Source organism: Poecilia reticulata, chromosome 8, assembly GCF_904066995.2.
Source record: "Poecilia reticulata chromosome 8, P_reticulata-male-v2, whole genome shotgun sequence".
NCBI lineage: Eukaryota > Metazoa > Chordata > Actinopteri > Cyprinodontiformes > Poeciliidae > Poecilia > Poecilia reticulata.
The window spans coordinates 27,425,296-27,529,237 of record NC_088837.1 but is presented as its reverse complement, the minus strand read 5'-3'; the positions used below and the strand labels follow the sequence as shown (position 1 = coordinate 27,529,237).

The window sequence follows — 103,942 nt, the reverse complement described above, 5'->3', positions numbered from 1 at the left end:
TGTCAGGAACTATAGCCTCTGACACCTGGTGTCAGGAACTATAGCCTCTGACATCTGGTGTCAGGAACTATAGCCTCTGACATCTGGTGTCAGGAACTATAGCCTCTGACATGGTGTCAGGAGGGACAGCGGCTGACATCTGGTGTCAGGAACTATAGCCTCTGACATCTGGTGTCAGGAACTATAGCCTCTGACACCTGGTGTCAGGAGGGACAGCTCTGACACCTGGTGTCAGGAACTATAGCCTCTGACATCTGGTGTCAGGAACTATAGCCTCTGACATCTGGTGTCAGGAACTATAGCCTCTGACATCTGGTGTCAGGAGGGACAGCTGCTGACACCTGGTGTCAGGAACTATAGCCTCTGACATCTGGTGTCAGGAACTATAGCCTCTGACATCTGGTGTCAGGAACTATAGCCTCTGACATCTGGTGTCAGGAACTATAGCCTCTGACATCTGGTGTCAGGAACTATAGCCTCTGACATCTGGTGTCAGGAGGGACAGCTGCTGACACCTGGTGTCAGGAACTATAGCCTCTGACATCTGGTGTCAGGAACTATAGCCTCTGACATCTGGTGTCAGGAACTATAGCCTCTGACATCTGGTGTCAGGAACTATAGCCTCTGACATCTGGTGTCAGGAACTATAGCCTCTGACATCTGGTGTCAGGAACTATAGCCTCTGACATCTGGTGTCAGGAACTATAGCCTCTGACATCTGGTGTCAGGAACTATAGCCTCTGACATCTGGTGTCAGGAACTATAGCCTCTGACATCTGGTGTCAGGAACTATAGCCTCTGACATCTGGTGTCAGGAACTATAGCCTCTGACATCTGGTGTCAGGAACTATAGCCTCTGACATCTGGTGTCAGGAACTATAGCCTCTGACATCTGGTGTCAGGAACTATAGCCTCTGACATCTGGTGTCAGGAACTATAGCCTCTGACATCTGGTGTCAGGAACTATAGCCTCTGACATCTGGTGTCAGGAACTATAGCCTCTGACATCTGGTGTCAGGAACTATAGCCTCTGACATCTGGTGTCAGGAACTATAGCCTCTGACCTGGTGTCAGGAACTATAGCCTCTGACATTTGGTGTCAGGAACTATAGCCTCTGACATGGTGTCAGGAACTTAGCCTCTTGACATTGGTGTCAGGAACTTAGCTCTGACATGGTGTCAGGACTAAGCCTCTGACATCTGGTGTCAGGAACTATAGCCTCTGACATTGGTGTCAGGAACTATAGCCTCTGACATCTGGTGTCAGGAGGGACAGCAGCTGACACCTGGTGTCAGGAACTATAGCCTCTGACATCTGGTGTCAGGAACTATAGCCTCTGACATCTGGTGTCAGGAACTATAGCCTCTGACATCTGGTGTCAGGAACTATAGCCTCTGACATCTGGTGTCAGGAACTATAGCCTCTGACATCTGGTGTCAGGAGGGACAGCTGCTGACACCTGGTGTCAGGAACTATAGCCTCTGACATCTGGTGTCAGGAACTATAGCCTCTGACATCTGGTGTCAGGAGGGACAGCTGCTGACACCTGGTGTCAGGAACTATAGCCTCTGACATCTGGTGTCAGGAACTATAGCCTCTGACATCTGGTGTCAGGAACTATAGCCTCTGACATCTGGTGTCAGGAACTATAGCCTCTGACATCTGGTGTCAGGAACTATAGCCTCTGACATCTGGTGTCAGGAACTATAGCCTCTGACATTGGTGTCACCTGGTGTCAGGAACTATAGCCTCTGACATCTGGTGTCAGGAACTATAGCCTCTGACATCTGGTGTCAGGAACTATAGCCTCTGACATCTGGTGTCAGGAACTATAGCCTCTGACATCTGGTGTCAGGAACTATAGCCTCTGACATCTGGTGTCAGGAACTATAGCCTCTGACATCTGGTGTCAGGAACTATAGCCTCTGACATCTGGTGTCAGGAACTATAGCCTCTGACATTTGGTGTCAGGAACTATAGCCTCTGACATCTGGTGTCAGGAACTATATCCTCTGACACCTGGTGTCAGGAACTAAAGTCTCTGACACCTGGTGTCAGGAACTATAGCCTCTGACATTTGGTGTCAGGAACTATAGCCTCTGACATTTGGTTAGCTGTGCATTGGTGTCAGGAACAGCTCTGACACCTGGTGTCAGGAACTATAGCCTCTGACATCTGGTGTCAGGAACTATAGCCTCTGACATCTGGTGTCAGGAACTATAGCCTCTGACATCTGGTGTCAGGAACTATAGCCTCTGACATCTGGTGTCAGGAACTATAGCCTCTGTGTCAGGAACTAGCCTCTGACACCTGGTGTCAGGAACTATAGCCTCTGACATTTGGTGTCAGGAACTATAGCCTCTGACATCTGGTGTCAGGAACTATAGCCTCTGACATCTGGTGTCAGGAACTATAGCCTCTGACATCTGGTGTCAGGAACTATAGCCTCTGACATTTGGTGTCAGGAACTATAGCCTCTGACACCTGGTGTCAGGAGGGACAGCTGCTGACACCTGGTGTCAGGAACTATAGCCTCTGACATTGGTGTCAGGAACTATAGCCTCTGACATTTGGTGTCAGGTACTATAGCGTCTGACATCTGGTGTCAGGAACTATAGCCTCTGACATTTGGTGTCAGGAACTATAGCCTCTGACATCTGGTGTCAGGAACTATAGCCTCTGACATCTGGTGTCAGGAACAGCTCTGACACCTGGTGTCAGGAACTATAGCCTCTGACATCTGGTGTCAGGAACTATAGCCTCTGACATCTGGTGTCAGGAACTATAGCCTCTGACATCTGGTGTCAGGAACTATAGCCTCTGACATCTGGTGTCAGGAACTATAGCCTCTGACATTTGGTGTCAGGAACTATAGCCTCTGACATCTGGTGTCAGGAACTATAGCCTCTGACATCTGGTGTCAGGACAGCTGCTGACACCTGGTGTCAGGAACTATAGCCTCTGACATCTGGTGTCAGGAACTATAGCCTCTGACATCTGGTGTCAGGAACTATAGCCTCTGACATCTGGTGTCAGGAACTATAGCCTCTGACATCTGGTGTCAGGAACTATAGCCTCTGACATCTGGTGTCAGGAACTATAGCCTCTGACATGTGGTGTCAGGGTGGGACAGCAGCTGGCCTGGTGTAAGGAACTATGCCTCTGACATCTGGTGTCAGAACTTTGCCTCTACATGGTGTCAGGAACTATAGCCTCTGACATCTTGGTGTCAGGACTTAGCCTGAATCTGGTTCAGGAACTATAGCCTCTGACATCTGGTGTCAGGAACTATAGCCTCTGACATCTGGTGTCAGGAACAGAGCTGACCCCGGTTCAGGAACTATAGCCTCTGACATTTGGTGTCAGGAACTATAGCCTCTGACATTTGGTGTCAGGAACTATAGCCTCTGACATCTGGTGTCAGGAACTATAGCCTCTGACATCTGGTGTCAGGAACTATAGCCTCTGACATCTGGTGTCAGGTGGGACAGCAGCTGACACCTGGTGTCAGGAACTATAGCCTCTGACATCTGGTGTCAGGAACTATAGCCTCTGACATCTGGTGTCAGGAACTATAGCCTCTGACATCTGGTGTCAGGAACTATAGCCTCTGACATCTGGTGTCAGGAACTATAGCCTCTGACATCTGGTGTCAGGAACTATAGCCTCTGACATCTGGTGTCAGGAACTATAGCCTCTGACATCTGGTGTCAGGAACTATAGCCTCTGACATCTGGTGTCAGGAACTATAGCCTCTGACATCTGGTGTCAGGAACTATAGCCTCTGACATCTGGTGTCAGGAACTATAGCCTCTGACATCTGGTGTCAGGAACTATAGCCTCTGACACCTGGTGTCAGGAACTATAGCCTCTGACACCTGGTGTCAGGAACAGCTGCTGACACCTGGTGTCAGGAACTATAGCCTCTGACATTGGTGTCAGGAACTATAGCCTCTGACATTTGGTGTCAGGAACTATAGCCTCTGACATTTGGTGTCAGGAACTATAGCCTCTGACATTTGGTGTCAGGAACTATAGCCTCTGACATTGGTGTCAGGAACTATGGACAGCTGCTGACACCTGGTGTCAGGAACTATAGCCTCTGACACCTGGTGTCAGGAACTATAGCCTCTGACACCTGGTGTCAGGAACTATAGCCTCTGACATTGGTGTCAGGACGGACAGCTGCTTACATGGTGTCAGGAACTATAGCCTCTGACATTGGTGTCAGGAACTATAGCCTCTGACATCTGGTGTCAGGAACTATAGCCTCTGACATCTGGTGTCAGGAACTATAGCCTCTGACATCTGGTGTCAGGTGTGACAGCAGCTGACACCTGGTGTCAGGAACTATAGCCTCTGACACCTGGTGTCAGGAACTATAGCCTCTGACATCTGGTGTCAGGAACTATAGCCTCTGACATTTGGTGTCAGGAACTATAGCCTCTGACATTTGGTGTCAGGAACTATAGCCTCTGACATTTGGTGTCAGGAACTATAGCCTCTGACATTTGGTGTCAGGAGGGACAGCTGCTGACACCTGGTGTCAGGAACTATAGCCTCTGACACCTGGTGTCAGGAACTATAGCCTCTGACACCTGGTGTCAGGAACTATAGCCTCTGACATCTGGTGTCAGGAACTATAGCCTCTGACATCTGGTGTCAGGAACTATAGCCTCTGACATCTGGTGTCAGGAACTATAGCCTCTGACATCTGGTGTCAGGAACTATAGCCTCTGACACTGGTGTCAGGAACTATAGCCTCTGACATCTGGTGTCAGGAACTATAGCCTCTGACATCTGGTGTCAGGTGGACAGCAGCTGACACCTGGTGTCAGGAACTATAGCCTCTGACACCTGGTGTCAGGAACTATAGCCTCTGACATCTGGTGTCAGGAACTATAGCCTCTGACATCTGGTGTCAGGAACTATAGCCTCTGACATCTGGTGTCAGGAACTATAGCCTCTGACATTGGTGTCAGGAACTATAGCCTCTGACATCTGGTGTCAGGAACTATAGCCTCTGACACTGGTGTCAGGAACTATAGCCTCTGACACCTGGTGTCAGGAACTATAGCCTCTGACATCTGGTGTCAGGAACTATAGCCTCTGACATCTGGTGTCAGGAACTATAGCCTCTGACATCTGGTGTCAGGAACTATAGCCTCTGACATCTGGTGTCAGGAACTATAGCCTCTGACATCTGGTGTCAGGAACTATAGCCTCTGACATCTGGTGTCAGGAACTATAGCCTCTGACATCTGGTGTCAGGAACTATAGCCTCTGACACCTGGTGTCAGGAACTATAGCCTCTGACACCTGGTGTCAGGAGGGACAGCTGCTGACACCTGGTGTCAGGAACTATAGCCTCTGACATTTGGTGTCAGGAACTATAGCCTCTGACATTTGGTGTCAGGAACTATAGCCTCTGACATTTGGTGTCAGGAACTATAGCCTCTGACATTTGGTGTCAGGAACTATAGCCTCTGACATTTGGTGTCAGGAACTATAGCCTCTGACATTTGGTGTCAGGAGGGACAGCTGCTGACACCTGGTGTCAGGAACTATAGCCTCTGACATCTGGTGTCAGGAACTATAGCCTCTGACATCTGGTGTCAGGAACTATAGCCTCTGACATCTGGTGTCAGGAGGGACAGCTGCTGACACCTGGTGTCAGGAACTATAGCCTCTGACATTTGGTGTCAGGAACTATAGCCTCTGACACCTGGTGTCAGGAACTATAGCCTCTGACATCTGGTGTCAGGAACTATAGCCTCTGACATGTGGTGTCAGGTGGGACAGCAGCTGACACCTGGTGTCAGGAACTATAGCCTCTGACACCTGGTGTCAGGAACTATAGCCTCTGACATCTGGTGTCAGGAACTATAGCCTCTGACATTTGGTGTCAGGAACTATAGCCTCTGACATTTGGTGTCAGGAACTATAGCCTCTGACATTTGGTGTCAGGAACTATAGCCTCTGACATTTGGTGTCAGGAGGGACAGCTGCTGACACCTGGTGTCAGGAACTATAGCCTCTGACATTGGTGTCAGGAACTATAGCCTCTGACATCTGGTGTCAGGAACTATAGCCTCTGACATCTGGTGTCAGGAACTTTAGCCTCTGACATCTGGTGTCAGGAACTATAGCCTCTGACATCTGGTGTCAGGAACTATAGCCTCTGACATCTGGTGTCAGGAACTATAGCCTCTGACATCTGGTGTCAGGAACTATAGCCTCTGACATCTGGTGTCAGGAACTATAGCCTCTGACATCTGGTGTCAGGAGGGACAGCAGCTGACACCTGGTATCAGGAACTATAGCCTCTGACATCTGGTGTCAGGAACTATAGCCTCTGACATCTGGTGTCAGGAACTATAGCCTCTGACATCTGGTGTCAGGAACTATAGCCTCTGACACCTGGTGTCAGGAACTATAGCCTCTGACATCTGGTGTCAGGAACTATAGCCTCTGACATGTGGTGTCAGGTGGGACAGCAGCTGACACCTGGTGTCAGGAACTATAGCCTCTGACACCTGGTGTCAGGAACTATAGCCTCTGACATCTGGTGTCAGGAACTATAGCCTCTGACATCTGGTGTCAGGAACTATAGCCTCTGACATCTGGTGTCAGGAGGGACAGCTGCTGACACCTGGTGTCAGGAACTATAGCCTCTGACATTTGGTGTCAGGAACTATAGCCTCTGACATTTGGTGTCAGGAACTATAGCCTCTGACATTTGGTGTCAGGAACTATAGCCTCTGACATTTGGTGTCAGGAGGGACAGCTGCTGACACCTGGTGTCAGGAACTATAGCCTCTGACACCTGGTGTCAGGAACTATAGCCTCTGACACCTGGTGTCAGGAACTATAGCCTCTGACACCTGGTGTCAGGAACTATAGCCTCTGACATTTGGTGTCAGGAACTATAGCCTCTGACACCTGGTGTCAGGAACTATAGCCTCTGACATCTGGTGTCAGGAACTATAGCCTCTGACATCTGGTGTCAGGTGGGACAGCAGCTGACACCTGGTGTCAGGAACTATAGCCTCTGACACCTGGTGTCAGGAACTATAGCCTCTGACATCTGGTGTCAGGAACTATAGCCTCTGACATCTGGTGTCAGGAACTATAGCCTCTGACATCTGGTGTCAGGAACTATAGCCTCTGACATCTGGTGTCAGGAACTATAGCCTCTGACATCTGGTGTCAGGAACTATAGCCTCTGACATCTGGTGTCAGGAACTATAGCCTCTGACATCTGGTGTCAGGAACTATAGCCTCTGACACCTGGTGTCAGGAGGGACAGCGGCTGACACCTGGTGTCAGGAACTATAGCCTCTGACATTTGGTGTCAGGAACTATAGCCTCTGACATCTGGTGTCAGGTGTGACAGCAGCTGACACCTGGTGTCAGGAGGGACAGCAGCTGACACCTGGTGTCAGGAGGGACAGCGGCTGACACCTGGTGTCAGGAACTATAGCGTCTGACACCTGGTGTCAGGAACTATAGCCTCTGACATTTGGTGTCAGGAACTAGAGCCTCTGACATCTGGTGTCAGGAACTAGAGCCTCTGACATCTGGTGTCAGGTGTGACAGAAGCTGACACCTGGTGTCAGGAGGGACAGCGGCTGACACCTGGTGTCAGGAACTATAGCGTCTGACACCTGGTGTCAGGAACTACAGCCTCTGACATCTGGTGTCAGGTGTGACAGAAGCTGACACCTGGTGTCAGGAGGGACAGCGGCTGACACCTGGTGTCAGGAACTATAGCGTCTGACACCTGGTGTCAGGAACTGTAGCGTCTGACACCTGGTGTCAGGAACTATAGCCTCTGACACATGGTGTCAGGAGGGACAGCGGCTGACACCTGGTGTCAGGAACTATAGCGTCTGACACCTGGTGTCAGGAACTATAGCCTCTGACACCTGGTGTCAGGAACTATAGTCTCTGACACCTGGTGTCAGGAACTATAGCCTCTGACACCTGGTGTCAGGAACTATAGCCTCTGACACCTGGTGTCAGGAACTATAGCCTCTGACACCTAGTGTCAGGAGTGACAGCGGCTGACACCTGGTGTCAGGAACTATAGCCTCTGACATTTGGTGTAAGGAACTATAGCCTCTGACATCTGGTGTCAGGTGTGACAGCAGCTGACACCTGGTGTCAGGAGGGACAGCGGCTGACACCTGGTGTCAGGAGGGACAGCGGCTGACACCTGGTGTCAGGAACTATAGCGTCTGACACCTGGTGTCAGGAACTATAGCCTCTGACACTTGGTGTCAGGAAGTAGAACCCCTGACACCTGGTGTCAGGAGAGACAGACGCTGACACCTGGTGTCAGGAGGGACAACGGCTGACACCTGGTGTCAGGAACTATAGCCTCTGACACCTGGTGTCAGGATCTATAGCCTCTGACATCTGGTGTCAGGAACTATAGCCTCTGACACCTACTGTCAGGAGTGACAGCGGCTGACACCAGGCGTCAGCGGCTGTCTCTCCTGACACCAGGTGTCAACGGCTGTCCGTCCTGACACCAGGTGTCAGCGGCTTTCTCTTCTGACACCAGGTGTCAGCGGCTGTCTCTTCTGACACCATGTGTCAGCGGCTGTCCCTCCTGACACCAGGCGTCAGCGGCTGACCCTCTTGTCACCAGGTGTCAGGGGTTCTACTTCCTGTCACTAGGTGTCAGCGGCTGTCTCTCCTGACTCCAGGTGTCAGGGGTTCTACTTCCTGACACCAAGTGTCAGCGTCTGTCCCTCCTGACACCAGGTGTCAGGGGTTCTACTTCCTGACACCAAGTGTCAGCGTCTGTCTCTCCTGACACCAGGTGTCAGGGGTTCTACTTCCTGACACCAGGTGTCAGCGGCTGTCCCTCCTGACACCAGGTGTCAGCGGCTGTCCATCCTGACACCAGGCATCAGGGGTTCTACTTCCTGTCACCAGGTGCATTGGCTGTCCCTCCTGACACCAGGTGTCAGCGGCTGTCCCTCCTGACACCAGGTGTCAGCGGCTGTCCCTCCTGACACCAGGTGTCAGCGGCTGTCCCTCCTGACACCAGGTGTCAGCCGCTGTCCCTGCTGACACCAGGTGTCAACGGCTGTCCCTCCTGACACCAGGTGTCAGGGATTCTTGTTCCTCACACCAGGCGTCAGCGGCTGTCCCTCCTGACACCAGGCGTCAGGGGTTCTACTTCCTGTCACCAGGTGTCAGCGGCTGTCTCTCCTGACACCAGGTGTCAGGGGTTCTACTTCCTGACACCAGGTGTCAGCGGCTGTCTCTTCTGACACCAGGTGTCAGCGGCTGTCCCTCCTGACACCAGGCGTCAGCGGCTGTCCCTCCTGACACCAGGCGTCAGCGGCTGTCCCTCCTGACACCAGGCGTCAGCGGCTGTCCCTCCTGACACCAGGTGTCAAGGGTTCTACTTCCTGTCACCAGGTGTCAGCGGCTGTCTCTCCTGACACCAGGTGTCAGGGGTTCTACTTCCTGATACCAAGTGTCAGCGTCTGTCCCTCCTGACACCAGGCGTCAGCGTCTGTCCCTCCTGACACCAGGCGTCAGTGGCTGTCCCTCCTGACACCAGGCGTCAGGGGTTCTACTTCCTGACACCAGGTGTCAGCGGCTGTCCCTCCTGACACCAGGTGTCAGCGGCTGTCCATCCTGACACCAGGCATCAGGGGTTCTACTTCCTGTCACCAGGTGCATTGGCTGTCCCTCCTGACACCAGGTGTCAGCGGCTGTCCCTCCTGACACCAGGTGTCAGTGGCTGTCCCTCCTGACACCAGGTGTCAGGGGTTCTACTTCCTGACACCAAGTGTCAGCGTCTGTCTCTCCTGACACCAGGTGTCAGGGGTTCTACTTCCTGACACCAAGTGTCAGCGTCTGTCCCTCCTGACACCAGGTGTCAGGGGTTCTACTTCCTGACACCAAGTGTCAGCGTCTGTCTCTCCTGACACCAGGTGTCAGGGGTTCTACTTCCTGACACCAGGTGTCAGCGGCTGTCCCTCCTGACACCAGGTGTCAGCGGCTGTCCATCCTGACACCAGGCATCAGGGGTTCTACTTCCTGTCACCAGGTGCATTGGCTGTCCCTCCTGACACCAGGTGTCAGCGGCTGTCCCTCCTGACACCAGGTGTCAGCGGCTGTCCCTCCTGACACCAGGTGTCAGCGGCTGTCCCTGCTGACACCAGGTGTCAGCGGCTGTCCCTGCTGACACCAGGTGTCAGGGATTCTTGTTCCTCACACCAGGCGTCAGCGGCTGTCCCTCCTGACACCAGGCGTCAGGGGTTCTACTTCCTGTCACCAGGTGTCAGCGGCTGTCTCTCCTGACACCAGGTGTCAGGGGTTCTACTTCCTGACACCAGGTGTCAGCGGCTGTCTCTTCTGACACCAGGTGTCAGCGGCTGTCCCTCCTGACACCAGGCGTCAGCGGCTGTCCCTCCTGACACCAGGCGTCAGCGGCTGTCCCTCCTGACACCAGGCGTCAGCGGCTGTCCCTCCTGACACCAGGTGTCAGGGGTTCTACTTCCTGTCACCAGGTGTCAGCGGCTGTCTCTCCTGACACCAGGTGTCAGGGGTTCTACTTCCTGATACCAAGTGTCAGCGTCTGTCCCTCCTGACACCAGGCGTCAGCGTCTGTCCCTGCTGAGACCAGGCGTCAGCGGCTGTCCCTCCTGATACCAGGCGTCAGTGGCTGTCCCTCCTGACACCAGGCGTCAGCGGCTGTCCCTCCTGACACCAGGCGTCAGCGGCTGTCCCTCCTGACACCAGGCATCAGGGGTTCTACTTCCTGTCACCAGGTGTCAGGGGTTCTACTTCCTGTCACCAGGTGCAGCGGCTGTCTCTCCTGACACAGGTGTCAGCGGCTGTCTCTCCTGACACCAGGTGTCAGCGGCTGTCCCTGCTGACACCAGGTGTCAGCGGCTGTCCCTGCTGACACCAGGTGTCAGCGGCTGTCCCTGCTGACACCAGGTGTCAGCGGCTTTCCCTGCTGACACCAGGTGTCAGGGATTCTTGTTCCTCACACCAGGCGTCAGCGGCTGTCCCTCCTGACACCAGGCGTCAGGGGTTCTACTTCCTGTCACCAGGTGTCAGCGGCTGTCTCTCCTGACACCAGGTGTCAGGGGTTCTACTTCCTGACACCAGGTGTCAGCGGCTGTCTCTTCTGACACCAGGTGTCAGCGGCTGTCCCTCCTGACACCAGGCATCAGCGGCTGTCCCTCCTGACACCAGGCGTCAGCGGCTGTCTCTCCTGACACCAGGTGTCAGGGGTTCTACTTCCTGATACCAAGTGTCAGCGTCTGTCCCTCCTGACACCAGGCGTCAGCGGCTGTCCCTCCTGACACCAGGCGTCAGCGGCTGTCCCTCCTGACACCAGGCATCAGGGGTTCTACTTCCTGTCACCATGTGTCAGGGGTTTTACTTCCTGTCACCAGGTGCAGCGGCTGTCTCTCCTGACACAGGTGTCAGCGGCTGTCTCTCCTGACACCAGGTGTCAGCGGCTGTCCCTTCTGACACCAGGTGTCAGCGGCTGTCCCTCCTGACACCAGGTGTCAGCGGCTGTCCCTCCTGACACCACATGTCAGCGGCTGTCCCTGCTGACACCAGGTGTCAGCGGCTTTCCCTGCTGACACCAGGTGTCAGGGATTCCTGTTCCTTACACCAGGCGTCAGCGGCTGTCCCTCCTGACACCAGGCGTCAGGGGTTCTACTTCCTGTCACCAGGTGTCAGCGGCTGTCTCTCCTGACACCAGGCGTCGGCGGTTCTACTTCCTGACAACAGGCGTCGGCGGCTGTCCCTGCCGACACCAGGTATGTATTTTACTTTTGTATCCCCTACCCCCCCATTTTACTCTAAACCTAACCGTGTTTAACCGTAGTATGAGTGTTTTTAAGTCCAAATTGGGATCTGTAACCCAAGTATGTGGTGTAATTAAATCTAAATATTGTAAGTCAAGTGGACATTTATTTCATTTATGAAGGAAATCTACAGGGAGTGCCAAGGAAAAGAAACTTCAAGGGGGTGCCTAACAAAATTAAGTTGCAGAGATAAAAACCAAGAGGGTGAAAGAAACAAAGAAAAAGAGAAACAAAGAAACAGAGAAACAGATAAAGTACCTGATGAAGACAAAGTGAAGTCGAAACGTCGTACAGAAAGGGGGCAACAGCAGAACAAATACTAATTAAAGGAAAGAGGAAAAGTAAAATTCATGTTTATTTCATCCTAAGTCTAGTGTGTTAAATTAAGCCTAGTGTGTGCAATGTATCCCAATCTGTGTAAAACCTAATTTCTAGTGTGTGTAATTTAAACCCAATTGTGTGACGTGTTCCCCAATGTACGTTTTAAAGTCAAGTTGACAGGCCAGTCTGGGGTTCGTCAGTGTGCTTGGGAATTGGAACTAAGAGGACGTGGTGGAGAGTGCACCTGCGTGGGGGGGGGGGGGTCAATGACTCCCCTGGCGTCTCAGTTCCCCTAACCCTACCCTAACCCTAAAACTCCAAGATCTGTGTAACTGACCTTATAATGACTTTCAACCACACAAGTGGCAAGAAATGGACTTTGAGGGTACCAATTACAGATTTGGCTTTGGCCAATAGCTGGCTGCAAAGACCTCTGTGTGGCAAACAGAGCATCATGCAGTTTTGCATGGAAGTAGCCAAAAGTGTCTTGGCTTAGCTTGATAACTGACTTTTCAGAGTGGGAATTGGACCCAGACATTTTACTCCAATGGACGAAGCACCCAGTGAAGGCATTGCTCCATGTCCAAGTCCACGGAACGGCTAATGCCCATATGCTAAAGGTGGCAAACTTTAAAAATGCAATCCAGAGTACAAGTGTCATGAATTGGATTGGGGTGCAGTGAGGAATAAGTCATAGGACCAGGCTGAGAGATGGATCTATTATAGATAGCTTTTTCATTAAAATCAACTTTTTTCATCCAACACACAGGCAACACAGTTGAGCAGACGGTAAAGCGCTCACACTGGCTAACAAGGGACATATGATAAATGGACTGACTGGAACTACAACTTTAAGAACCTGACAAGGAACAAAGAAAACATGGGTTTAAATAAAGAGGGAGGATAATCAGGGAATGGGACACCTGGGAACAATCAAGGGGAGGACAGGACAACTTGGAGACTCACTAGAGAAATAAACTTAACAAAAAAACTAAAATCCCAACAAAAAGCACATCAGAACAAATTGAGTGCAGTTTTTTTTGCAAGGTGCTCTGTTTACAGGCAGATTACAATTGTTACAAATAAGTGTAACCATGATCCCATAAGGAGAAAAATAGTTAGAAGTAGATCAAGACTGAATTAAATGTTTTAAGTGTCATAACCTATTCAAAAAATTTAAATCAACTGTTTAGAACAGCAGCAATGCCATTTACTTTAGGGACCTATGTCTTCCCATACCCATTAGTAGTACTTTGAATGGGCCACATTGCTGAAAGTCACAACTAATGTGTATAATTTTGTTTCTGAACTCAGAAATAATGCTAATGTGGACAGAAACTAAAGAAAGGCTTTGGATTTCATTAATAAATTGTGAGAATGTTGTCTAAAATTTATATTGAGTGTCCTCATCTATGAACATAATTTTTCTCTAAATCATGTAAAACAAATTTTATGTTTGGACTGATGGGACCTAATGATTGCAAAAATCAAATGATTTAATACTACAAGAGCTCAGGTCTTAGGAGGTTAAGGCTGTTTAGAAGACCTTTAAGCTGAAGATTTCCTGTAATCAAAATTCATTCTGCAGGTAGGAGGGGAGCTGTAAGATTGAAGAGAGAATACAGGTAGGCGTGCATGTTTGTGTGTGTGTGAGGCTATTCCTCATAGAAGACTGGACTGCATTTAAGACTCCTGAGTCCTAGAGTCACCTTTCCCACGTGCTGTTCCTATAGGCGGAACCTGGGAAGGCTGATACGTACCGTGCTCCTGGTTTCAAAGACACACTATCCGTTAACACCGCATGCCCAGGAAGCAGAAGCGTTCTCCGTTGATTCTCTTTTGGTCTGGTCTGGGTTGAGTGCTGATGGTCTGCTTGGTGGGGCACTGACTCACCTTTGCCAAGCTAGCAAATATGAACTGTGCACCAGCAGATCTCTACCATGTTATGGCTCCCCACGCCACAGTGCCACCAAGAGGAATGAACAAAAGCAGCCATAGCAAAGTGTTGCCACCCAGCCATCCTCCCAGGGAAAGAGAACCTGGACCAGCCACAGCAAGCTGCTGCCTTCCAGGTCTCCTAGAATGAGTAAAGTCATTCTAGTGCCATCATACACCGCAAGACTTCTAGAATGATCAGTATTATGTGATCCAAAAATGGTACATGACCACATTAACTTACCCAAAGCTGCCACTATGGGATGTGTCCTCTATGATCAGCAGGCAGCAGTTCAACAAAATGCAACCCATTCTGAGTCATGGTGCCGATTTTCTAAATGTTTCAAAGTTCATTCTAAGTCATCCAGTTCAACCGCTGAGTTCATTCTGATAACAACAGTATGTGGTTTGTTAAGGTTTGCAGCAAAAACAGTTGAACTGTACAACTGTACAAGCTACCATTTTAAACCCCATCATGCAATGCATTCTGGGAAATGCTGACAGACATTTTAAAGGCCATTTCTGATGTTCAGAATGGCATTTACACACATTTTTGGCAGATAGCAGAAGCTCAGAGATGAGATTTGAATCTGTGCTGTGATTTCTGTCTTAAATTGAGTTTGAATACAAATCAAATCAAATAAACATGGTTAAAAGAGTAGATGCTTAAAACTAAAGTCCAGTCTTCAGAGCAGCAAATCCTTCATCCAACAGAGGCTCAGAGATGGCATTTTAAAAGTGAAGAGTGATTTATTTCCAAAACAGTTAAAAAACAAATAAAAATGGAATAAAATCTTGCTAAATTGAAGTAAGAGGCCACTGAGGGTTAAAACCCAGCTCTATATCCTAGCCAGACTGACTAGAGAGAAAAATTAATGAGAGCCTTTAGCTCGGTCCACCAAATGTGGTGGGCACATGCAGAGGGGTGGAGGGAGCATAGAAAACCAAGTTTGGTGAAAAGAGCACTTATATTTTTGGAGTTGTTTTGGGGTTAGGGTTATTCCCCTACTCTTCAAATGAATGGAGGTCAATGGCAGCTGTGTCAAGCGAAGGAGCCACACCGGCCAAACTTGGAGGCTATGTGAGGCCCCTTCCACATATTCTGTGCCAAGATTGTCCGCCCACCATTTTTTTGTTTATTTGCTCTAATGTGCAAGTGGGTTTCATCCTGTATGCCTAACCCTCCACTAGATGGCAGCATAGGACTGTCATTGAAAATGGAGCTCTCCAAACAATCCAGATCAAAACCTAATCAAATTAAACAGACTAACAAATATTAATAATTTAAAAAAGACATTTATTTTACAACAAATTACAAATTTTATTATATTGCAACACTGTGCATGATATTAAGTAAACAAGATATCAATGTATATATATTCAGTCATGTCATTGTAATAGGCTGTAAGGACAATAACAGCCCATCTATTTGTAGAAGTATTTTTAATTTCTGTTTTCATGTAGTTGTATATATTTTCAAATTGTATAGTTCCATGTTGTTTTATGATGCTATGCATGGGGCTGCCAGCAGGGGGAGTAACTTAAAACCCCTCCACTTTCTCTCTCCTCCAGCATGAACATGGAAAGCCTCCCAGGATGCATCTGTCTTTTTCTGTTTGTTTATAATCTTGATTGAGATACAAAATACATAATATTGCAAAAACAGCATAGAGTGACATAATGACCGCCAGTACATCAGCCTAGTATTACATAAATACATTAAATAGAACATAAAGTGCAAATTTTAATAGCTTTAGTATTGGTGGAATTTCAAATAGTTTTGATATACAGTATTGTTTGACCTCATTGCCAAAAATGGAAAGAAGTGATTTTTTGTTAGTGTAATGGCATTTATGCATGTGCCATTTGGCTCAGTATAGAAGATTAATAATATAAAAAAATTTTTTGCTGTTGGATAGTTAATGAAGCAAAACAACATGTTCAAAACAAATGGAGACATGCGGTTCAATAGAAGCAGAAATCACAATGAAAATACTTTTAAAAAATTAAACAGAGAAAAGGCCAAAATAAATAAAACATCTTCTGTGTTTCCTTAACAAAAGAGCACATAATATCCATGTTGTTGTTAAAACATTGTATAAAAACTTATGATGGGTAAATTCTGTGAATAATTTTATAAGACACTTTTACTTTATTAGTTATCATATATTTGGTAAAGTCCAAATGCTTTTCCAGTTAAAGTTATCAATAAAGATGTTCCAATAAAATATCACATATGGAGTTGAAATGTTTCTCTGAAATAATTAGCTTTTTTATGTTTGTTGCTTTTACTGGTTGAGCAGAAACAGATTTGGCAAAATTTCAAGTTGGTTGGATAAAAATGAAACCGTCTTGGATTCTGTCCTATTAAACTTTTAAATAAAATAACTATTCCAGCATGTTGGGAACCAGGGTTTTTTGTTTCTTTGTGGGGGAAGAAGTTTCTGTCTGCCTGCTGCTTCCCCTTTTCATCCACTAGAGGGCGACTGGAGGCTGCACATGTGGAGAGTATCCCTGTTGACTCAGCCAGATCACCTGTGATCTATCAGCTAATAATCCTGGAGTATATGAGGAGCTGACTGCCAACACCTTGACGTCCGTCAGCTCACTCCTGCCCACCTGATCTTACCTGTCCGCCCTCCACCGCATGCGGCCTCCTCAGCTCCAACAAAGAACTCGTTCTATCAAGAACTCACTGGAACCTGAATCACTTCAAGAACGCCCACAAAGAGACCAAACCCTGGAGCCCACAGTATCTCCTCTTAGGTTAAAGTCTCCTTCTAAAACAAGTAAGATCTTTCTGATTGTTTCAAAGATTCCATCTTTCTGATTACCTCAAACTCACCATTTTCCTCTCACTACTCTTCAGAAAACAGACGACCCCTGTAGCCCCTCCCAAGGACCAGACTCAGATTCTCACATTCTCATCATTGTTAAAATAAACTTTATCTGATTATCTGTTCTCCTGGTGGTGTTCTATATGTGGGTAAAGAAACTGGAACCCAACATGACATTTACAATATCTTGCAAAAGGAATCTGACCTCTTAATATGTTCCATTTTCTCAGCTCTAATCCACAAACCTCAGTGTGTTTCATTTGGGCCATCTTTATGCAACAGGAAGCAATGCTAAAGTTGAAAATAGCTGTAACAGGGATCCACATTCCACCTGACATGGCAATGCCTGAATCTAGTGGACGATAAAAGGAACAGCAAGCTGCCCAACGAAGATCGTTTTTGGGTTGAACTCACAAAATGTCCTCCACTGGTAGGAAGGTCAGCTGCCTTGGCCTTTTGACCAAACATTTTACACATGCTCAAAGCCTAAATTTAAAACTAATGCAAAAGGAAAACATTCTGTACCATGATTGGCCAACCGCCTTGTATCCAGGACCAGAAGGAAAAGATGGAGGGGGTATGATCAGCAGCACAAGACAAACAAAAACTTTAATTGCAACAACACAATTTAGTCATACTGAACTTTGGAGTACACACAAAAGAGCAATTACAAAATTAAAATTTCAAACACTGAACTTTTTACTACACCACCAGTTTAACAAATAAAAATAAAAATTTTTACATAAAATATTGAATAGAACATTGTCAACATAAGACTAAACTATTTCTCTTGGGGGGAAGATGAGCCAACCTCACCCATCCAGCCAAGATCATCCCCCGACCTTCCAAACCCAAACGAGTGCTGCCTCACCCCATGGTCCACGTAGATCTCCTCTCCCAGCTTGATCTCTCTTGTTTTTATTAGGAGAAATGGGTCTGCCAGGTCTGGGAACTTTAAGTTTTTGGCAGAAAGGTTTATTGGTCAGCGAAATATGGCGAGCTGCAGATGACTGTCACACAGGTGGACCTGAGAGTTTATGCAGAAGTCCTTGGTCCCATTACGAGAAGAACGTTTCGAAAGCTTATTACAACCTTTTGACTCATTATATCCTCTCTTATGCCCAGATTCTATGCGCAAAGAATGAGATCAGAGATAACAGCGTTACAATAATCAGCATTTATTCAACACAGATGCATACTGTCACCAGAAAAGCACATCACAAAACATCAGAAAACTCAGAGCACAGACACATGAATCTACCTGAGAGAGAGAAAAAGACCAAAGATGGAAACGACAAACAAAAAGCAAAGATGTCTGAAGAATTGCAAAAGCAAATCTGCTTTGTTCCTCATGTGCACACATTTTTGCAGTAAAGGTGTATTCTTCTCTTTAATTCAAATAAGGCGTATCTTTGCTCACCCAAGCAGCAGCTGTCTCTGACCCTCTTAACAGTTAGAAACTCCCTACAATTTGTTTTCAAGATCAAACACCAGTTGTCACCATTATCTAAACAAAGTGGAAGCAGAGATTCTCCTCCACTGGCCTGAACTCAGGATGTTTTAAGGCTCATCACAGATCAGTGTGAAGCTGGAGCTTCTCCTGATTCTTTCCCACACAGACAAAAGGCAAATCAAAAGATCTAGCATGTAATCTGCTGTAACTACTGGTAACATAAAGATAAGTCCAAAAACTAAATTTAGGCTATTTCAATCAAGACATGTTAAGTTTTAAAACTAGCATATTTTAAATGTATTTTCTTAACAGTCTCCAGACTTGGAAAAGTAAATGTATGAATCTTGTCCCGCCTTCAGGAATCCCACAAGCCACCAGCCTCAGCAGCAATAGTGAATATTCCATGGTAGTCACATGCGATGGACCCCTTTATGAAAGTCCTGGTCGCAGAGTCATGTGGAAGAAAAAAAATGAATTTATTATTATTTTAATTACAGAAGTGTCACTGTCCAATACATGATCCAGGAACCGGCACTTGATATCCATCCACCTCTTCTGTTGACAGTCTTCTTGCTCTCAGAAATGAAAAGTCCCGTTAACCTCTGGTCCTGGATGTGGCACATAAAGTCCTGGCTGGCTTTTGGGGTGCGGTGGATAGAACTGTGCAGATCTCCAGGACCTCCTCTGCAGTGTTACAGTTCCCAGTTCAGTTGGACTTTGCAATGAAGCTCCCACCTTGTCTAATATGGGCATCTACCAGCTCTTTTTGGCCAGGAGACAGAAACTACCCATGCATGAGGTTAGAGCTGAATATAACGTGCCCTGACTCAGAACCTGGTAAGGTAGGGTCAGTAAGAGGAGGAAAACAAACCAAAAAAAAATCAATCAGGTGGTCCAGCCTCTTCTTAAACTGAATCAACTGCAACTTGTCAAAGACGCTCCTTGTCAGGGGGGAATCCAGCCTCCACTTTCTTTTTACAAGGCGACGCATCATTCAGGGTTACCCTAAAAGACTTGAGCAAAGTGCTCAGGTCTGTGTATCCCTCACAGCTTCGCCTCCACCTTTTGGGCCTCAGAGCGTTGTCTGTGGAGCCAAAGGAGATAAATACATTAACACATCACCAAACACAAACATGGCTACCCTGAGATCAAATGCACACACCCTGCTCAGCTTTAGGTCTGCGCTCTGAGCTTCCACAGGATGGAGGACTGCTGCTTGTCTCCTATTCTGAAGATTGGCATTTTGATTGTGGAGTCCCTTTTTCATCACGTTCTTTTATTTCCTTTTTAATTTATTTATTTTCTAACTCAGTTTTTCTGACATGAAGCTTGATTCAGTCTTTATTCTCACTTGTGAGCCCTGCCAAGCGCTGGAACGGTTCAATCAGATCAGAACTACAAACATGTCCGCGAGTTTTACCCAGAATGCATTGTAGTTACTTGAATGCTCCTCTGAAGGCTGAGTGCTGTTTTTAAAACTCCACTTTTTCTCCAAGCTCCTCTTTTAATTCTGTTTGCAAACTCCTTTTCCTGATATGAAGCTTGATACAGCTTTTAATTTCACTTCTGAGTTTCTGCCACGGGCTGGAACTACACAATCAGATCTGGACTACAAACATGTCCGCTTCATTTACCCATCATGCTTAGCGGTTGAGACTTTAAATTAGCTTCTAGTTTGATCGTTTTGATGCAAAGTCTGTTAAACTTTATACCATTGGATTCAGCACAAATTTCTCTTTTAAATTAGTTGGGTCAGAACGAGCTTTAAAACAATTTGGGGATCGAAGAACCGAACAGAAAATCAGACTTGAACTACAAACATGTATTTCCCAGCATGCTTTGAGGTTGGGCCTTTAAATCGGCTTCTTGCTTACTGGCCTTTGATACAAACCCTGACAAACTATATACTGTTGAAATCAGCATGAGCTCCTCTTTCGGACACCGAGACTCCCGACGCGCGTAAACGCAGTGATAAGGAAGAATTTTTATACAATTAAATTTAGCAACAAATCTGGCTCTGATTCTTCCTCTGATCCCGGGTTCTCTCGCGTGGCCACGTGTGGGGACAGAAGCACAACAATGCGTGTTGACGTCACAGAATTACAGAATTTAATCCAATCTGAAGAAAGTATAAGATAGTACAGGAAACTGAAGAAACACAGATACAAACATTGTTACCTGAGACAAGAAGACAGAGACATATCAAGGACGTCGTTGGAGAAAGAGCTGGTGCAGAAGTCAAATAAATCAGCTTTTTCTGAATTGTTTCCCTTGTGCACAAACTTTTACACCTGTAGGTGTGTTTTCCTCTTTAATGTATTCAAATAAGGCGTATCTCTACTTGACCAATTGGAAGACATCTCTGGCCCTTTTTGAATTTAGAAAGTCCCTGCAGTTTGTTCGCAAGATCAAACACCTTTTGTTAAATAAGGTAGAAGCAGACTCTCTGAATTCATGGTGGTTTATGTCTTTCACAGATCAGTGTGAAAAGCTAGAACTTCCTACTGATTGTTTCCCAACAGACAAAGAGCAGATCAGAGATAATAGCAAACAATCTGCTTTAACTACAGTAAAATATATCAATAGGTTAGAATATGTTATAAATTTTAAAACTATAATTATGGTATTTCAATCAAGTCATGATAAATTCTAAAACTAACTTATTTTATTTTCTTAACACTATCCGGCTCTACAGCCATCTGGGCCAAGAGAAACAGATGCAGGAACCTCACAGGTAGCTGTGAAATTCTGGTTTCTCTTCTGCTCTGCCAGGAACAAACCTTTAATACTGTTTTTAATTCAATGTAAAGTTCTCCAAAAACCCAATTTGTTCTTCTGCACTCAGCATCTCCAAAGTTTAGTCCTGATATCAAACAAAAGCAATAGATAATAAACAGAAAATAATGAAGTACAATTCCTGTTTCTAATTAGGAATTAGAAACAAATAAGAATTAAGACATTCATTCACCATAAACCTAAATATTTTCTAATACTAAACAAAACATTTTCCTTTGATTCCAATATAGTCAGAAATAATACAATTTCAAATACATTCATTATTAACTAAATTAATTCTAAAACAGGATAATACAATTTTTAGTCAGAACATGTTAATAATAACTAAAAAAAATGTCTTACAAATGAAATGTTAGTGATTTAAAACATTTTCTGTTATATTCAGTTTTTGCACCATGTCAGATGTTAGTTTTATAAAACTTCTCATCCTGGTTACGTGAACCGACCAAAGTTCCCTTTCTCAGAGTAATTCATGTGATAATGTCCTCCACCTTCCTGCATATGTTCATTTATGACCTGCTGTCTTTAATGATGAGACTCCAGGGGTCTGAGCTGAAACTCTCCTGCAGATCCTCTATTCTCCTTTGTACTTTAAATACTTAACCCAGCAATAGTTCTTCAGGTTTTAAATCACTAACAGAAACGTGTTCAAGATTAAGAAATTCGTTCTAAAAGGTTTAAGCTGTGTTAAACACTAAAAATAGTCATTTTTCCTCAACAGTATATATATCAGTATATATATATATATATATATATATATATATATATATATATATATATATACATGCATAGCATGGGATAACTTGACTGACAAAGATCTATCAGATTATTGTTATCGAACAACATGTTTAACAATATATACTTACCAAAGGGAGCAATCTGGTGCCGTGATATGAATTGTAAAGACCCCCAACATGGTATTGAGTTATGTACCTTGTATGAGAATGTTGTGAAGTCCCTCCTTACCTCAAGCAAGCCACTGCATAAAACCAGCTCACATAGCACCAAGCCAGGCTGGAACGACTATGTAAGAGAACATCATGCAGAGGCCAGAAGGCTCTTAAAGCATGGGTTGATTCAGGTAAACAGAGACATGGCCCCTTGTTTGAATACAAAAAACAAGCAAATGCTAATTTTAAATATGTTTTAAGATTTATAAGGAGAAATGAAAATACTATGAGGTCTGACTCTCTTGCTAGAAAGTTAGGAAATAATAATGTTAAGGACTTTTGGAAAGAAATAAAGAAAGTAAATAACTGCAAAACATCACTTCCTGCTACTATTGATGGTGTTACTGGTGTAAAAGAAATCACTCAGTTATGGAAGGAGCACTACAGTGCACTGTTTAATTGTGTCAAAAGTGACACTTTTGAAATGACAAATATTCACAGTAATGACAATGTATCCCCACAAGAAATATATCATGCAATCATGACACTGAAAGACACCAAGGCCTGTGGGATGGATAACATTTCCTCTGAGCATTTGAAAAATGCAAGTAAGAAACTTTGCGCATTACTTTCTATGTGTTTCACTGGCTGTCTAGTACATGGTCTGTTACCTAATTCAATGTTATCTGTCATTCTGGTACCAATTATTAAAGATAAAGCAGGTAAGATTAGCTCTTTGGAGAATTACCGACCCATAGCTTTAGCTAGTAGTTTGTCGAAAGTTTTAGAAAAAGTCCTTTTAAATAGGCTGGAAGAGTTTCTCTTGACCTCCGATAATCAATTCGGTTTTAAACCCAAACATGGCACAGACATGTGTATTTTTGCACTACAGGAGATTTTAGACTTGTATAATTTGCACAACACTACAGTATTTATGTGTTTTATTGATGCCTCTAAAGCATTTGATCGTGTGAATCACCAAAAACTGTTCGGCAAGTTAGAAAGCAGAGATGTACCCAAATATCTAATTAGAATTCTGGTCTACTGGTATGGTCATCAATCAATGTTTGTAAAATGGGCCAACACAACGTCTGATTCCTTTAAAGTTGGTAACAGAGTAAGGCAGGGAAGTTTACTGTCCCCTTACCTTTTTAACATCTACATGGACGAACTATCAAAGCGCCTGAATTGTTGTAAAACAGGCTGTATAGTTGGTGACCACATAATCAATCACATAATGTATGCAGATGATTTGGTAATCTTATGCCCATATAGTGCTGGCCTTCAACAACTATTAAGGGTCTGTTCCCAATATGGTTGTGACTTTGACATCAAATATAATGCTAAGAAAAGCAACGTTATGATTGTTAGAAGTAGGGCAGATAAGCATCTGATAACCCCTGACTTCTCTTTATCTGGCATTGTCCTCAACAGATGCAATGAAATTAAATATTTGGGACATTACATAACTGATGACCTGTCTGATGATTGTGACATTCGTAGGCAGTATTGTATGATGTATGCACAAGGTCAGAAAGTTTAGTATGTGTTCATCCTCTGTGAAGATAGCTCTTTTTAAAGCTTTTTGTACTTTACACGGCCCATCTGTGGCGAAGATACAACAAAAGTATCCTGCAGAAACTTTATGTGGCCTACAATGACGGCATGAGGCTCCTACTCAGAGTGCCTAGATGGAGCAGTGCTGGCCATATGTTTGTACATAATGATGTTCCCACATGTGCAGCTGTGCTCAGGAATCTCATGTATAGATGTATGTGGAGATTTTCTGTCATGCAATAATATAATTGCAATTTTAGTAAATCCTGTTTTTAGTACAGTGAGATTTTTCTCAAGATTGTGGAAACATTGGTGTCATCATTTATTTGTGACTCAGTGAATGTCATGTTTTTTTTTTATTTTTTATTTTATTATTTTTCTCTTATTTTGTTTTTACCTTTTTTATGGACCTTTTTGGTCTGGAATAAAGATTGATTGATTGATTGATTGATTGATTGATTGATTGATTGATTGATTGATTGATTGATTGATATCAGTGTGTGTGTGTGTGTGTGTGTATACCGTCACACTTTCCAGTCCAATAGGTGGCGGTAAAGATGCTTTTCCATGGTTACCAACCACCACAAAAACATCAACGAAGAAGAAGAACCTCCCATTTTTAGGTTGTGGGCGGGGAAACGTCTGCGGCTGCGCGGAGTCGTAGCTCCTGTTGTCCAAGTAATATGACTGGCGGGAAGAGCTGCAGCAGCAACAAGGATTCGGAGCCCAGCATGGACGTGGATGTGGATTCCAGCCGGACGGAGAGCGAGCGGGGGGACCTGGACAGCAGCGTCCCCGTTGCGTGCTCGTCCAACGGCAGCGGCGGGGAGGAGGACGAAGCGGAGGGCCTGTGTAGGCCCCGAGAAACCGGGGGCTCGAGTGACCAGCTCACACCGGATGAAGGCGCCGAGAGAGGCATCGGCAAGGATCAAGAAGTGTCGGTGGAAATTGGAGAGACGTATTTGTGTCAAAGAACCGATAAAACATGGCGTAAGTGAAAACATGGCTTAACTCCGTCTCTCATTTAGTTTTCCTGAAAACTTTTCATTGTTTGAGACAGAAATGTGTAAAACGAGAATAATGTATTTTTATGTTAAGCTAGAGGTGTTTCAGCTTTCATAGAATCATCGCTCTGAACAATAAGCTTATTTCAAAGATATAACGGTTTGGATGTTAGTTGGTGACGAATAAAAATGTCTAGAAATAAATTGTTTTTGTTTATGAAGTTGGCGTCCGATTCGTAGTTTCACTTTAGAGCTATTCTGCTGCTTTTAAGAAATCTGGACTATAAATCTGCTATAAGATTTATTATGGTCTTAGTTATAGAATTAGGTGTGATTAAATTAAATAACTATACCGAATAAGTACTTACATGTGTAAATGTCCCATTAATTAAATGCATATACATCATTAAATAGTCCATTTTACCAGTAAATTAAATATATAGACATTTTGGAATATGCAAATAAATAATTAAATATGCCATGACATAATTAAATCTACTGCGACAGACTGGTGACCTGTCCAGGTGACCTGTCCAGGTGACCTGTCCAGGTGACCCCGCCTCTCGCTAGAGAGGCAGCAGCTCCTCCCGACCCACTGAGGGACAAAGAGGATGGATGGATAATTAAATCCAGCTATTTATATAATGAATTTAAATATCAAAAAGTTCTCTTTTAAAGAAAAGCTTTATTTATGTATTTATTTATTTCAGCCATGAAGTGTGTCCAGGTGTGGGCAGTGTAATGTTCTCTGATGCTGCTCCTGCGTTGAGGTGGAGCTGACCGACTGTGTTGCTGTTGTAGACATGGCCGAGGTGATCCAGTCCCGCCTCAACGAGCAGGAGGCCCGGGAGGAGTTCTATGTCCACTATGTGGGATGTGAGTATCTGAGCAGAACCAGAACCAGAACCTGTCCTTCAGAAGGACTGAGAGTTTGACGTTTGGACTGCAGTTAACCGGCGGCTGGACGAGTGGGTGGGGAAGAACCGGCTGGCGCTCACCAAGACAGTGAAGGACGCCGTGAGGAAAAACTCTGAGGTTGGAGGAGTCGGAGACCTCGGCGATCAGCCCGAGAGGAAGATCACGCGCAACCAGAAGAGGAAGCATGATGAGATCAACCACGTGCAGAAGGTGGCGCCCCCTGCTGTTTGCAGAGATGCCAGTCTCGGTTTCACCTAACACGAATTTCTCCTCCACCCAGACCTACGCCGAGATGGACCCGACTACAGCGGCTCTGGAGAAGGAGCACGAGGCGGTGCGTACCTCCCACTACCTGTGCTACCCCGATAGGCTGCTAGGGTGGAGGCCTCCTCCTCACTCCTCCGTCTCCTCAGATCACCAAGGTGAAGTACGTGGATAAGATCCAGATCGGGAACTTTGAGATCGACGCCTGGTACTTCTCTCCGTTCCCAGAGGACTATGGGAAGCAGCCCAAGCTCTGGATCTGCGAGTTCTGCCTGAAGTACATGAAGTACGAGAAAACGTTCCGACACCACCTGGTGAGTCCAGCTGTTGCTTTAACCCTGGTCACATGACGCTGTTGGGGTCAAAGTTCAGCCTGGAGGATCTGCGGTTTCATCAGCACAGCTGACCTTTGACCTTCTCCTCCTCAGTCTCACTGCCAGTGGAGGCAGCCTCCAGGGAAGGAGATCTACCGCAGGAGCAACATCTCCGTCTATGAGGTGGACGGCCGGGACCACAAGGTGAGCTCGCCCTCTGGTGGTCGTCTTGGGGACGGCGGTGTCTTACTGGACTGTTGTCCTCAGATCTACTGCCAGAACCTGTGCCTGCTGGCCAAGCTGTTCCTGGACCATAAGACGCTTTACTTTGACGTGGAGCCGTTCATCTTCTACATTCTGACCGAAGTCACCAAGCAGGGAGCGCACATCGTCGGCTACTTCTCCAAGGTACGCCACCGCTTCAGCCACTTTCACCCAGTCAGCAGCAAACGGATGATTTACTGAATAAAATCTGAATTATGATGTGAGATCATCAACGATCAGCCGGTTTAAGATTCAACACGCCATCCTGAAGCCCTGCAGGCATTCTGGTACCGACGGGTCCAGTGGTTCTGCTCAGGTCTTTAAGCTATTAAGACACCATTGTGGTAATGATCAGGTCTGATTGTTCTGTTTCTGCAGGAAAAAGAATCTCCAGATGGGAACAACGTGGCGTGTATTCTGACGCTGCCGCCGTACCAACGCAGAGGCTACGGGAAGTTCCTCATAGCTTTCAGTGAGTCAGGGGTCAAGGGTCAGAGCTGGCTTAAGGGTTCTGTCTACCTGGACCGTTGGTGCTACAGAGACTCATTGGCTGTAGAATATATTAACAATTTAATCCACTTAACTTCTTTACCTCAGAAATGTAAAGTTTATGGTTCTGAAGGTTTTATGGATCAAAAATCAATTTCATAACAAACAACAAAACCAGCCAGGAGATGGAGACTACTGACCTACTGCTAGCTCTGCTACTACTAGTGATGCTACTGCTAGCTCTGCTGCTGCTAGCTCTGCTGCTGCTAGTGATGCTACTGCTAGCTCTGCTGCTGCTAGTGATGCTACTGCTAGCTCTGCTACTACTAGTGATGCTACTGCTAGCTCTGCTACTACTAGTGATGCTACTGCTAGCTCTGCTGCTGCTAGTGATGCTACTGCTAGCTCTGCTGCTGCTAGTGATGCTACTGCTAGCTCTGCTACTACTAGTGATGCTACTGCTAGCTCTGCTGCTGCTAGTGATGCTACTGCTAGCTCTGCTGCTGCTAGTGATGCTACTGCTAGCTCTGCTACTACTAGTGATGCTACTTCTAGCGCTGCTACTGCTAGCTCTGCTGCTGCTAGTGATGCTACTGCTAGCTCTGCTACTACTAGTGATGCTACTGCTAGCTCTGCTACTACTAGTGATGCTACTTCTAGCGCTGCTACTGCTAGCTCTGCTGCTGCTAGTGATGCTACTGCTAGCTCTGCTGCTGCTAGTGATGCTACTGCTAGCTCTGCTACTACTAGTGATGCTACTGCTAGCTCTGCTACTACTAGTGATGCTACTTCTAGCGCTGCTACTGCTTGCTCTGCTACTGCTAGTGATGCTACTGCTAGCCCTGCTACTACTAGTGATGCTACTTCTAGCGCTGCTACTGCTTGCTCTGCTACTGCTAGTGATGCTACTGCTAGCTCTGCTACTGCTAGTGATGCTACTGCTAGTGATGTTACTACTAGCACTGTTACTGCTAGCTCTGCTACTGCTATCTCTGCTGCTGCTAGTGATGCTACTGTTACTGCTGCTAGCGCTGCTACTGCTTGCTCTGCTACTGCTAGTGATGCTACTGCTAGTGATGCTACTGCTAGTGATGCTACTGTTACTACTGCTAGCGCTGCTACTGCTAGTGATGCTACTGCTAGTGCAGTTAGCGCTGCTACTGCTAGTGATGCTACTGCTAGTGTTGCTATTGCTAGTGCTGCTACTTGTTAGCGCTGTTACATTTAACTGGAGTCCTGTGTCCAACCATCTGCTCTGGGTCAAAGGTCGTCGTAGTATTAATGGCATCAGGTTAACCTGCTGCTCAATGAAGATAAACATGAAACATTGATGTTAAGCATTTCGCTTCTCTCATCACAGAACCCACCTTTGGTTTTGGGTCCATTCAGGGCCAGGTAGGACTCTACCCTCTGGTTCTGATTGGTTCTGGTTCTGCAGGCTACGAGCTGTCCAAGCTGGAGAACGCGGTCGGCTCGCCGGAGAAGCCGCTGTCGGATCTGGGCAAGCTGAGCTATCGGAGCTACTGGTCCTGGGTTCTGCTGGAGATCCTGCGGGACTTCAGGGGGACGCTGTCCATCAAGGACCTCAGGTCGGTCCAGCACCGGGAGGGGGGCCGAGCCGCGGCCCGGGGACTTTCAGAAATTCACCACACCCCTGCAGAAAGTCAGCCACCCCTCAGAGACGATCACACGATCGGCTGTTTACTGCGATTTAGTGTTTACATTTAAAATAGTTTCCGTTCTGGTCCGAGTGACCCAGTTCCTGGCAGAACCAGAACCGGCTGACCTGCTGCTGTCTTCCAGCCAGATGACCAGCATCACTCAGAGTGACATCATCAGCACGCTGCAGTCGCTCAACATGGTGAAGTACTGGAAGGGGCAACACGTCATCTGCGTCACGCCCAAACTGGTGGAGGAGCACCTGAAGAGCGCCCAGTACAAGAAGCCGCCCATCACAGGTGAGCTGGGGGGGCGAGGGGTGGGGGGACGGGACGGCCCCCTACAGGAAGACTAGCCTCTTACCTTCACAATAAGAGCATGGAAAGTGTCTGCTGGGAGAAACGCAGAAAAACATCTAGATAGATAGATGGATAAATCTTTATTGTCATTGTCACAAGAACAACGAAATTTAAAAAAGTGCCGTAAGTCAGTGCATATGCTAAAAGAAAGAAAAACTTGTGTCACACTTTACTTAAACTGTAAGAAATACATAACAAGTAGGTGATAAAATAAAACTAATAAATAATAAGAATAACCACATTCTCACACACATCCTTCATAATGATTAATGGTTATTTGATTGCATTTAGTTTAGTTATTGCTGTAGGATAAAAACTGTCTCTGAATCGGTTGGTTCTTGTTCTGATTGCTCTGTATCGTCTGCCTGAAGGCATCAGTGTAAACAGAGAATATCCGGGGTGAGAAGTGTCCTTTGTGATGAGTTGTGCCTGTTTTAGACAGCGGTCACTGTGCAAGTCCTCCAGTGAGGGGAGAGAACAGCCAATGATTTTTTGGGCTGTATTCACAACCCTTTGTAGAGCTTTCCTTTAAGCCGCAGTGCTGTTGTTATACCATAAGTCGGTATGCTCTCTATGGAGCACCTGTAAAAGGACCCCAGCAGTTTCTCCTTGATGTTGTTCTTCCTGAGAACCCTCAGGAAGTAAAGTCTTTGCTGGGCCTTTTTTATCAGCTCGAAGGTGTTCACGGTCCATGTGAGGCCCTGCTCAATGTGGACCCCCAGAAAACGAAAGTCAGCTACCCTTTCACACATTTTCCCCCAATGTGTAGTGGTTTGATGTCCGTTCTTTTCCTCCTGTAATCTATTATGAGTTCTTTTGTCTTTGTGCTGTTGAGGAGCAGATTGTTCTCCCTGCACACTGACAGCCGCTCCACCTCTAGGCTGATCATCACCGCCTGAGATGAGCCCCACTACTGTGGTGTCATCAGCAAACTTGATGATCTGTTTCTACACGTTTCTAGACCTGATGGCGTCCAGCAGGGGGACACTTTGTCCTCTGTCTGTCCAGCAGAGACATGGACAGACAGTAAAATGTCTTCAACGGTTTCCTGTCTGATGTCCTCTGTCTCTGTCCACAGTGGACACCATGTGTCTCAAGTGGGCGCCTCCCAAGAACAAACAGGCCAAGCTGTCGAAGAAGTGAGGAAGAGGAGCTGCTCATCTTCATCACCCGGACTGTAAATAAATGTTATTAATCTGTTAATATTTTCATAGAATAAACGTTCTCAGGAAAAACCCGGTTCTGGTTCCTTCAATCTTCAGAATAAAAATTCTTTCTTCATTTATTTCAAACGAAAATGTAATGTTTGTTTACCTCACATTATTAAAAACTGGAAATAAAACAAAACCTTCCTGCAGTTTGGACCTGAATTATAAGCAACGTCCAGAGAGACGAAAACCCAGAGGTCCAGTTACAGCAAAACACCCAGAACCGGACCGGCAGAACCGGACCGGCAGAACCGGACCGGCAGAACCGGACCAGGACACGTCTGGTCGATGGCTTGTCAGCAGGTTCTGCAGGGAAGCATCCGGAACCGAATCCTAGGACACCGTGATGAAGGTGCAGCGGCGTCGGCCATCTTGGATCCCAACATGGAGGCCCTGCAGGGATTTGAAGAGGCAGCGGCTTTAACCCCTTCCTCACCAGGCAGATCTCTGGTTTAAAACTTAAACATTTAAAATGTTTCAAGTCAATTTAAAAATCTCCTGTTTGTCGTTAATACCTGGTAATGTCCAGCAGGGGGCACTCTAGTCTGAGCCTCCTGCTGTTCTCAGTCCTGCAATAATATTGGCACCCTTTAAACTTCTGATTTTATTATTCTGGGTTTTATATGACAGAATAAATACATAAAATATGAAGGAAAATGATTCCTGGTTTTAAATAAAATAATCTGAAAAGTGTGGTGTGCATTTGTATTCAGCCATGATTCTACAGCTGCTCTGAATGACTGAAATGTAGTGGTGGGAGGTCAGAGGTCAGGGTTTGATCTCAGTCATAAATCATGTTGGGAGTTTAAATCACTAACATGAAGGTTTTATAATAAACTGGTCTCAGCATAAACCAGTCGGGTCAGAACCAGTAATGTGATCTGGACCATTTGGTTTCTGAAGAATGTTTCCTAGTAAAGGTTAAAGGTTAAACTCCAGAGTAAACAGACTCATAATTAGTTTATTCAGGATAATTACATGTTTACAGGAATCGTGACCCGGTTAAAGGTTCTGTGAACAAAGCCACAAGTTTACATACAGCAACTGGGGAAAACCCAGATGATGATGTCATGACTCTGAAAGCCTTTGATTGGTTCAATTACAAAACCTGCAGCCACTGCTTCCTCGTGTGACATCATGGAAAACATGAAACATCATCCCAGAGATCAGAACCTTGAAGCCGGTCCGGGTCCAGAAGTCCAAAGGTTACCAGTTACCTGCTACTGGTTACCAGTTACTGGTTAACTGGTTTCTAGTTGAATCCATTTCAGCTGCAGCTCCTTGTTCCCAAGAGAAAAGGTGTTTTAGTCTTAGTGGTTTATTGCAGTGGTTCCCAAACGTTTTCTGGGCCCCTATGGGTTACAAATAGCTGTCCAGTTGAACGGGGGGGGGGGGGGGGGGGGGGGGGGGGTCAGGGGAACGATTGTTTGGGGGGCAAAATGAATGTAGGCAGCTGATCATAAACATCATCAGTAGCCTACAGGTGTAACCGGATCCTTTTCTGCGTTGTGCTGGTTTTTGAGTGAATGGACACAGTTTCCTTCAAGCGGATGATTCTCAGTTTGTTTCTGACGAAGATACAGACAAAACAACCGAGTTAAAGGCCGCCGGCTCCAAGTCCTCTCCCGCCGGACAACATGACAAAAGGGGAGGGGCCAAGGGGCGCAAACAATTTAAAGACAATACCACAGAAGAAGAAATAAAAGGGAGGGGCTTCAGATCTTAAAGTAACACAGTTAAAACAATGACAGGTGTGTTTCATTAAGACAAATAATCAAAAAAAGACATTTTGTGTAATTGTAACAAAAGAGAATTACAACCAGGTTACACTCACTCCCCTAGAATTACACAAAATGAAAAATGGTTAAGACACTCAGTACCATCACAAAATAGTTTTCTTTCCTGCAACAGTTCAACCCAACAGCATAACAGCTTCCCTACAATAAGGTCAGGAGACTAGAGATCGCTCAACAACTAGCGAAATCTCACGGTATCCCATGGACAACAAGAGGTGCCTTTTACACCCCCTATACAGAATAAACATATAAACGGTACTGAAGCTTAGGCAAACAAAGGAAAAGACAATCCTAGACAATGGCAGGAATTATACAACAAGAACTTAGAGACTCACATCAATAACAGGCTGAACATTATCTTTATCATAAAATGCCTCAATGGCAGCCATGGACTCTATCAGGCGACAAACTGGTCTAATAACCTCCCAAAGCGTGAAGTTAGGCGGCGAACAACATCCCCTCCCACACTGTCTGGAGGATGAACAGAGCCAGCATCATCAGGAAGATGAGGTGAGGAACCAGCAGCCGCCATGTTTACATAGAAGCTGAGCTCCGCGAGGTTCTGTTTGTGAGACATGCAGCCATGTGGGGCTTTAGAGGGCGTTTCTGGGCGGAGCTCGGTGAGGTCCATTGTATCCTGTTAAAATAAAATACTAAGTAAAACCTGGTCCTCCAGCGCCGCCTGCTGGTCCAGAGGAGCGGATAAAACCTGGAGTGGGTCATTTCCACAGGATCAGGATTTAGACTCTTTTTTCATTCAAACTTTCTTTTTCTAATGATTTGATAACATGTTTTTTATTCTCTCTTTAATCAGGATTTACTTTAATAGTTTAAATTCCACTAATTCATAATCCTGCCAGGAGAAATCAGTCAAAGAAGATGATACTCATAATTATTTCTCTGCAGGTGGAAATGTCTGATTTTAGTCCATGAAAGTTGCTGTTTTTATGTAATGATGTGACATGAAGGTGAAGTTTGGTCTGAAATGATCCTGTGAGGTAAACAGGAGGTATGACCTGTTATTTACGCACAAACACTCGATGTGATGAAGATATATTCAGCTTCATTATCTGATGTTCTGAACAAAGAACAGTTCATTCGTCAGCCGTGTGGAACCAGCTCAGCTGGATGGTTCAGTCGGTCACAGATGAACTGGTTTCCACGCAGATCGGATCATCTGGATGAATCAAAATGCTTTCAGAGCTTCGGCTCAAACATGGGAAGATGTTGGATTTGTTGCCAGGAACCAGAGAAGTCGGGTCTTTTCCCTTCATGCCGTGGTTCTGTACCGGTACCCGGCTCTCATTGATCCCAGAACCGGGAACTCAGACGCTCGGCTTTTCCTTCATGAGTCGTCGTGAGACGTTTTCACACAGAGCAGAAAAAACTCGTAACTGGAACATGAGAGGAAATCTGTCAGTCAGGAGGTTTAATTATACATTAGTAACTGCTGACTCAGCAGGCGGCCATGTTTCTCCATGTGTGTGTGTGTGTGTGTGTGTGTGTGTGTGTGTGTGTGTGTGTGTGTAATGAGCAAGATGCTTACATTCCTCTCAGTGAAAGTCGTGGTTCTGCTGCGTCATTCTGGCCTACAGAACCAAAAATTCAAGCTCGTTTGTTTTTCTTGTGGAAGATGAACTTCTGACCGAGTCTTTCGCCTCTAGCTTTCAGGTTTGTTTGTTCTGAATTTGGCTCATTCTTTGTCCTTTAGTTCTCACGTCTTCCCTCCCTGCAGCATGACGCTGCCACCACCATGTTCTGGGTTCCCCAGTAAACCTACTGGGCCCAGTGATCATCCAGCGCCCCCTCATGGTTCTGAGTTCAAATGCTTTTTAAGTCGACAGGAAATTTGAAAATATCTCTTGATAATTATGTGTTATTGGAAGATTAACGTCCCTCTGCTGCGTCCAGCTGGTCTGAGATCAGGCTGATGAAGTCGGTCATATTTAGACTCGTCTACGTTTATTCTCCGTCTGCTGTAAATAAAACACAGGTGTATTTAACCTGTCAATAAATCACATGCAGCCTGGAGCTGAGGGGAAGTAGGCCTGCAGACAGGAAGTGGCTGAGGTGTGTGCTGGGAGGAGGGACAGGTGAGGGCGTGTTGTTGGCCAGGTGCTCTTAAAGCTGCAGCAGAGCAGCGGATGCTAACTTCCAGAGATGGCGCTCTGCAAGCTGATCTGCGTGGCGGCGCTGCTGACTCTGTTAACTCAAGGTAGGAATCTCACCTGCATCGGCTCCACCAATCAGCTTCATCTGTGACAACATGTCAGAAAACAGCATTAAATCATCTTCAAATGATTCTGACTTTGTCAAACAGGAGAGGATTTTCCTGGTTATAAATAAGTTAAAGTTTTTTCCCACTGAATTAATTTTCCATCCATGAACATGTAGAGAAACAATTTTCTGATTGGAGCTAAAATTGTGATTTTGTGTAAAAATGTAGTTTTTAACTAGCAGCTCTTTGTATAACAGAGAAAAATGTTTTTGCTCAAATTTGTCTGAAATTGGATGAAAAGTCCCTGAAAGAGTCTGAAAAAGTTTCTCTGACCTAAAATTAGAATAAAAATTGTCATATTATTTAACAGTTTGGATTTTCTTTAAGTTCAGTTTTCTTGTTGCTACTTTCTATTTTATTTGGACTTTTGATCATATTAGTTGTATATTGAAATGTTTTATTTGCTTTAATTTTTGTTCTTTGCTTTATAAATAAAGTAGGATTGACTGCCTTATATTTGAACATGGATGTGAAGACAAATCATATTTATAAACGTGCAGAAATTGATTTAGTCAGAATCTGAAAGTTTCTGCTGTTTTTGACATTTAAAGGCTGAAGGAGAAACTTGAGGTGTTTAGTGAACATTTGCCACCATGAGCTCCAGATATGAAGCTACGACTAAACAAAATTATCCCAAAGAACAGGTGAGAGATTAGCTGACAGATTCAAAGTCACATATAAAACCAGTTCTGTTGCTCTGTCAGGATCTGGTTTCTATTTATGGACCAAATGACTAAAGCAAATATTTTTCCCAGAACAAGTAAAGACTGTTCTTCACACCGAAACATTCCTGAGTTTTATCTTAAGTCAAACAGGTTAACCCTTCAAAGACGCTGCAGCTGATCAAAATGCCAGGATGGAAAGACATCAGTAATAGCAAAGATGATTAATGATTAATTAATGATTAATTATCTGCTCGTTAACCTGGGATTGGTCGCAGCAGTTAATGTTAAGATACATCATTTACGTCAGTATTCAGCACCAGAATCAGCCTCAGCTGAGATCATTCTTTCACTTCGCTTTAAATTAATGGTTAATTGGATCCATTATTTTATTATTACTAGTTTATTTTCTAAAGATTAAAGTAGAAATAAATTGATTCTAAAGACAATTGCTATGGCTAAAAAGTGAAAGTTCAATGTAGTAGATTAATGGTTTAACTTTTATCAGAAGTTTATTGTTGGAGAAGGAGCCGCCATGAGGGTCTGATCAGCCAATAGGAAAAGAGCTTGGATACATCTATACCATTGTAGTCAGAAGAATCGATTATGTAATGTTGATGTTTATCACACTGGTTAGAGTGAAATCAAACTCGCTGAGGATAAAAGTGAAGGATGATTTTAGATTTGGTCACAAGGTCAACATTTAAAACGGATCATTAAGGACATTTGTTACAGTTTTTATTGCTCCCTGAAAGCAAAAGTCTAAACAAGTTCATGTCCAGGATGTGTGGGGTCTGCAGAGATGGTAGCTGACCTTTTCCTGACCTTTGACCTGATCCTCTGCTCTCTGCAGTCCCGATGGTTCGCTGCAGAGAGGAGAGGATGGTGAAGCGAGGCAGAGCCAGTTCTGACCCGTGGACCGGCCGATCCACCTGCTATCTGTCTGCAGACCGTCCTGGATCAGATCGGTGGAGTCATGTCTGACCCTCGCTGAGGTCCAGTTGCTAGTGCCTAGAGAGAACCCAGCCCTGGGGCCCTGGGGCCCTGGGGCCCTGGGGCCCGTCAGTCCTGACAGTTTTGGTTCCCAGACTCACCTGCTGCCAGTTTGAAGTTACTTGGTGGATCTTAAGGTTCTGTTCACTGCAAGGGAATCTCCAGACATCTGGGGTCCATCATCCTCCAGAGAGGAAAACATCTCAGATCTCCCATCAGATTCAGCCCAAGGTCAAAGGTCATGACCGCAGTCTCTACAGGCCTCAGTTAGAGGGTTAAAGGTCAAAGTTAATCCATCCAGTCTCTCGACCTTCTGACGCGTCGGGTAACAGGCCATGACCCCGTCCGATCTTCGGATGGGTCTTTGGTTCTGCAGGAACCAGTACCAGAATTTCTAAAAGCCGAGTTCAGATAAATCATGTTGAGTTCATAATGATATTTCTGTAGGAAATTAAAGAATGAAATAAAAAGAACTCCTTGTGTGTTTAACTTGTTGCTGTGATTAATTTTTCAGAATCTTCTTCTCAGCTGTCAGGTAGGAGAAATGTTCTGAGTTCCTCCATCTTAACTCTCCTGTCTGGGTCTTCTTGGTGTTTTCTGATCGATTCCTTCCAGTGAAACCAGATCCGAACTCTGACATTCATGTAGAGGCGACTAAGACCATCAATACTTTCACGATAAACGGATTAACCAAGAAAATACTTGAGAAAAATTGTATTTGGAACCAAAGCTACTGATGTACTGAGTACTTTAGTATTACTGTGCAACTCAGACAAAATACGACATGGTCTTTAGGTTCTTGTGAATAAAAAATCAATATTAAATAAATTCAGGCAAAAGAAACTAATCTCAGTTCATCACAACATAAAACCTTTGAACCCAGTACTTCCAGTAAGCTTCTGGTACTCACTGGTTTTTACATCCTGGTTCTTCATTCAGAGCCGTAACTCCAGGTTGGTGGAGGAGTCAGACATTGGAGTCAAGCAGAAGTAAAAAGTACATTTACAGTAAATCTCCTCAATGTGTTTTAAAGGGTTAAATGGTCACCCGGCTCTGCATTCATGTCAGGTTGCCAGGACTTTTCAGTCGATTTCTGACTATCCTGGTCTGCAGATCCTCCAGAAGTGATGAGATGTCCATGTGTCCTCAGATTGTGGTCAACCAGCACTAAACACCAGGATCGTTGGAGGAGCGGTGGCTCCTCAAGGGTCGTGGCCCTGGCAGGTCAGTCTGTTCGGATCCTCGAGCCACTTCTGTGGAGGATCTCTGATCAACAACCTGTGGGTCCTGACTGCAGCTCACTGCGTCCCAGAGTAAGAAATCTAATCCATCTGATCTTCTGTCTGACGAAAACAACTTTACTGTTCAAACTGGTTTCCCACATAGATAATTATGACAGAATCAACACTGAAACGACGTTGAAAGCTGTCGGTGACTGACATGTTGAATCTATGTTATTGTTTCAACCATAACTGACACTATATCAATGTTGATTTAACCATCATCTGATTGTGGAGCTGTAAGCACATTTGTGTTGAATTATATTGAATAAAAGTTAAGGAATCAATGTTGATTCATGTACAAACCGGATTCCAAAAAAGTTTGGACACTAAACAAATTGTGAATAAAAACTGAATGCAATGATGTGGAGATGGCAAATGTCAATGTTTTATTTGTAATAGAACATAAATGGCAGATCAAAAGTTTAAACTGAGTAAATGTTACATTTTAAAGGGAAAATATGTTGATTCAAAAGTTCACAGTGTCTACAAATCCCCAAAAAGTTGGGACAAGGAGCAATCAGTGGCTGGAAAAAGGAAATTGAACATAACAAACAGCAGGGAGACCAATTAACACTAATCAGGTCAATTGATAACATGATTGGGTATAAAAAGCTTCTTAGAGGGTCAGTGTCTCTCTGAAGCTGAGATGGAAAGAGGATCATCAATTCCACCATCGTTGGGCAGAAAGATGGTGCATCAATACCAGAATGGTGGAACCCAGCGTAAAACAGCAAAGACTTAAGTTACCATCACCAACCGAGCAGAACATCATCAGCAGATCCAGAGAATCTGGAACAATCGCTGTGCGTAAGGGTCAAGGCTGTAAAACTACTGATGCTCCTGATCTCTGGGCCCTGAAACGTCACTGCACCTCAAACAGGAACGTCTAGGGAATAACAGCCTGGGCTCCCGAATACTTCCAGAAAGCATCGTCAGTGAACACAATCCATCCGCCGCTGCAGCTGAAACTCTACAGGTCAAAGAGGAAGGTGGACAAAGACGACTGAACAGTTAGAGGCCTGATGGAGACCAGTCCTATTTCTAAACCTGAGAATCTGGTCTCCTCTGTCCCCAGACGTCTGCTGAGTGTTGGAAGGAGAAGTGGAGACGCCACAGTGGTACAAATGGTCTTGTCCAACTTTTTGGGATTTGTTGACGTCATGAAATTCTGAATCAACATATTTTCCCTTAAAATGAAACATCTCAGTTTAAACTTTTGATCTGTGATTTGTGTTTTATTGTAGATAAAATATTAGATGTTGGCACCTCCACATCACTGCATTCAGTTTTTATTCACACTTTGTTTAGTGTCCAAACTTTTTTGGAATCTGGTTTGTACATTTTTAGGTCTACATCGTAGAAAACCATTAAAAGTTTCTTCACTGGTGTTAAACACTATTTTATTGGCAGGTGATGTCATCATGTCGCTCATAATTATCTTACTTTACCATATTTCCAAAAATGTGTAAACATAAACTTAAAAAATTACAACATGGCATTAACATAACATTTTATTTTAGAGAACAGACACAGATCTGTAAACATATTTAATTCCTTTCTGTTGTCCATGAAGGTCCAGTAGGTTCAGCTTGTTCTGTAAGAACCAGCAAACATGACTAGTTGGGTAACAGGTCCGACTTTGGTTGGTGTCACTTTGGCTCCTTGGTGCCTTGGCTCCTTCCTTGGCTCCTTGGTGCCTTGGCTCCTTGGTGCCTTGCTCCTTGGTGCCTTGGCTCCTTGGTGTCTTGGCTCCTTGGTGCCTTGGCTCCTTCCTTGGCTCCTTGGTGCCTTGGCTCCTTCCTTGGCTCCTTCCTTGGCTCCTTGGTGCCTTGGCTCCTTGGCGCCTTGGCTCCTTGGTGCCTTGCTCCCGCTGTGGCGCCTAATGAAGCCACTTCCTGACCGTTTCCCTGCAGTCAGTCAGCTTTGGGTCAAACTGCTGAGACAGAGATAAGAGTGAGGAAGGGTTAGAAAGATGATGAACATTAGAAACGTTCTGAAACACATTGAAATATTAAATACTGGTTATAGAACAAACAAAGCGTACGGTTCCCCATGTACTCAGTTAAATGAATTAGGACACATTAATGAATATTCATTAATATTTATCTTAGTTGACAGACGGTAACATTTACCCATCAAGCTGCAGCGTCATGTAGCATTTATGATGCTCGTGTTAAAATGAGGGAATCGATATTTAAAAAAATTCTGTGTATCAGAAAACCTGAAGATAAAACTCAGGGAGGATCAGGGCTGATTTAACACAGACAGATTTATACTGTAGTAAAAATTATTTACAGTTTATACAGGATAAACTTCCATCAACAGCTGGTTCAATCTTCCATTAACCACAAACATTTCCAAATAAGTTGATTAAATTAATAAAAAAAATGTCCATGTGCTGATAAAGATCCTGCACCAGTAGTAATAGTCCAGTTTAACCAGTTACCAACCCAAGAATCAGCAGGTTTAGATCAGTGGTTGGATTCAATCTGTGGTGACTAACTAGGACTGATGACTAACTAGTACTGATGACTAACTAGTATTGATGACTAACTAGTACTGATGACTAACTAGTACTGATGACTAACTAGGACTGATGACTAACTAGTACTAACGACTAACTAGTACTGATGACTAACTAGGACTGATGACTAACTAGTACTGATGACTAACTAGTACTGATGACTAAGACTGATGACTAAGACTGATGACTAACTAGTACTGATGACTAACTAGTACTGATGACTAACTAGTACTGATGGCTGCAGACGTCATGCAACAGGTGAATCAGCTGTTCTGGACCAGAGGCACATCTAAGCACATCATCATAAAAAAGGAAAAACAATTGATTTGAAATGATTTAAATGGAAATGTTTTTGTTTTTTCATCTTTCTAAAACATTCAAAGAAAATATGACAAGGGACGTTAGTAATAAAAGGCTTGATTTGATAAACTGAGCAGAAAGAGAATAATCACAAACTGACTGAGGAAAGTAAAACTAAATGTCACAAATGAAAGACAAACTTCAAACCTCAAATTAAGATATTAGCATATTGGAACAAAGTTTGCTGATGGAATCTGGTTTGTTTTTGAAACTGCTGACTTTTCTGTCTCTGACCTTGATGGGCTCAGAGGCAACACGGCCGTTATCAGCGCCGTGTATCTGGGCCGTCAGAGTCAGGAGGGAAGCAACCCAAACGAACAGAGACGCACAGCGGCGCAGATCATTGTTCATCCTGGCTACTCTGCCAGCACTAACGACAACGACATCGCCCTGATAAAGCTCTCCTCAGCCGTGACGTTCACCAGCTACATCTCGCCAGTCTGCCTGGCGGCGGCGGACAGCAGCTTCTACAGCGGCGTCGACTCCTGGGTCACCGGCTGGGGCAACATTGGATCTGGTGGTGAGATTTTAAATGACTGATTAACGCCACAGTAGTCTCTCCTCTGACTACTTGGCTAAAGTGCACCTGTGTTTCCTTGACAACATTTCCTGTGCGTTTGTTTTTCACACCCTAGTGGAGAATATTCCTCACTAACAAAACTTAATGCTGTCCTTCCTGTTTACCAAACTCATAGTTCGAACCGTATTTCTTCCTCGGTTTGGAAACGTTTTCAAGGACTGAACCTTTAAACTGATGTACTCTGAATCTGTGTCTCCTCAGTTCCTCTTCCTTCTCCTCAAAACCTCATGGAGGTGGAGATACCAGTTGTGGGCAACAGACAGTGTAAATGTAGCGGCTATGGACCGACCACCATCACTAACAACATGATCTGTGCAGGATTACTGCAGGGAGGAAAGGACTCCTGTCAGGTGATTATCTTTGCTTATTAGAATCTGGTTTCATCCAGCAGATCATCTCAACTCCTCCAACATGTTTCTCATTTTAAAGGGAGACTCAGGAGGTCCGATGGTGAGCAAACAAGCTGGCCGCTGGATTCAGTCAGGAATTGTGAGTTTTGGAGAAGGATGTGCCAAACCAAATTACCCAGGAGTTTATGCCAGAGTCTCCCAGTATGAGAGCTGGATCAAAGCCCAGATCACCACCAACCAGCCGGGCTTCATCACCTACACATCTACCGGATCCAACAGCGACCTGAGCGTCTCCTGCACTGGCGTACCACCCATCCCGACCCCCACACCTAGTAATTCCTCCTCTATCCACAACATTTCAGCTCATCTTAACATGAACACCTCACATGTCCAGGATTTGTAAAACTCTGCTTGTCATTCATCTTCAGGAAGTTGTGTGAGTTATAATTAAAGACGTAATCTAAAATGTGTTCTGAAGTGTGACTGTGCTTTAATCTCCCAGCGATATACTGCGGCCGGGCCCCACTGAACTCTCGCATTCTGGAAGGTAGTTCTGTGGCGGCAGCTGGTGAGTGGCCGTCCATGGCGAGTCTGCAGAAGAACGGACAGCATGAGTGTGGAGGAACTCTGGTGTCCATGGAGTACGTCCTGAGCAACGCTGCCTGCTTCTCAGAGTGAGTCACAAAAGATCCCACCGGTAGTTTTGCTCTGACACAGTGGTGGGCCGGTCTGGTACCGGTGTGTTTGGTCTGGTGGGCCGGTCTGGTACCGGTGTGTTTGGTCTGGTGGGCCGGTCTGGTACCGGTGTGTTTGGTCTGGTGGGCCGGTCTGGTACCAGTGTGTTTGGTCTGGTGGGCCGGTCTGGTACCGGTGTGTTTGGTCTGGTGGGCCGGTCTGGTACCGGTGTGTTTGGTCTGGTGGGCCGGTCTGGTACCGGTGTGTTTGGTCTGGTGGGCCGGTCTGGTACCGGTGTGGTTCCATTCAGGCAGGCCAGAAAATCATAGAGAAAAGTGTTTCAACAGCTAAACAGTTTAACAAAGACCAACTGCTCTAACAACTTTCAGTCTGGTTTCCATGGTTACCATAGTACTGAGACTGCCCTAGTCAAAGGGTTGATCAATGACATAAACATAGACAGCAAAGGAACCACAGAGCTGGTTCTGTTGGATCAGTGGCATTAACCAGCTCATCTTTACATGAACACCTCCCATGATCAGGATTTGTAGAAACCTGCTTATAACTCATGTTCAGGAAGTTGTGTGAGTTACAATGAAAGACGAACGGACAGCATCCTGCAGTGGTAAGAGAAGAAGTCCATCTTCTTCCTGCTGAAGCTTCTGGATTTCATTTTTCTGGATGACAGGAGCTACACCTGCATGTTTTCTACCTTCCCTTTAGATTTGCAGATATCCAACGTTTTTAAGTTTCAGTCCTAAGTCAGTTCATCTTCTTGCCTTAGATCTCCTAATGTGTCTGAGTGGACGGTGGTTTTGGGTCGTCTGAAGCAGAATGGGTCCAACCCATTTGAGTCGTCATTCAACGTATTGAATATCACCATGAGCAACCTGACCGGGTCCAACATCGCACTGGTTCAGTTGTCCACACGTCCCACACTGAGCAACTACATCCAGCCCATCTGCCTGGGCAGCGGCAGAACCTTCCCGGTCGGATCCAACTGTTGGGCTGCTGGCTGGAGCTCTGGGCGAGGAGGAGGTGAGGCTGCGAGTCTGCCAGATTCACACGCTAGATTTCTAGGGCTCTCATCTGAAATGACATTTTATGTCCCACAACTTCAGTCGAGGGGCCTCTGCAGGAGTTTGAGACGTCGGTGCTAACCTGTGAAAATGTTTCCTCCACGGAGAACATGTGCACCACGGGGTTCACTCTGGAGAAGGTGAGTGGCGGCTTGACCTCTGTCCTGTTGACCTGCAGGGACACTGAGTGTCCACAGGGACAAAACGTCCCTCAGGAAACAAAAACGTCATCTCTTTGAAGGTTTTTTATATCAGCAAGGCAGTAGGTCAAAGGTCAAGGTTCAGGTTTCTGAAGCTGTCTGCATGGTGTTTCTGAGGTTTGCATCTGTATCTTCTTTAGCAGCTAAACATCATAATCTCTGTCATGTTTCACATAAAATGTGTTTCCAACAAGTATTTACACCTACTACATGTTTTTACATTTCATTTGATTTTAACAACAAACTTCAGGTAGATTAGCTGTGATTTTATGAGAGAAATCACAACGTCGTGATTTCCTGTGGAAAGAAAATAGTTCAGAATCTTAACCCACTGCCACTTTAATCTGTTGGCCCTGAAGGAGAATCATCCGTCTCCATGCTGAGTTCTTGATGTATGAAGGTACAGAAGAGTCAGAGAGTTGAATTCATGAATCCCATTTATTAATCCCAAAATACAGCTGGTCCATTTTGACCTGCTACTCTAAGAGCTAACAATCAAAATCAAAAGTAGCTTCTTTTGTTGTCCTCTGTCTAAGCTCCGCCCCAAAGAGGGCGTTCCCTATTGTGTCATTTCCTCTAAGCAGAGCTCTCATTTGCACTTTGTAGGTTTAGCTTAGCTTTAGCTTAGCAACTAGCGAAAAGAGGCAAAAGGAAAACACAGAAATATTTATTCCCAACAGCCCAAAATCAAACCCAGTGCTGCCCGGCTCCAGAGGTTCTGCTGAGCGCATCAGGGATGAAGCAGCATCATGGAGGAACCCAGCAACAGGCGGTTCTGGTTCTGGTTCTGTTTAAAACAGGGTCCGGTTCTACAACATTCCAGCTTAGAACATCTAACAGAGACATGGAGACAAGGTGCATCGCCTGGACATGGACGTCCACCTAAAGGACAGCATTGATCAGAGAAGTTGGTCCATGGAAACTCTGGAGGAGCTGCAGTGATCCTCAGCTCAGGTTCAGAAAACAGCAGCTAGATGTGAACTCCACTAACCCGATGTCGAACATCTAGTTCTCGGCACCACCAGGAGTGGAGCCTGCGGCTTAATTTGACTCAACACGGGAAACGTCACCCGACACGGAAAGGATTGACAGACTGAGGCTCTTTCTCGATTCTGTGGGTGGTGCTGCACGGCCGTTCTTAGTCGGTGGAGCGATTTGTCTGGTTAATTCCGATACCGATCTGGACTGCGGCAGGTCAGAAGCACCGAGAAGACGATCAAACTTGACTGACTGGAGGAAATAAAAATGACAACAAAGTTTCTGAAAGTGAACCTGAGGAAAGATCATGAATGTCGTCTCGGACTCATGGCCGAGGGAACTCGCCCCTCATGGAGGTGACCCGACCGACAGGTCAGGTTCACATCCAAAAACATAGAAGGGTCTGCGGCAGAACCAGAACAACCAGAACCAGGCTGAGTGTGGGTTCTTTTCCTTCCTGCGTCACTTTGTGCACTCTAAAAAGAAAATAGTTGAACCAACTTAATTGAATAGTTTCCATTGGTAACAAGCAATTCAAGTTTATCTAACTTAATTTATTATGTTTAACAGATTCTATATATTATAATCATCCAACTCAATTTGTAAATTTTTTTAACACATTTATTAAGTATGTTTAAGATAACAGATTTAAGTCAGTCTTACTCAAATCATTTAGTTTACTTTAAAAAATGGTAGATGGACTGAACTTATATAGCGCTTTTCCAGTCATTTGGACACTCAAAGCACTTGACAGTCTAGTACAGCGGTTCTTAACCCGGGTTCTATCGGTTTCAGGGGTTCGGCGGAGCCTCTGCTGACCGCGGAGGTAAAGACACACTTGTGTAAAGTCGTGATGACGCCCCGCTTTGCCATCACTTGCTGCAGAGGATCACGTTACATTGCTGAGCCAATCAGAGGATCACGTTACATTGCTTAGCCAATCAGAGGATCACGTTACATTGCTTAGCCAATCAGAGCATCACGTTACATTGCTTAGCCAATCAGAGGATCACGTTACATTGCTGAGCCAATCAGAGCATCACGTTACATTGCTGAGCCAATCAGAGGATCACGTTACATTGCTTAGCCAATCAGAGGATCACGTTACATTGCTGAGCCAATCAGAGCATCACGTTACATTGCTGAGCCAATCAGAGGATCACGTTACATTGCTGAGCCAATCAGAGGATCACGTTACATTGCTTAGCCAATCAGAGGATCACGTTACATTGCTGAGCCAATCAGAGGATCACGTTACATTGCTGAGCCAATCAGAGCATCACGTTACATTGCTGAGCCAATCAGAGGATCACGTTACATTGCTGAGCCAATCAGAGCATCACGTTACATTGCTGAGCCAATCAGAGGATCATGTTACACTGCTGAGCCAATCAGAGCATCACGTTACATTGCTGAGCCAATCAGAGGATCAGTTACATTGCTGAGCCAATCAGAGCTGTGGAGGAGCCCTGATTGGAGGAGCTCCTCTCAGCAGGGATTTGAACTTGTGTCTTTACTTCAGCAAAACTCAGTTTTTACCAAATCCTGTAGCTTTCGGTGAACTTCTAAATCTGCTCCTTAGTCGCATCTTTTCGGGGTTGGTGCTGCCTCTAGTGGCGTGGGGTGGTAACACAGCTAATATAATTACATTACTAAATCAGAATACCGTAAAGTCTTTAGTATTAATGTTTCATTCTCTTAAGAATGTAGAGCTAATTAAATGATCTAAAGACCTTAAAGTGGCTCCAGTTTCTCTCGATGGCCAACCTGTTGAAACTGGCAGATTTTAAATACCTCTGGTCGTTCCTGGACAGTCGGCTGAAAACACTGACTATAGTTTGAAGAACTGATCTCAGAGACTCTACCTTTAAGAAGACTTGGTGACCATCGGGTGACCCAACTAGACTCCATGTCTTGAATTTGGGGGGATCATATTTTATTTATCACTACAGAAGGGTTCAGTGGAAATGAAACTTGTGGGTTCGGGACCTGAAAAAAGGTTAAGAACCACTGATCTAGAGTCACTTTCACCCATTCGCACTCAGTCAAAGTAAAAAGGTAATTTAAGGAAAATATTTGTATCTTTTAAGTTAGAGTGTATTTAGAGGACACTCTAAAAAAGTTTTAGTGTCCTCTAGAGTGTTTGGGCTGCAAACCTTTTAGTTTGCAGCCCAAAATATTTAGTTTGGAACTACTTAAAAGTTTGAGTTGACTTTCTGTAGAATCAAGTCAAAGAGATTTTAAATGTTTATTAGAACAAAATAAATGATTTGAGTAAGAGAGACTTAAATTTGTCATGTTAAACCCCCTTATGAATTGAGTTATAAAAACGTAATAAATTGAGTTGGTCAGACGTAGGATATGAAACTGGCATTGAACTCAATTGTTTCAAGTAAAGTCAAAGTGAAAAGTTCCTTTAGGTTCAAGATTTGGAAGTTTTGAGTTAAATGAACACAAAAAAGTAAGTTGTTAAAACAAAAGCAAAAGAATGAAGTGAAATTAATGTAAATAAGTCCATAAGATGAACTGCAGCCCAAATACACTTTTAGAGGCTCCAGGCTGTAGATTTGTGCTGTGGGGAACCGTGTGAATGTCTGCTCACTGTGATGTTAGTAGCTGGTTCTGAATCTGGTTCTGATGGACCGTCTCCCTCTGCTCCTCAGGGTGACCTTGGCGATCCGCTCATGTGCCAGCAGGGCGGTTCTTGGTTCCAGGCCGCCGTGGTTCTGACCTTGAACTCCTCCACCAGCCAAACTCGAGCCAGCACCAATACCTTCGTCAAACTCAGTACCTTTGATGCCTTCCTGACTCGGATACTCGGGAACTTCTTGACTCCAGAACCCTCCATTAACGCCACCACCACTGCCTCCAGCGGGCACCCCGAGGCTCACCTCCTCTTCCTCCACCTCCTCGTCCTCCTCTTCTGTCTGCAGCTCTTCTCATAGAAATGCTGGGTTTAGTGGCTCTCCCTCATGGGAGCCTAAAATCTGACCGGATCTTTCCCTTTCTACATGTTTAGCCGGGTTCTCTGTGTGGTTTCTCTGTGGTTCTTTGGGTCAAAGGTGGAATCAAGTCTTTCTGGTGATTTATCAGCTGATCCTTCAGGTTTTTCTTCCACGGAGACAAAATTAAACGTGTCTTGATCAAAAGTTCTCCAGATCTGCTGAAGGTTTCTCAAAGTCTTTCTTGGTTTCCCCTGGAGGACGTCTGGAATCTGTGGTTCTGTTTGCGACCCGGTCCAGCTGGAGCTGATTGCAGGAGTCAGAATGAGGAATGTGCTGTTATTTTGATCTGAAACCAAACAGATCAGATTGTTTTATTGTTTAGAAGTCTTTATCTCCGAAACCTGAAGCACTTATCATTCACAATCAGTATCGGCACTAATAACAATAGTAACGATAATAATAATTATTATTTTTCTGTCGATTCTTTGTCTTCACAGAAAAATATTTTTAAATTTACTGATTGGTTTTATGTCTGTTTCTGTTTCATATTACAGTTTACATAATTAACAATAAAATCAAAATAAATATATGTTGAGTATTTACTGTGTAACGTTCCCAAACTCCAGGGCGTGGACCGGTACCTGTCCCTGTGCTGCTCGGTAACGGGTCGCATACGGGTCAGATTCTCTGATTCAATAAATTATTTCTGTTTGATCAAATTATGGATGGATGGATGATGGATGGATGGATGGATGGATGGATGGATGGATGGATGGATGGATGGATGGATGGATGGATGGATGGATCTGACTCTTTAACTCAACGAGTCTTTTGTGATTTTTTATGGCAGTATCTCTTAAAATCCTGAAATCTGGAATTTCTGTTTTACCACCACACAGTGATAATAATAATAATAATAATAATAATAATAATAATAATAATAATAATTAATAATAATAATAATGAAGAGAGAGCTGAGCCAAAAAGCGAAGCTCTCGATTTACCGGTCGATCTACGTTCCCACCCTCATCTATGGTCATGAGCTTTGGGTCATGACCGAAAGAACGAGATCACGGGTACAAGCGGCCGAAATGGGTTTCCTCCTCCGCAGGGTGGCTGGGCTCTCCCTTAGAGAGAGAAGCTCGGTCATCCAGGAGGGACTCAGAGTAGAGCCGCTGCTCCTCCACGTCGAGAGGAGCCAGTTGAGGCTCGGCCATCTGGTCAGGATGCCTCCTGGACGCCTCCCTGGTGAGGAGTTCAGGTCCCACCGGGAGGAGGGGAGACCCAGGACACGCTGGAGGGACGATGTCTCTCTATGGCCTGGGAACGCCTTGGGGTTCCTGGAGGAGCTGGAAGAGGCTGGGAGGGAAGTCTGGGCCTCCTGAGGCTGCTGACCCCGAGACCCGACCCGGATAAGCGGAAGAAAATGGACAGATGGATGGAATAATAATAATAATAACAAATGATCGATGATATTACGTTTTACATATGTCAAACTCAAGGTCTGGGGGCCAAATTTGGCCCACCTGAACTTTATAAATAAATAGAAAAGTCAAGATAACAATGTGTTTAAATATCATTTTATCAATCAAATTAAAGCAGTTTTTATCTGTTTACTGCCACATTACATCAGTTTCCCCACTTTCCTGTGAATTACCGTGGAAATTCACATAAAATCAACAAATACCTGCATTTTTCATGCTAACACATAATTATAAGTTTATTGCAGATTTTTTGCAAAACTGGTGAAAAATATTGAGTTAAAAGTGACTCTGACCTGCAGGCAGATGTTCTTACTTTTACTGGGCCGCTGCCTCGACCGATGTAAAGTCAGAATCCATAATGATACGACTAGTATTCAAAAGTTGCATTTACCATCATGCATAAGTGGCAACACGGTGTTAAGACAAGATGAATTATAAATATTCCTCGTCCGTTTGGCTCTAATGCCGCCAGTGGATTTCACACCGTTTCCTGTCTTTGACTCGCTGTATCCTCTCATATACCTGGATTTAAAAATCTGTGTGCAAAGAACTGAGATCACACAGAGATAACAGCGTCCCAATAATCAGCATTTATTCAAGACAGATGGATCCTATCACCACTGAAGCACATCACAAAACTCGGAGCACAAACAACACATGAATTTACCTGAGAGAGGGAAAAGGACAAAAGATGGAAACAACAAACTAAAAGCAAAGACGTCTTTGGAGAAATTGCAAAGAGCAAAATCTGATGTGTTCCTCCTGTGTACAAAGTTTTATAGTAAAGGTGTATTCTTATCTTTAATTTATTCAAATGAGGTGTATCTTTGCTCATCCAACCAGCAGCTGTCTCTCTGACCCGCTTTAAAGTTAGAAACTCCCTGCAATTTGTTTCCAAGATCAAACACCAGTTGTCTCCATTATCTAAACAAAGTGGAAGCAGAGATTCTCCTCCACTGGCCTGAACTCAGGATGTTTTATGGCTTTTCACAGATCAGTGTGAAGCTGGAACTTCTCCTGATTCTTTCCCACACAAAGGGCAAATCAGAAGACCTAGCAGGCAATCTGCTGTAACTACTGGTAACATAAAGGTCAATAGGGCAGAATAAGTTATTAATCTGAAAACTATAATTAGGCTATTTCAATCAAGACATGTTGCTAACAACTAGTAGAGATTACAAATTAGATTGTTTTTTTTACAGATATTCTATGTTGCATTCCGTTTTACACCAGCTGTTAAATCTTATCAAGATGGTCAAAAGGTTAAACTCACACAAACAGCCACGACCCCCTGTGGATACCTGCTCAGTCCACAGAGAGGTTAATACTGTGCTTTAAATTATGGAAAACTATTTTAATTCAACTTATTGTGTTATATTTGATATAAACATCCTACAAATGAGATGCCTCAGGACCATGGAGGCAATTTAGAACCAAATTTTCTTATTTTAAAACACTGTTAATTTTATATAATATTGTACATGTGGTTAAATTTTAAAACTAGCATATTTTAAATTTATTTTCCTAACAATGGCAATGTGGCATACACAAAAAGTAATGGTTGCTATTATTATTATTATTATTATTATTATTATTATTATTATTATTATTATTATTATTATTATTATTATTATCTTTTCTATTTTGATATTGAATTAATTTATATGTTTTTTTTATGTATATTTCTAATTTCGAGATTTGGCACCTATTGTAATGAACCTTATTGCAGTAGCAGAAAGCTACCAGTAGGAGGCGGTGCTCTCCTATGTGACTGACAATCGGCTTCAGATTCCAGGAGGACCAGAAGTAGGAAGTTCTGTCTGCCTCGTTATTCCAGCTGTTCTTCCCTGTTCACAGGAAAAATCAGCGTCTGTTACACCGACACCAGTCCTGGTGCCTGTAACAGCAACATGGCAACATGGCAACGTGGCAGCATGGCAACGTGGCAACATGGCAACGTGGCAACATGGCAACGTGGCAGCATGGCAGCATGGCAACATAGCAGCATGGCAACATAGCAGCATGGCAACGTGGCAACATGGCAGCATGGCAACGTGGCAGCATGGCAACGTGGCAACATGGCAGCATGGCAACATAGCAGCATGGCAACGTGGCAACATGGCAGCATGGCAACGTGGCAGCATGGCAACATGGCAGCATGGCAACGTGGCAACGTGGCAGCATGGCAACGTGGCAGCATGGCAACATAGCAGCATGGCAACGTAGCAGCATGGCAACGTGGCAACATGGCAGCATGGCAACGTGGCAGCATGGCAACATGGCAGCATGGCAACGTGGCAGCATGGCAACGTGGCAGCATGGCAACATAGCAGCATGGCAACGTAGCAGCATGGCAACGTGGCAACATGGCAGCATGGCAACGTGGCAGCATGGCAACATAGCAGCATGGCAACGTAGCAGCATGGCAACGTGGCAACGTGGCAGCATGGCAACGTGGCAGCATGGCAACGTGGCAGCATGGCAACGTAGCAGCATGGCAACGTGGCAACGTAGCAGCATGGCAACGTGGCAACGTGGCAGCATGGCAACGTAGCAGCATGGCCACATAGCAGCATGGCAACATAGCAGCATGGCAACATAGCAGCATGGCAACATAGCAGCATGGCAACGTGGCAGCATGGCAACATAGCAGCATGGCAACATAGCAGCATGGCAACGTGGCAGCATGGCAACATAGCAGCATGGCAACATAGCAGCATGGCAACGTGGCAGCATGGCAACGTGGCAGCATGGCAACATAGCAGCATGGCAACATAGCAGCATGGCAACGTGGCAGCATGGCAACATAGCAGCATGGCAACGTAGCAGCATGGCAACGTGGCAACGTGGCAGCATGGCAACGTGGCAGCATGGCAACGTGGCAGCATGGCAACGTAGCAGCATGGCAACGTGGCAACGTAGCAGCATGGCAACGTGGCAACGTGGCAGCATGGCAACGTAGCAGCATGGCCACATAGCAGCATGGCAACATAGCAGCATGGCAACATAGCAGCATGGCAACATAGCAGCATGGCAACGTGGCAGCATGGCAACGTGGCAGCATGGCAACATAGCAGCATGGCAACATAGCAGCATGGCAACGTGGCAGGATGGCAACGTGGCAGAATGGCAGGATATCAACATGGCAACGTGGCAGAATCGCAGGATGGCAGCATATCAACATGGCAACGTGGCAGCATGGCAACATAGCAGCATGGCAACATAGCAGCATGGCAACGTGGCAGCATGGCAACGTGGCAGCATGGCAACATGGCACCATGGCAACGTGGCAGGATGGCAACATAGCAGCATGGCAACATAGCAGCATGGCAACGTGGCAGGATGGCAACGTGGCAGAATCGCAGGATGGCAGCATATCAGCATGGCAACGTGGCAGGATGGCAACGTGGCAGCATGGCAGGATGGCAGCATATCAACATGGCAACGTGGCAGCATGGCTCTCCCTCTCTCGTTGAACTCCAGCAGACCTCCAGATGCTCCAGCCTCGTGATTGGCCGATTTAATCTTGATCATTTATCAGGTGAACCGTCTCTCAGATCTGATTTGAGGTTCTGACATCATCCACGGTGAAACGAGTCGCTTGTTATGAGAAGCTGTCTGACCTGTTTGGTCTCTGGCAGGAAACTGGCAGATCTGACAACTTCCATCTCAGGATGAATCACAGTGAATAATGCAGCTCCTGCAGTTTGTTGATGGAAAACCTGAGAACATTTAGCTTTCTTCCTGTTTACAGGAACATTTTTCCTTCCAGTTATGTCTAAACTTTACAGAAAAGGTGAAAAAATGATCTTCTGTTCCCGTCTTGTGACCTGCAGACAGTTTCTTTTAACACATCGCTGAGCCTTTTGTGTTGAGAACATTTCGTGCTCCTTGTCCAGCCAGTTTTCAGACTCTTCCTTACCGTAAGCTGTTGGCACCAGATCTGTCTGGATTACCTGATAAGTCAGCTCTGACGCATTCAGGGGAAACTGTGGCATCGTCATCAAAACCTGCCCAGCAATACAGGCTGGAAACAAAAATCAGCATCAGACGTCCTTTTTTGTTGTTGTTTTTTTGGCTCTAATGGCCTTTAATTGATAGTTGACAGGAAAGTGGGTAATGAGAGAGAGAAGGGTCAGATATGTGGCAAAGGTCACCAGGCCAGGGATTGAACCTACGACAGCCGCTTCAAGGACTGAGGCCTCCATCGCTTTGCTTCACAATAAAACATTAAACCTTTAAAAACAGACAGTAGAACTGCAGAACAGTCAGCTCTGATCCCTGCATGAAAAGAAAGGAACCAGAACCTCTGCTGCCTGGTTTGGGTCCACTTATGATGTCATCAGAACATCAATGACCATGTGGAGGATCCGGCTGGACCGGAACCAGACCTTTTGCTCCAGGTGATATCAGGGTCACTAAGCGCCATGACAACAGAAAAGTCACAAGTTTACATACCCTCAGGTCACCCCAAAGTGAAAACAAAGTGATGACATCATAGCTTTTGATGTTTCTGATTGGTTAATTTAAATGGCCGAACACCTGCAGACGTGAGCAACAGCTGAAAATCAGACCAGATGTCAGGATGAAAACTTTGGACCTCCACCAGTTCACTTCTTCTTTGGGTCCAGAAGGTCCCACGTTTCTCTGTTGTTGCCAGTAAGATGAGTAGAGACATGATGGGACGTCCAACCAAGCAGGTTCTGGCCAGGAATTAATCCCATCTCATTATTGGGGTCAGAAGAGGTGCAGTGAAAGTTGCTCATGATCCAGCTGCAGGACCAAAATGACTAGTGAAGCACAACAAACGAGTTTCTCAGTAAACAAACTGTTGAACCGTGGAGTCAAACTAAAGTCTAAATGTCCACTTACTAAAATTCCTCATAAATATTGATTTATTGCAGTGATGGGTTATTTAAATTATAACTCGTGAAGTTGGTTGATTTTTAAACCTTCTCTGGTTTTCCCATCATAACTTCAACTTAACGTTCAAAGCACCAGGGACTTTATGGAAACGTCTTCAGATTTTATTGTGTGGTTTTAAAGGCTCCATGTTGAGGACAGTAAGAAATAAAGGCATAGTTTCTATTTTTGCTGCCAGCTGCTCTGCAGTAGCCCCTCTGCTGTGGGCTAATGCTAACGCTAACGCTCAGCCGCTCCAGTTTCAAGCTCTTCTTATTAATGTAAGAGTTAAAGGGTTAAATGTAATTAGATATTTACTGCCTTTAACAAAAAGAACCAAGTCTATCAAAGCAATGTAGCAGTTTAGCTAGTTTTGATTTAAGGCATAAGGTGGCAGTTTATCATGATTCAGCCAAAGTAACAAAATAAACTGCAGTCTGATTTTTATTGCCAGTGTGTTTCTTCCTATTGACCAGTGAAAGGAAATAAAATGTGTTTCATGTGTTTTGCTGTAAGAATAACTTACTGGAGGGTTTATGTTTGTGCTGCAGAGCCGCAGCTAACAGCTAGCAGCTAGCAGCTAACAGCTAGCAGCTAACAGCTAGCTCCTCTCTTCAGCGGTACCGTTCAGCTGCTGTTGCTCCTCCTGCACTTTGGATTGAACCATTGTTCTAATAATGGGGGGGACTAAAAATTCATTTAAATTTTTTTCTTTCTTTTGCCTTTTCATATTGATATTGCTTAAATACAAGGGTTTCCTTCATGATTTCTTTGGGGCCGCAATTATAGACTTTTCCCAGATTGGGGGGTCCGGTCCCTCTCGACCCCCCGGGATTTACGCCCATGGTTTCTGGTCTTAACCCTTGTATGTTGAAATTGGGTCCAACCAACCCCACACACGTAAAACTTGTATCATTTTCCGTTTGCCTCAGTCCTCGCACGCACAAGGGGTAAAGACATGGGCCACTGAGAGACCATCTGGGACTGAAGCTCAGTGAGGAGGAAGCCATGACTCCAAACAAAAAAGTCACCTTAGTTTCCAGAAATCCACAGGGACCAAAGCTTAATCTCTGGAAAACGTCCTGCCGTCTTTATGGGTTAGGTTTGGCAACATCTAAAAGAAGCTGAAGTTCAGGCCCAAATGGGTCCAGATTGGTCCGGATTGGTCCAGATGGTTGATGTCCCTCAGCAGCCACAGTGGTTCCAAAGAGTCTTCAGGACAACGAGGTCCAAGTTCTGATCTCAGTCCCAGAGCTCATAGGTTCTGTATGAGTGAGGAAGTCTGACCGGGTTCTACTGGTACTGTCAGGACAAAGGTCAGAACTCCAGCTGACTGTTAGAAGAAGCTGGTTGAACCCAGAACATCGGACCCAGGTCGGCAGGGTTGTAGTACTCGAGATCGGTCTTGGTCTCGAGACCATTATTTGATGGTCTCGGTCTCGTCTCGGTCTTGGGCGCCGAGGACCCGGCATTTTATTTCAAGACCGCAGCTGAGAAAATATCACTAAACGTGCAGCAAACTGTCCAGTTTATTTGTTAACATTTTTGTTAACAAATAAATTTTTATGCACCGATTAAAATCCAACCAATTATGTGTTTCTGTTACTCCCCCTAACCCTCCTCACCTGTCACTCGCTCCAGACATGCGCAGTGGTTTCCTCTCAGCAGCAGAAGATGTCTGTCTAATAGTCAGTAATAAAATAAAGCTGCATAAATCATCAGAAACCCGACAGCTAACTCAGCAGCGCTTCGCTTTCACACACGGTGGAACGACGTCTAACTTTTATCATCACTTAGAAAAGAAGCTTAAAGAAGCTGAGCTACGATGACGTGATGTTAGCAAAGCTAGCTGAACAGAGACACAAAAGCATTGTGATGGAAAAAAGTCACTCACTGCCTGAATTATTGTGCAGAGATGTTGACTGACTTATCACACATATGGGACAACGCTGTGTCCAAAACTTCATTGTAATATCGGTACAATTTATTAAGTGTTTAATATCTATGTGTTTTTATGGGAATATGGATCTTTCAGATCAATTTGAGAAGTAATTTTGATCATATTTCACATTTTATCGTGTCATTTAGCGCAGGCCGCTGGTCTTGTCTTGATCTCGGGTTAGGTGGTCTTGACCACAACACTGCAGGTCAGTTTAATTATCGTTAAGGAAACTATTCTAGAGGCTAGCAGAACAAATTAGCACATCCAAACAGAACCAAAACAGGAACTGTTTGGTCTGATTTCAGGTCAGACAGAAATAAAAGCTGGAGTGAATGGAAGCATCTGGTTCCAGCTGCATGTTTTCTGTGAAGTTTTGGGTCAGAACTTTGTTTCTGAAGTCGTCCATGAAGGTTCTGTGGGTCGAGATGAACCAGAGAGAAAAACTTCACAAAAACCTTTTAAAGCTGATGAGTGCGGCAGACCAAACGCTGAGGAATGTTGTCAGGTCAGAATTACTCAACTTTCTGCTTGTCCTTTGTCTGCAGGTGTTTCCACTCGTCACTCAGCTTATTTCTATAATCCATTATTGTTTGTCTGGTATTACTTCAACAATGCTCAATTAAATGTTTTTTCTCTCTAAAGTGGCACCATATGAGGATTTTAGAAAGTAGAATTTATCTTTAATTCAGATAAAGAACCAGAAGTGGACTTAGAGGACCGACAGAGCAGAGCTGCGTCCTTGATCCAATATTTGGTCTGTGGAATATGAGTCAGAGTGAGACCTCCTTGAGAGGATTATTGGTCTGTGATGTAACTCAGGTTTAGGTTTCTTCATGGAGACCCATTTACTGACAGCTGGAACCAGTTTTCTTGGCCAGAACCCTTCAGGAAACTAAATCCAGTCATCTGATATGTTTGGAGGAATAAACGATTTGGATCATTTTCCTGCTGCTGGAACAGGAAGCAGATGAAGTCCAGATAAGGAAGTTCTGGAGTGGAAAAAGTCTGGAGAGGAAACCTGACCTGACAGTCAGATCCAATCATTCAGAGGAATCGTCCTGAAGAACTGCTACCAGGAATAAAACCCCACATAAAATTAGGTTTTAATGATCTGATATATTTTATTTTCATGTCATCATTTATGAACTGTAAGCAGAAAATCACAGGAATAGAAATGAAAGTTGGAAAACATCCAAAAGTGAAATAAACTTAATAATAATTTGATTTATTAAGCAATCTGTAGATGGGCCAGCATCCAACCAAACCAGCATCCAACCAAACCAGCATCCAACCAAACCAGCATCCAACCGGCTCCAGGTCCAGTGAGAAAGAGCCACTGGACCTGCTGGTTCTGTTCTGACCCAGCAGCAGAACCGGACCGGTTCTAATCTCCCCTCAGATCCAGACGGATTTGGAAAATTTAAATTCATGACAAACACAGACAGGAGGGTGAGAAGGGTGTCAGATGACGTGACCACAGCCAGGTGGGGGCGTGGCCTCAGCCAGGTGGGGGCGTGGCTTCAGCCAGGTGGGGGCGTGGCCTCAGCCAGGTGGGGGCGTGGCTTCAGCCAGGTATGTGCTGCAGCAGCAGGTGGAAGAGGCAGATGGTTTCAGAGCGATGGGTCTCTACCAGCTGATCGGTGCGGCGGTTCTGCTGACTCTGATGACTCCAGGTAGGAACCTGCTGACCTTCATCACCTGCAGGGTCAAAGGTCTTGATGCCAAACTGATTCAGATATGAAGCACAGAGATGTTCAGGGTGAATCAGATCTTTATTTTATTGTTTATTTATTTTACAGAAGCTAAAATAATTTGCTGTGATCATTTTGACAGAAACATTTTGACTTGTTCATATTAAAGTTAATATCAGGTATAATTTGGGCTGCATCTGGTTATTAGGAGGGAAATTATGATCAGAAGAAAGAATATAAGGTTAGATCTTCACAATCCAAACATGGTGAGGTTAATATCAGGTCCAAAGTCTCATGTTGAAAATAATTACATATAAAGATGCAATGGAGAGAAACTAAATACATGAGATTAATGACTAATAGCTAATAGCAGGTTTTATTCTTGATCTCTGGACAGAAACAAACTTGAAAACTGTTTTCTAGCTGGTGAGTTTAGATTTGATCATAACAGTTAAATAATGGTACCACCGGGGCGGATCTACTGGGGAGGCAGCTGCCACCCCAAACCAGAGCCTCGCCCCCCTGTTGCCACCCCAACTGGTGACTATGAATTCAATAAATAGTTATGGGAAATCGGACATTAAGCGCATGAATCTCTTTTTTCCGACAACATTGAATGCAACACAATGTAACCTGACACCTACTGCTGAGTGGCGGGAAGCGCGAGAGGACAGAGCGCGAGGCAGCAGCATTGATGGATGGATATAAATCACTGGACGTTACTGACTTATCGTAAGTCACACATGCGCCATGCTGTCCGTTGAGTCAACATTATGGGTGGTCAGGAAAATACCACAGTCACGCAAAGAATCTGAAAAATGGACGCAATATTTAGCGGTTAATTCAACTATGAATTAGATAAGCTTCAGATTTAACAGGTGAGGAAAAAGTTTTAACTTAAAGAAAAGATTGAACAAGTGAGCAGTGGGTCAGTTATGCTAGGCTAACTGTTGCTAGCCTGCTTTTGACTTTGCTAACCTTAGCATGTGCTGCGCACTGAGCACTAAAACAGGTCAACCTGCCACCACGTCATCAGTAGAGCAGCTGTTTAAATGAGCTAATCAACCCTGAAAATAATCCAAATATAGACATTAAGTCTGACAGCATAATGTAACAGACTAAATGTTCTGTTTTGGTGTTTTTGATACTTTTTGTGTGGGAAATGTTTGTTTCTTTGGTGTTGATTCCTCAGATCGGTAATCTCTGCTCTATGCAGGCACGTGCAGATGGGGGGGGGCCGGGGGGCTTGGGCACCTGCCCTTTTTGCTCCTTGCCCCCAAAGTGCCCTTTTGGTCAATTTTTATTTATTTATTTTATTTGTTGTATCATTATTTTCTAAACCCTCTTCTGACACATAACGTACTAAAATTCTTATTATTATTATTATTATTATTTTTATTTTTTTTTTTTTTGTACAACATAATAAGCCCTCTGGTCACCCTATTACCTTTGACCTTTTGCCCGTGACGCATGACCCAGTTGCCTCTCGCGCAGTGAGATGAGGCGGCTAACTGGAGCTCAACGTAGCGAACGTTCCAGATTATAAAACAGTTTTTGGTGAATAAAAAACGTTTTTGGTGAATAAAGTGGAGACTTGCTGCTTGTCAGATGATGGAAAACGTTGAAGTATCGTTTCTGCTTCAGCTCGGAGTCGCGGTTTAAGCAGAGAGGTAATGAAATACAACAGACACTGACAGGCCTCTGCGTCTGCCTTTCTCTGAAGAACTACTGAGGGGAGGAGAAACTGTTCTTATCTATCATTCACTATTTTATCATACAGGCTGTTGTTGTTGTGCTATTAGCTAGCTGCTAGCTAACGACTTTGCTAGCAAAGCTAGATAACTAAAAGCTTCTCCCATGTATCTATAATGATTTCAGTCATTCTTCAGTATTTATTATGCAATAAGGCTCATCGCCCGTCCAGAACCGATCATCTCCATATGGATAAATGTCAGATCTTCTAATTTCCTTTGCTGCATGATGTACATTTCATTTATTCTGGCGTTAGGTAAATGTATCCTGAAGGAGAAAAACACTTAAATAAAAGTCCAACAAGGATATTCATTTAGAATTAACAATAACTCAGCCTGAATTACCATGATGGATATAATGAATGTAATAAAAGTTTATCATTAATGAAGGAAAAAACTCAACCAGACTTTAAGTTTCTGGTTCTCAGAGTATGAAGTTAAATTTGTTTCCTAATTATTCAATGAAACAAAAACTAACCTCAGTTAGTAAAATAAAATTGTAATCAAAACTTTTGGAATTAATGATTTCTTTTTAAAAAACCAAATTGTTTTTAAATTAAATAACAAATTTTTGTCTTGTGAACTTAAAAAGTTATTTGCCAAACATAAACTTTTATTTATACACATCAGACGTCATTTGAGAATCACAAGCAAAACTTAGAATATCAAGAAATATTTCTGACAAGCGCAAATAAGTTTGCTTTGCAAAAAAAAATCACTTCATGAGACACAAATGTGTGATTTAAATGTTTAAAAAGGTTTTTAAGCAAAACTCAGCAGCTTTTCTCATGGTGACATTAACTATTCAATATTTGCCTTTATTTTTATTTTTCCTGCAGTCCAGTTAAAGTTTGCTGCAGCTCTGCTGTCCTGACCGTCTTCATCTCCACTCAGCAAACAGGCAGATCTGTTACAGATTGCAGTCACTGAAAGGTGGCTTTGAGCCCTTGTTTATATTTTAATAGTGTAATTCTGTAAAGACTAAATATGTCTGGTGGTCCAGCTCTGATTTACATATGTTGCTAAATTGCAGGTTTGAATATTGCAAAACTTCCCTATAACAAAATGCAGACAGAAATGACTAATAAAATATCTTACATATGCATAGTGTTATGCTCTGTATAGATATTTCCCTTAGCTTTGATTGTATATCTCACAATTTTGTCATTTATTATTGTTTATTAAACTCTGAAAGCTGTTTGTTCATATTCTGTCCTAGAATGAGGTTAGATGGGCTTTTGTTTTTTTGAGCTCCTCCCCTTTAGTGGCCTCTGCACGGCCCCGGCTCTATCTGCTGCTGAGCTGTTGTCTGTCGGTCGCCATGGCAACGGGTCAGCGTAAAGCGACACACAGTGGGAAAAGGCAGAATAGAAGTGGTGTTTGGTTCTCACCTGTTTATCAGCTTTATTACCTTCACTGTCTGCAGACGCTGCAATTCATAAGTTAAACAAGCAACAAAAACTGAACTAATCCTCAAACTGCGGCTCCTGCAGCATATTTAAAATAAAACGACTGACCAATATAAGAGAAATTTGCCCCTTTTTGCATCTTGACAGAACTAACAGAAACTAAACTGTTTATAGATTTGTATCACGGAGTCGCGGTTTGACAATTTTAATGCAAAGTTGCTCTAAAAGTTGCATTAAAAGTCCATTAAAAATGCCAACTTTGCATGATTTTGTAAAATATGATAATTTAATTCAAAGTTGGCATTTTTAATGGACTTTTAATGCAACTTTTAGAGCAACTTTGCATTAAATTGTCATTATTTACGGAATGACACTTCATGACAACTGTTATAAACATCCATAAAGACGTCTTTATGTTCATGACAGATGTTATGTCAGTCTTATGCACCCCTTCAAATAAAGTGTTACCGAATTTATCAAACATCAGTTTTCTCCTCTTTATTTTAAATCGTATTTAATATCTGATAACAAATGATGGCACTACGAATATTTTTGTGACAGATTTCTGCTCGTCCTGCATTGGGATAAAATGGTTTTCTGGACATAATGAATCACATAGTGACTAATCCAGTAATACATATTAATTAGCAGGAGTATGAAAGACAAAAATAATTAACTATACTATATTAATCAATTATATTTAAGCCTCAGTGCTACATGAAGCTCATTTTGAAACAATGCAAGTTAAAAACATTATTTTGCAACAAGTAAATTAAGTCCAATGTTAGGTCTGTGTGAGCTAAACGTGAGAATGAGACGTTTTATTTATATATATATATATATATACATACATACATACTGGCATATGCTGCCACCCCTGAAAAAATCCATGCCCCCCTCTTGCCACCCCATAAATATTTTTCTAGATCCGCCCCTGGGCATCAAAAAAAAAAAGTCAGACAGCAACAGGAAGGAGAAAATCTTCAGAGAAACTAGTAAAATATAATTTCATGGCTTCACTAAACGGTTTATCAAAGTTGAAGAAGCTGCTAAAACTCAAACCCAGATTCCTCGGATCAAACCAAACCATCCGAAACGCTTTCAGACGTTCAGTCACGTCTGCAGGGAGATAGAAATATATAAATAGAAACGTCCTTCACGTTTTCCAACCATGGGGAATTTCTGTGACTCACAAACAGATAAAGGTTCTAGTGAGATGAATGAACAGGCAGATCAGTTAAAGCTTGTTTGGCCCACAGTTTACTGGACCCGTTCTGGTTCCAGTCCCTGAAGAAAAACACTTCAACCCACAGAAAGTTTCTCCCTCCAGATTCTCTTGCTCTCAATCTGCTGCCGTCTTAGCAGAGACTCTCCACAGGGCCGGTGGGCTAAAGAGACGGCTGATTAAAGTCTGAGGCTAAACCAGCAGAGGTACAAACTGCTACAGATCACACTGAACCGAAACCCTAACCAGAGGTCAGAGGTTAAACCAGCTAGAGCTGCGATCACAGTCACCGTTTCTGAACACTGACTGTAGAGACTCCTGGACGAGAAAAACTTATATAAACTCTACTTTTAGTTTTTATTCTGTTTCCTCAGCAGAGAGTTCTGGACTGGAACCACTTCCTGTGGTCCAGGTTGATCGGGTTTGGGTCTGGTCAGTCCTGGGATCTTCTCCAGAATCTGGCAGACTCTAACAGAGTTTATCTCCAACTAGATCCAATAGGTTAGAAAAGCAGAGATTATAAGATGATCAGTGAATATTGAAGCTTTGTGTGGAGGGAGTGGCTTGTTTGTCCAGACAGTCAGTGAATGCCTCTCCACCATAAAGCCACTCACTGTGTAACAAAAGACACCATCTGTCATCAGGACCAGAGCCTGAAACTATGCTGGAAAATGTGTGTTTACATTTCTTTGAGCTGAAGCAGCCAAACCGGTCCGACACGCTGCTGGCAGTGGGACAGAGTCCTAGGAGCACAGCGGCGCCCCCTTCAGGTTTTCTGATGGAAAAACCTCAAACTGGAAAAATTGGTCTGGAGGGTGAAAGGAACGGAAAATATTCTAATTTACTTTCATGATTTACTTTGGGTGGATTTTAGGTCGGCACAAAGATGTTAGTGGTGTTGCCATAGTAACATGACTTGCTGATGAGCAAGTCTTGTGAGGATTTGGGTTTTCTGTGTTTATTTGGTTCCTGTGTTTCCCGTCTGCCCCTTGATTGTTCCCAGTTGTCCCTTGTTTTCCCCTGATTACCTTCCCTGTGTAATTTTACCCGCCTGTGTCTCTTGTTCCCGGTCGGGTCCTTGTTGTGCCTCCATCCTGTCCCAGATGTCTGTAGTCCGGTGTTTTCGCAGCGCTACCAGTGTGTCTGAGTTCCCAGCCTCATTGTTCACCTGTGATCGTCATTAAAACATCCTCACCACCACCAGCAACCAATTCATGACAAATGTATCCCAGTGTGTTTTAAAGTCTGTGGGCTCTGGACTCAGTGAGTGTTTCCAGGTATTTGGAAAAACTTCATTTATAAACTCACATCTGATAACGAAGCGTTCCTAATGAGAACGTCTTCATGACCTACAACATCGCTGAGCTCTATCTGATTCACAACATGCTTCTGTTTTAACCCTTGTATGTTGAAATGGGGTCCAACTGACACCACACACGTAAAACCTGTATCATTTTCCATAGATCTCTCCGTTTGCCTCAGTTCTCGCACGCACCAGGGTTAAAGCAGCTCCTAAAGCTCTCTGCTTCCTGTGACATCATAGAAACAAAGGAATCAGCCCAGATATCAGAACCTGCTGGTTCAGTCCTGGTCCAGACACCAGAAGGTTCTAACAGTGACATGATGGGAACGTCCAGCCATCACGGCTCTGGAGGGAATCGACCTCAGAACCAGACTTCTCCTTCTAATAGTTTGTTTTCTGTTTTTCAGAGTCAGAGTCGCAGCTCTCAGGTACGTCCATCTGTTCATGCTTTTCACATTTAGTCAGTCCCTGAATGCAAAGTACAAACCGGATCCCAAAAAAGTTGGGACAAGGAGCAATCAGTGGCTGGAAAAAGGAAATTGAACATATAACAAACAGCAGGGAGACCAATTAACACTAATCAGGTCAATTGATAACATGATTGGGTATAAAAAGCTTCTTAGAGTGTCAGCGTCTCTCTGAAGCCAGGATGGAAAGAGGATCATCAATTCCACCATCGTTGGGCAGAAAGATGGTGCAGCAATACCAGGATGGTGGAACCCAGCGTAAAACAGCAAAGACTTAAGTTACCATCACCAACCGAGCAGAACATCATCAGCAGATCCAGAGAATCTGGAACAATCGCTGTGCGTAAGGGTCAAGGCCGTAAAACTACTGATGCTCCTGATCTCTGGGCCCTGAAACGTCACTGCACCTCAAACAGGAACGTCTAGGGAATAACAGCCTGGGCTCCCGAATACTTCCAGAAAGCATCGTCAGTGAACACAATCCATCCGCCGCTGCAGCTGAAACTCTACAGGTCAAAGAGGAAGGTGGACAAAGACGACTGAACAGTTAGAGGCCTGATGGAGACCAGTCCTATTTCTAAACCTGAGAATCTGGTCTCCTCTGTCCCCAGACGTCTGCTGAGTGTTGGAAGGAGAAGTGGAGACGCCACAGTGGTACAAATGGTCTTGTCCAACTTTTTGGGATTTGTTGACGTCATGAAATTCTGAATCAACATATTTTCCCTTAAAATGAAACATCTCAGTTTAAACTTTTGATCTGTGATTTGTGTTTTATTGTAGATAAAATATTAGATGTTGGCACCTCCACATCACTGCATTCAGTTTTTATTCACACTTTGTTTAGTGTCCAAACTGTTTTGGAATCTGGTTTGTAGATCCAGCTAAAAACATCCACATGACAGGAGGTGAGATGCAGGAAGCTTAGAGTAAATGTAGATGTCCATGTGTCCTCAGATTGTGGTCAACCAGCACTAAACACCAGGATCGTTGGAGGAGCGGAGGCTCCTCAAGGGTCGTGGCCCTGGCAGGTCAGTCTGGAGACCTCGTCTCACTTCTGTGGAGGATCTCTGATCAGCAGCGAGTGGGTTCTGACTGCAGGTCACTGCATTATCAGGTCAGCACAAAAGGCAAAACGGTTGATTAGTTTGGAAGAGAGATCTGTCGAGGTTTACAGTCTTCTGTGTTTGTCTCTTCTGGAAATTCTTCCAGTAACATAGGTTCAGCAAAACTGGTTCTGGGTCTTCAGAGTCTGACAGGAACCAACCCAAACAAAGTCACCCGGACAGTAGCACAGGTTATCCGTCACCCAAGCTTCAGCATTTCTACTCTGGACAACGACATCGCCCTGATAAAGCTCTCCTCAGCCGTGACGTTCAACAGCTACATCTCGCCGGTCTGCCTGGCGGCGGCGGACAGCAGCTTCTACAGCGGCGTCGACTCCTGGGTCACCGGCTGGGGCAACATTGGATCTAGTGGTGGGTCTCACTGCAGAACAGAGCTACTCTGTTCAACTTGTGCTTAAGCTGGATATTCTTCTAAAACAATCAGATTCGCCATGAAAGAACCAGTAGAAGCAAAGCTGGCTGGATCCTGTAGAGCAGATTTCAAATCAGTATTTGTCAAAACATTAGAAGGTGCCGTCTCCCTCCTTTTTTACAGTATCTGAGTAAAACTCTTGACAATTCCAGCACTTAGCAAAAAATGTAACGGTGGTGATCCTAACTGGCCTGAAACGGGAAACATTTAGTTTTATTGCCACACAGAGGAAAGTGGATGTTTTTAGTCTGTTAAACAGTGATGGTCACTTCAATAGTACCAGCGTTGGGCTGCCGGGGCCAGCGGGGCCGTCTCTGCTAGCCCAAGAAAATTGAAAAGAAAAAGTGCAAAATGTTTTAATCATACTTAATTTTATCTATAATTATAAGTTTATTCTACAAACGAGTTGCTTATTGGTAGTATTGAGGTTTCACTTTAATTTCCTACCTTAAAAAGTGATTTAAACGCATCTGGTGAGCAGCTCCATATATATATTCAGAATATATTCAAATATACCTCAAAAATGGTAAATAATCAAGTAGGTATATCATTTATTGCTCCAGATTTAAACTTTATGAAAAGTAAAAGAATAACTGATAAACTGACAGAGTATACAGGTGAGCTAATGGCAACATGAATGGCTTTAGAATGAGGAAATGGAAAAAAGTTTTTAATTTGCTCAGATTCTAGCAGCGCATTAATTAGTATCCAAGAGGTAAATTCAGAATCAAGGCAAGATATTATATTGGATATAATTTACTTAATTTCCAGGATTAAAAATCAGGACTCTGAGGTTAAATTAGTTTGGATTCCTGCCCACATCGGCGTGGGAGGAAATGAGTTGGCAGACAGTTTTACTAAAAAACCTCAAGAAAGGAAACTGGTGATTTGAATATTAAGATAAGTAACAATGAGATAAAGGAATATATCAAGGGAAAATGGCAAGAACAATGGGACAGAGGAGAGAAAGCGATTTTATAAAAAAAGTTGGGGAATGTAGGAAAAATAACAGAAGTAACAGTGAAGATGTTATTTCTAGAATTAGGTTTGGACACACAGGGTTAAATAATACTCTAAAGTTAATTAATAAACATAAATAATACAGGTTGTTGTAGTTATTGTGGAGAACTAGAAACTACAACATATTTTCCTAGAATGCAACAAATATGTACGGGAAAGAGAGGAACTACTTAGAGAGTTAAGTAGAAATAAAAATAAGTTAGATATTAGAGTTGTTTCTGAGATCATCAGGGGATGTAGTTTTTGATAGTATTTTTAATTTTTTTGAAGAACGGGTTTTATGAGGAGGATATGAGCTTCTGATCCAAACTCCAACCTGGAAGGTGGCAGTAATGCACCTTAAAGTTGTTTTCCAACCGCCATAAAACAAAGAAGAAGAAGCAGCAGCTCCGCCTCAGGCTGTTCTAATTTTTTTTTTTTTTTTTTTTTTTTTTTTTTTTTATTATCATATGCAACAAACATTGTATCAGCATCAGATGTAAACAAATCTAAAGAACCTGATGAAGCCGACCCAGGCTGCTACCATACATACAAAAAAAAAAAAAAAAAAAAAAAAAAAAAGAGAAAGCCACTAGGGGTTTTCCAACAGTTCCAGATTTTTTATCATATCATCCAGTTCTGCATCTTGATGTTTGTCCATGAATTTTAGAGATGAGAAGAGGCGGCAGAGCTCCTTGTGAAAAGTGAGGAAAGAAGGTTTGGCTTTAAGAAAACGACATTTATGAATGAAAAACTTGCCCATAATAATGATTACATTTAGTAGCCTTTCACAAGACTTTTCTTTTCTCATAATTCCAAAAACAATGTCTTTCGTAGAAAATTCAGGTAAGTTAGGAATTTTAGGGAAAAGCCAGTAGTGCACATCATCCCACAAAGCTTTACAATACACACATTCATAGAAAAGATGTTCAGTCGATTCAATATCACCGTCACAAAGTAAACAAGTTTATCATCAATAGCAAATCGGCGTCTAAGGAACTCCTTAGAAGGATAAACACCTGAGAAGATTTTGAAGTGGACTTCCTTGGCTTTTGGAGGAACGGGAAGATTTAAATAATTTGTTCTAATTATTTTCCTTTGAACCTTTGAAAAGAAATGTGATATAAAATTTGGATTTGATATAAAGGGAAATAAAGTACTAGTAAAGCATTCCCTAATTTTTGAGTTTTTTAGTTTACTATCTGTGACACTGAGCCCATTAATCAGAAGTCCAGGTAGCTCAGGGGTTCTGTAATCAGGGATCTTGTAAAAAGATTTAGCTGTGCATAAAATATTTGGGGGAATAGCTCTAATAATTTTTTGAAATTCACTTTTATTTATTTGCAAGTTATATTTAACACTGAAGTCTCCAAAAGACATAATCCCTCCATTATTTAATAAATGCATCACAGACCAAACACCTTGTTCTAGCCAATTATGTGCAAAGACTGATTTATTATTAACTTTTATGTAACGGCAATTCCACAAAGGAGTATTGTGTGGGCTATAGTTATGTTTATAGATTAATTTCCAATATAATAAAACTTGCTGGAGGAAGAAGGAAAGTTTAACAGGCAATTTTTTAACGTCAAAGTCACATCTCAGAAGAAAACTAACTCCGCCCAGATTAGAGAATATTTTACTTGGAATATGGAACCATAAATCATTTTGATTTTTTAAAAAAGACCGAAGCCAGTTTATTTTTAAAGTGCCGTTCATGCTGTCAAATTCTATGGCTTGCAGTCCTCCATCTTTAAACTGCTTAACTAAATTACCTTTTCTGATATAATGAGTTTTCTGTTTCCATATAAAGTCAAAATTCATCCTATTGATAGATTTGATTGCTGAATTGGGAATTCCTAATGTATATGCAGGATAGATAAGTCTGGAAATACTTTCCATTTTGGTGAGAAATATTCTTCCCAGAACAGATAAATCTCGGTGTGTCCATTTATTTAAATGAGTTTTACATTTTTGAAGTTTCTCCCAAATATTCAAATTTTCTAAGTCAGATTTATTTTTATTAATATGCAAACCCAGATATTTGACATTAGATTTTACAGGAATGTTAAAAGCAGTAGATAAAGGACAGTCTTTTAGAGGTAAAATTTCACATTTGTTTAAATTTAATTTAAGCCCTGAGGCCTTTGAAAACAATTCAATCAGATTGAGAATTTGGGGAATTTCATTTAGGTTATTTAAGAAGATGGTTGTGTCATCAGCCAGCTGGCTAATAGAAAACTCTTTGCCTAACACCGTTAATTTACCAAACTGAGCGTTTTTAATTGAAATGGAAAGCATTTCTGCAGCAGCAATAAACAGCAAAGGGGAGATTGGACAACCTTGTTTTATACCTTTGTTGATGCTAAATCTTTGTGAGGTCCCATGTGAAAGACACACTGAACTGTTTGTTTCTTTGTAAAATGTTTTAATTACATTAATAAATTTATTTCCAAACCCAAATAAATCTAAAGCTTTGAACATAAATTCATGTTCTATCATATCAAAGGCTTTATAAAAATCTAAAAATAATACAAAGCCCTCATTATCAATTAAGTGGTTATAATCAATTAAGTCCAAAATAAGGTGAATGTTATTATGAATAGAGCGTCCTTTTATAAACCCAGATTGAGTGTCAGAGATAATTTGTGATATGCCTGATTTTAACCTGTTGGCAAAAATGTGTGTCAGGAGTTTGTAATCATTATTTAATAGTGTTATAGGTCTTAAATTATCAAGAAGAGTCGGATCTTTTCCGGGTTTAGGGATTAGCGTGATGACACCTTGTTTCATAGTGCGAGTTAAATAGCCATTTTCTATCAACTCAGTAAGCATCCCAAACACAAGGGTTCTGATGTAAACCCAAAAATGTTTATAAAAATTGCTAGTTACAGCGAGGTCCTTCTCATCGCTGTAGCAAACTTGGTGTTTGCAAAATGGCTCCGCTTCCGCTTCAGATCCGGTGTACTAGTTGCTGACTTTTCAAAATCGCCTTTTTATAAACGCTGTTTCACGGATAAAAAAAAAAAAAAACTACAAATGGAAAACCCTCACCAAGCCTGGATTCATTAACAGACCAGTCAGAACTTTGTAAGACATTTTAAAGACTGTATCTATGAGTGGCTAACAGCTAGCACTGAGCACAACCTGTGGATTTTATTTACAAGGAACTGATGAGTGTTACTTTTCTGTTACATTCTCATACAAATTTTACTTAATATATTTTTTATGTTAATTGTTCACGTGCTATTTGATCAGTTTGGATTGATGTTGAACTGGGGAACAGAAAAGTTTAGCTAAGTTGCTGGCTGTTCAGTTATTTGCTCTGTTGCTTGTGTATTTTGTTAAACATTGATGTATTGCTTGATATTTCCATTGTTGGGCTGGATTGATTCTTTACTTTGCATATTTTTATTTATTTGCATATTATTGGATGCTTGTTGCTTGGTGTGATGCATTGTCCTGCACAACGTGTGTATTGTTCAGGTGTGACGTCTATTGAAGGCCCTGACTGAAACCCCACGGTGCTGCCAGTGCCTTTAGGTTCACCTTTTCATCCTTCACTTTCAATAATCCTAATGTGAATCTGTGTCTCCTCAGTTCCTCTTCCTTCTCCTCAAAACCTCATGGAGGTGGAGATACCAGTTGTGGGCAACAGACAGTGTAAATGTAGCGGCTATGGACCGACCACCATCACTAACAACATGATCTGTGCAGGATTACTGCAGGGAGGAAAGGACTCCTGTCAGGTGATTATCTTTGCTTATTAGAATCTGGTTTCATCCAGCAGATCATCTCAACTCCTCCAACATGTTTCTCATTTTAAAGGGAGACTCAGGAGGTCCGATGGTGAGCAAACAAGCTGGCCGCTGGATTCAGTCAGGAATTGTGAGTTTTGGAGAAGGATGTGCCAAACCAAATTACCCAGGAGTTTATGCCAGAGTCTCCCAGTATGAGAGCTGGATCAAAGCCCAGATCACCACCAACCAGCCGGGCTTCATCACCTACACATCTACCGGATCCAACAGCGACCTGAGCGTCTCCTGCACTGGCGTACCACCCATTGTGTCCCCAACCACCACCACTCCTACTACCACTCCTACTACTACTACTTCTACTACTCCTACCACCACTCCTACTACTACTAAAACTACTACTACTACCACTCCTACCACTACTACTTCTACTACTCCTACTACTACTAAAACTACTACCACTACCACTCCTACCACTACTACTTCTACTACTCCTACTACTACTAAAACTACTACCACTACCACTCCTACCACTACTACTTCTACTACTCCTACTACTACTAAAACTACTACCACTACTACTCCTACCACTACTACTACTCCTACTACCACTACTACTCCTACTACTACTACTTCTACTACTCCTACTACTACTAAAACTACTACCACTACTACTCCTACCACTACTACTACTCCTACTACCACTCCTACTACTACTACTTCTACTACTCCTACTACTACTAAAACTACTACCACTACTACTCCTACCACTACTACTTCTACTACTACTACCACCACTCCTACTACTACTAAAACTACTACCACTACTACTGCCACTACAACAAGAAGCACTACAAAGCCAACAACAAAACCACTGACCACTACGGCCTCAGCAGCAATAAAACTCACAACAACCAACGTCATCAAAACAAGAACAAAAGCTACAAGTACCTCAGCACCGTCTCCTACAACGACCACATCCACGCCCAGGCGTAAGTACTGATCACGCGTAGACTGGAAAGGTTTGGGTTTGACCTTAGACTTGGAGAAACTGAGTATGACCCATTTGATGAACCCAGAGTTTTATTGACTGTTTGACCGCTCCCTCTCCAGCTGTAGCTTGTGGCGAAGCCCCGTTAAACTCCGGTTCCCCAGATGGAAGCTTGTCATCAGAAGGCGAGTGGCCGTGGATGGCCAGTTTGCAGAAAGGAGGAAAGCATGTCTGTGGAGGGACGCTGGTGTCTGAGGACAAGGTTCTGACCAATGCCAACTGCATTCCAGAGTGAGCTCCAGTAGAGGACGCTGTTCAGCCTGACCTCACTAGTTGTACCATTTTGGGTCAATTGTGTTTTATTCTCTACTGTTTAAAAATGTGTTTGAAAGCCTCAAATGTCAGCCTCTGTTGTAATGCCAATCCATTTTTTCTATGAATAATTAGAGAAGTGCTTCTTAACCGGCTGTTTTTCAGCAGTTCTACATCTTGACTCCATTCTCTCCATCAGAAACTCTGTTGTGTCTGAATACACCGTGGTGTTGGGTCGTCTGAAGCAGAACGGATCAAACCCTTCTGAGCAGTCTGTTGCTGTGGGAAGCATCACTCGGAGCAACCTAACAGGTTCTAACATCGCATTGCTTCAGCTGTCAGCCAAACCCAAACTGACCGACTTCGTCTGGCCCATCTGCCTGGACAACGGAAGAACCTTTGCACAGGGATCCACCTGCTGGGCTGCTGGCTGGAGCTCTGTGAATGGAGGAGGTGAATCAAACACACAGCAATGTTAACCCTAACAATCAGACATGAACATACGGTTATTAAACTAAAGTTTCCTCTCCATCATGTAGCTGATAAAGTTCTTCTGAAGTACCAGACCAAGGTTTTAAGTTGTGGGATTGATTCAGGAAACGACACCCTGTGTACCGGAGTGTTTACACAGGAACAGGTGAAAAACTTCACATTACTGTTACACATGCAGATAAAACCTTTGAACGCTGTTTGTTCACAAATACGAATTAATAAACTGGATTATAACTGATTGTTTTTATGTTGGCCAGTTAAAATCCTCCTCCTCCCAGATTAAATCCAACACAGAAGCTGTTAGAGCTGCTGATGGGGCCCCTCAGTCAGATTCTGCCCCAGGCCCCATTAGCCTTGGACCGGCCCTGCAGGATGAGTTAAACCTGCTGCACTGAGCAACAAACAGGAGATTTAATATAATGCAGCTAATGTAGCTTTAGCAGCTCCAACATTTCTGTCTGTTGAGTTTTAATAAGAATCTCAAACTGTTTTGGTTGCTGGAGTTTATGGGACGAGTTTCTCAGATCTTCTCGCTCATTAACTCTGACTAATGGACAAAGCTTCTGATCTAGTTTGATTCATCATGTAACCAGAAAAATAATAATAAAATAATATAAAACCAGCGTAAAGCGTGACTACGAGGCTAAAGCTCCTCACCTGGCTGAACCTGCATGATGAGGTTAGCGCTGGTTCGTTAGCCGCTAAAGCTCCGACCAACCAGGAACACAGACATGAACTTTACAGGGGAGACAGCGCCACACGCTGGGCAGCGAGGTGAGATGGAAACGCTGCATAATTGTTTGTTCACAAAGATAAATCATTCTCATTGCTCCTCAACTCCACTGAAATCATCTACAAGTTATTCCTGTGGTTCACATAGAGCTGCTCAGCCTGAGCAACACGGCGGGTTTAGACTCTTACCTTGGTGTGGAGTTCTGTAAAGAATCGTAATTCCTCACAGGGGGTTGATGTAAATCTCCATACAGGTCAGCCTGAGTCCAGTTTGACTGAAAAGAGGAGCGCGATCCCTGCTGAGGTAAACTTGAGATCAAGCAGCGCCGAGGCGCCGGCTGTGATTGGTCCGCTCTGCCGGCTTCAAGTAATAAACTGTAAACTACTTTTAGAAATAAATTTTCTCCACCAGTGAATCACTCAGCAACAGAAACGCTTTCAATCCGGATTAAATAAAAAAATAAAAAAAAACCTTTTCTTTTTTTGGTTTATTAATTTTTCCAAAAATAAGCAACACTTGGCCTGGTAGCTAGTAAAGCATGGTGGGCTGCCAGACTTATAATACACTGGGGGAACCCCTGGGTAAAGGAGTGGTTTGAATCACCAACCAATTATTAATAATATAGCTATTACCTAGAGTAATGGTTGAGGTTCTTATAAGGAACCAGGGAATGATTTACAAGACACCAAAGTTTAATCAGTGTGTGGCAAAAGAAGCAGCAGCAGTCAGGAAGGTCTTACTGGCTTTCAGAAAGTAAATGTGTTTAATGACCTCTGACCTCTGGCGTTTTCATTCAGGGCTATTCTGGCGACCCGCTAATGTGTCAGCAGGAAGGATCTTGGTTCCAGGTGGTCGTGCTCTCGTCCGCTGAAATCCCTACCAGATACAAGCGCCAGGCTTCTTTTATGTCCTTTGAGAAACTGGACCGCTTCCAGGACTTCCTGATTCGCTCTCTGGGGCTGTTTCTGACTCCAGTCGTCAGGATCGACCCCGCCAGCACCAACAGCACCACCGCTGCTGCAACCGTCACCATGACGACGAGCAGAGCGACCCAGAACCCCTTTGCCTCGCTGCTCTGCCTGCACCTGCTCCTCCTGGCGGCGTGCCTCCACCTCCTCCCATAGACGTCCAGCTCCGCCTTTACATGATGTGATGCACAAATGAATGTAAGCTGCTGCTCAGGGGGCGCTGTGGGTGCAACCAGTCAGGTTCTGGTTCTGGTTCTGGAGGAGCTCCATCCACCTTTTCATCCTCAGGAAGACTTTGTTTTTCCTGAGTCATGTTTGGTTAGTTTGATGCAACAGCGTGGATCCAGAACCTGCTGGACATCAGCCGGACTGAACTACCTCACCGCGCTGCGGCGGACGTTCCTAATGTTTACATGAATGTTTGCACTGAAATGATTGAACGAAGCGAGTTTCATCTGATCAAATCAACGGCTGTCTCTCATGCTTTGATTGCACTTTACTGTAAAACTATTCAGAATAAATCTGTTTTCCTCTAAGCTGTGAAGACGTGTTGCTTGTTGTTCTGTGGTCGGTTTCGCCTGCTCAGGTTAAGGCGGCGCAACCTGAACAGACCACCTGACCATGACTCGCTCCAAGCTGCACGGCTTCTTCTAGTACGGAAACATCAGATTGAGAGCAAAACGTTTCCCCACCTGAGCTGCAGCTCCTCCAGAGCACCAGGCTGCTTCTCTTATCAGCCTGTCAGAGGTCAGCAACCTTCTTGTTCCTGCCCCTCTGCCCCATTACCTCTTTTATAAATAAAGGAATTCAACAAAATGTTATGTTAGGATTTCAGAACAAATTAAGTTTTACTCCAACACTTAAATTAAAATGGAGCACACAGTTTGACACGTAACATTAAATTATATTCAAAAACAAAGCATTAATGTATAAAAACAGAACTGGTCAAACCAGCCCTTCTTTTTGCTTTTAGAATAAAAACTTTATAGTTGGTTTAATAAGGGCCACAGTGAAGAGGCCAAAGGGCCATGTGTGGCCCAGGAGCCACAGATTGGAGACCGCTGGTCCAGTTGGGAACAGCTAAAGCTCCTTTACTTCTTTCTTACCGACCGTCACAAACAAAGTAGCCAGATGGGCAACATAACAGACTGAGGCAACCCGGCAAAGTCAGGGGTGTGAAGACTTTAGCAGAGGAGGGTCCAAACCGGCCGGGTTCCTGGTGCGGTTCCCACTGTCGCCGCAGAAACCCAGAGTGGAGCGACAGCACCATCTGGTGGTCAGACTGGGCGCTGCGTCCAAACAGACTCAGAAAACGGTTCGGAACCAGAGATGGGTCGGTGAAAACGGGTCGGTTTTGTTCAACAGAACCAGGCCAGCTCCATGTCATTCCTCTGAGCGGGTCAGAACCAGTTCTCGGTTCTACTTGATCCGGATCTCGAAGCAGAGGCAGTTGCAGGAGTCGCACTCTGGAGGCTGGCAGGTGCAGGCGCAGTCCATGCTGTAGCACTGAGGTCAGAGGTCAGAGGTCAGACTGACCACAGAGCACACTGGAGGGCCAGCTGTGGCCTCCGCATCCATCCATCATCCATCCATTGTATGGAGGACCAAAACTGACATAATAAAAAAATAAAAGAATAAATATATATTTAGTTTTCCCTTTTCCTAACACATGAGTTTCTGTCAAGTAATGTATATATTTTCTTTTTTTCATTTCCCCTAAGCATGCGTCAAAAAAGGTTGATATTTTGCTTTGACTTTTTTTGCTTCTCCCTTTTCTGCTTGGTCTTTTTCTGTTTGCTGTATTTCTGCTGCATCGACGTGTTAATGAGGAGAACGTCCAGCTATATAAAGGGAACACTTAAACTGCACAATATGACTCCAAGTAAATCAAACTTCTGTGAAATCAAACTGTCCACTTAGGAAGCAACACTGATTGATCAGTTTCTCCTGCTGTTGTGCAAATGGAATAGACAACAGATGGAAATTATTGGCAATTAGCAAGACACTCAATAAAGGAGTGGTTCTGCAGGTGGGGACCACAGACCACTTCTCAGTACCTTTGCTGTCTGGCTGATGTTTTGGTCAGTTTTGAATGTTGGTGCTGCTTTCACACTCGTGGTAGCATGAGACGGACTCTACGACCCACACAAGTGGCTCAGGTAGTGCAGCTCATCCAGGATGGCACATCAATGCGAGCTGTGGCAAGAAGGTTTGCTGTGTCTGTCAGCGCAGTGTCCAGAGGCTGGAGGCGCTACCAGGAGACAGGCCAGTACACCAGGAGACGTGGAGGAGGCCGTAGGAGGGCAACAACCCAGCAGCAGGACCGCTACCTCCACCTTTGTGCAAGAAGGAACAGGAGGAGCACTGCCAGAGCCCTGCAAAATGACCTCCAGCAGGCCACAAATGTGCATGTGTCTGCACAAACGGTTAGAAACCGACTCCATGAGGATGGTATGAGGGCCCCACGTCCACAGATGGGGGTTGTGCTCACAGCCCAACACCGTGCAGGACGCTTGGCATTTGCCAGAGAACACCAGGATTGGCAAATTCGCCACTGGCGCCTTGTGCTCTTCACAGATGAAAGCAGGTTCACACTGAGCACATGTGACAGACGTGACAGAGTCTGGAGACGCCGTGGAGAGCGGTCTGCTGCCTGCAACATCCTTCAGCATGACCGGTTTGGCAGTGGGTCAGTAATGGTGTGGGGTGGCATTTCTTTGGAGGGCCGCACAGCCCTCCATGTGCTCACCAGAGGTAGCCTGACTGCCATTAGGTACCGAGATGAGATCCTCAGACCCCTTGTGAGACCATATGCTGGTGCGGTTGGCCCTGGGTTCCTCCTAATGCAGGAAAATGCTAGACCTCATGTGGCTGGAGTGTGTCAGCAGTTCCTGCAAGATGAAGGCATTGAAGCTATGGACTGGCCCGCCCGTTCCCCAGACCTGAATCCGATTGAGCACATCTGGGACATCATGTCTCGCTCCATCCACCAACGTCACGTTGCACCACAGACTATCCAGGAGTTGGCGGATGCTTTAGTCTAGGTCTGGGAGGAGATCCCTCAGGAGACCATCCACCACCTCATCAGGAGCATGCCCAGGCGTTTAGGGAGGTCATACAGGCACGTGGAGGCCACACACAATACTGAGCCTCATTTTGACTTGTTTTAAGGACATTACATTAAAGTTGGATCAGCCTGTAGTGTGTTTTTTCACTTTAATTTTGTGTGTGGCTCCAAATCCAGGCCTCCATTGGTTAATTGATAATTTTTGTGTGATTTTGTTGTCAGCACATTCAACTTTGTACAGAACAAAGTATTCAATGAGAATATTTCATTCATTCAGATCTAGGATGTGTTATTTGAGTGTTTCCTTTATTTTTTTTGAGCAGTGTATGTTATTTTCACCCGCTTTAAAAATGGTGAAATGTCAATTGATGATCAACCGCTCATAGAACTTCTCCATGAAGAAAAACGACGGCTGGACAAAACAACTCTTACAAGAAAATTCACTGCGGGTGACGAAACCTTCACATCAATGACTGAGGAGGCGAGGCGGAACAAATACTGGCGGCAGGAGCTTCATTCTGGAAACGTTTGGGTCCCTCATAACCTGAACAGGTGATCAGCTCTAAACCAGTCGCACATTTTTACTCTCTGTCATTTAAGCACAGCCGTTGCCATGGCAACCTCCCGACCAGAGATTATGTTAAAACATAACATTCAGTCCGATATCAGGTTTTCAGGCTTGATATTTATCATCAATAATCCTCATGAACACAGCGGTGGTTGGTTAGTTCACTTTAATCTCCTGCTCTGCTGTTATTTTGGTGACGGAACCGAAAAACATGTTATGTTGATTGTTGTTGTTCTTTAATAAAGTTCTGAACGTTTTGAGCCAATCAGAGGACCTGCTGCTCTCAGCCAATCAGAGGACCTGCTGCTCTCAGCCAATCAGAGGACGACCTGCTGCTCTCAGCCAATCAGAGGACCTGCTGCTCTCAGCCAATCAGAGGACCTGCTGCTCTCAGCCAATCAGAGGACCTGCTGCTCTATTAAAGCAGGATCAGTTCAGAAACGATATGAAATGAGAAAAAGTTATTTATTAACTGATTAAGTCTGTTTTAGATGTTTCTTGAGAAACTAACCAGTCACGGCTCACAGTGAACCGTTGATCTTTACAGCTGACAGCCGCTCCTCTCTAGCAGGTACTGCGGACCCGCTAAATCCTTTAGGGGTAGCAGCACCTGCCGGCCCGTACCCCCTACTGTCACCCCACCGTATTAGCTTCGTTGTGTTGATGCAGTTTGACCTGCTTCAATTTTCCGCCGCAACACCCAAACGTCCCGCTTCACTCAGTGCGTCATAGTTCAACATGGTTTGTTGCGCAGCGCGAAGGAAAGAGACCAGCTGCAGGCGAAATGACATGCAGGTGATCGGAAATAAGAAACTGGGATCGGCGATCACTGATCAGAAACTTTTTCACGGAAATCGGCCGATTATGATCGGTGGCCGATCGATCGGCACACCTCTAATATATAATATATAATGAATATTTTGATAAGAGGACGCGATGGTTCAGTTTGTCTCCTGATGCTGAGACTCTAAACCTTCCACGATCCACCGGTCGATCGCAGTTGGTTACACAATGATTTCTAGTCAATGTGGCACATAATATGGAAGCTATTGAAGAAAACATTAGATTATTTAACATTAAAATGATTTAAAATATTGAATATGATTTGATATTTTAAAAAAGGGTCTGTTTCATGTAAAAGCCTGAATTTTTGTATCAGTTGGTCATAAGGCAAGCCATTTATTAACATTTATTAACATTTATTAACATTTATTAACAGGAGTGTTCAGTTCGGAAATTTGTTGGCAGTCCCAGGGGCGGATCTAGAAAAATATTTATGGGGTGGATTTTTTCAGGGGTGGCAGCAGATGCCCGTATATAATGGACTTTTAATGCAACTTTTAGAGCAACTTTGCATTAAATTGTTATTATTTATGGAATGACACTTCATGACAACTGTCATAAACATCCATAAAGACGTCTTTATGTTCATGACAGATGTTATGTCAGTCTTATGCACCCCTTCAAATAAAGTGTTACCATAAATTCTCCGTGATACAAATCTATAAACAGTTTAGTTTCTGTTAGTTCTGTCAAGATGCAAAAAGGGGCAAATTTCTCTTATTGGTCAGTCGTTTTATTTTAAATATGCTGCAGGAGCCGCAGTTTGAGGATTAGTTCAGTTTTTGTTGCTTGTTTAACTTATGAATTGCAGCGTCTGCAGACAGTGAAGGTAATAAAGCTGATAAACAGGTGAGAACCAAACACCACTTCTATTCTGCCTTTTTTACGCTGACCCGTTGCCATGGCGACCGACAGACAACAGCTCAACGAGCACACAGAGCAGAGATTACCGATCAGAGGAATCAACACCAAATAACAAACATTTCCCACACAAAAAGCAGCAAAACAACATCCAGTCTGTTACATTATGCTGTCAGGCTTAACGTCTATATTTGGATTATTAATAAGTTTTCGCCTGAGCACAGCGGCGGTTGATCAGCTGATTTAATAAACTGCTGCTCTGCTGATGACGTGGTGGCGGGTTGACCCGTTTTAAGAAGTTTTCGCACTGCAAGGAATGGAACGGTTCCGACCGTGTTCGCATTAGAACTTGCGGCCGGTTCTGCCCGGCACCTTGGAACCACAAGAGCTGTGGTTCCAATCGGGCCAAGCGGTTCTGCTTAGAACCAGCAGCTGATTGGCCACTGGTTGTTATGGAGTCAGACGTTGATTTTCCATGGACCTCACCAAGCTCCGCCCAGAAACGCCCTCTAAAGTCCCACATGGCTGCATGTCTCACAAACAAAGCCTCGCGGAGCTTAGCTTCTATGTAAACATGGCGTCTTTCACTCCGACTGACTGCAGAATATTTCTGAGTCGATTAGTTTAGCATTTCTGTCGGATTTTCAAAAAATATCAGCCACAACAAGGGAACCAACAAGTTCATGTCATCTTTTCTGGACGACATCAAGATATTTTAGCCACGCGATGCCTCCAACATTGTGGCGTTGCAGCTAAATGCTACCAGTCGATGAGGAAAACAGCAGATCCTCAGACCCTCAGCATAAATATATCCGTGGACAAGATCACTGATGGCTGTTGTTCTTGCAAGGCTGGGTAAGTCGGACATTCATGGTTTTGAGGGTTTGAATGTGCCTAGAACTGATACACGGTATTCAGAGGCTAACACGATTAGCGTGGCTAACACGATTACAGTTTAGTAAAAGCTAGCATGGCTAACACGATTACAGTTTAGTAAAAAGCCTTTTCAGGTGAAATAAAATCTTTAATGTATGTCAGATTCGGTACACATTGCATATTGATCTGTTCAGCTATCGTAAGGCTGTAACTGACAGGCTTCAGGATGTAGAAGTTGTATCAGTACTGCCATTATGCTGCACTTGGCTAAAAGGTTTTCATAATGGATGTTTTTATTATTGACTATTTTTTCATTCACTAAACACAAAGAAAGCAAAGCAATAATACTTAACCAGCAGACACTTTGTTCTTATTGATCCTACGACGGTTGAGCAGCTAATGCGTCGTGCTCAAGCTTTGATCCAAGCAAGACTTTCCGTTTCAGATTTTGGAAATCTGTGAATTTTAGTTCCACAAACACGATCAGGATACCTGACATCACCTGTACAGATTCCCACTGACGGTGGAGAACCATTCGAGTTCTGACGCAAAAACTTTCTGCCTGTCTGCTAGTCCACGATGTACATTAGCATGTTTACTACTGTAGCTTGTGTTTGTGAGACGGTCAGGCATGTGGTAGCTGTGCTGTGAGGTAAAATGGCCATTAGCCAATGAAACGCAGCCCTGTGGTAAGGTCCATTGACAGCTGGCTCTCACTAAACTGTATTTTGTAAAGAGTGCTCTTTTCAATATTTTTATTATTAGTTTTAATTCGTCTCAATATAGTCACCTGGTCTAATTATGAGGTACATTTTTTCATCCGGTCAACGAGAAAAGAGAGTTTTCTGCAGCATCTGTGAGGAAAAGGCTTCGGCCGCTACATCGAAACCATTGTTTAGTTTGAAAAATAATGACGTCAGGTTCAGCTTCGATGGCCCTCAGTGTAATGCCAACACAACGGGGCTGGAACTGGTCCGGTCCGGTCCTTGCAGTGCGAAAACGGCTTTAGTGCTAACGGAACCAAAACACTGAAGCACAAATTAAGGTTAGTGAACCTCTGAGCGCTGAAGAGGGAGCTGGAGAACGGCTGGCCGAAATTAGCGTTCATAAATCGGACAGACCTAGAGCTAAACGCCGCTTTCTCAGCGGATATTGGAAAATCCAACTCACAACCAACGTCACCGCAGTCAGTAACACATTAAAACCATCGGGACAAAGTTTGTTTTAGTCTGTGGCCTGTAAAGATGGCAGCGAGCCGAACGCGTGACGCTGGATCCACAGCTCTATTGGCCAATAGGAGAGGAGCTGGACGGCTCCTCTCCTATTGGCCAATAGGAGAGGAGCTGGACGGCTCCTCTCCTATTGGCCAATAGGAGAGGAGCTGGACGGCTCCTCTCCTATTGGCCAATAGGAGAGGAGCTGGACGGCTCCTCATTAACATAACGATGCAGCAGAAAAACAGCAAACGGGAAAAGAGAGAAGCAAAAACCGACAAAGCAAAATATCTATTTTTCTTGACAAAACGCATGAAAAAATATATAAATATTGACAGAAACTCATGTATAAGGGAAAAAGGAAAAACTAAATATATATTTATGCTTTTATTTATTCCTTTATTTAAATATTTATTATTTTATTTCCTATGTCAGTTTTGGTCCTACATCATCCATCCATCATCCATCATTCATCCATCCATCATTCATCATCCATCATCCATCCATCATCCATCCATCATCCATCCATCATTCATCCATCCATCCATCATCCATTCATCATTCATCCATCCATCATTCATCATCCATCATCCATCCATCATCCATCATCCATCATCCATTCATCATTCATTCATCATTCATCCATCCATCATTCATCATCCATCATCCATCCATCATCCATCCATCCATCATCCATTCATCATTCATCCATCCATCATTCATCATCCATCATCCATCCATCATCCATCCATCCATCATCCATTCATCATTCATCCATCCATCATTCATCATCCATCATCCATCCATCATCCATCATCCATCCATCATCCATCCATCATCCATCCATCATCCATCATCCATCCATCCATCATCCATCCATCATCCATCCATCATTCATCCATCCATCCATCATCCATTCATCATTCATCCATCCATCATTCATCATCCATCATCCATCCATCATCCATCCATCATCCATCCATCATCCATCCATCATCCATCCATCCATCATTCATCATTCATCCATCCATCCATCATCCATCCATCATCCATCCATCATCCATTCATTCATACATCCATCATCCATCCATCATCCATCCATCCATCATCCATCCATCTCACCGGAGTGTTGGAACATGAGTCTGGCAGGAATGTGCTGACGCCTGGTAAACGGCAGTCGCACATCTCAGCGAGTCTGAAGCATTGGTCACAGACGGAGACAGTGGGACAGCAGGGACAGCTGGGACACGGGGGACAGACGTCCTGAGGGGACATTACACACAGAGACCAGGGTAAGCATTTAGTCCCAGGGAGACCAGAGGCCTCACGTTAAAGCGCCGTACGCACAAATAATGTGTGGCAACATATTTTACACACATGTCGGCATGTTAAAGATGAACTGATGGTGTAAATCTACAAACTTTACCTGTGAACAATATGGAACTACAAAGAGTCAAAACTCAGAAATCCACTGAAACCTGATTCAGTTAATTAGACCAGGAATCAAACCACATGTTTTAATGTTTTTATGTTTTAATCATTTAATGATTTAATGTTTTTATGTTTTTATGTTTTAATGATTTAATGATTTTAGTGTTTAAACGATGAAACTGAACCACATTTATCCTCAATAAGCTGAAAAACAGAAAATAAACTCCAGGATGGTGAAACCATGAAGATGAAACTCGTTTCATTCTGACTGCAGAGAAAACAGCTGGTCAGCAGATGGACCCACCAGGTTCGGTTCTGATCAGGTCCAGCAGCAGCTGGTCCAGGTGAGCCGCTACCTGAGGAGCTCTGATGGAGGATTGATCACTGATCAGATGGATCTGATGGTTGATCAGCTTTAGATCCATCCAGACTGATCATCCTGGATCTGAGCAGAGCCCAGCGGTACCGGTACCGGTCCAGCTGCGGTACCGGTACCGGTCCAGCTGCCTTATGGACAGAAAGCATCTCTGTACATGAAGCTCCTGCTGCTGACAAACGTCCAGATTCCCACTCAGAGCCTCTCTGGACTGTAATCCGGCTGGAGGCTCCGCTGCTGCAGCAGGTCCGACCTGGAGGCTCTGCTGCAGCAGGTTTGATCTGGAGGCTCTGCTGCTGCAGCAGGTTCGACCCGGAGGCTCTGCTGCTGCAGCAGGTTCGACCCGGAGGCTCCGCTGCTGCAGCAGGTTCGACCCGGAGGCTCCGCTGCTGCAGCAGGTCCGACCCGGAGGCTCTGCTGCTGCAGCAGGTCCGACCCGGAGGCTCCGCTGCTGCAGCAGGTCCGACCCGGAGGCTCCGCTGCTGCAGCAGGTCCGACCCGGAGGCTCCGCTGCTGCAGGAGGTCCGACCCGGAGGCTCCGCTGCTGCAGCAGGTCCGACCCGGAGGCTCCGCTGCTGCAGCAGGTCTAACCCGGAGGCTCCGCTGCTGCAGCAGGTCTAACCCGGAGGCTCCGCTGCTGCAGCAGGTCCGACCCGGAGGCTCCGCTGCTGCAGGAGGTCCGACCCGGAGGCTCCGCTGCTGCAGCAGGTCCGACCCGGAGGCTCCGCTGCTGCAGGAGGTCCGACCCGGAGGCTCCGCTGCTGCAGCAGGTCCGACCCGGAGGCTCCGCTGCTGCAGCAGGTCCGACCCGGAGGCTCCGCTGCTGCAGCAGGTCCGACCCGGAGGCTCCGCTGCTGCAGCAGGTCCGACCCGGAGGCTCCGCTGCTGCAGCAGGTCCGACCCGGAGGCTCTGCTGCTGCAGCAGGTCCGACCCGGAGGCTCTGCTGCAGCTGCAGGTCCGACCTGGAGGCTCTGCTGCTGCAGCAGGTCCGACCCGGAGGCTCTGCTGCTGCAGCAGGTCCGACCCGGAGGCTCTGCTGCAGCAGCAGGTCCGACCCGAACAGCTTCACTCTTTACTTTGGGTTATTTTAATTTATTATTTTGATTTTTGTGCCCTGAAAACACCTTTTAAATAAAATATGTTGTAAATAACTCCAGGTTAAGCTCCTTATTTGTTGCGTTCCTTTTTAGCGTTTATTGCCTTTATTTTGTTGACTTCTGGTTTTTGAATTTAATGCTTTTATTTTGATGGGAGAGCTTCCTCTGTGTGTGTTGTGCAGCGGCTGCTTGGCAACAGAGAGAACAGAAGTTGCAACAGTTATAAATGTATCTTATTATTAAGGTACGTTTATTCTATAAATAGGATATTTCTAATATTGATCAATTGGAATCATGATTCTTGGTTTTTACGGTGAAGTTTTGAACGTTGTTTTCAGTTTTTCTTACGGTTTACTTCAATAAACCTGACCAGCATCAGTAAAGCCAAAATCCTTCATTTGGGGGGGTCTGCTACATATATTATTATTATAGATACTTATACTGGTACAAACAAGGATGTTGCCATGGTTACCGTTTCACGTGGCGGCGGCAGACTTCCAGGTATTTATACTTATTTAGATTCATGTTTTTATGCAGGCGACTGGTTTCCTTTTACTGTAAAATAGGATTTATAAAGGAAAGGAGAGCGTGGGGACGATTTTATACATCCAGACTTTCTTTTCTAAATTTGTCCGAAAGTTTTAGTGTGAAGGAGAGAGAGGGAGGCCTCAGGTGTCTAGTTAAAGTCTGATCAGTCTTCATTAGCGCTGCATCGTCTGAGTCACGCTCTGCCTCCTGATCAGACCAGCTGGGTGGCTTCAGACCAAAGGTTGCCATGGAAACACCAGGGGAGAGGAGTGCGGAAGACAAATGCCTGCCGCACTTTTCAGGCTTTTACTTGTAAAACTGTCGAAAACCAAAAATTATTTTCTGGTTCAGAAACCCAATAGAACCTTATTCTGTTGGTTGTTCAGGGTGTGAATATTAAAGCAGGGCACCATCAGAACCAACCCTGGTCCAATGGGTCATCAGAACCAACCCTGATCTAACGGGTCATCAGAACCAACCTTGAGGCAGTAGCGGATCCACAGCCCGACCCCCAGAACCATCATGTAGAGACCGACAGCGATCAGCATCACTGCAGGCAGAGGGAGGCCGAGGCCCCAGGGTGGCAGCACCTGCAGGGCACATCTGTCAGTGTAGATCCACCCATTCTAGATGTTCTGCTCAGTCTAGATCGGGGTGGGCCATCCTGGTCCTGGAAGGCCGGAGTCCTGCAGCTCTTAACGTCTCTCTGGTCCAACACACTTGAACCCAACAGCTGAATCTCCTCCTCGGTGCCGCCAGGTTCTGCTAACAGCTCAGAATCTGACTCAGGTGTGTTGAAGTGGAGATGAACCTAAAGTTGCAGGACTCCGGCCCTCCAGTTGCTCTAGATCAGGGTGTCAAACTCCAGTCCTGGAGGGCCGGAGTCCTGCACCTTTTAGATGTGCCTCTGCTGCACCACCTGAATAGAATAATTAGGTCATTAGCAAGACTCTGGAGAACTGAGGAGGTCATTAAGCCATTTGATTCAGGTGTTTTGTACCTGTGGCTCATCTAAACACTGCAGGGCTCCGGCCCTTCAGGACTGGAGTTTGACACCCCTGCTCTAGATGTTTCTTTTCTAGATGCTGACCTGCATGCTGCGTCTTCTCCTGCGTCCGGGGCAGAACCTTCAACAGATTCCTGAGCCTGAAACAGCAATCACCGCCAGATCATCAATGTTCGATTATGTATCACAATCGATGATGCATTCAGGGATAACATGTTTCTCCTGTTTTAGAAGTTTTACCTTAAATTCAGTGAAATAACCCTTTAATCGACCTCCCAATCAGAGGCCAACTTCAGCTCCAGACTCCGGACACTGTTCGGATGAAAAAGCTAATCTAGAACCCTAAAAACAACCGGACCTGGTCCACATGAACAGAACCGGCGGTACCGAACCTTTTCTGGAAACAATTTCAACCCACCGCTCAGTGAGTGAAACTCAAGTCTAACAGAAACCAAATAACGTCGCTTTTCTTCTTCCTCATCCTGAAATATCGAAGAAAAGCAGGAAGAGCGAAAACAAACGAGCGATGGCGGCATCCGCAGCGTTACCATGGAGACCGACGGAAGCCTGCGAGGGACCGAAGAGGCGAGAGCGAAATGTCTTTTTTTTTCTTTCACTTTGAAGAAACAAGAGGGTTTTCTGAATGATTTTAATTTGACCATTTTTATTCAAAGGTGCAAATGTTCTAAAATGTAACCACATTTTAAGTGTTGGAAACAATTTAACATGCGAGAAACAGATGAAGTCAGATAATTCATAAATGTATTATTCCCTTAATTTGTTTTAAGGCATAAACTTGATACATTTATTAGGTCTGTTAAAAAAATAAGTTTAGTTCAAACCTTTATTTGAAAGGAAACCAGTCGCTGGTTCTGAACACGGCCAGACCAGAACCACCATCTTTAACCAGACTGGGGTCAGGAGGTCAACAGGCTCCAGAACCAGAACCTCTGCCAGGACAGAATCCCATTTCAGAGTCTGGTTCTGCTGAAGCTGCTTTGTCAGGTACAGAACCATTTTCCATCAGGTCTGATGATGTTGAATTGATCCGTTTAACTGAACTTCAGTTTTCTAACTGGGTCCAGAAAAGTCCTGATTAAATGAGAAAACTATTGAAATAAAGCCAGATTGGATCTTCCTGGTTCTGATGAGTTGCAGTGAGCGTGTAGAGCAGATTGGGTTTTCCCTCCAGGTTGATCAGAACCATCCACACAGAATCGGCTGTAAAAGCTTTATTGATACCTTCCATCTCAGTCAGCATGGCTTTAATACTTCTGCATAAATTATTGCATTTTAGGACATGAAGCTCATCCAGAAGCACATTTAGTTAAGATCGGACCACCGGAAAGCGGGTCAGCACCAGAACCGCTCCATCACAGTGAACCGGCTTGGATAGCTACAGCCAAACCATTTGCTGCAAACTAAAGCCTTTCGGCCAATCAGACGGCTCCGACCCGACCCGACCCGACCCGACCCCCAGGACAACACTCCACCCAGCAAATGGAGACTCATCGTTTTATTGAAACACCTTAAAGTACAAAACAAAAACGTTACATGAAGCAGCGCCTCCTTGTGGCACCTAAAAGAAAAACCAGAGGGACATGGAAGGAGGAAGTGTGTGAGGGAGGGTCGTCACCACTCATCCCTGATGTGTGGAGCTGCAGCGGTGTGTCTGTGTGAGAGCAAGGCTGCCCCCTGGTGTCGCAGGGCGGTAGTGGAGGTACAGAGTCCCATGTTCTTCAGAGGTAATTCGCCCGCTGGCTAAGAGGAGCTGGTGGGGTCGCAGAGGAGGGGGGAGAAGGAGGAAGGGCAACAGCAGCACATAAAGGAGGGGGTCAGGGTTGCAGGGGTCGTGATGGCCGTCCAGGAGAGAGGGGGGGGGCCGCCGGCCGCGTCTAGAAGCCGTGGACTTTGAGCTGCTCCTCCTTGGCCAGATCAATCTGGAGAGAGAGAGAGAGAGAGAGAGAGAGAGAGAGAGCCATGAAGACCTGAGACTAACTACCTCCACAGAGGAGACTAACTACCTCCACAGAGGAGACTAACTACCTCCACAGAGGAGACTAACTACCTCCAGAAGAGACTAACTACCTCCAGAAGAGACTAACTACCTCAATCAGGAACTGGCAGATATTCTTGCGCTGATCTCCCTGAAGTTGGATCACTTCACCATACTCCGGATGCTCAATCACTGTCCCATTGCAGGCGAACTTCTGTTAACAGAAACAAGCTGCAGGTCGGCTCACTGCACATCCAGGTCAAGGTTCAGGGCAGAAAGGCTGCAGCTCCAGATGTGCCGCCACATGTTACCTTCTTGAAGGCCTTGACTAGCTTCTTCTTGTCATAGTCGGCCGAGATGCCCTGGACAGTGGTGAGGGTCTTCCTGCCGTTCCTCTGCTGGATTCTTATGTGGATGTAGTCCTCAGTCCCGGCTGGGAGGCGGTCATCACCCTTAGTTGCATCAGCAAAGGGGTCTGAAAGAGCAAGACGATCAGAACCGGGTCTGGACCTGATCCAACTTCCGGAACAATAAGACATATCCCGTTTTTATAAGGGGGATCATATTTCAAACTTACTCCACAGAATCTATATATTTACACAATAACTGGCCCGGGGACCAGAGCGGTCCCGGTTAGGGGAGCTAACAGCCTGTTAGCCGGACCGTTAGCTTCTTTAGGCCCAGTAATGGCGGATGTTGGTCTGAAGGCCTCAATCCCGATAGAGAATAAAACCCAACAACAAAACGTTTTTAGAGTTCTACTCTTTAACATCAAACCGCTCACATCAACTTGATAAAGACAGAATTAAAGGAAGCCAATTCAAAAAACAACAAAATCCTCTAAATCCTCCCGCCCTTCCCCCACCTTCTGCGTCGACAGAAAAGCACTCACCAAAAGTTTGGAGGTTCTGGATAGCGGACATACGATAAGATTTGCTTTCCTTTCGGATAATAACTTGGTTCTGGGGCGGTTCGGCTGCTGACTGTCTCTTTTCTCTCCTGTTCTGGTTGTTTTAGTGGGTTCTGCTCGCTGGGACGCCCGGTCGGCTCGTTCTCACCAGCTCTCACAAAATGGAGACAAGAGCTGCGAAAACAAGGCTTTATAGACACGCCCCGAAACTGACGTCAACGCGTAACTGCCGTGCGGCTCAGAAGTCCCGCCCCGAGAAGGCTTCTCCACATTACCGGAAAGATTACGTCATTTTCTGTGAATGTGAGGTCATCATCACAACAAGGAGACAAAAACATACCTATTGACGACTATAAGTATAAATGACTGTAATACAATAACTGTAACTATTGATTACTATTATTACTGAGAACTATAAAGATCACTGCATATAATCATCACAATAATTACTGGTCAGTCCAAGTACTGCTGGTAATACTTGACATGTTTACAGAATTACATTTCATATTTATGCTTAAAATCATATTCAAATGTTACTAGTTATGGCACTTATGGCTGTTTGAAAGGAAGTGAAACTTCAGGATTCATTCATTTCAAAGAGCCGTATCATTTATGAAATATATATATTCATCTAAGACCAAGTCATTTATGTAATATATATATATAAATATATTTTTTTTTTTTCAAAAAAAAGTTTAGTCATCTGTATGAAGTAAAAATAAAACCACAGGATGTTCTTGCATATAAAAACATGTATACGTCTCACAAGATATGAAATTTCAAAACATAAATGTAATACATACTCAAGGAGTGTTTTTACAAGTGCTGAGTGTATTGTTACATTTCTTTTATTTGTAATGCAGAAAAAAGGAAAATGTAGCAAATAGGGGGAAAAAGTGGACTTGAGTTACTTTGAACTAAATTCCTTTTGTATTAAAAATAATAATTAACAGTAAACAACACTGAACAACCAACAACTTGGGTCCTATTTCTGCTAAGCCCCAATCCAGGCGGATTTAGGCGAATTACCCACAATTCATTGCTGCATGTGACATATGAAATCTGGCAATGTGTTTTTTCAAAGAAAATAGTATGACAAGGCCCTCATCAGTAACCAGAGTCTGATCTGATAAACTGAGCAGAAAAAGAGAAGCTAACTGTGAGGAAAGTAAAACTAAATGTTAGTAAAAGAGGAACTTCAAATCTTAAATGACATATTGGTATAAATATTGGGCTTTTGCCAAGTTGCAACATTCAAACACTCAAATAAAATTATTTCACTTTAAAAATGGAGGTGATTTTTAGAAAGCAGTATTTATGAATTAAACTTTGCCAGAGGATTAAATATATCACAATTTAATTCTTCATCTTTATTAGAGTCAGTTTTATTATATTAAAACTTAAAGATGGAATAGACTTCTTGTACAAGATCCAACTCTGAAACCTTGAAAAAAAAATTATTGTCTCAAAATGCAAAAATGTATTTTTATTTTGAATTTCTTTTGCAGAAAGTCATTACAGGGAAAATTTCACATAATTATGAAATTAATATGTTCATTTTTTGTGCGAGTGGAATACAAAGATCTTTGCTTTCTATTTTTAATTACATTCTTTAGAGATCATCATGATTTTTAAATGTTTTCTTCATAGAGGAAGAATAATGATATCAAAGTTCCTGATGAATTTCTGGTAGATATTTGGTCTATAAAGTCACAACATTCATAATCAGAGATTGTTTTGTTTGAGTAATGACTGAATATGTAATCATGTTTGCAGAGGGATTGAATCTTAGAACACTGGAGTGTGTATTTTTCATCATATGGCAGCGTTCACAGAGCAAGCTGTGTCTCTTGCAAAAAAATCAAGTGTAAAGTATTAAAATCATTTTTGTTTGACTCCCCTGAACATGTGATTCCATCTAATTTTGCTCCATATTCAACAAGTCATAACATTTGAACAGCCAAATATCTCTGGCTTTGACTTTGGGTCCACTGTACATTTAAAATCGATTTTTGTTGTAGTTGTACTTTTTAGCAGCACAAATATGGATGTTGAAGTTGTGACACAGAAGCTGCTTGTGACCTGAACACCAGAACCCTTGTTCACTTTGACGTCACAGAGGGGTGCAGGGCAGGATTGGACCAGGTGTCCAATCCTGACACCTGGATTGGACACCTGGTCCAATCCAGGTGTCCAATCCTGACACCTGGATTGGACACCTGGTCATAATAATTATTATGTCAACGGGTTCTTCTTGTTCTTATTTCCTTTTTTATTACTGGTTGGGTTAGCAAAGTTCAGATGTGCATCAGCACCATCTGGAATGGAGTGCGGATCGAGACGCTACACAGATTTTAAAACTAAAATAAAAATATATATACGGTACATAGTTTTTCTATTATCTTTGTTTTTAAGATACCGTAACAAAAAATAATAAGATTCTGAAGTGGAAAGTGTATTAAAAAGGTCTTGTACTTTCATTCTTGAAAACAAAAACTTGTTTCTTGCAGGATTTTTCCCTCTTTAAATAATGTCTTGCTTAACATGTATGACCACTAAGTAATCTAGATATTAATGCTATAAAACCACCTTAGTGCTATGGTTAGCTGTACATAAAGTGTTTTTATTTATTTTTTTATTAAAATAAATGACAAGTATGCAACAAATAATTAAGTATACAAAATTATGCAGCACTTACATGAACAGCCAGAGGTGTTAATTAGAAATTATTCCATGAAGCCATGAAATAATTTCTCTTTTCTTCTTGGCTTTAGCCTGTGAACCAGGACGTCTCAGAAGTCATGGAGTTCTCCCAGTGTGACCAGCAGACTGACCAGTGTTCCCAGTATAATGAATAAATGTTTTATTCTTTCACTTTTTGTGTATTTTTAAATATCTCAATCTGAAGTATTAGTGTATTAATGTAGCTTTTGTAATGAAATAAACATAATTTACTCTGTTAGAATTATTTTCTCTCTGCTGTCAATCGTTGACAAACTGTAATAAATATTTATTCTCTGGAAAAAAGTAAGAAAAATATGTAGTTTAATGTTTGACAATGACTGATTTATAAATCAAGTCATTTCTCAATAACGTATAAAAATACAGGAAAATTATGTTTCTTGTCTTGAAATGTTAAATGTACATTAAATTATGTAAATATATTCTTTAATGATACACTATCAAATAAAACATTGTTCTCTTTATTCAGAAATGCCCCAAAACAGTTGAATAATGACATCAAAAGTTAGAAACTCTCTTTAGTCATTTATTTGATTGCCAAATATATTAATGTGTGAGAAAATGTGTCAATGACAGGAATTAATTTAAAATACTTTGTAGAACGGCACTTTATAAAGTTCGGTCCTTTTACCTGTATTAGCTACTGGCACATATTCCACATTCAATATGGCGGACGCTGTGACGTATCGCAGCAACGGGCCGACCCGTTGCATGAGGCGTCTAGGTATTCATGTCTATGGGAGGGAGTACCGCTCCAAGATGGCCGCCGTATTTCCTGCGCCGGAGCTGCCTCTCTCTCTCTCTCTCTCTCTCTCTCTCTCTCTCTCTCTCTCTCTCTCTCTCTCTCTGTCTCTCTCTCTCTCTCTCTCTCTATATATATATATATATATATATATATATATATATATATATATATATATATATATATATATATATATATATTCAGTATTAATCATTATTTATTTGTGTTTGTATAGTTATATAAATATGCATTGATCTTACTAAATAATTTATTAAATAAATGATGAATGGCTGTGTGTTTGTAATCTGCTCATCATTCATCAATATCAGAATATTCCATCCTATTCTATTGTTATAGCCACTAAGCATATTTAAATATGCTGAACTATGTATTAGAAACATACTAAATAATACAATTGTTTATAAATGTAGCTTTGATAGATGATTGAATATGGTTTCCAGTAACAAAAAAGCGTGTTATGATCGATTAAATGCGCTGATACGTCATTGTGCTGCTAAACCCATAACGCTGAGTGGAGTGGTGGACCGCTCCAAGATGGCCGCCCGCTCCAAGATGGCCGCCCTAAATCTCGTCAGCGACAATAGGCGAGAGCGGTTCTGCCGGTGTGGATCCCAGTGCTAATTTGAAGAATTAAAGAGTTAATAGTGAAATAACTTTTTCTACATAATCTGAGTAGTTCCAATAACTGCTGGTATATGTTTTATATCGATAGGATAATATTTGTGGGGAATAGAGAGGGGATGCATATTGTGGCAGGCTCAAAATCTATATTGCCAAAACATGCATCCCTGTGCTAATTGGGGGAAATAAAGAGCTGAAATGATTTAATCTCTTCTACGTAATGACACTTGTTCTCTGAGCTAATGCTATAAGTTTCATATCAACGAGACGGATGCCAATATTTTCAGGCTCATAAATTAAGTTGCATTTCCTCCTACATTAACAGACTAGAAGTGAAGCATGATATAAAATGTTCTACATAATGGGTCTCTGTTGTAATGCTTTTGAGCTATTATGGTATCAAAAGACAAAGCAGAGAATTTCAAACCATTTGCGGAAACGTTTACAACAGACACGGACTGAAAAAAAGTTCGACTCATTGTGTCAATAAAAGTGTAAAAACCGTATTTATTTCAAGTAATTTGCGAAATAAAACCCACCGTATTAGGGATTACATGGTTGAGAAACATGATAATGTTACAAATATCTTTAAAATTTTCTCTTCGGTCATATTTTTATCCGTTTCCTCGTCAATATGCGAGAGCTTAGAGCGATGCGCGCTCCCGCGACAGGGGATGCAAATTTGGGCAGGCGGGCTTTTCTGGGCATAACACCGGAAGCGGCTAGCAGCATTAGCAGCATTAGCTTTTCCAGCTGCGTGTTGGTCAGCTGACTGATCATGTGACTCCCGGTCGGTCCGGTTCCCACCTAAGAAAATCTCCGTTTCTCCTCGAACTTCCCGCAGCAGGGAGGCATGAAGCCGGAGACCCAGTGAGCAGCTGCTGGGTTCACAAGCGAGCCTGGTTCTGGTTCTGGTTCTGGTTCGGGCGGTGAGTCATTTCCTGCTGCTTATTATTGTATCTTTAGATCACCTGACTGGAAGCCACATCCGCCTTCATCATGCCAGCGAGCCGCTCTTCTTATTAAAACGGCGAAAAAGAAACATCTCCAGTTTCCCATCTGGGTCATCTTAGCTGAACAGAACCTTCTGCTGTTCCGGCGGGGTTGGACCCCTCTGACTTTAATATGGATCAGAACATTTATGAGGGGATCTACTTTGATCCAGTTCAGTCCGGTGTGGGCTCATGGACCAACTGCTGGTCTGTCCCTATAACTGTGCTTTAACTAGGCCAGATGATGAGAGCTGTGTCCATCAGAGCCGGTGCATTTATGGTTAAAGCCTGTTTGTCCTTTTTTCAGTGAAGTTGCTCAGTGGTCAGAGGGTCCAGTGATCGTAGAGATACTTCAAGATAATATTTTTCAATAAAAGAAAAACTACATTGTAGTAAAACTACTTAAACTACTTTCTTATAAATGTAAGTAGTTCCTGCTCCAGGTCAGAATCTGCTGCTTCCAGCTGGGCCTTCCTCCCATCTCCATCATCAGTTTCTAAACTGATGCTACTAGCTTATAAGGGGAGAGCAGTGAGGCTGCAGCCCAGTTCTGGACCCACCATTCTGTTGGTTCTGATGGTTCTGTTGGTTCTGATGGTTCTGTTGGTTCTGATGGTTCTGTTGGTTCTGATGCAGCCTGTTTATCTCTACTTCCTGTCCTCTGCAGGAAGTTTTCCTAATTTGGGTGTGGAAGATCCTCCAGGATGGGTCCAGACGGGAAGAAGCTGCTGAACATCGTCATCCTCGGCTTCGGCTTTATGTTCATGTTCACAGCTTTCCAGACTTGTGGAAACATTGAGGTGGGTCGGTTCTGGTTCTGGTTCTGGTTCTGGATCAGCAGCTGAAGCTCCTCCTCTTTGTGTTTGCAGCAAACCGTCATCAAGAGCTTCAACAGCACCGAGTTTCATGGAAGCGGCTATACAAGGTAAGGTTCTGGTTCTGGTCCCGGTCCAGGTTCTGGTTCTGATGGTGTCCTCCTCCCAGCATGGCGATCATTTACGGCGTTTTCTCCGCCTCCAACCTGATGGCGCCCTCCGTGGTGACGCTCATCGGCCCGCAGGTCTCCATGTTCCTCAGCGGGATCCTGTACAGGTACCACTTCCTGCCACACACCTGAAGGTTCCGACCCGGTTCTGACCCGTCTCCTGTTTCCAGCGGCTACATCGCCATGTTCATCCACCCGCTCACCTGGAGCTTCTACACGGCCTCCGTCCTGGTGGGCGTGGCCGCCGCAAGTACAGCTCCTCCTCCTCCTCCTCTTCCTCCTCCTCCTCCTCCTCCTCCTCTTCCTCTAACCTCTCTCTCTCTCCAGTCCTGTGGACGGCTCAGGGAAACGTTTTGGCGATCAATTCCACCGATCAATCCATTGGGAGGAACAGCGGCGTTTTCTGGTCGCTGCTCCAGTTCAGGTAAACCGGGTCTTCCAGCAGAACCAGAACCAATGCTAGCGTTTAGCTGGTTGATGCTAGTGAGGGTCTGGTTACCAAGAAAACTACAGACAGGGTTTTACCAGAACCCTAAAGGAAAGTATTCACACCCCTTTCTCTTTCTACTAACCCGGTTCTGACCCAGGGGGTTGATGGGTCGGTGTGGATCTTTCCAGCTGGAACTTTGGTCTCAGAGTTCCTTTCATGGGTGTCGTCCTTTCTCCGAGTTTTCCAGTCACGTTTTTTCCATGATCAGCTTCCTGATCGGGTCAGTCAGAGGAAGCTGCTTCAGTTTCATACATTTTAACAAACGGACAATAAAAACAACCGTCATCGTTCCTCGTACGGCAGATTCACCTGAGCGATGGCGTTCGGCTCCTACAGGTGATCCTCTGTCTCGATCCGAGCCTGTCGCCTGCTGATATTCACTCTTCTATTTTTGCCATAGATGAGATTTTTATTTCTGTTGTTGTAAATATGCTGAGGACCTTTGAACAAGCTGAGTCTGTAATCAGTTTAGTTTCAGCTGCAGCCGTTTTGGTGCAAAAGTCTCTGATCTGACCTCCTCTGGTTGCAGCTTGTTCTTCGGGAACCTCTACATCTACTGCGCCTGGCACGGCCACGACCACATCACAGGTAGGAGGCAGCAGCAGGCGGCGCCCGACTCACTCCGACTCACCTTGACTCACCCTGATTCGCCTCGACTCACCTCGACTCACTCCGACTCACCCTGACTCGCTCCGACTCACTCTGACTCACCTCGACTCACCCTGACTCACTGCGACTCGCCTCGAGTCACTCCGACTCACTCTGACTCACCCCGACTCGCCTCGACTCGCTCCGACTCACCTCGACTCACTCCGACTAACCTTGACTCACCTCGACATACCCCGACTCACTCAGACTCACCTCGACTCACTCTGACTCACTCAGACTCACCTCGACTCACTCCGACTCACCTCGACTCACCTCGACTCACCCCGACTGACCTCGACTCACTCTGACTCACCTCGACTCACCTCGACTCACTTCGACTCTGTCCGACTCACCCCGACTCACTCCGACTCACCTCGACATACCCCGACTGATCTCGACTCACTCTGACTCACCTCGACTCACTCCGACTCACTGACTCACCTCGACTCACCCCGACTCACTGCGACTCACCTCGACTCACTCCGACTCACCTAGACATACCCCGACTGATCTCGACTCACTCTGACTCACCTCGACTCACTCCGACTCACCTTGACTCACCTCGACTCACCCCGACTCACCTCGACATACCCCGACTCACCTCGACATACCCCGACTCACCTCGACATACCCCGACTCACCTCGACATACCCCGACTCACCTCGACTCACCCCGACTGACCTCGACTCACTCTGACTCACCTCGACTCACTTCGACTCTGTCCGACTCACCCCGACTCACTCCGACTCACCTCGACATACCCCGACTGATCTCGACTCACTCTGACTCACCTCGACTCACTCCGACTCACTCCAACTCACTGACTCACCTCGACTCACCCCGACTCACTGCGACTCACCTCGACTCACTCCGACTCACCTAGACATACCCCGACTGATCTCGACTCACTCTGACTCACCTCGACTCACTCCGACTCACCTCGACATACCCCGACTGATCTCGACTCACTCCGACTCACTGACTCACCTCGACTCACTGCGACTCGCCTCGACATACCCCGACTGATCTCGACTCACTCTGACTCACTGACTCACCCCGACTCACTGCGACTCACCTCGACTCACTCCGACTCACCTAGACATACCCCGACTGATCTCGACTCACTCTGACTCACCTCGACTCACTCCGACTCACCTCGACTCACTCCGACTCACCTTGACTCACCTCGACATACCCCGACTCACCTCGACTCACCCCGACTGACCTCGACTCACTCTGACTCACCTCGACTCACTTCGACTCTGTCCGACTCACCCCGACTCACTCCGACTCACCTCGACATACCCCGACTGATCTCGACTCACTCTGACTCACCTCGACTCACTCCGACTCACTCCGACTCACTGACTCACCTCGACTCACCCCGACTCACTGCGACTCACCTCGACTCACTCCGACTCACCTAGACATACCCCGACTGATCTCGACTCACTCTGACTCACCTCGACTCACTCCGACTCACCTCGACATACCCCGACTGATCTCGACTCACTCCGACTCACTGACTCACCTCGACTCACTGCGACTCGCCTCGACATACCCCGACTGATCTCGACTCACTCTGACTCACTGACTCACCTCGACTCACCCCGACTCACTGCGACTCACCTCGACTCACCTCGACTCACTCCGACTCACCTAGACATACCCCGACTGATCTCGACTCACTCCGACTCACCCTGACTCACTCCGACTCACCTCGACATACCCCGACTGATCTCGACTCACTCTGACTCACCTCGACTCACTCCGACTCACCTCGACATACCCCGACTGATCTCGACTCACTCCGACTCACTGACTCACCTCGACTCACTGCGACTCGCCTCGACATACCCCGACTGATCTCGACTCACTCTGACTCACTGACTCACCTCGACTCACCCCGACTCACTGCGACTCGCCTCGACTCACCTCGACTCACTCCGACTCACCTCGACATACCCCGACTGATCTCGACTCACTCTGACTCACCTCGACTCACTCCGACTCACTGACTCACCTCGACTCACCCCGACTCACTGCGACTCGCCTCGACTCACCTCGACTCACTCCGACTCACCTCGACATACCCCGACTGATCTCGACTCACCTCGACTCACCTTGACATACCCCGACTGATCTCGACTCACTCTGACTCACCCCGACTCACTCCGACTCACCTCGACATACCCCGACTCATCTCGACTCACTCTGACTCACCTCGACTCACTCTGACTCACCTCGACTCACTCCGACTCACCTCGACTCACTCCGACTCGCCTCGACTCACCCCGACTCGCTCCGACTCGCCTCGACTCACCCCGACATACTCCGACTCACTGCGACTCTACTCACTCCGACTCACCTCGCCTCACTCCGACTCACCCCGACTCACCCTGACTCACTGCGACTCGACTCGCTCCGACTCACTCCGACTAACCTTGACTCACCTCGACATACCCCGACTCGCCTCGACTCGCTCCGTCTCGCCTCGTGTCACTCCGACTCACCTCGACTCACCTCGCCTCACCCCGACTCACCCCGACTCACTGCGACTCGACTCGCTCCGACTCACTCCGACTAACCTTGACTCACCTCGACATACCCCGACTCACCCTGACTCACTGCGACTCGACTCGCTCCGACTCACTCCGACTAACCTTGACTCACCTCGACATACCCCGACTCACCCCGACTCACCCTGACTCACTGCGACTCGACTCGCTCCAACTCACTCCGACTAACCTTGACTCACCTCGACATACCTCGACTCACCCCGACTCACTCAGACTCACCTCGATTCACTCAGACTCACCTCGAGTCACTCCGACTCACTCTGACTCACCCCGACTCACTCTGACTCACCCCGACTCGCCTCGACTCGCTCCGACTCACCTCGACTCACTCCGACTAACCTTGACTCACCTCGACATACCCCGACTCACTCAGACTCACCTCGACTCACTCCGACTCACTCAGACTCACCTCGACTCACCTTGACTCACCTCGACTCACCCCGACTCACCTCGACATACCCCGACTCACCTCGACATACCCCGACTGACCTCGACTCACTCTGACTCACCCCGACTCACTCCGACTCACCTCGACTCACTGACTCACCTCGACTCACCCCGACTCACTGCGACTCACCTTGACTCACTCCGACTCACCTAGACATACCCCGACTGATCTCGACTCACTCTGACTCACCTCGACTCACCTCGACATACCCCGACTGATCTCGACTCACTCCGACTCACTGACTCACCTCGACTCACCCCGACTCACTGCGACTCGCCTCGACTCACCTCGACTCACTCCGACTCACCTCGACATACCCCGACTGATCTCGACTCACTCTGACTCACCTCGACTCACTCCGACTCACTGACTCACCTCGACTCACCCCGACTCACTGCGACTCACCTCGACTCACTCCGACTCACCTAGACATACCCCGACTGATCTCGACTCACCCCGACTCACTCCGACTCACCCTGACTCACCTCGACTCACTCCGACTCACCTCGACATACCCCGACTGATCTCGACTCACTCTGACTCACCTCGACTCACTCCGACTCACTGACTCACCCCGACTCACTGCGACTCACCTCGACTCACTCCGACTCACTGACTCACCTCGACTCACCCCGACTCACCTCGACATACCCCGACTGATCTCGACTCACTCTGACTCACCTCGACTCACTCCGACTCACTGACTCACCTCGACTCACCCCGACTCACTGCGACTCGCCTCGACTCACCTCGACTCACTCCGACTCACCTCGACATACCCCGACTGATCTCGACTCACCTCGACTCACTGCGACTCACCTCGACTCACTCCGACTCACCTCGACATACCCCGACTGATCTCGACTCACTCTGACTCACCTCGACTCACTCCGACTCACCTCGACATACCCCGACTGATCTCGACTCACTGCGACTCGCCTCGACTCACCTCGACTCACTCCGACTCACCTCGACATACCCCGACTGATCTCGACTCACTCTGACTCACCCCGACTCACTCCGACTCACCTCGACATACCCCGACTGATCTCGACTCACTCTGACTCACCTCGACTCACTCTGACTCACCTCGACTCACTCCGACTCGCTCCGACTCGCCTCGACTCACCCCGACTCGCTCCGACTCGCCTCGACTCACTCCGCCTCACCTCGCCTCACTCCGACTCACCCCGCCTCACCCCGACTCACCCTGACTCACTGCGACTCGACTCGCTCCGACTCACTCCGACTAACCTTGACTCACCTCGACATACCCCGACTCGCCTCGACTCGCTCCGTCTCGCCTCGTGTCACTCCGACTCACCTCGCCTCACCCCGACTCACCCCGACTCACCCTGACTCACTGCGACTCGACTCGCTCCGACTCACTCCGACTAACCTTGACTCACCTCGACATACCCCGACTCGCCTCGACTCGCTCCGTCTCGCCTCGTGTCACTCCGACTCACCTCGCCTCACCCCGACTCACCCTGACTCACTGCGACTCGACTCGCTCCGATTCACTCCGACTAACCTTGACTCACCTCGACATACCCCGACTCACCCCGACTCACCCTGACTCACTGCGACTCGACTCGCTCCGACTCACTCCGACTAACCTTGACTCACCTCGACATACCTCGACTCACCCCGACTCACCCAGACTCACCTCGATTCACTCAGACTCACCTCGACTCACCTCGACTCACTCTGACTCACTTCGACTCTGTCCGACTCACCCCGACATACCCCGACTGATCTCGACTGACCTCGACTCACTCCGACTCACCTCGACTGATCTCGACTCACTCCGACTCACCTCGACTCACCTCGACTCACCCCGTCTCACCCTGACTTACTGCGACTCGCCTCGACTCGCTCCAACTCGCCTCGACTCGCTCCAACTCGCCTCGACTCACCGTGTGTCTTCTAGACAAGGACCGTCAGACCGTCTTCATCTCTCTCACCGTCATCAGTTTGGTCGGCTGCTTCCTCTTCTTCCTGATCAGGAAACCCGACCCGGACTCTTCCTCTGGTTCTGAGGCGACAGAGTCTCTACTACAGACTGAGTCCGGAGATGGGTCCACAGACAGGTGAGGTTCTGGTCCACAGACAGGTGAGTTGTCAGTGGACAGTAAAAAGTATTCACCCCCCTGGATGGTAGGAACCAATTTCCTCTTTGGCATTGAAGACTTTCTGAGGGGAATCCTGGCAGGGGGCAAATACAGCCTGGTTTCCTGCCAGGCTGTATTTGCCCCCCACCAGGCTGATGATGCTTTAGGTTTTGAGGATCTGAGTCTTGTGTTTTCTGTCTCTGCAGTTCTTCCAGACCAGATCTCTGCACTCAGGCTCTGGATGCTTTTGGTACCAACAACACACTCTTCATCATCATCCTCCTCCTCTTCCTCCTGACATCTGCTCTCTGTCTCCAGTCCAGGCCTGCAGGATCTCCGTCACCAAGGAGATGCTGCTGCTGAGCGCCTCCATCGGATACACAGGTGGGTTCTGCTGTAGGACCAGTTCTGAGACTTTTAACCGACCCAGTCGGAATCGCCTGAAACCAATTGGACTCCATTTTGTTTCAAGGTTCTAAAAGTCTAATAATCCTGCAGCTCAGTGAGTTTCTGGTTCTCCCAGATTAATGATTGGGCCTAAAGAAGTTCTGGTTCTGTTCCCTCTCAGGTCTGGAGCTCACCTTCTACAGTGGCGTGTACGGAACCTGCATCGGTGCCATGACCCGGTTCGGGTCCGATGCCAAGAGTCTGATCGGCATCTCAGGGATCTGCATCGGTTTGGGAGAGATCATAGGTAAGCAGCCGGTCCGGTCCGGTTGGAGTGTCTGGTCCGGTCCAGGCTCTGCAGCGGAGCTTTTTATCCAACTGTTTCCCTTTCCCTACAGGAGGGGGCGTCTTTGGGATGCTAAACAAGAAAAACCGGTTTGGGCGGAACCCGGTGGTTCTGCTGGGCCTCTTAACGCACTTTGTGGCGTTTTTCCTGATTTTCTTGAACATCGCCAGTGACGCTCCGCTGGCGCCGGAGGGCGGCACGGATCTGGAGGCCTTCATCACGCCCAGGTAGGAACTGCTGCCCCCTGCTGGTCCGAATCATTCTAAGCTTCCAGTATCTAGAAACCAGAGGGAGCAAAGTCCACATCCAAAACATTTTCAAAAAGTTCAGCTAATAACTGGTCTCTGCTGGTCTCTGCTGGTCTCTGCTGGTCTCTGCTGGTCTCTGCTGGTCTCTGCTGGCCTCTGCTGGTCTCTGCTGGTCTCTGCTGGTCTCTGCTGGTCTCTACTGGTCTCTGCTGGTCTCTGCTGGTCTCTGCTGGTCTCTGCTGGTCTCTGCTGGTCTCTACTGGTCTCTGCTGGTCTCTGCTGGTCTCTGCTGGTCTCTGCTGGTCTCTGCTGGTCTCTGCTGGTCTCTGCTGGTCTCTGCTGGTCTCTGCTGGTCTCTACTGGTCTCTGCTGGTCTCTGCTGGTCTCTGCTGGTCTCTGCTGGTCTCTGCTGGTCTCTGCTGGTCTCTGCTGGTCTCTGCTGGTCTCTACTGGTCTCTGCTGGTCTCTACTGGTCTCTACTGGTCTCTGCTGGTCTCTACTGGTCTCTGCTGGTCTCTGTTGGTCTCTGCTGGTCTCTACTGGTCTCTGTTGGTCTCTGTTGGTCTCTGCTGGTCTCTGCTGGTCTCTGCTGGTCTCTGTTGGTCTCTGCTGGTCTCTGCTGGTCTCTGCTGGTCTCTGTTGGTCTCTGTTGGTCTCTGCTGGTCTCTGTTGGTCTCTGCTGGTCTCTGCTGGTCTCTGCTGGTCTCTGTTGGTCTCTGCTGGTCTCTGTTGGTCTCTACTGGTCTCTGTTGGTCTCTACTGGTCTCTGTTGGTCTCTGTTGGTCTCTGGTGGTCTCTACTGGTCTCTGGTGGTCTCAGCTGGTCTCTACTGGTCTCTGCTGGTCTCTGCTGGTCTCTACTGGTCTCTGTTGGTCTCTGCTGGTCTCTGCTGGTCTCTACTGGTCTCTGTTGGTCTCACCTGGTCTCTGCTGGTCTCTGCTGGTCTCTGCTGGTCTCTACTGGTCTCTGCTGGTCTCTACTGGTCTCTGTTGGTCTCTGCTGGTCTCTGTTGGTCTCTGCTGGTCTCTGTTGGTCTCTGCTGGTCTCTGCTGGTCTCTGCTGGTCTCTACTGGTCTCTGTTGGTCTCTGTTGGTCTCTACTGGTCTCTGTTGGTCTCTGTTGGTCTCTGCTGGTCTCTGTTGGTCTCTACTGGTCTCAGCTGGTCTCTGTTGGTCTCAGCTGGTCTCTGTTGGTCTCTGTTGGTCTCTGTTGGTCTCTACTGGTCTCTACTGGTCTCTGTTGGTCTCTGCTGGTCTCTGCTGGTCTCTGCTGGTCTCTACTGGTCTCTGCTGGTCTCTGTTGGTCTCTACTGGTCTCTGCTGGTCTCTGTTGGTCTCTGCTGGTCTCTGCTGGTCTCTGCTGGTCTCTGTTGGTCTCTGCTGGTCTCTGCTGGTCTCTGCTGGTCTCTGCTGGTCTCTGTTGGTCTCTGTTGGTCTCTACTGGTCTCTGCTGGTCACCTGATCAGCTTAAGACAATTGTTCATCCACACAAACTTGTGAATTGCACCATCTTGTGTTGTTTTAAGCATTACAAACCTCTAGGGGGCAGTGCAGCTGAAACCTGTCGGCCAATCATAACCCTTCAACACAACCTTCCTATTAGGATTGAAACATTTCATCAGGAGATTAATTTATTTGGACAGATGGAGAGGTTGGACTAGTCTTTTTTTTAAAGGTTTTGTTGGCTCTAGTTGCCTTTATTTGAACGTAGCCCAACAGGAAAGAGGGTAATGAGAGAGAGAGGGAAGATATGCGGTAAATGTCGCCAGGCTGGGAATCGAACCTGCGACTAAGGCTCCATATGTGGGTCGTGTTTTGCCCCTGCACCACCACAACACCCCAGGTTGGACTAGTTTTAAACATCAGGTTTGAATGTAAAGTTAACAAAACACAACTGGGAATCCAGTTAAACCAGTATGTGGTGTCATGTGGAGGCGGAGCAGAGTCGGGCCTCCATCTTGGGGAGGGATGGCTGGTGTAAAACAGCTGACCTCTCCTTTACAACTCAACATACTGGAACAGTTTGGCTTTTGAAATAAAGCCCAGTAAAAAGTTTCTGGACTAACATGAATCTCTGTGTGTTGCAGTGTTGCCGTGGCGATGATCTGCAGCTTCCTGCTGGGCCTTGGCGACAGCTGCTTCAACACGCAGCTGCTCAGCATCATCGGCTTCCTGTTCCGGGACAACAGCGCCCCCGCCTTCGCCGTCTTCAAGTTCATCCAGGTTCTGGTTCCGGCCCGGACCTCCAACTTGCTGGAACCGGACCGCCGCTAACTCTTCTTCTTCTCTCTGCAGTCCATCATGGCCGCCGTGGCCTTCTTCTACAGCAACTTCCTGCTGCTGCACTGGCAGCTCCTCATCCTCGTCGTCTTCGGCTTCCTGGGCTCCGTGTCCTTCTTCGCTGCCGAGTGGCTGGCCGAGTCCCGGAGGAGGGACTCGGACTACGGCAGCATCTGAAGCGTCCAGCAGACGCCCAGATGGACGGACACCAGGAGACGCTGTCATCCCAGATAAACTGGTTCTTTCTTTAAGCTCACCTTGCTGATTGGGGAAGGAAAACCTGGAGCGGATCAGACCTGAGGAAGCTGCTGCTGTAGATGTCTGGAGACTACAGGTCACCCAGAGGAGACCATGGACGTCCAGGTGGTCCAACCTGTCTCTGGAGACGTCCCTCACCTGCTTTAAGCAGAACGTGCTGCTGATTCTGGGTTCTCTGCAGAACCTCTGACATCAGAACCAGAACATCTCAGTTTAAATGACACACTAAGTGGGTTTATTTAAGGGCGTCAGCGTCCATCAGTCCGAATATAAATGCACGCCACACTTTTCAGATTATTAAAATGTAAAAAAAAAAAAAAAAAGTTTAGTTAAATTGATCTCAAAGGGAAATTAGAGTGTAGAAACTCAGTTTTATTGTTTTCATGCTAATTTTTGAGCTCTGCCTTCGACTTCCTCTGGACCAGCACAGGAAGAACCAGTTTAACGGCACCGGAACCAGTTTTCTGCACTGGTTCCA

The 103,942-nt window shown here is 45.1% G+C and overlaps 6 protein-coding genes across 13 annotated transcripts in view; 4 read left to right on the top strand and 2 right to left on the bottom strand.

Moving 5' to 3' along the window:
- The first annotated feature begins 24,258 nt into the window (after nt 1-24,258).
- On the top strand, nt 24,259-30,154 carry kat8 (K(lysine) acetyltransferase 8). Of its 2 annotated transcripts, none has more exons than XM_081610436.1 (11): nt 24,259-24,638; nt 25,454-25,528; nt 25,602-25,780; nt 25,851-25,992; nt 26,063-26,148; nt 26,263-26,352; nt 26,416-26,556; nt 26,791-26,884; nt 28,340-28,490; nt 28,705-28,859; nt 29,998-30,154. In XM_081610436.1, the coding sequence occupies exons 1-11, from the start codon at nt 24,332-24,334 to the stop codon at nt 30,060-30,062; spliced, it is 1,485 nt and encodes a 494-aa protein (XP_081466562.1). In that variant the 5' UTR covers nt 24,259-24,331; the 3' UTR covers nt 30,063-30,154. The 2 variants fall into 2 exon arrangements, with proteins under 2 accessions (XP_081466562.1, XP_008415433.1); XM_008417211.3 differs by having other exon boundaries at nt 24,260-24,638; nt 25,851-25,904; nt 25,984-26,148.
- A 3,859-nt stretch (nt 30,155-34,013) lies between these two features.
- Nucleotides 34,014-47,549, top strand: LOC103469514 (polyserase-2). The gene is made up of 10 exons (XM_008417228.3): nt 34,014-34,138; nt 36,371-36,391; nt 37,007-37,169; nt 40,272-40,543; nt 40,805-40,953; nt 41,033-41,285; nt 41,456-41,627; nt 42,413-42,666; nt 42,750-42,847; nt 46,549-47,549. Exons 1-10 carry the CDS (start codon nt 34,084-34,086, stop codon nt 46,828-46,830), a joined length of 1,719 nt encoding a protein of 572 aa, XP_008415450.1. The 5' UTR covers nt 34,014-34,083; the 3' UTR covers nt 46,831-47,549.
- A 9,085-nt stretch (nt 47,550-56,634) lies between these two features.
- Nucleotides 56,635-73,326, top strand: LOC103469497 (uncharacterized). Of its 2 annotated transcripts, none has more exons than XM_081610435.1 (10): nt 56,635-56,831; nt 62,945-62,965; nt 63,959-64,118; nt 64,214-64,479; nt 69,140-69,288; nt 69,368-70,286; nt 70,408-70,576; nt 70,797-71,050; nt 71,137-71,234; nt 72,620-73,326. In XM_081610435.1, exons 1-10 carry the CDS (start codon nt 56,777-56,779, stop codon nt 72,944-72,946), a joined length of 2,418 nt encoding a protein of 805 aa, XP_081466561.1. In that variant the 5' UTR covers nt 56,635-56,776; the 3' UTR covers nt 72,947-73,326. The 2 variants fall into 2 exon arrangements, with proteins under 2 accessions (XP_081466561.1, XP_081466560.1); XM_081610434.1 differs by lacking the exon at nt 56,635-56,831 and adding an exon at nt 56,866-57,581.
- A 282-nt stretch (nt 73,327-73,608) lies between these two features.
- On the bottom strand, nt 73,609-85,228 carry LOC103469496 (uncharacterized). Of its 3 annotated transcripts, none has more exons than XM_081610438.1 (5): nt 84,899-85,228; nt 84,743-84,798; nt 84,132-84,242; nt 81,342-81,482; nt 73,609-74,400 (listed from the first exon to the last, which is right to left on the bottom strand). In XM_081610438.1, the coding sequence occupies exons 2-5, from the start codon at nt 84,746-84,748 to the stop codon at nt 74,317-74,319; spliced, it is 342 nt and encodes a 113-aa protein (XP_081466564.1). In that variant the 5' UTR covers nt 84,749-84,798; nt 84,899-85,228; the 3' UTR covers nt 73,609-74,316. The 3 variants fall into 3 exon arrangements, with proteins under 3 accessions (XP_081466564.1, XP_081466565.1, XP_081466563.1); XM_081610439.1 differs by having other exon boundaries at nt 73,609-74,296; nt 84,132-84,571; nt 84,899-85,226; XM_081610437.1 differs by having other exon boundaries at nt 73,609-74,296; nt 84,899-85,226.
- A 931-nt stretch (nt 85,229-86,159) lies between these two features.
- eif1 (eukaryotic translation initiation factor 1) lies at nt 86,160-87,747 on the bottom strand. Of its 3 annotated transcripts, none has more exons than XM_008417204.3 (4): nt 87,547-87,745; nt 86,966-87,129; nt 86,767-86,868; nt 86,160-86,598 (listed from the first exon to the last, which is right to left on the bottom strand). In XM_008417204.3, exons 1-4 carry the CDS (start codon nt 87,575-87,577, stop codon nt 86,554-86,556), a joined length of 342 nt encoding a protein of 113 aa, XP_008415426.1. In that variant the 5' UTR covers nt 87,578-87,745; the 3' UTR covers nt 86,160-86,553. The 3 variants fall into 3 exon arrangements, with proteins under 3 accessions (XP_008415426.1, XP_008415427.1, XP_081466566.1); XM_008417205.3 differs by having other exon boundaries at nt 86,494-86,682; nt 87,547-87,747; XM_081610440.1 differs by lacking the exon at nt 86,160-86,598 and adding an exon at nt 86,666-86,704 and having other exon boundaries at nt 86,747-86,868; nt 87,547-87,746.
- Nucleotides 87,748-92,320: 4,573 nt separating this feature from the next.
- mfsd11 (major facilitator superfamily domain containing 11) overlaps nt 92,321-103,942 on the top strand; it is a 12,208-nt gene continuing 586 nt past the window's right edge. The window contains exons 1-14 of one of the 2 annotated variants that reach the window (XM_008417202.3): nt 92,321-92,619; nt 93,350-93,482; nt 93,552-93,607; nt 93,667-93,774; nt 93,838-93,917; nt 93,995-94,091; nt 94,687-94,745; nt 99,766-99,925; nt 100,153-100,196; nt 100,265-100,330; nt 100,515-100,640; nt 100,732-100,906; nt 103,014-103,149; nt 103,222-103,942. The exon at nt 103,222-103,942 is cut by the window's right edge and continues 586 nt beyond it. In XM_008417202.3, the coding sequence (XP_008415424.1) occupies nt 93,387-93,482; nt 93,552-93,607; nt 93,667-93,774; nt 93,838-93,917; nt 93,995-94,091; nt 94,687-94,745; nt 99,766-99,925; nt 100,153-100,196; nt 100,265-100,330; nt 100,515-100,640; nt 100,732-100,906; nt 103,014-103,149; nt 103,222-103,383 (1,365 nt within the window). In that variant the 5' untranslated portion in view covers nt 92,321-92,619; nt 93,350-93,386 and the 3' untranslated portion in view covers nt 103,384-103,942. Of the gene's footprint in view, nt 92,620-92,663; nt 93,106-93,349; nt 93,483-93,551; nt 93,608-93,666; nt 93,775-93,837; nt 93,918-93,994; nt 94,092-94,686; nt 94,746-99,765; nt 99,926-100,152; nt 100,197-100,264; nt 100,331-100,514; nt 100,641-100,731; nt 100,907-103,013; nt 103,150-103,221 lie in introns of those variants that run through there. The other variant, XM_081610433.1, reaches the window with a different exon arrangement.

Bases quoted from the DNA above. Each gene is read 5' to 3' on its own strand.
- kat8 (XM_081610436.1), top strand. From the start codon at position 24,332: ATGACTGGCGGGAAGAGCTGCAGCAGCAACAAGGATTCGGAGCCCAGC. The intron at 26,885-28,339 runs GTGAGTCAGGGG...CTGGTTCTGCAG, and splicing joins GAAGTTCCTCATAGCTTTCA to GCTACGAGCTGTCCAAGCTG. The intron at 28,491-28,704 runs GTCGGTCCAGCA...GCTGTCTTCCAG, and splicing joins CTGTCCATCAAGGACCTCAG to CCAGATGACCAGCATCACTC.
- LOC103469514 (XM_008417228.3), top strand. From the start codon at position 34,084: ATGGCGCTCTGCAAGCTGATCTGCGTGGCGGCGCTGCTGACTCTGTTA. The intron at 40,954-41,032 runs GTGATTATCTTT...CTCATTTTAAAG, and splicing joins GAGGAAAGGACTCCTGTCAG to GGAGACTCAGGAGGTCCGAT. The intron at 42,848-46,548 runs GTGAGTGGCGGC...TCTGCTCCTCAG, and splicing joins CGGGGTTCACTCTGGAGAAG to GGTGACCTTGGCGATCCGCT.
- LOC103469497 (XM_081610435.1), top strand. From the start codon at position 56,777: ATGGGTCTCTACCAGCTGATCGGTGCGGCGGTTCTGCTGACTCTGATG. The intron at 62,966-63,958 runs GTACGTCCATCT...ATGTGTCCTCAG, and splicing joins GTCAGAGTCGCAGCTCTCAG to ATTGTGGTCAACCAGCACTA. The intron at 71,235-72,619 runs GTGAAAAACTTC...GTTTTCATTCAG, and splicing joins GAGTGTTTACACAGGAACAG to GGCTATTCTGGCGACCCGCT.
- LOC103469496 (XM_081610437.1), bottom strand. The intron at 81,483-84,131 runs GTTGGTTCTGAT...ATGTCCCCTCAG, and splicing joins GGATCCGCTACTGCCTCAAG to GACGTCTGTCCCCCGTGTCC. The intron at 74,297-81,341 runs GTGAGATGGATG...CTCTGACCTCAG, and splicing joins ACTCATGTTCCAACACTCCG to TGCTACAGCATGGACTGCGC.
- eif1 (XM_008417204.3), bottom strand. From the start codon at position 87,577: ATGTCCGCTATCCAGAACCTCCAAACTTTTG. The intron at 86,869-86,965 runs GTAACATGTGGC...TTCTGTTAACAG, and splicing joins TAGTCAAGGCCTTCAAGAAG to AAGTTCGCCTGCAATGGGAC. The intron at 86,599-86,766 runs GTAGTTAGTCTC...CTCTCTCTCCAG, and splicing joins TCTGCCAGTTCCTGATTGAG to ATTGATCTGGCCAAGGAGGA.